Raw genomic sequence first — 144,179 nt, forward strand, 5'->3', positions numbered from 1 at the left:
GACTCTGCCTATTCTTTACCATGTCCCCTTGCCGAGTTGCTCCCAAGGAGAAGCATCTAGATGCTGGGGCTGTAAATGCGCTGGGCCCTGCCATGGGCTGCACAAGGGGATGGGGTCCTTACTTCACTCTATACCTTGGTTATAATACTCACTAAATTATATTTTAATTTTATTTAAATCAACAAGATCCAGTCTCAGGTCCTGATCTTGCAAACACGCTTGTGAATATCTTCATACAAATGAATAGTGCCAATGTATTCAATAGAGTATAAAGTGACCCATGTGCATAAGTGTTTCCAGACAGAGCCTTACATAATTGCATCCGAAGAAGTGGGTATTCACCCACGAAAGCTCATGCTTCTATACGTCTGTTAGTCTATAAGGTGCCACAGGACTCTTTGCTGCTTTTACATAATTGTAGTACACAGGGTGCATATTTAACTCTATAGAATATGCAAATTACATACTAGAATGAAAGATGCCAGGAAATAATGTACATACAACCTAAGGATCTAGAATAGCTGGACAAGTAAATAGATATAGCTCTCCATTAATAAGAATCTTCACATTTGAATAACAATGTTTAGTTACAACTAAATTAATATTAAATACTTCTGTACTGAGTAATATAATTACAAAGATATTTTGTCAATAATAGTTATTTACACACCTGTATGATTTATATTACAGCACTTTGTTTTCTTCTGACTTTTTTTTTGTTTAGTGTGTTAAAAATATATTCTTGGTATTTGCCAACTTGCATTTTATCCTACAGCCTACCTAATTTCCTAATCCAGTCCTGAAGGGGAGATCTTGGACTCAATATGATGCTTCAGTTGAAGTCTGAAGATATCAGATGTAGCACAATCAGTATATATAAAATGAGCAGTGTAAATCCATACTTACCTTTTCGATTATTTAGGTTTAAAGTCTCATTATTTATCTAGGGTCAAATTCAGGTTTTGGGCTATGTGTATGCACATGTCTGAAAGCCAGAGGTTTTGGGAGATGGACTGCGAGACATAGCTTTTGCACATTCCCCTCAAATTTGTCAAATCTAAGCTTTACACATCCTCTGTGACCAAAGCTATAGAGAGGGAGCTGGTCCACACTAACCCTCCAGTTCGAACTAAGATACGCAACTTCAGCTACGTGAATAACGTAGCTGAAGTCGAAGTACCTTAGTTCGAACTACAAGGTACTTACCGCGGGTCCACACGTGGCAGGCAGGCTCCCTCGTCGACTCCACGTACTCCTCTCGTGGAGCAGGAGTACCGGCGTCGACGGTGAGCACTTCTGGGATCGATTTATCGCGTCTAGACAAGACGTGATAAATCGATCCCAGAAGATCGATTGCTTACCGCCGAACCCGGAGGTAAGTATAGATGTACCCTGGGGCTGGGTCTAGGATCAGAGGGCATAAGCTGTGTATTTTAGCATAGCCTCCTTTAATGTATTTTAGCATATACCCTCCCTTGCTGGGATTGTTCATATGACTGGCATAAGTAATCTCCAGGGGCATTTACGGGCTCACCCTTTGAACTACCTGAATATGAGAAGTGCCTGCTTTGCCCATTCCTCTCAGTTAAGGATCTGGCCACAATGACCCACTCCTTGGTCACCAGCAGCCTGGGGACTACTGTAATTCATTGTGGCTGGGGGGCAGTTGGAAGCAATACAGAATGCAGTGGCCCATCTCCTCAGGGCCATGAGCACAATACTCAAGTTCTCTGATCCCTGCACTGGGTCCTGGTGGACTCTATAGAAAACCCTAAGAGACAGAGTATCAATGCACACCTATTGCCATACACAAATGTCACTGAGGGTCAGAATCATTTTCACCTGCAATACAATGGCAAAAAAATAACAGGATTTTCTTGTTTTATTTCAGAAATGAGAAATGCACCTCATATGCTCTCCCCATACCTTACCCCACCTCTCCCATGAGGAGCAAATCTCCTCTCCCTGCTGGAATGCTGAGCAGGAGATTGAGAGTTGCCTGTGCAAGGTAAAATAAGAGCCGTAGAGCCTGATTCACCACTCCATTTTTATGCTGCTGTAACTCCATGGATTCCAGTGGCATTAAACTAGTGTAAAACTGGAATACCACAGTGGTAAATCAGACCCAGAGGTTTTTGGTCTTAACTAGAAGAGGGAGGCAGCGGTTCTTCGGGTAAGATTTGCTAACTTCATAATGAAAATAGAGAACATTTCCATTTTTGCAACTTTACAAGGTTTTTTTGAAAGATTTCCATATTCCATATTTTTCTATTGATAATTTTACCCTCTGGTTCTGCAAAGAGAGGCATGCCTTATGGTTAACATTATTTACAAATCGTTTTCTAGCCATTCACCTCTAGCTGGCATTGGAGACATGAGAAGACTGAAGGACCCAAGCCCCATATCTAGCAAGAGTTAATTCATTGACCAATTCTCTATGTTGAAGACCAAACTTCTGACATTCTTCTATGTCATTTCCTATAAAACTTCACAATGAGTCAAACATCTGGTAGTACCGATATGATCAGTACCTAGTCAGGTACAAAATCATGATCAAAATTATGTATATTTTGACAATTATGTGGTCTGCATATGATTTTCAGTTACCACAAACAATTCTTGATAACTGCATTTTGTGCAATCACCTCTGTTTGTTAATTGACATTCTGTTTTATCTTTCCCAACAGCTGTTTGCCTTTACTTCTAGAAGATAATCTGGTATCACAGGCTCAATGTGTTATTGAATATTTGTTTTTCTTGAAATCTCAGGACTGAGTGTTTTGGATGTGAGAATTTTTCAGCAGGTAATTTATTGTTCAGAATCTCTTTCCATGTATTTTATATACCTAATTAATCACACTCTAAAGATATGTATGAGTAGGATTTCTTCTTTTATTTAAGATTATTGTTACAGATGTAGAGAACACAGAAAGCCAAAGTCATCCCTTCTATTACTACAGTGGAGTCACTTTTAAGGTGTAAATGCACTTCAAGGTTGAGCTACAATCAACCAGGTGGTGCACATCTTGGTACTTATATGGTTCCCATCACCATAGATTGCCTATTCTGTTTATGTTAATAACATTTGTTCATTAATTTTTAATAAGATATTATGCAATATTATATGAGTTTACAATTAAAAAGGAACAGAAGGAGAGAACATACTATGTATAGGCAGAACGGCTCAGTTTAGGATTATGAGGGGCAATCAAAACTCTTGGAATTTCCTGACCTTTAAAAGGTCAATGTGTCATCTTTCATGTTCCTTTACTTTTCTCTCCACCTGCTTTCTTAAAGCATGTATGTAGGACATAAATCCACACCATGTAGAGGTCAAGCATAGGAGTTTATTACACATAGCGCTGGCGGAGTGTCACCTGGCTTATTAGGCTCAGAGACACTGTCAATCAATTGATTACAAAAGAATATATAGATTTTCCATGGGCTGGGGAAAGTGGCGGGGTAGGCAGTTCCACACCCCGGGATAGGTTTTGCAGCAAGACAAGATAGCACATTAGCCAGTGGTTAAAAGGTTACATAATATCTCCGTCCATGGTCTCAAGTTAGCAAGTTAACATTTAATTAATACTTTGATAAAAGGTTATTAATATAAAATATATATATATGTTGAATTCTGATTTGGGGTCCATAGGAATGGAGCAACTCCTTTGGTTGTCCAACAGGTACATTCCTAGGGGTTAAAGCAAAGAAACAGTGAATTAAATTTAATTAATGGAGATATCCTATCTCATAGAACTGAAAGGGACCTTGCAAGGTCATTGAGTCTAGCCCCCTGCATTCACTAGCAGGACCAAGTACTGATTTTGCCCCAAATCCCTAAGTGGTCCCCTTAAGGGTTGAACTCACAACCCTGGCTTTAACAGGCCAATGCTCAAACCACTGAGCTATCCCTCCCCCCAGATATGGTAATACAGCTTGTCTCCTTTGTGTCTTAAGGCAGGGCATTGGTCCCTTGGAAGGGAGGTGGAAGGATGCCATATCTTATACTGACATGTGCCAATTTTCATAAACTCAAGGTTGGATCTGTGGGAAGACTGTTTTCCCTTCAAGAGAAATACAATAGGAACAGGGATCCTTTGTTCAATTTGAAACATTGGATGAAACATAATTATTCAGTTATTGCTTCAACATCTGGCATTTCTATTGACCAGCCATATCTTAGCAAAGGTAATGTTATCTTGTTATTCTGTTTTTCTCTTAGCTAATCACTATTTGCTAGGCCTCTGGTCTCGCGATCATACTCTGGACTTCAGGTCTGGAAAAGAGCTGGCACAATCTATATACCATGTTGTTATATAAAATGCACATGGATTTTAACCCTTCAATGTACTTTTTAAAAAAAACAAACAAAATAAAACAACAATGTAAAGAAAATTTAGGTGTGGAGAGAGAATTCAAATCAGCTCCTGCTGACTTACATGTTTCTCTAGAGAAACTGGAGGAGATTGAAAGCTCCACAAGCCTATTAGCTTTCTGTATAAAGCAATTTCCATTAGGTAAGGACAGATCTGTTAAGAAAGACCAAGTTAAGGATGAGGACTAGGATTGCCAAAGGGAACGAAATGGAGTTACATACCCAACTCACACTGACTTTCCTTGGTTTAGCCTTCCTTAATAAATCTATTCTTTGATAAAGAACTTTTAAACTCCACCACCTTCACTGAAGGAACTTCAACTAGAGGTAACTGGTTGATGGAGTTTACAAACTCTGCTGACTTCTCCAGTAGACTAGGTCCTTAATTTATCTGTCATTGTCCAAATTGTCCTTAACCTCAATTATGCCTGAAAAGTTAAGAACACCTGAAACTAGAAAAATCATTTTTCTATATAAAAGGCTAATCCTAAATCAATCCATAACACTTCACTCAGTCACAAATTTTTTAGCTTTTAGGAAGACTGTAACCTGGAGAATAAGCACATTTTCAGCTATCTAGAAAAATTACAAAGTGTCCTCACAAACCTATAGCTCTACTTTTAATTAACTGTATTTGGTCTGGGTGTGTTCAGTGCTAAAAAACTTTTTCCATTCTTTTACCTAGGGTGTCTGCTAAATATATTCATTCAGCTTTAATGATTGAGATTGGCTCAGAATTCTCTTTTATGTATTTGAGAAAGCAGAAGACAGCCAAAGATTGAGACGCCTGGTAAAACAATCGAGGGATAGGGGGAGGGAGATATTGAACACAAAATGTTGCCAAATAATTTTGAATGGATAATTTTGTTATGTTTGCTACTATTTTGTGAAGTAGTAAAATTTGGGAGCGATTCTCTATTTAACTGTCATTTTTGCTTTTAAAAAGCCCCTACCTCCCTAATAAGGACTTAGTTGTAGGAAAGCCAGAGGACTGAGTCCCCTCCCTTCATTCTTATTACTGTAGTAAAATTGGGTCTTAGATGATCACTGTTCTGCAGGGTAAGGAAAGGCAGCATAGGGGTGAGTCATACCGCTAAGGGGGACAACCCAGCTGGCCACACACTTTTTTTTATTATAATACATTTTTAATGTAAAAATCTCAAAGAGAGAGAGAGACGTGACAGGCAGCATCCAAGATTAGGTGGGTCTCTAACAACAATAGAATGATGATGCCTGCACGCCTTACTACAGCCAGAGTTAAAGGAGGAGAAATGTGTTTTCTTGTATCACTTGTGAAACTGCAGTTTACAAAAACAAACTGACAACATCACAATGAAGCAAATCATGTTACCTAGTTACATTTCCATTTAGACGAGAGTCCTCGGTATGAATATTACTATCTAGTGAGCGGTTATAGAGGAGCACAACACAGAAATCACTGAAGATGCTGCTGTTGTTGTAGAGGGGACTAAAGTAAAGGTTACTGTTTACTAGCACAGACCGAATGCATTCTGTGCTATGCTTCCATTTCAGCTTCTCTCACATTTAGTATTACCCCAAACAATGACACTGATATTTGTTTCTCTAAGGATCCTATTGGTTAATGTAATGGCAGTGTATAGCCTAATATGCAAGTGGATGTTGTTGAGGGGGGAGGGATAGCTCAGTGGTTTGAGTAATTGGCCTGCTAAACCCAGGGTTGCGAGTTCAATCCTTAAAGGGGCTACTTAGGAATCTGGGGCAAATTCAGTACTTGGTCCTGCTAGTGAAGGCAGGGGGCTGCACTTGATGACCTTTCAAGGTCCCTTCCTGTTCTAGGAGATAGGCTATCTCCATTAATATGACACTAAACTGGGAGGAGTGGTAGATATGCTGGAGGGTGGGGATAGGATACAGAGGGACCTAGACAAATTAGAGGATTGGGCCAAAAGAAACCTGATGAGGTTCAACAAGGACAAGTGCAGAGTCCTGCACTTAGGATGGAAGAATCCCATTCACTGTTACAGACTAGAGACTGAATGGCTAGGAAGCAGTTCTGCAGAAAAGGACCTAGGGGTTACAGTGGACAAGAAGCTGGATATGAGTCAACAATGTGCCCTTGTTGCCAAGAAGGCTAATGGCATTTTGGGCTGTATAAGTAGGGGCATTGCCAGCAGATCAAGGGACATGATCATTCCCCTCTATTCGACATTGGTGAGGCCTCATCTGGGGTACTGTGCCCAATTTTGGGCCCCACACTACAAGAAGGATGTGGAAAAATTGGAAAGAGTCCAACAGAGAGCAACAAAAATGATTAGGGGGCTGGAGCACATGACTTATGAGGAGAGGCTGAGGGAACTGGGATTGTTTAGTCTGCAGAAGAGAAGAATGAGGGGGATTTGATTGCTGCTTTCAACTACCTGAAAGGGGGTTCCAAAGAGGATGGATCTAATGACAGAACAAGGAGTAATGGTCTCAAGTTGCAGTTGGGGAGGTTTAGGTTGGATATTAGGAAAAACTTTTTCACTAGGAGGGTGGTGAAGCACTGGAATGGGTTACCTAGGGAGGTGGTGGAATCTCCTTCCTTAGAGGTTTTTAAGGTCAGGCTTGACAAAGCCCTGGCTGGGATGATTTAGTTGGAAATTGGTCCTGCTTTGAGCAGGGGATTGGACTAGATGACCTCCTGAGGTCCCTTCCAACCCTGATATTCTATGATTCTATGATTCTAAAACATGTGTGTGCTTTAGTAAATAAAACCAAACTCACTATGCAAACAATTTCAAAACTGTCTTTATAAGTTAATAATAAAAAACCCATAGTAATCACTTTTTCTTATAAACTAAACTATATTGTTGGGCTCTCGGTATTCTCAGTGTGACTTCCTCAACATTCAATAGTGGCAACATTGGCCATGCTGCTGCTCTGGTTTTTCTCCAATGCCACATATTTTAAAAATGTAGAAGGATTACTAATAGCAAGGTTGTTGGGATATGATTTAATTTCCAGCACTGAAATTCATGTTGACTTAAGCCACCCCTGACACAGAAATAAATCACATATCTGAAGCAGCTTATTGTACATAGCATGTATGTGTGTGTGTGTGATTATATAGTCCTGAGCACACAGGTGAAGAGTGAATCTCAAAAGAATCAGAGGTTTTATTCAGTTTGGATAGACTTATACTTATCTAAACCATCTCTGAACTATCCAAGCCTTTTTCTTATGCAAGTTTAGGCTGGAAAGTATAAAAGTATGGTCTTTCTTGGGGTAATTTCCATATTAATCTCTTGTCAACACAGAATAAAGCTACAGAGCTCTGTGATCCATGAGAGTTTTAAAAAATTAACAGAATTTTCCCACCTAGAGAAGGACTTCAAGATATAGTACAGAAATACATATTCAGTGGATACACACAACACCTAAATAATAGGTATTTCAAAATGCAGAAATGTATCATATTTTCAGATACAGGTGCATTGGGTTTTATAATGATTTGAGACTCAAGTATTCCAGGTTCTACTTATTTGTTTTTAAAAGACTACTGTATATGAACCATAGTTGGAATCTTAAACTAAATAAAACCGCAGTTAAATCAAATATTTTCTGACTCATACTGAATCATCTGATTTAGGTCCTGCAGGGTGCAGTGTTACCTTGCCTGGTGATCTGAATAATTATTTATAGACTCAGTGAACATTAAGATCACCCCTTATCTAACTTTACACAGGCTGTTGAGTTAGCAGCTCTGGTAGAGATTATTCTGCTGGGTAATGTGGTCCCACATTGTATGCCAGGGTCCAGCTGCCTTTTTTTCATTCTGTAAGGATGGTTTGAAAATGCTGGCACAATGGGTTTACACCACATTAATTTTATAATCCCTAATCTACTGTGTCTACAGGGGACTATAATTCTATGTAACAGGCATAAAACAAAGAGATAAATGTTAAAGTTCATAATGAAAATGAAGTCATCAAGGATCCACTGAGAAGTTCTATGCTTTTCAGAATAGTGATTCTTGATATTTAGATAGATTATAATGAAACAAGTATGTTTCTCTGAGATGCATGATACAAATAATATTTGTAGCATGGTGCCAAGCAACTAAATTGAACCCACATTGATTCCACATTATACACATAGTATAATTTAGTGATACTGTATTTCAGATCTTTCTGAAGGAGTATTTTATACCCAAACTATGCTGTGAGGCATGAGGCTGAATTTATGCCACTTAGCTTCAAACATTCCCATTGAAATACACAGTCTGGAGTTTCTTATTGCCACTTTGAATCTGAATTTATCAAAGAATAAGAAAATTATCTCAGGTATGACATAACTGATGACCCATAAATACCCATTTCATGATCCCAGAATAGTGGATGTCTCTCTAATGTTGGAATCATGCACTACTGTAATGAATAATCTCAATTAGATTTGAACTATGGTTCTAGTGAAACTAGCATGCTACATTATATGACTAAAGTTTTGAAACTCAAAACATGGCATTAGCATGTAAATAATATTATTCATTATAGATTTATTAGGAGGTATTGGACCCCAGTTACCCCTCTCCGCTTCCCCGCTCATCAATCTGTGAACTTCTTTTATGATATCAGGCAGCAAAACACTCAATTTGCCTATCATGTCTAATGGCCTGATGTCAGTTTTGAAAACATATATAAAAATAATATAAAACTACTGCCCAAATTGAGCTTGGGCACTCCTGAATTTTGAGGTGTTCAAATCTGGAAGGCAGATGCTAGACTCCCTTTCTGAATATTAGCTAAATCTGGAAAGGAAAAGTCAATTTCTGCTTCCATGGCTCAGAAGTGGAAATCCTCCTACGTGCCTGGTACTGTTTCTAAAGCTACCCAGGTCCAGAGCCTCCCCTCCCTTACTTTTCATTTTAAATTCTAGTGGGATCCACGTACCTCCCTTGCTAGGCTTCAGATAGAGAGGGGCACTGTCCATTTAGTCCACTCAATTCTTTCTTTGGGGGCTGCAAGGTGAGGTCACACCAGAATCCCTAATCCAGGCTGGGGATGTCTTCTGAGCGGGATATCTGGGCCAAAGCCTTCTACTTCTTGGGCATACTTGTTCCCCGTTCACAGTGCCACCCTGTTCTAGCTGTGAGCTCTCCATTCATAGCAAGTGCAGCATGAGGTTTCAGCTACCATACTCCCTCCCCCTCCCTTTCCTGTTGATAGCGGCCAAGGGAATGCTGGGAAATGTAGTTCTTTCCCTGCTCCAGGGCTGACTCTATAGGCAGGGAGCTAACCAAGGAACTACAGCTCCCAGGGCCCCCTGTTGGTTCTCAGGTCCCAGGCTGGCTCCCTGACGGCTGCCGCCCCTGCAAATGGGTTGCCCCAAGCACCTGCTTGCTTTGCTAGAGCCGCCCCTGCTAGCTAGGTCACTGAACTTGGACTCAGGAGACCTAGGTGCTGTCCAGCTGGTTGAATTTAAGCAAGTCACTTCAACTTTCTGTGCCTCTGTTTTTCCATCTGTAAAATGTAAGTACTGTTACTTGCCTCCTTTGTAATGTGTTTTTAATCCACAAGTTAAAAATGCTATCTGAGAACATGTATTGTTGAATATTTAAAGTCTAGTCCCCATACAGGCTGTTTGTCTAGAATTTTTTTAGATGTTTTACTGGATACTATGGTCCTATGGGGTAGGTGAGGACCCAGCTGCTACTAATCACTATATTATATCATGAAACTTTGTTTAACATGAAGAATTCTGCTTCCCAACTTCAATCAGAGTCATGAACTCTGCCTGTCTTTAAAACCAGCTCACTGATATTACACATCCTTAAATCATAAATCAAATAGATGTATATTTTGCAAAATATAAATCTGGCTCTTTACATAGATTCTGTGACTTGGTCTCAGTTTGTTGAGCATAACACACACCTCCAAACTTCTGAAAATAGCTAGTTAAGCATAAATGGCGAACAAGCAAGAAAAATCAAACACTTCCCCAAAATAAACAGCTCTGGGGATATCTGAGTACTGAAAGAAAAAATCAACTGCAATATGTCTTAATAACTAGGGCTCTGATCTTGCTTGCATTGGAGTCAATGGGTGTTTTGTCATTAACTTCAATGGGAGCAGGAGAGGATAATTTTGCGATTTAAAAGTGGCGAAAAATGTTTCAAAGTAGCACTAATCTAACAGGACATCAACTTCTGTGGGCTCCAAAACACAAAGTAAAAGGGAATAAAAGATCAGGAAATTCCTCAAAAGTAATCTATTGTTGGTTCATGGATTCAAATACTTCCCTTTCTATTATTTGTACTTGTTTAAAAATGGAAAATAAATTAAAATCATAAAATTAAGTATATATACAAAATGTCTTCTTATGACCCTTCTGAGCCCATTGGACAGCCTCAGCCAACCAGAACGAATCCCATGTCACTTAAATCACCACATGACCAAATCCAACCAATATAGCTCAAAAGTGTACACGAAGAAAACTAATTAAAGATATTTATATACTCTGACCTCCTGACTAGTGGTCAGCCCCACGGCCACCGGAGCAGTTGGATGACGGTCAGCCCCAGGGCCACCGGCGAAGCTGGATGACGGTCAGCCCCAGGGCCACCGGCGAAGCTGGATGACGGTCAGCCCCAGGGCCACCGGCGAAGCTGGATGACGGTCAGCCCCAGGGCCACCGGCGAAGCTGGATGACGGTCAGCCCCAGGGCCACCGGCGAAGCTGGCTGCCAGGCTGCTGGAGCAGTGACTGGTGGCCAGCCCTGGGCCTGCCATAGCAGCGGTCCCCGAGCCTGCCAGAGCAGTGGCTGACATTGGTTCATCCCCCCTGGGCTAGAGCAGTGGCGGGCAGTCCCTGCCGCAGGAGCAGCAGTGGAGCTGGAACAGCTGTAAGACTCCAGAAGCACTCTATTTCTCCCTCCCCCCCAGGGTATTTTTAGTAAAAGTCAGGGACAGGTTGCGGGCTTCCATGAATTTTTGTTTATTGTCCACAACCTGTGGACAATGACTTTTGCTAAAAGCAACTGTGACAGAATGTTAGCCTTAGCCATAGGACTCCCTGAATTAATCCCTACTTCGGGTACAACTGCTGTGGTTGAACTAGAACACAACTTTTAGAAAAACATGCAATATTGATGTAAAAATTTCCAGAGCTGGAGAATCCACCACAACTCTTGTAAGTTGTTTCAATGGTTAATTACCTTCACTGTTAAAAATGTGCAGCTGCTAGTTTGGAGAGCCCTTTATTGTCACATTGCTGTTCCCTATGTAGATATGTATAGACTAATCAAGTCACCACTTCTTCTTCTCTTTGTAAGCTAAAAAGATTTAGCTCCTTCAGTTTCTCAATATAAAGCATGTTTTCCAAACTTTTACTCTTTCTCGTGGCTCTTCTCTGAACCCTCTCCAACTTATCAACATCCTTCTTGAATTGTAGACACCCAGAACTACACACTGTATTCCAGCAGTGGTTCCATCAGTACCAAATACAGCGGTAATACAACCTCCCTTCGGACATCCAAGGATTGCATCTTTTGTCCATGGTATTGGTCTAGGAGTTCATGTTGAGACAATTTTTATACTGCAGCCCGAGCCCCGCGAGCCTAAGTTAGCTGACCTGAGCCAGCCACTTTTTATCACAGTGTAGACGTATCCTTAGTGGTTGGAGTGATGGATGAGGAAGATATCCTTTGGGCTTGTCTACACATGGAGTTATACTGGAATAACTTTGTGTGTGGATATTCTTGTTCTGGAAGTGAATTAAACTAAACCAGAAAAAGGTACTCTTATTCAAGAATTAGAGTTTCCATATATGGAGTTATTCTGCTTTAAATTCAACCCTACCTTATTCCAAAATGCCTTTCCTGTGTAGACAAGTCCTTGACTGCTTTTGTATGATGTGAAAGAGGTCACTAATAATAATAATTTTTAAAAAAAGGAGTGGTGAGGGTGGGTCTAGATGTGAGTTTTACCTGTTTAAACAGAAAAGGAGAACAAAACGCAAAAAAATGAAAGATACTAGTGTATAAACTAACATGTTTCCAATAGCATATTTCATTCATATGGCACATTTTCTGCAGTAATCAGTCTCAATGTTGATTCCCCCTTCCACAATAGAATGGCTTCTGCTGGATAACAATCCTGCTCACTGTATTGTATTTTTCAGAATAATTGTCAAATCTTTTCGAAATGGCAGATGAATTTTGAGCTTCAAATTACATGGAAAAAAAACCACATGATTTGAAGGATGTAATTTTTTTTTAAATTGGCATTTGGAAGAGCAAGAATAGATACAATTTGTGTTAGTATAGAAACCTTGGCAACCGGGAATAAACTCCAGGTAAACCAGAATGAAAACAAACAAGGGGGATCATGACTAATTTGCTACATATTTGTAAATGGGAAAAAATCAGTGGGAATCAGATATAAATTACAACAAAAGACAATCAAATAAAAGTGATAATGAAAAAGAAAGAAAGTTAAATGAAAGTTATACTACAATTGTTTGAGGGAAAACATGAAAAACAAACAGAACAAGAAAAGATTATTGACAATTGTAAGAAAATGAAAGTTGAACATATGTAGAGGAATAAAGGAAACTAAGAGAAAAGGAATGAGGTAATTGCTGAACGATTGTGGCAAGAGATTGGACAGTTTTCTTGAAATAACTTCTTGTTTTATAAATCTTTCCCATTATACATTCATAGATTTTGAAGCTAGAGGGGACCATTAGATCATCTAATTCAACTTCCTGTACAACACAGGCCATTAAATTTCACCCAGTTACCCCTATATTGAGCCCATTAACTTGTCTGACTAAAGTATATCTTCCAGAAAGGCATCCAGTCTTGATTTGAAGACATCAAGAGATGGATAATCTACCACTTCCCTTGGTAGTTAGTTGCAATGGTTAATCACCCTCACTGTTAAAAAAAATGGGCCTTATTTTTAATTTGTATTTGTCTGGCTTTAACTTCCAGACATTGATTCCTGTTATGCCTTTTCACCATAGAATATAACTCTTCCTCTTGACATGTACTTCCTCGAAGAGCAGAAGCATTTAATCTGCTATATTCAAGCACTAGGTTAGTAGGATTGCAGAATATGTTGGGTTCTTCTCCTCATTCAACTTCATGCTAATGTAAGCAGGGGGCTCATGAGTCTTTGACAGCTGGCAAGGCATTGCATGCCTATTAAGAGGGCTTGGGATCAGGTTTCTCACTGGGAGAGGCAGCGGGAGGAGGTGGTTGGTGGGGTTTAGATTGTTGTAATAAAGCATAAATCCATTGTCTGTATTCAGTCCATGATTTTTAGAGTCTAACAAAGTTATGAATTTAAGCTCCCAGGATCATCTTTTGTTGTGCAGATTTCCTTTGAGGCTGAGGACTGAGAGGTCAGATATAGGCTTTGGCTACACTGGTGCTGTACAGCGCTGCAACTTGCTGCACTCAGGGGTGTGAAAAAACACCCCCCTGAGCGCAGCAAGTACAGCGCTATGAAGTCCCGAGTGTAGCCACGCCCATAGTGTGATCGCTTTGTGAAAAGCATTCACACACAGGTGATATGGCGGGTTTTGTCTTTGATCATTTTCCTGTGGAAGTTCATCCAAGATTGTCTCATTTCACCCACATAGTTGTTAATGGGGCCTGAATGCACTGAATGAAATATAGCACATATTGTGATAGGCATGTGTAGGACCCCTGAATCTTGAAAAGTGTGTTGTGGGGGGTGATAAAAGACAAAAAAAAACATACCACCTGTGCGTGAAAGCTTTTCACAAAACAATCACTCTATATCTGACCTCTCAGTCCTCAGCCTCAAAGGAAACCTGCACAACACCTTCAAAAGATGAGCCTGGGAGCTTAAATTCGTAAATAAAAATCACGGACTGAATAGAGACACTAGATGTATGGCTTAGTACAACAATTTAGAACCCATTAGCCACTTCCTTCTCCACCAGTCCCCTCCTCCCATCTAGCTCCCTATGACTCAATCATGAGTCAGAAGTGTTAATGGGCCATTTCACTTTGAATGCTCCCTTGAAATATGTGTTAACTACTTATGCTGAACAATCTGTTCCACCTAGTATTTAACTGTGACACTCTGAATGCTTTTCCCAGTCCTGAAGAAAAGATCTGTGGCTATAGCTACACGGGCGCTTTACAGCGCTGCAACTTTCTCTCTCAGGGGTGTGAAAAAACACCCCCGAGTGCAGCAAGTTACAGCGCTGTAAAGCGCCCGTGTAAACAGTGCCGCAGCGCTGTAAGCTAATCCCCTCGTGGAGGTGGAGTACCCATGGCGCTGGGAGAGCTCTCTCCCACAGAGTGACCACACTTGCACTTCAAAGCGCTGCCGCGGGAGCGCTCGCTCCTGCAGCAGCGCTTTGAAGTTTCGAGTGTAGCCACGGCCTGTGAATCTCTAAAGCTTGTCTCTCTCACCAACAGAAGATTGGCCCAATGAAGATATTACCTCGCCCACCGGGTCTCTCTGCTACCATTCAAGAAAGAAATTTTTGAGTCATTGAGGATAGTTCTCTGAAAGGCAGGTAAATGTGCAGCAGCAGTCAAAAAAGTTAACAGAATGTTAGGAACCACTAGGAAAAGGATAGATAATAAGACAGAAAATGTCATAATGCCATTCTATAAATCCATGGTATGCTCACACCTTGAATACTGCATGCAGTTCTGGTCACCCCATCTCAAAAAAGACATTAGAATTGGAAAAAGTACAGAGAAGAGCAACTGAAATGATTGGGAGTATGGAACAACTTCCATATGAGGACAGATTAAAAAGACTGGGACTGTTCTTCTTAGAAAAGAAACAATTAAGGGGGGATATGATAGAGGTCTGTAAAATCATGACTGGTATGGAGAAAGTGAATAGGGAAGTGTTATTTACCCCTTCACATAACACAAGAACCAGGGGTCACCCAAAGAAATGAATAGGCAGCAGTTTTAAAACAAACCTAAGGAAGTACTTCTTCACACAATGCACAGCCAACCTGGGTAATTCATTGTCAGGGAATGTTGCGAAGAGCAAAAGGATAACTGGATTCCATAAAGAATTAGATAAGTTCCTGGAGGATAGGTCCATTAATGGCTATTAGCCAAGATGGTCAGAGATGCAACTTTATGCTCTGGGTATCCCTAAACCTCTGACTGACAGAAGCTGGGGTAGGATGGCAGGGAATGGATCACTCAATAATTGCCCTGTTCTGTTAATCACTTCTAAAGAATCTCCCACTGGCCACTGTCAGAGACAAGATACTGGACTAGATGGACTATTGTCTGACACAGTATGGCCATTCTTATGTTCTTACATTTTTTAAGAAGAGAGCCTGTTTAAAAGTGGAGTGGGGCATGAAAAGAGGGAGATAACTAATTTAAATTTCAAAGTAAAACAATAGAGGTTGCCCTGAAAAATTAAAAGCAGGATGTATCAAAAATCTGAACACTCAGTTCTGAGTTTTGCACGCCCAAAAGTTTAGATGGGCTTTGGAAGATCATCTGGACTCTTGAGTGCTTTCCCAAAATGATGAACTTCCTGATCTACATATATATTTAAGTGGATGCTACACGTTAATTGAAGGAAGACTGGAACATCTGGAAAAGCAGCTATGTACTTAATCTTATACCTTCATACCTGCCTCTTACTAGTTTTATTCTGCTACATTTTCTTTCCTTTCTTTAAGTTACACTCCCTTTTACTCTTTTACCAACAAATAGTTTACATTTATTTTCACTGCCTCTTAATTTGGCCCAGGGAGGATATATTCCATGCATAAAGTACTGACTGCCCCTACATCATATAGCTAGCATTAATTGCATTCTTATATAAACAAAGTAATTGAAAATGTTGCCTTTTTTTATTCAGAGATGTAGCAGATAATCTAACTTTTATATACACTCAGGGATGGATTTAAGAAGAAACATGACATAAAGTGAACAAAACTCAAGGTCCCAGTACTGGGGGAAAAAGGTATATCAGGAACTTGGAGTAATGTGGATCCCAGCCCTGAAGGGCAGGGATTTGTAGAACAACATGTTTCTAAGGCCATTTGGAATGAACTGATCTACAGATGAACTGATATACTGTTTTTGTTTTGGCAACAGTCCACCACTGTATACAATATCAATAAATGCTTACAAGATAAATATTTACTTCCAAAGTGTTTGAGATTTGAACAGCTGCCTGATTTAAGGAATAAGACGACCTATTGGCAGAACAAGGTTGAATGAGATGAACTTTAACCAGCTTTACTAACCTTCATACCGTCTGCTCTTCATTTCTTCACACTTATTTACTTATTGGAGCATATTTTTCAAACCAAGAAAAGCAGTCAAGAAAAATTGAGAGGTATTTCTTTATATCAAAATGATTGTCTCACATAGGCTCCTGAATGAGAGAAAAGTTTTCTGGGATCAATTATTGGAATGCCCATGCCTTCTGAACTCTAAAAGCACAAAAATCCCCAACAATTTTATTTAACAAACAAATATATCTAAGAGCAAAAATTGTCTCAGTTAGGTGCTTTAGTCAAATAAAAAAGCCCATCTATCTTCAGGGCTGAAATATAAAGCAATTTACAAAAAAATAAAAAAGACAATCAAAATGTTTGTTGGAACATAGAAATTAACCTACCAGAACTGACTGAGATCCATCTGTATCAATATTCTGTTTTAGCCCTAATCCAGGGCCTATTGAAATCAATCGAAAGGTATGCATTGATTCAAATGGATGTTGGATTCTATCCAGAGGTAGATGGATTCCTGCACCTGTATGGATTTTCACTGACGTCAATGGGATTTCACATAAATTGCTGGGTCTATGGTAGTAGATCCCAATGGGAGATTGGAGCCTACATTAGTTGGCATAATGGCCAAAGTAACATGCTACTAGGAAGGTGTAAGCCCTTTACTATGCATCAAGTTGAGAAATATTCTATTTCACAGTGAACAGATTTCTTCCTGATCTCTTACTGGTGATCTGAACAGAGGATAAACAAAATGGGACTATGTATGTGAGTATTGATAAAGAAACTCATGTGCCTAAACATTTGCTGTAATGGAGCCTATAACTGCAGGGGCCATTTTGTCTCTAACACATCCATCATCAGGTTATCCTTAATGTTTGTGTGTACTAATTTCTAGGCAAAATATTTTTCTTTGGGAAATGATGCTTACAGGAAGATTATTGTAAAGTGCACTAGGTGTGCTGCATAGGTTTCTTATATTTCCTTTTCCCAGGCTAATCTGACCAATCTGGAAACACATGTATATTTAAAAACAGTTAAAAATAAAATTTTCTCAAATGGTTATCTATTTAATATAGTAAATGTCAGCACAGTGCTTTGAAGATGAAAAGCACTATATGAACACTGCGTATATAAACTGGGAAAATCTATATTTTATTCAAAAGTAAAACAAATGTATAAACAAAGCCCCTCAGATGTCTAATTTTTTTCAGTGTGCAGGTGATTTTATGAGAGATCGACCATATGATATGTCTTTTATAGATATTAAGTCACAAAATTATGGCATTTGCTTCCTATTTTATTAGTTTTACTGGAGATACTTTACCAAGTTATGTATCAGGGAGAGAGAAATCAGAAATTAAATTCTTGGATTCAGTTTAATATATTATCCACTACATCTTCATTGGGCTTAATATTGAGTTCTGAGTCAGGATCTCACAGATGAGACCTGTTCAAAATCTAGCTTTTAATAAATATTTTCCCTCCAATTTTGTTTCCTCCCCTTTTTTGTGGTTGGGTTATGTAGATTGAAAAACAGTATCTAAAACAAGCCGTATAATCGTAATATTATCAATATCTATATCTGGGGAGCCTTACTACTACACTCTGTAATGCTTTAAGAACAAAAAGGTGGTTGTTAATAATTAATAGCAAACTGTGCAAATGTAGCACTCCTATCCCAGGGCTTGGTAAGTAGTAAGGCCATGGTACAATAGGGGTTGTAAGCTCTGTAAGCATTAGTTGTATTTGCATATGTCAGAACAGTCTGTGAATACTAACAGCACAAACACTTCACATCTGCTTCTGTTTACTCCCATGCTAACAGTCAAAAGTACAAAAGTACTGTGTTAATTGCTCTGTTACATACTGACTGTTGACACATTCTCCACAGAGCGTTTGGTAAATACACTGCTGCAAATAAACTACTAATGACTTTGCTTATTTCCAACCCGTCTTTGAAGGAAATCCACAACATATACACAGATTTAATGATTCCCCTATTTAGCAATGTGTCTTGTTGGGAGCTGTTGTAGAGGTTTGTATAAAGGCAGTATCAATTAAGTAGCAATTATCTACAAAGTGGGGGGAAAAGTGAAAATTATAAATAAGTAATGTGTTTGAAGTGGTGAGAATCTCTGAAAACAACTTAAGGTGAACTCTGAGGCAAGGGCACCGACTAGTGAACAATCCTTTCCATCTGCTCTTCTGTCTAAAATCATTAGAGCCCAAAGTGAAGTCTGACTAAACAGAAATGATACTTTTGGGTCTCCATTGAGTATTTTTCTCTCTATATGACATGCCCTGGGGAACATTTTAAAAAAGGGGATGGGAGGTGAGAAAAAAATAAGACTCATAAAAACCACCCCTAACAAGCTAATTATATTTAGATTTGTGCTTCAAGTTTCTTTTTACGGTGAAGCTTTAATATAGGAATATTGCTATTGTTACACTGAAAAAAACCAGTGATCCATATAGTGTGGTATCCAATTTTGTACCATGCTCTACTTGCTTCAGAAGAAGAAGGAAAATCCCATAGCACACCTGGCCTTCCCCAAGGCATGAGCATTGATGGTTTTTACAATGTTTATACTAGGTTATATTCTTTTCTTATTCCTAACGCTGTCATCCATTTCTGAATCTTGCTGACCTTTTAGTCTTAACAATATTCAGCATCACTGAGTTTCACTCATTAATTGCTGTAAACACTGGGTGAGTAGTGTTTCATTTTATCATTCTAAGTGGTTACCTTTTAATTACATTGAACCTTCCCTTGTACGATGGGTAAGGGTAAAAAGAAGTTAGCCTTCTCTGTCCTAGTTGTTATTACATGCCTGTGTCACATTGGTCTTTCCAGATTTTCTTCAGGACATTCAGGAATGAAAGTGACACAGGGATGGATTTAAGTGGCAGGCTGCAATTTAATTAACAATGCGGCAGGGCACTATATGTCCACCCTCTTCCCCCCCCCCCCCCCCCCACGCATACCAGGCATTTAATTGGGTCCAATGCAGGGTTACAAGGCTCCCACCATATAACCAATGGCTTGGGGTAGCCCCTCTTCAGCCAAACCCATAAGTTTTAGCTCACTTCTGAATCATCTCACCCTCCCCCCTGTGAGGGGAGTATCGGGCACCAAAGGGGACCTCTGTTTGCAAACACTTCTCCTTACAGGCACATGATTCACCAGCAAAATCCTGGGTCTCATTTACCCCTGGAAGCTGGCCCTTTTTAGTCTGTATCTGCAGTGGTGGATACCAGCCACAAATGGTGACAAACAAAACATTTCTATATTTCTCCTAATATTATCTACTATTCTTACTCCTTTAATCCAGTTGTGCCTCCACAATGCTGCATGGAAGGCAAAAAAACCACTGGACCTCTGCCAATTTGACCCAGTGGGAAAAAATTCCTTCCTGATCCCCAAAACAGGAAATCAGTCAGATGCACAGCATCCAGGAAACACAGCTAAATACACTTCAATTACAGGGAGGCAGGGTGGGGCAGTCATCAAGGCAATATGGCTCCGTCCTGAAAGCCCAGGAAAATTCTAAATTTCAGGTGGTGTGGGGAGGGGGGGACACAGCCAATTGGCTCTTCTATCTCCCCCTCCCTTTGCCGAACAAGTGGGAGGCAAAGAAACCCCTTTCCCTTCCCTCATGTATGTTGCTCCATGCATTGATATAGAAGGAGGGGCCTGCTCTAGGTCTTCCCCTTCCTCACCCCTATCCCCCTCATCTGGGATTTTAGGCATCATTTCTTTCAGTCCAACCAAACATTCCCCCCTCCCCACATCTGATATGAAGTTGTGTGTGTGGGGTGGGGGTGGGGGGTATTTAGAACAAAATAGCCTGATCCTGCAAACATTTATGCATGTAGTAAATGGATACACCTGAATAATCCCACCTATTGGCTACAAGCAGGACGTGTACATTCATGCACAAATTAGCCTAATTTACTGTAGAACTGGATTCTGATTTCACTTACACTCATGTAAACCTAGAGTAACACCAATGAAATCTGCGGAATTGCTCCAAATAAAATCAAAATATGGCCTCTGGTCTCAAATCTCTCCTCATATGGAAGCTTCCTTTTGACCCTAATGATTTTCATTGCTCTTCTCTGGACCATTTCAACAATCTAATGTGTTCTTTAAGAAATGAGGTAACTACAGGTGAATAAAGTATTAAAAATGAAGAGCTACTACAAATGTATACAATGGCATTTTTATATTCTCCAGATTAATCTTTCCTTCTTAATCCACCCTAACATTTTATTTAAATCAGAATTGTATATTGAAAAATACTTTTTCAGTGACTTGTTCAAAATAACTTCTAGATTCCTCCAGGATGCTTTTTCCTGAGAGATTACAACTAATAAATAATTCCTTCCAAATATGTATCTCTGCATTTGTCTCTGTTGGATAACATCTGAAATCACTTGCCTAAACTATTTAGTTTTGTTAGCTTCTTATAGGGTATGTCTGTACTACAAGAAAACTCCCACAGCTGGCCCATCTGGGTCCCAGAGCTCAGTTCTGGCCTGAGCCCAGATGTCTACACTGCAATTTTATAGCCCCAGGGCCAAGACCAGGGGCCTGAGTCAGCTGACATGAGTCAGCTGACATGGGCCAGCTGCAGGTGTTTAATTGCAGTGTAGACATACCCATAAATGCTCCTAATAATTTTATTTTGTATTGAGTAACCTAGTGAAGGTTATTCTGTGAAGTCAGAAATATTGACTCCCCACTATACTCTTTTTCTTCAATATTATAAATATAGAGAACCTCAGTTCCATCAATAACTTCTTTACATGCTAAGCTTTACTCTTGTCAATAAAAAAGAACAACAAATCAGCTTCTAGTTAAGAAATGGTATTCATCAGGCCAATCTTCCAATTAGAAGAAATGTTTCTTATAATTGGCTGTTAAAATTAATAACTGAATACATTCCAGTTTATTTCTGGTGATGTTTAAAGTGTTGGTTTTGACCTCTAGTGGCTGAAGAGGTTTGGGTCCTGCTATCTTAAGGCATGTTTACAAAAGCACGTACTGTGAGACAAGCTGGGGTGTAAATCTACAGCGCTCCAGAATGCCATGCACTCACTGGCCTGTGAGCCCTGCCGCTGTGCACTAAAAGTATCAGCAGAAAGTCAAAGTGCACTAGAGAATGTGCAATGCACACAGCAGGGACCTCACGGACACTTAGTGTGCGGCATGCTGTAGCGTTATAAATTTATACCTCAGCTTGCTGCAGTTAATTTTCATGTAGAGATGCCCTTTGACATTGTTGATTTTCTTTATGTGATTTCATGACAGTCGCTATTAGCTGAGGTGTTCAAGCTAGCAGCCCAACTGGGATGAACTCAAATGGGAATTGGGGTACACAGTTAATGCAGGATCAGGAATGAAATGAGTAATATTGACACAAGGATCTCCGACAGTGTGGTCTGTGTATATGGCCCTTGACTGGGAATTAGGAGATCTGGGTTCTAGCTCTGCTATTGACTCTGTGTGAATTTGGGTAAATCTCTTTACCTTAGTTTATCAATCTATAAAATGGGGAAAATGTTGTGTACCTTTCTTTGCAAAGTGCTTTGAAGTTCCTAGATGAAAAGCACATACACAGGCTGACTATTAGAATTATTGAAATCTATTTTTGTGTTTACAAGGAAATCTTTTAAAAGATGTTTATTCTGTCAGCTACTATGACACCTAGTTTAAACACACTTTATCAAGAGGAATAAATAAATGTAAGAGCAAAAATAAATGTCACTTACCAGCCTTTAAATGGAATATTTATATAGTCATACTATGGTTATGAACTATTAGTCCTTTGTTAAAAGGTATTAATTGAGACATAGATCTAATTGTCACTTAATTCACTCCAAATTACATAATCAATAATGCAAAATGAGATGTTTGTGGTATTTAAAAATGTAAGGAATGTTTTAGAATTTAATCACATAGAGCAAAATAACCATAACAGTTTAGTTGCCAGCTAATTAAAATTACATATTAAATGATTTTGAATTTTTAATGACTAGTTGATGGCTAATTTACCTTCCTCGAGGTATTTCATTTATTTCATTAAATGGGTGTCAAGTAATCTAACTTTTCTTTAAGTTTCTTTAAGCATCATATAAGGAATGTTACTGAGACACTCCAGGAGAGAGTAGAGGCTTTTTCATTTCTTTTACTATACATTGCGACACTACTGCCTGAAGTGCCTGAATTTCCCGTTAATTGCTAATGTAACTAAGTTAATTACATTAACAACCAGGCTTCTCATTCACCTCACTCTGCTAACAAAATCTCTGCAAGAAATCACAGTGATATTTATTTATCCCAAATAAGAGCTTCAATTAAACTGAACATAATTGCTTATTTGAAACACTTATTTTCAAGTGTTACTTAGTAAGACTTAAATGGATGGATGTGCATACTTCAGGTTTGAATGTTTTTTCAGGCACCTTTAAAAGTGTTAGAAAAATCTTTGATATTGAATTGTGTTATTTATTCTACAGTTAGTCTACCAGCTGACCTTAGGTTTGAGGGCTCCTATGCAAACTAACACATGAGGACCTCATCCAGCTCCATATGACTAGTTTCTCCACATATACGCACAGTACCTACAATAGCTGCCTCTCCCAAGGCTGTCTGCAATGCTCTCAGACTGTAGCAAACTCTTTCATACCAGGTGTAGGCTCTATAATTCCTGATGGACACTCCCCGCACACACACATACACACACACACACTGGGGAGCCAGGAGATGGAGCTGCAGATGCCCCAGATCTTGCGAGGTGCCCTGAAATCCACAGGATGGTGCTCTCAGAGCATATAGATGTTCAAAAGGAAACATGGACTGTGACTTGCAATCCTGACTTTGTGATGCAAAGGGCGGATGCATTGGGGGTGGGGTCTAGGAGTTGAAACTTGCTAAATTTCCCTGTGTATAATAAGTTTTTCCATAGGGAGTGCTAATATAGCTCACTTTTGAAAATGTTAAGTCAGTAGTTTTGCTTAGAATCCCAGGCTTTAAAGAAACTTAAGGATGGAAATTTTGGTGCTTGGTGTACTTGGATTTGGTCTTGGACCAGAATCCCCTACGATTCTGTTTTGGTTCCCAAATTCTTCAGTAATTCTTGCTCTTTACTATTCTGTCAGACCTTTGCAACCTCCTTCACTTTCATCTGCCCACAGGCTTCTCTGCCTCCGATTAACCCAGGGTTCTCTCTAGTGCTTCCTCAGCCCTCTTAGACATTAACCCAGCGTTTCTTACTACTGCATACCCTGTTTTTTCTGGCCACCATTAATGCGTCTAGAAATCTTCCTGGTTGTTCATCAGTCCTTTCTGATACTCTTGGTCATACTAGTTGGTTCTCATGCTTTCCAATGCCTTATTTGCACTTCCCTAAACCTCAGTTTGCTCCCTTAAATGCCCTTCCATCCTAACAATTCCCTGACCCCTCAGATATTTTTGCAGCTGCTTCCTGGCTCTCTTCAGTGCTCCATAGTGCTACCGTATCTCTTCTTGCCTTCCCTCTGATGAAGCTCAGCTAAAAATACGATTTGAACATTTGGTTTATGGAGTGGTGATTTTCAGCCAAACCCACTGCGTAATTTCAATTGTGCATATGTCCCTACTGTCAAATACCTGCTATTCTGATGCTGCTATGTAGTCAAAAATATGTTTAGGGCTTTCTCGTTTAGGTTTGCAGTGATTTACCAAGAAATATAGAGGGGGTGGAGTGAAAACTTACTGGCAAATATTGGTTTATTCTTTTACAAATGAAAGAAAAATATGTTCATGCATTTCCTCATTTTCACATGCCTACCTGTCAGTTTCATGCCAATCTTAGCTCATTTCATGCTGCGGATGGATGGGTTGGACTGAGAACCAAGGGAAAAGGAAACATTGCATCGTAAACAGAGTTTATCATCTCTATTATATAGATTAAAAAAAGAACCCAAATCCCTCCTTTCCAAATTTTTGGGTGCAAAGCCAGCTTGTGAAACTTCTATTCTGCTCCAAACCTACTCAAGCTCTGTCCACCATGATAATACCATAGGGCAGGTGGCAGGTTTTTAGATCTGAGGAAGGGTCAGTGAGGTGACTCTGAGGATATGTCTACATTGCACATTCCTTATGGCAGCGTATAGAGTACTTGCACTGCAAGCCCTCCTAAGCAAGGGTACAAAGAGCAGCATAGATGGCGAGACACTGCTTAGGCAAGTAACGACATATGAGAACCCTAGGATATGTACTCTACATGGCTTTCAACTCACCCAGTCAGTGCCTTCCCCATCTACCTGCTATTTTTAGCAGTGTTGTGCCCCATTCCTTCCCTCAGCTTGAATCTTTCCCTGCTGCCTCCCCACTGCCAGAGCCTTTCACTGTCGTGCGTAGCTACACATGCCCTACATGCCGCCAACAGTGCAGACAAGACTTGAGAGGACCCTCCAAACCTAACTCACACATTTTTCATCAGAGGTGGCAGGGAAAACCTCAAAGGGCTAGATTTGTAAAGGGGACTTAGAGTCAGTATTGCAATGCCTAACTGTTATGTGCCCTGCTGCCCAGTGAAATCCACAGTAGGCATGCAGATCAGGTGCCAGCTCATGCCAAGACCCCAGTCTCGCTGAACACTGACAAATGTATAGCTGGAAACCAGTCTGGCTCACCTGTGTGTTAATATTGTCAAGATAAATATTAGAGTTGTAAGAATGTGTTTGGTATTTAGACCTTATGAATAGCTTGTAGGATGCTGCATATATTGATCTCAATTATAACCTCTGTAGCCCATGGTATAAAATTATATTGAGGATTTGCATTGTAGAACTCTGTAATTGTGTAACTCACCAAAAAGGAAAGAAGCATTAATCAAAGTAAAGTGCTTGAGCTGCACAAAAGAAGGCCCACTGAAAGCAAATGCTCCATTGTGAAGCATCCAAGGACAGAGACCTTGTTGATTGTATCCCTCACCCCCTCCATGTGCATGAACTCATCCCATTGACTTGGACTTTAGGGTGAAGGCAATAAAACTCTCTGACAAGGAGAAACTTGGTTCCTATGATGCTTGAACTCTGGGGAAGTGAGGGTTACTAAGCATAAGCAAGGAGTCCCCAGCTGTTTAGCTTAGGGTGACCAGACAGCAAGTGTGAAAAATCGGGACAAGGGTGGGGGGTAATAGGAGCCTATATAAGAAAAAGCCCCAAATATCGGGACTGTCCCTATAAAATCGGGACATCTGGTCATCCTAGTTTAGCTTGGGTTAGCCCTCAAGGACATATAAAGCGTGCATATTACAGTAGCAACTATCATCTTTTGAAACCTGAGTCTGTATCTCATTTGGGTGTGTATGTTCACCTGCTTTAACCCTGTCAATAACTCTCTTATTTCCTTTTCCTAGTCAGTAAACCTTTAGTGAGTTTGTTACAGGATTGGCTACAAGCATTGTCTTTGATCTGAGATCTGAGTACAATAGACCTGGGGTTAGTGACCGGTCCTTTGGGATGGGGAGTAACCTGAATATTGTTGTGATTTTAGGTTTAAAGTGACCATCTACCACAAAGGCAAGCTTGCCTCGGTGGCAAGATAGATTGGAGTATCCAAGGGAACTGTCTGTGATGCCTTGTCAAGTCTGTTATAGAGCTTGAGAAGTTCACACCTGCTGTTTGGTTGGTGAAATCTAATTATAGAACATACAACCAGTTTGGGGCTTTGCCCTGCTTCTTGACAGTTTGCCCTGAGTTTGGCACTCACAGTCATGAGCCACTCCAGACAGCATGACACCAGGCTCCCTTTACAATGCATGGGGAGAGTTAGGCATCTAAGAATGAAATCCACAAATGCCAGCAAGCTGAACAGGGGGCTGCCTAAATAAGCAAATTCTGAGCTGGTGAGTAGGTCCTAATCCCTGCTCCCCAAAGGGACTTAAGTGCCTATTTCTGCCTGAAATTCACAGCCATGAACCCTCTCCAGAGTTAGGTGCCTAAACCCTTTCTTCAGAAAAACAACATTGAGTAGAGATTTGGGTCTCCTACTTTCCAGATGAGTGCCCTAAGAACTGGACTATGGGATATGCTGGGGTGAATTGCTATCGCTCTCTCCTGGTGAAGCTGTATTCAATAACTAAATATTCATTGGACTACAGAGAGAGCAAGAATGACTGTATTGCCCAGTGCTTAAGGCACATATCTGAAATGTAGGAGATTCAAATTCCTGTTCCAATGACTTTATCGCCATGTTCACTCCTTCTATTCCCAACCCATTCTAACTATATCGCCACCCTAGATAGGCTTCCCATCTTCCATGTTTATGCTTAAACCAATAGACTATTCTGCCCTCTCACGCTATCTGTCTATCTATCTAGGACTCCATCACTGAAGTATCTGCACAGCTCCCAACTATTTAAAAACAGGAAACCGTCCTGAAAACAGCTGTGATGGGGACTATGAATGACTTATAAATATATTTTTTAATATGACTGACAAACTTTCAGCATCAATGACTGACTTACAATTTCTAGGTTAGAATGAACAAAGGGCTGGAAGTTGCCTTTTTTTCTAATATGAAAATTAGGATTAGTCTTAATACGTCTAGTGTCCCCAAATCAGGGAGTCATTGTGTTGGTCTTCATGAGCCCCAAAGGTTAGCACTGTTTGGAACCATAAATGCCCCCTCCCCCAGTGGACACTAGTTAGTCTATTTAACTAAACTATACTAGCACCACTAACAGCTGTTCTGGGGTGTTCTAATGCAGCATGTACTCCACAACAGTACTATGCGATTTGCAATGGGGGTTGTTGTTGCCAGAAGTAAATGATAAACAGGTTCCAACATTATGACCTTTGCACTCAATAAATCTGCATTCAGTCTCAAATTACTTTTTTTCCAGTGTAATGCCACTTTAATGGAGTTACTCTCAATTTACACTGGTGTGACTCCAGGATCAGACCTATAGGCTTCAGCCAGAAAGCTGCCCATAAAATCAGTGCATATAATCAGGGGAAATGGGGGAAGAAGAGTCAAATTCTCCTTGTCGTATAACCTGGAACTCAGGGTAGATTCTCCACAGCACACCCCCCAGGACTCAGCTGTCTCTGAGTCCTAGCACCCACCCTACTGTAACGGGGACAGAGGGTACAGAAGGGTGGGGACCTCAGCCTGTGAGGGCCACAAGGTCTGTCCTTGGCCCATGAAGGCCACAAGGTCTCACCCTATCCCATGAGCCTAGGGCCCATCACCAAAATCCTAGTATCTTACTTCTGGGAACCTTTATTTTATTCCCTTAACCATACTGGACGCCGGCCGCAAGTTGCAACAAATAAACAACTCCACTCCAGTCCCTCAGTCTGGTACTAAGTGTGTTCCTACTTAACCCACTATGGCTTGAAGGTGCTGGGAGGAAGGTAAAAAGCTCCCACGTCTTCCACCAATTGGTCCATCAGAAAAAAAAATCCTTCCTGACCCCCAAATGGGCAATCGGCTAGACCTGCAGCATCTGTCATGTCGGGTTCCCATTCCCAGGTCGTGTGGGTCAGATGGGGCTGCTGGAATGAAGCTGAAAGATGCTTCACTTGGCCCCCAAACCAGGTTGAATCCTGGGGGGTGGAGAATGCTGGCCAATAAGCACCCCTTCCCCCAGCTGGCCAATGGGTGTCAGACACTCCCAGGGGGAGGAGCTATCTAGTGTCCCGTAGTGACTGTCCCCCTTTCACTGTAGGCCCCATCAAGTTCATCACCCTTTGAGGCAGGTAGATGGCATTTGCAGCAGTAGTAGTTAGGTTACATGCCCTTATATAGTATATTACATGGAATAAATATAGCTAATTACATATAAAGATTCTTGACAGAAGAAAGGTTAAGGTTCTGAACCAGATTAGTTTTTGCCCTCTCATAGCTGACCCACTGCTATAATATCTGAAGCTCAAGAAAACAAACCTAAATAGGGATATGGTTGCCAAATACAAAGTGCCATCTAGTGGTTAGCACAGAGAAAACAGATATGCAGAGTGTAACTTAAAACTGCCTTCACAAATGTTTTATCAAGTGTATTGCATTTTTCCTTTGATGATATATCCCGCTCGGTTCCTTTCCAATATCAGCAACCTTCAGTTTTCACAGAAATTCCTGTTGTCCTATTGTTGCAGTAAAACATCTCCCAACTTCATTGCACTTGTTGTGGTATCTTCAAAGGTCTTTACTTGTCATCATCATGACAGATGTAGACAAAAGATATTTGCCATGGGATGTTTTTAGCATGCAAGGATTATCCATCCAGTAAGTAAAGGACAGTAGCAGTATTAGAGTTTGGAATCTTTACGAACAGCATCAAATTACACAAGTTTTCTGTTAGTGCTTAAGGTTGTTTGTGAATAATAGTCTATTTCTGATGCATTACTTTTCATGGGAAGTCGAGACCTTAGACTGGCCTTCTTAGGTCTTTCTTATTAAAAATATGAGGTGTGAATTAGCTAGTTTCTAGCCTTTATGAAGGAAAAACTGAGCCAAAGGTTTTAAACTGGCAGGCAAATGCTGTGAAACCATCTTTACACAGCTCTAAACATTCACCCAAATCCTTATCTGTACCTCCCTCCCTTCCCCCTGAAGTCTTGAGCTTGAGTCCTTAACTCTAAAATGCTGACTTTTGTAAGATTAAATTAGATTTTAACTGTTGGCTATGGGAAACATTCTGCAAACTTTTGCTCAGACTAGGAAGAGCTACTCACACAAATAAGTCTCCGGCCCTCTAAATGTATTTTGTGGGTTCAGAGTTTTATTGCTAAAGCATAAACAGTATATTAGCATTTTATTGTTAAAGAGCTCACTCAAAACTAACCATGCATTTAGCAAGAGCAAATTGTCCTTTGGGGAAAAAATATAAAGTGTACATATATATTTTGTGCAGGCTGTGAATGAATTGAAAATTACCTTAACAGTTAGTAAAAACATGTTCTTCCCCCAAGCTTGTTAGTTAAAATTGCACACAATGAAGCTGTGGCTGTGGCTATGAAAGAAAGCACTGTCACTGTTCTGGCACACATCCACTTTAGCAGCCAATGTCTCTATAAGTATATAAGATTCTAACATGGCTATTAATACTCTGTTCAGTTTGATCACACAGATTTAATACTTTTACAGCTAGAATCGTTCAATCTAGTCTAATATGGCTTTTTTAGGAGTAAATTCTATGCTGTATCTCCTGAGACACAGCCAAAAATTTTAGTCCAGGAGTATAAAGGGCAAAAGTGGATTCATTTGCAGTGTCCAGATTCTGGGTTACTCCAGAGGCCAAAAAACATCCTGGTGTAAAATAGAGGAGTCCTTCCCATCCTTAATCCAGGGCCTGCACATGATGAAAGTGCTGGGCTGCTTTCATGAGATATGTGTTGCGCTTGTGCTGGGAAAAGTTTTTTCCTAGCCTGTTGCAGCACCTTTATACCACAAGAGTAGAAAATAGGGGCTGGGGTGGGGGCCAAAATGTAGTGTTTATATAGCACCAATCACCTAGGTGCTATAAACAACAATGGCATAAATAGTAACACTGTTCTAATTAGCACTGGCTAATACTCGATGCCAGAAATGGGCAAAATCTCAAAGGCTAAGAGATTACTATGGATAAACACACAAAAGTGTGGCTGCTTATCTGAAACTTATTTAAATGATGTGTTTACAAAGTTCATAGATTTTAAGCCCAGAAGGGACCAACATGATCATCTGGTCTGACTCCTGCATAATAGAGGCCAAGAAACCTCACACAGTAATCTCTGTATTAAACCAATAACTTTGGGTAGGTATAGCATCTCTTTTAAGAAGATATCCAGTCCCAATTGGAAGACTTCAAGTGATGTAGAATCCATCACACCCTTAGATAAATTGACCTGATAGTTAATTACCCTCTCTTAAAAATGTGTGTATTTCTAGTTTGAATTTTTCTAGATTCAACTTCCAGCCTCTGGAGCTTGTTGTGCCTTTTCCTGTTAGATTAAAGAACCATCCTTTATCAGACACCTCTTCCCCATGTAGATATTTATAGACTACGATCACATCACTTAACCTTTCTTGGATAAACAACAGAATGAACTTCTTTAGTCTCTCTCTGTAAGGGAGGCTTTCCAGACCCCAAATCATTCTTGTAGCTCTTACCTGAACTTGTTCCAATATTTCAACATCCCCTTTGAAGTATTTATTCAAAAACTGAACATAATATTCTAGTAATGGTCTCATTAATTCCATATACAGAGGTAATATTACCTCATCTTTCCTGTTAGATATTTCCCTGCTCATATACAGGGCTGCCCGGGGAGGGGGGGGGGCAAGTGGGGCGATTTGCCCCAGGCCCCGGGCCCCACAGGGGCCCCGCGAGCCTTGGTCGAGAATCCCTTTCCTGGCTAGAGGCGCCTTTTTACTTACCCGGCGGCGGTCCGGGTTTTCGGCAGCATTTCGGCGGCAGGTCCTTCAGTGCTGCCGAAGATGCGGAGCGACTGAAAGACCCGCTGTCGCCGCCGCCGCAGACTCGGAGTGCCGCCCGGTGAGTATGTCCGCTCCCCAGCTTTGCCCCAGGTCCCCAGAATCCTCTGGGCAGTCCTGCTCATATATCAGAGAACTGTGTTTGCATTGGAAACTCATGTTCAATTGGTTATCCACCCAATCTTTTTCTGTGTCACTGTATTCCAGGATACATTCTCCCATCTTGCAATTGCGACCTACATTCTTTGTTCCTGGCATGACCTGGCATTTGGCTATATTAAAATACATGTTGTTCAGATGAGCTCACCTTACCAAGTGAACCACATTGACATGTATAATTAACCTTTCCTTGTTATTTACTACTCCTCCAATTTTTGTCTTATCTTCAAATTTTGCCAGTAATGATTTTATACTTTCTTTCACATCATTGTTAAGAATATTGAATGGCATTAGGCCAAAAACTGGTCCCTGAAGTAATATATTAGAACCACCACCATTAGATGACAATGTCCCATTTACAAATGGTTTCTGCAGTCTATCAGTTAACCAGTTTTAATCTATTTAATAAGGACTGCATTGGTTTTGTACTAGTGCCAATATTTTTTTAAATCAGAATCTCATGTGGGACCAAGTCAAATGCCTTGCAGAAGTCTAAGTATATTATATCACAATTACCTTTAGCAACCAAACTTACAATCTCATCAAAAACTAACAAGTTTTTCTGACAAAATCTATTTTCCATAAAATTGTATTGACTTGCATTAAATATGTTACCATCCTTTAATTCTCCACTGATTGCATTCAGTACTGGACTTTCCATGATTTTGCCCAGGATTAATGTCAGGCTAACTAGTCTATAGTTACCTGAGTCATCTCATTTGCCCTTTTAAAATATTGGCATTACATTAACTTTTTCCAGTCCTCTGGAACTTCCCCAGTGTTCCATGATTTGCTAAAGATCAACAATTGTGTCCTTATAGACAGTCTTCAGACAATTCTTTTAATACTCTTGGGTGCAAGTTATCCAGGCCTGCATATTTAAAAATGTTTAACTTTAATAATTGCTTCCTAGTTATTGGAGTAGAAAGTATTTAATTTTCATTATAAAAATAGGAATGCACCACTCTTCTGCATCATGATTGACAATGTTACCATCCTTATCTAGTATTGGACATATACCATTTGTTCCTGGTATATTTAAAGTAAATTGTCCTTAACTCTATTGGCCATAGATTTTGATACCCTTAGAGTCCCTTTTCAATTGCCTGCATTTCCTAACTGCTAATTTGTAGTATCAGCTACACCATTTTTCCATTCGTTATACATTGTTTTGTTATTTGGATTGGAAGTTTCCTAACACATTTTTCTGCTTCTGTATGAGCCATACCCTGTGGTATTTTGGTACTTCCCCTTCTGCCCCCGCCAGTGGGAACCAAGAAGTGCAGAGTCTCATGAGAATGAATGACAATGTGAAAAAATTAACCAAAACTCTTTCGAAGTTCAGAAATGGTTCGTTGGAATTTTGGACAAAAGTTTAGCATGACGCATCTCCTTGATGTCTTATCTTACTTGATAAGGCTTTTGTTCTTTAAGCAGAAAAATATACTGGGATATTTGTGGGAGAGTAGGTTGATTTTCCTTTTGACATTCAATTGTTTTATGAGTTTTTTTAAAACTGCATAAACACACACGGAAGATATTACCACACTGTGGACCAAGGATAATGGGGAGCTGCATAGTACATGCTGGTCTTTCCCAGACAGCTGGTTGATCATATGGTATTCACTCTTCTACTCACACTAACGTCACACTAGAGACAGCTGTAAATACATTAAATACTTTTCCAATATTGCTTTTCCATGTGAGCCATTACTGCAGCTGCCACAGGGATGTTATGTGATCACTAATGAGAGGGGAATTTGTCTACAAAATGTCAAATGGGAGGAAAAACAGTCCACAAGGCAATCTTTCTGATAAGTTGTGGTGACCACTATGAAAAACTTTGAGAACTGCTTGCCTAAAGAGTCTGATAAGTGCCATCATTAACATAGAAAGAAATAAGTAGTCAATAAGCAGAAAGCTGACCATAACAAGTAAAGTAACAAAGGAAAAAAGGTTGGTTTTAAACTTTTTTCTAAAATCAGTTTGACTGATAGTATTGCAAACACTTGCACATGTGAGCAAACTTACTGTCATGAAAAGTCCTTTAGACTTCAGTGAGACTACTCACATGAATATAACGTTTGGGTTCCCTATTCCTGTCATTCCTCCCAATGAACAGTTTACCTTGTGTCCCTCCTGGCTGCACCCACTGGCCAGGTGGACTGGTCTCAAACATGATAGGTCTGTTTTTCTCCTTGACAGCATTTCACAAGAGGTCAGAATATAATTTTTCTCTCTAAGAAAGTATCATAGTGATGTTACCCTCCCCCGCCCCCAACCCCACTCCAAAATCTAAGACTTAAATGGTCTCATAAAAAATATATTAAGGCCAGTCAGAGGAAATCCTTCTGTGAAAACACAAATAAATGACCTATGTAGGTTTAGACTCAGCAAGAATTATTCTAGATGGGCATCAGTTATATAGTTGCTGGAAAAAAAGCAGTATATTACATTTATCAAGCATGCATCCTTTCTCCTTGCTCTTTGCCCATTGGGGACACAGCTGCTAGGCTTCTGGGACCCTAGACCATTTTTTTATATTAAAAGTGTGGCAGAATCTATAATCAGATCTACGCTTCACCAGAATTTCACTAATATAAAGTTTGATCTTGTGTGTTCATGTGACAGGAAGTGGAATATCTTCTGTTCTCTGAAGAATAGCTATTGTTTCCTCATCTGGGTCTAGAGTTAATTCCCAATTTCCACTCTCAAAACCAAATATTTCAACTGTCTCTTTGATCTTGCCTTCACTTCAATCAGCCTAGAGGGTCAAGATTATTGGATCCTGGTTTGCATAGGCTAACTTTTACACCCTAGAGAGTCCTCTAGAAGGTGTATACATATATTAGTTGTCTCCCAGTTCAACCTCAAGGAGTATGCATGGAGTAAGATGTGAATGAGGGTGGTAGAATTTGGCCCTATAAAAACATATGGCTGACATGGTGGTAGCATCATGTAATCCAGGTTCATGAATAGACTGTGGCTCGATATTCCAGCGGAGAAAACTAAGGACTTGTCTGTATGGAAGATTTAATCAGCAGCTTTTTGATGTATGTCAGGTAACGTCCAATACGACGCAAGCCATGCTAATAGCATGCACATGGGATCATGTGCCCTCTTTCAATGGCCATCATTGTGTACTCTCAGTGGCGGCTTACCGCATACTCAGGGCATGGTGGTCTTGGAAGATATCCCATGGTCCCTTGTTTTGCTGCTGAGCAGTGTGCATTCTCGCTGGGTGTTGTGGGATGCATAGTGAAAGGAAGGTGAGTTTAAAAAAAAATCCAGATTTTCTGTCTTTGCCCAGAGCCACACTGAGGTTTTCGGGGGCCCAGGGAAAAATCGTCATAGTGCAACTGTGTAGTGCAGGGCACATCTCGAGAGGGTGGAGGCTTAAGGTCACATATGAGTATACATCTTTTCTCTGCCTCTTAATGCTCGGGGGCCTTCTGGCATTGAATGGTGAGGTTTGAAGGTACCATGGACACTAGAGGAGTGGCTCTCAACCTTTCCAGACTACTGTACCCCTTTCAGGAGTCTGATTTGTCTTGTGTACCCCCAAGTTTTACCTCACTTAAAATCTACTTGCTTACAAAATCAGACATAAAAAGACAAAATTGTCACACAGTGCACTATTACTGAAAAAGTCTTACTTTCTCATTTTTACCATATAATTATAAACTAAATCAATTGGATATAACTATTGTACTTCCATTTCAGTGTATAGAGTGGTATAAACAAGTCATTAGCTGTATGAAATTTTAATTTGTACTGACTTTGCTAGTGTTTCACCTATTGTAAAACGAGGCAAATATCTAGATGAATTGATGTGCCCCCTTGAAGACCTCTGCATACCCCCAGGGGTATGTGTACACCTGGTTGAGAACCATTGCACTAGAGGGCTCCCAGCTACAACTGTTCTGAGTGACATGAGCTTGAGTCTGTGAAAGGAATGGTCTCTTTGAGCACTGCTGTACTGGTACAGAGGGGAGGACTTGTTGTTATTCCCGGTAGCCTGTATTGTCCAGAGCCTGTATAACATGGCAGGGTGTTGGTTTACAGTACTGCATTGCCTGCTCCCCTAACAGCATCATGTGCTGCAATAGAGCATTTGGGCTTTGTTTTGCCTCCACATCTCCCTGTCTTTTTCAATACTGTCCTTTGCCATGGTAATGTGGTTGCTAGTAACTGCCATGCTGTCATTGGCCACTCCCATGATTTCTCTGGAGAGCTCCATGTCTGTTCTCAAATACTTCCTCCACCTCTCCACAATTTTCAGGGGTTTGGGAGATTCTGCAATGATGTCTATAAACATCTCATCACAAGTTTCCGCACCAGCCATTCATCCATTGATAATGATTCGACTGTTCATCCATTCTTTCCCTGTTTTCTATTTAAATCTGTAATCTCTCTTCCCCCACACACATACCCCATGGAATCCCATTTGTTTACTTATGTTACATTTCATTTTTAGAGCTACGCAGGAACCAGAATTTTTGTTCTTTGGAAAATGCAAATGTTTGTTTGTTTGTGAATTGGAATGAAAAGTCAAATTTGCAAAATTAAAAACATACTAGTAATCTATCTGGGAAAAAATTTATTTTAAAAAAATTCAGGGAGCTGCACAGCCAAGGACCTGCGAAGCTGGACACCTGGGGATCTGAGCAGCCCAGCAGGCAGACAGCTAGATTGTTTGGGAACCCTGTAGGTGGGTAGCTGGGAAGCCTGGCAGACCACAGGCAAGCAACCTGGGAGCTGGCAAGCCAGCCAGGCAGGCAGCCCCAGCAGCCCACCAGGCAGGGAGAAGCAGAGCTGACAGCCAGGCGGGCAGAGAGCTAGCTGGCAGAAAAACAAACTGGCCTAGTTCCATCAATTGGCAGACTGGACACGTTCCTGCAGAACATTTTGATTCCACCAAATCAGCATTTTCTAACATAAAACTGTTCTGTTCTGTCAAACTTTTTGACCAGTTGTATTCATTTTATCGTAATGATGCATATTTCAGCAAACATACAAGCTGGGACCATTATTACTTGGCAGCACCCTTTTTAGTTAATCCTTAATTCTGGTAACTGGGCAAAAGAGAAAGCTACACAAATTATTCATTGTTTGGGACACATAGCAACTATATTTGAAATGTGTACAGTCTTCATTGTAATAACTAAAGTCAAAGACGTAGATTTTTTAATTAAAATTGTAGTCAGTGAATCGAATTGCACTTAAAATATTAGCTGTTATTTCTAATATTTAATCACAAATAACAATGCAAATAGCTAGGGCATTATACTATCATTGTCCGCAAAAGATACTGGGCTGGGGAAATGTCTGGCAATTGAATTTTTAAATATTTGCTGCACCCATTTTCTTTATTGTCTTGCAATACAATGTTGCAGTTTCTAATTGATGCTGTGTTACTATCCAGTTATAATCTTTTAAGATAATGAGCCATTAAATATTATGAAAATGATTGAAGTGCCTCAACCATTTATGGGTTAGCCACTAAATGGCATTATATAATTTTGAGTCAATTTCTCCCAAAGATTTCATGGAGTGATCTCATCAGAATTACTCATTGTTAAAGAAGTGCCGCAGGGTTTAGTACTTTGACTTTATTAGTTTTTTCTTTAGCTATTCAAAACCTTGGTTTGTTTGTGGGAAATGTTAATTACCCATTCTATGCTGATATCCCACTGCTGTTTTATAAGCAGAGCTTTTCCTGTACAACTTCAAAAGAAATCTTCAAACTCAATATTACCAAGTTTGAATATTATCTAATTAACCTCCCAGTCTGTCATGCCTTGTTGGTTATCATGAAATAATCACAGCCCCTCAGGTGTTGAAGCACTAGATGCAGCTAAGTGCCTCTAATTCCCTAAGGGGGTGATTAGCTCATGATAACAATGCTCCCTTGAGGTGTTCTATTGCTTTTATAAAAAGACTTTATTGTGGGGAAAATGTTTATTTTTATGCAGGAGGAAGATGGAGCTGACAGTTTAGACTGATGAGTGACTGTAGCACATACTTCTGAGTTGTAGTTCAAACCTTGATAAATTTGCTCATTTATAATGCTCCTCAGCCAATCTGAATATTTCATCCATTGCTGTAGTTTGATAATTAAGTGCACATTATATACAGTGTAGAGAAAAACAGAAGTTAGTGCTTCTGGCTCTGCCAATAGTAAGAAGTTAAACAAAAACTTTTGCTACAGGATCAAAGCACAAGAGTTTTTGAGTAGTTAAATGTTTTGGAGTTGACTGGACCCATTCCTGTGCATATATTCCCAGACACAAACTTTGTTAAAGGAGACTTTGGATTGAGAGTACATGTCACCAATTTAAGGGGAAAAAATCCATTGGAGTTAGCAATACACCTCAATCATTAAAAAGCCAGGACAATTCAAACTTTAGGTTAAACTTTTACAATAACCAAATATTTGAAATTGTGGATATTGACAGTTAAGTTATGCAGAGTTTCTTAATTCTGCCTCCCTTCTTTGTATCAAAAATGTGTGCTGCAGAACATTGCTTTTATAATTGCCTTCATGTACACAACACTGCTAGTAAATGGTCATTTCATTTAAGTGAAATAACTTCATAGTTTAGGCATAGTTTGTATATGGAGGCACATTAGAACTCTACCTAATGATATTTGGATGGTTGGTTGTCTCATGGAATCATAAGGCTTGATCTTGTGAGATCCTCTTTGTCCAAGTAAGAATTGGTAAAGATATTTTTTCCACTGTGTACTGCGTATGACCACAAAGAAGACCAGAGTTGGCACAACTAATGTACAATTAAGAATTGTTTGTCATCACTGAGATGATGACACTGTTTGTCAAGGGTGGTTAAGATAGTCAAAATTTCTGATTTGTCTAGGGCATCACTATGAGGATGTTTCAACTTAACTCTAAATTTCTTTAGTTCTTACAAATAGTGTGTTATTCCATTTAGCTCTTTAACATCTTCCTCGTCTCTCAGAAATAATCCACAGTTAGGACATACTCAGTTTACTCAAATAAGTTCATGGAATAGTGAACATAAATGAGTAATTCAAATTCCACTGATCTCGCTTTATCAAGTCTCATCTCTCATCTATTTAAGAGCTTACGTTCCTTGGCTGGGTACTCAGGAACCCTCAATACCGCTTCCTAGAGGACACTAGAACAGTTCAGTCAGTTTCAGAGTTAATGACTTTGTCTTTCAAGACTCAACACTGCATGTTCCCATAACTTGTTTTAGTACCTGGCTTAGAAAATTTACAGCCAAGGTTATAAATTTAAGATATGTTGGAGTATTATTGCCAAGGGTTACTCTGGAGAAACTCAGTATCCGTTTCCTAGGTAACAGCCCTTAGTGATAAGAGCTGCATGTAAAGAGCTGCACACAGGAAGCCATCTGCAGTGCACAACTTTTACTGGTCCTAGAAAAATTATTAACAATACAGCATGATTTTGAGTGCCATCTACTGGCACATTATTTATTAGTTATCTTTCTACATATATATAGATATAGATATCTCTTGCGTACAGTGCTCTCATAACACTGAGGCACATGCGGTAGTAATGATCAGCTGAAATATTCTTGACGTTTTCTAACCTTCTAATAAGTTTCCATAGTAGCTAAGGAAGAAGTCATTCTGGAGGTAGGTTGACCAGATGTTCTGATTTTATAGGGACAGTCCCAATTTTTGAGTCTTTTTCTTATATAGGCTCTTATTACCCCCCACCCCCATCCTGATTTTTCACACTTGCTGTCTGGTCACCCTATCTGGAGGTAAGTTGGTGGGCAGGTTTGCCCAGATGCAAAATTCAAGATGCCTCCCTCTAATCAGCAGTTGGGACCTGAACTCAATACCAGTTCCCCTTCTCAAAGAATAGAAATCAGTCATCAAGAAAATCGTAGTCTTTCTGTGAAAGTTACACTTGACTTTCAAGCACAGATTCTCAAAGGTATTTCAATGGTAGTTAAATGCCTAAATACCACTGAGAATCTGGGCTTCGGTTACTTTGAAGTTTTCTGTAAATATCTCCTTCTAGTCAAGGCTAGAGGCTTAAATTTTGTAATTTAAATTCTTCAGATCCTTCCTTTCCCCATACATACATATGATGTGTGAAAAACATTTTCAAATTGTATTTTAGTTCACAGCAGCAATGAAGGAACTGTATAGGTTTAGTCCAGCATATCAGGACATTGTCCCAATTTCCCATGAAGCTCTCATGGTAGTAAGGTTGCCTTTAAAATCCTCTTTCCCTTTTCCCAACCATGTTATTTAAGTGACTTTTTTATGCCTTATTGTCAGTCACAATTGCATGCCTTTTTCTATAAATGGAATCACATAATTAACACTAAAACAATATGCAAATGCTTTTGTGATTTCTATATTAAGAATAATATTGTCTCTTAATGAGTCCTAATGAACCAGTTCTTTACGTAGGGAGTGAAAAGTTGCCAAGAGGTGTAAAGCAATTATTATGACAAAAAGCATGAGTTTTAAAGAGCCATTTTTCTTGTGCAGAGTGTGTGTGAAAAAGCGGAATGAGTAAGTCCTTAGGGAAAAAAATAATTTTAAGAAGCATCTGTTCTTGCTCAAAGACAGTAAATGTAGGGTCCAACTTACAATGTATAATACAGTAACCAACTAGAAAGCAAACTTGAAAAAAGAAACTAAAAACAATTGCTTTGCAAGTCTATGAAGATAACTATGACTATGTTGTTGATCAATTAATCCCAAATGTTCGGGATGAGACAGGTTTATGCTTTTGCCTCTCTGAGGTCACTTGTTTCCGTCTAAGGCAATGTGTACAGGGGCTGGCAATAAGAGAAGGCCAGGAGGAAATGTAAGAAAAAGTGGAACAACAAACAAAACAACGCTTGATATGATATGAAAAGACATACAGGTTTAACAACCAATTCTGGATGTATTGTGGTAATTGACTGTAAGAAGTGCTCCCAGGGTTCTGTGCTAAGGTTCTCGGCTTGTAAGCTTTTTGCAAGGGCTGGGTAAGCAGCTGCAGGCACTGAGGTATAAATGAAGCAGGCATAAAAGCCTGTGACTCAGCAATCATTCTACTGTCAAACAAAGGCGACCTCATAGATGTTCTGCAAGGAAGTGGCTGAAATGTCTGGACACTGATATGACATGTCCAGGGCCACACAGTAGTTTTTGGGGGGCCCAGGGCAAAATCTGAAACTGAGTCCCCCTTGTCCAAAAAAAATTACCATGGAGATAAGAGGCCCAAGGGTGGGGTGTGGAGAGTGAACCTGCCCAGCACTCACTCAGCTGCAGTGGCTCCTATCTCACAGGGCTGGGGCGGGTTCTCCACTCAGGATATTGTGATCTGGTGCACAGGGTCACAGCACCCTCTGGGCAGCCCTAGACATAGCCCAACAGTAACATCTTGCTTGAAGAAATAAGCCCAACAGGGGCACAGAACAGAGACAGAAGGAATCAAGGTAATGCAGGTTGGAAAATCTTCGTCCAGGATGAAGATTTTCTGGAAGAACATTTTTATCTAGTGGAAGTTGGCCTCGTTTTTAAGGGAAAAAATACAGGGACTCCACTGCAATTAAAGTCTCTGGGGAAAAATCAAAGAAGCCAAATCCAGTTGCGCACAAAGTTCGGAGCAATCAGATACTGCAAGATGAAACAGAGAGATAGGCTATTGTAGTTATGTGTGATCAAGAAAGTAGCTGTAATAATGTAACAAAGAGGGCAAACACTTCAGTAGCCTTTCATTCTAGTCACCAACAGCAGATTGAGAAAGGGGGAATTGAGAAGAGGCCAAAAAATAGACAGCAGGCCAACCAGTAACCAAAGAAGAAAGGACTCAAATGGAACCGCCACAAAGAAAGAACAGGAAAGGATCCTGCTTAGTGGCTCCACAGTGAGAAATCTGGGCTGAGACATTTGTGCCCCAGATAAAGAAATCAGAATAGTATGTTCTTCTTGTGGGCTGTAAATAATATTACAGAAGGGGTGCCAAATACCTTAACGAACATGGCGGGGAGGGGAGGGGTTCCTACTGGTTATACTGTGTATATGGAATCCTGTTGATCATCTTGTTAATGAGGAAGCAAATGGATAATCTGAGTTCATGGATCATTTCAGAGATATAGTGAGAAAAAATGAACAGAATTGAAGATGGGAGACCTCCTGAGACAGACTTTTGGTACCAAGTACAAAACAGAGAAGATAGATAATGGCCTGCTGATGGATGCATCTTTGGTGTAGAGAGGAGGAATTGGGATTTATGGAACAAGTCCAATCTGCTATTCCTATGGGCAGAAAAAAATCTTATTGCCCTCAGGACTTCTTAGCTTGCAGGAAGGATAAACATTGCCAGGGACAGTTTATGATTAAGTTCAGCTCTCTCTGGGGAATGGGATCACATAAATTTTTCAGTAACTAACTATCTAAATTTATCTTGGCACCATCACCATAATATCTGGGCACTTCTCAACCACGGATTTCTTCCCATGTCTTGCAAAAGCCCAGTTCAGCACTTGACACCACTTGGACATGGTATCACATGGCATTTTGATTAAAAAACTAGAACAATTATAAAATTAACATTAAATGGATTAAAAGCTGGGTAGCTGATGGGTCTCTATATGTAATTGTAAATGGGAGTCATCATTGAGTAGGTGTGCTTATAGTGGGGTTCCACAAGGATCTGTTCTTGTCCCTATGCTATTTAACACTTTTTATCAATGACCTGGAAGAAAACATAAAATCATCACTGATAAAGTTTGCTGATGACTCAAAAATTGAGGGAGTGGTAAATAATGAAGAAAACAGATCACTAATACAGAGCTATCTGGATTGCTTGTAAACTGAGTGCAAACAAACAATACACTTTGTATATATCTAGGAACAAAGAATGTAGGTCAAACATACAGGACTGTGTTCCGAGAAGCAGTGACTCTGAAAAAGATTTGGGAGTCATGGTGGATAATCAGCTAAACATGAGCTCCCAGTGTGATGCTGTGGCCAAATCTAATGTGATCTTTAGATGAATAAACAAGGGACTCTTGAGTAGGAGTAGAGAGGTTATTTTACCTATGTATTTGGCACTGGGGAGACTGCTGCTGGAATACTGTGTCCATTTCTGGTGTGCACAATTCAAGAAAGATTTTGATAAATTGAAGAAGGTTCAGAGAAGAGATACAAATGATTAACGGATTAGAAAACATGTCTTATATTGATGGACTCAAGGAGCTCAATCTATTTAGTTTAAGAAAGAGAAGTCTATGAGTACCTACATTGGGAACAAATATTTAATAATGGGCTCTTCAATCTAGCAGAGAAAATTATAACATGATTCAATGGCTGAAAGTTGAAGCTAGACAAATTCAGACTGGAAATAAGGCATAACTTTTCAACAGTGAGGGTAATTAACCATTGAAACAATTTACCAAGGGTTATAGTGGATTCTCCATCAGTGGCAATTTTTAAATCAGGATTAGATGTTTTTCTAAAAGATCTGCTGTATGAATTTTGGTAAAATTATATGGCCTGTAATGTACAAAAAGTCAAACTTCACAATAGTCACTTCTAGCCTTGGAATCTGACTCTGAATCAGGTTTTGATGCAGATAATAGTTTTATTCTGATCTGCCAGTTGGAAATATTCCCCATTGCCCACAGGTCTATATATTCCTCACCTCCACATGGTGGTACGAAAAACTGGGGCTGATTGAGCCAGTCGTACACTATTTTCACATTCCAAAATGGTCAATAAAGTCTTGATTATCAAATTTAATCCATCTGTCAATAGAAAAAAAAATCTTCCCCAGATTCCCAGCATTTTTTAGCACTAGGGTTCCTTATATCACCTAGATCTCATGGCACTGGGACTGGAGTATGAGAAACTCCACTGTGAGCAGGTTTCCAAGAAAGCGCCTTTATTTTTCTCTCCAGTGATGTAGCCTGGAAAAAGTTCTATCTCTGGTGGCCAGCGAGATCTATGAAGCCAGCCCCTCAAGTGCATCAAGCTCAGTCATGAATTCTTGCCTCTATCATCATAGCTTTGTAATGCTTTCAAACTGCCATCTCATATGGATTGTCTTTTTTCTCTGTATTTACTTTTCACTCTTTAGCTACACTTTTTTCATTTCCCTTAATTTGCTTTGTTTAACCTCTATATTCCAACCCTCTGAGCTTGTAAGCGTGACTCACATTAAGGGCTATGGTGTTCCCAAATGAGGAGCCAATGGGACACTTGATAGTACCTTGGATTGATGCCCCAAAAGTATCAGTCTCACTGGGCACATGAGCCTGTTCAAATAAGACAACACAACATCAGCAATATTGTAAAACAGACCCATTTATTTTGCAAACAGGATACTAGCAGAGGTGGGGAAAATAGTAAATCAGAGCTGAAGAAAATGCTTAGATTTCTCACTGTAGAGATAGGAGTAATATGGTAAAAAATCACCTTAGAGTTAAAAAAACAAAACCCACAAAGTAGTATCTGAGCTTAAAAATAACATTTCTATTTTATTTATGTTTAATACAATTCTGTCATCCAGTTCGAAACTTCACTCAAACCACAAGAAACATGGAGATGAAGGCCTTAAGAAAAAACTGGAAGAGAAACATAAAGTGGCACATTATACAATGGATAGTTTAAACCATGAGAATTAAGTGCGCATTTTAACATGAAGAAACTGGACCCCACAACAGTGATGCCGCTAGGCCAAAATGGACATAAGGTTTGGGCATGTTAGATTGAAAGGTTCAGGACAGCTGTGCAGCAATATCACCTAGGAAATGATGTATAACATCATCGGTATTGATGGCCTATTAATAAAAGAAACTAGCTCGTGGCTTTGGTGAGTCAGAATTAACTGTGATATTTGGGAGTATTAAAACAAGCTCTTGAAACAAATTCTTTGCCAACTAATCTGCTGAGTAGAGCCTGCTGCTTATTTCTGCAGCTGTCTCAGCTGCTCATACAGGGCTGAAGGTTCTCTTGGAAAACCTTTTGGTGTTTTTCTTTCCAGTTCACCTAATCACTTGCCTAATGTGACCAGTCTGATTTCTCTGCACTCTAAAACAAAGCATTGTAATGCTCTCACAATGCATCTCTTTGCATTACATTTCTAAATGATTGCAGATTGTAAAAAGATAACATGTGCCAAGATGTATGATATCAGATTTTTGTTTATTTGAAAATAGAACATCTAAATTCATGTCAATGCATTCATTTATCTGTCATAACAATTCTATGTGCTTTAAGAGTTTCTGTTGGAAGGACTTGAGCTACATTGTCATTTTACCATTGAAAAAGAGTGCAGTTTGTTCCAGGTATGAAAGAAGTGTAGTAAAAGTATATATAATCCATCTTTATAAATAGCTTGTCAGTTTCTTCAGTTTAACACAAAATGTCAAAGTCCAACTGAAAAAAGAATCACACACTGCAGACATGATTAATGACAGAGACAAAGTTTTCATTTAAGGATGCACCTTCAAATGACCACTAAGCAGTGAAGCTTTTCACACAATCTGAAGGGTAATTTTTCAGGGGGGGGGGAAATCATGATGTAATACACTGGCACCCAGTCCTGTAGTACTTATAAAGAAAGGAGCCCAGGAAATTCAGCTAAACAGTCATATAAAGATTGTGAGTTAACTGTGCCAGTTTCCCAAACCATATTATCTCCACCCTTGACTGATGGATCCTCAGAACAGACATGATATTACTTATAGACCAAGTTATTGTTTGATCAGGCTCTGCTAGAAAACAGGTGCTATGATTGTAGAACTAGTAGAGTGAAAAGAGGAAAATTGGTAAAAAATAAAAGAGAAATAGGACACATTCTATCTGTTGGACCGCTTAGAGGTTCTAAACTGAAATTATTATTATTTGACCACTGATGTTGATTTCAGAAAATGAGAAACACTTAAACTTCAGTATCTACACTTGTATTAACACGGAAAACTTGTAGGGGCACGATTTGCATGGTATTTCAGAGGGAAATTGCACTTTTTTTTCTTAACAGTCTAACGTTAAAAAAGAATTGCTAGGAGGCAGGGAAGTGACAATGATCTGAGTTTTTCTTCCAGAAAAAAAGATAGAGAAACAAAACATTAAGACACTTTTGTTCTTAACTGACTAATGTGTCCTTTGTTTGTAGCCTATTTTGTTTGAATCCTATTCGTTTTAGGCTTACATTAAATCCTATAGGTCTTTTACACATGCGCACACACACGCCTGATTCTTCTCTCACTAACGCTTGTTTTATGTGCATGTAACTTGGTTGGCTTCAGTGGAGTTACTCCTAATTTTGGTGTGAGTGAGAGATTATTCAGATTTAGAACCACTGTTTACATGTGAGAATATGCCATCTGCTCAGCACTAGGAAACTGAAAACTAGGGCTGAACATTCAAGGAATTAGAATATTTACCAGTTGGAAACCAGAAGGATTACAGCAAGCATCAGCCAGTCGCAGAATGATTGCTTTACGATTGCAGTTGCTTACCCCTGCCAGGGCATGCTGGGAAAAAGTTCCTATGAAAAGATCCTGAATGAGGAAGTTAGTAGGCATCAAGAAGTTGCTCAGGAAGAAAGTCCTGGGAAAGAGACTGCTTCTGTGATGTGTAAATCACTGTTCTGTCACAATTATGTCCTTGATATTTATATTCCCAGACACAAGCAATATAAAAATGATGTTAAGGGTGGAATCAAGTAACTTGAGTAAAAAAATTTACAGGGATATTGTGAACTCAGCCATGATTGCTGTGTGATTTCTTTAATTGATAATTTTAGAAGCACCCATACACTAGTCCACTGTTCCTATTTATTTGATAGTCTTGATTAATTAAAGTACAAATTTCTTTAAAAAACTCAGACTGCCTTGTAATTATATTACTAAGTGTGGCACTTTGTTCTCCAGTATCATTATACAGTGCATGCAGCCAGTTTTGCTGATTGAAGAGGTTTAAAAAATAAGGCAGGCTGTGTGGACATTTAATAGCTGACTACAGCAAAATTGGTTAATGACTAGTATCATCTAAATGAGGTAGCAAGCTGAAAGACTCATAATCTCTCCCCATGCACAAATTTTAATTAAATAATTATAATGTCCTTGTTGTAATTATTTCTCAGTAACTATGCTCCTGAGTATTGTCTCTTTTGCCTTTATCTGTTCTGTCATCTCAGCTGTACAATGAAAAAAAAATCAGTTTTGAAGATCCAGTATGATTAATCCTTATTTACCAAGGGCCCAATTCTTCTGCTATTTTTCACACTGATTAGAACTTTATTGCACAATTAATCACATTGATTTCAGTGGAGTAAGGTACCATTCAGCATGTGGGTGGCAAAATTAGTCGTCTACTAATTATAATTTTGATACTAATGTTTTAAAATAACTGTTTAGATATTGGTTCACTTTTTTACCCATTTGATGAGCAGCTAATTAAGAAGAGATCAAAGGACTTTTTTTTAATATTCTAAAACAAGTATGTATTTAATCATCTTAAACTTATCATGCTTTAATAACAATGATTTATTCCAGCTTGTCAAAAAGCTGTTTTCCTTTAACGAGTAAAGTTGATCTTTTTAATACCTTCACATATGAGCCTGTTAATACAAGTTCCCCAAACAGAAATATGTCTCCTCCCAAGGCATGACACAAATGAAATATGATGGGTAAGATTAGAGAGGCAACAGTATGTATCTTGAACTCTAAACTCCAAAAAGGTATTTCCTAAAACAACCGCCAGCCTGGAGGCAGTTAAAAAATATAGATTACAAAAGTTGTATAGCCACGAAAGAGAAACTAAAATCAAAGATAAACTAGTCAGCTGAGGAAAACCAGCATTGTAAGGGACTAGTGCTGGTCAGGAATTTTTTGATGAAATATCCTAAGTTGTCAAAACTGACATTTTCCACGGAAACGTATTTCTTTCAATAAAACTTTTCTCAGGTCCAGGATGGAATTTTGGAGTTGGAGAGAGAAGAAAATTTAATTGGTTAGGGTACTCCTCTGGGAAGTAGGAGACCCAGGTCCAAGCCCTGCTCTGAATCAGGCACAGTAGAGACTTGAACTTGGGCCTCCTACATCCTGCATGAAGGTACTACCCAGTGGGCTGTTGGTTATTTAGAGTAGGCTTGCTCTCATGTTTTTTCATGAAATGTTTGGGGAAAATGTAGTTTTTCTTTCTGATGTAGAACAAAACCAAATTTTGAAATCTCGATTTTTTTTTTCCAAAATGGAATTCTTATTGGCTGACCAGCCCTATGAGGAACAGTAGTATACTAAGGATAAGGAAATGGAATTGCAGCCCAATAATATTAGCACAAGATGTAAGATAAATATAGAGAGAGCAGCGCAATATTGTAAAAATCAAATAGCAAAGAACATTAAAACCAACAATAAGAAATTCTAGGACCACTTGACCACTGAAATTGTAATTAAAAAGAATGAAGAGATTTCAGAGAAATTGTGATTCTTTGTAATGAGCCTTCGCTAATGAGGATGATGGGGTTGGGGACATTCCCAGCTCAAGATGAATTTTTACAGACAATGCACTGTCAGAGAAAATGACCTCTGAAGAAGAGACATCAGAGCAACTAGATAGGTTAATGGTAGAATATCCCTGGGGCTGGAACCATACTCATCTAGGAGTTTTAAAAGGAACTAAACAAAAAGTAGCTGAACTATTAACTAAAATACCTAATGTATATTTAATAACAGGATCCATTCCTCAGGATTAGATGGATTGGCCTGAGGATAGGCCAAAATGATTACTAAAGAAAGAAAGGTGATCTTGGGAATTATGGACCAGGGGAAATTGCTTCAGTACCAGAAATTGGCTAAAATTACTAAAAGCAGATTTAAAACTACCTGGATACCATTATATAAATATATTTTATTTTATTAGATAGACCATCGCAGCTTCTACCCATATAAATTCTTTTTGTCAAATCTTATAACATTCCAGGAGGTAAACATGTAGGTATTATAACAAAAACAAATAGTTACAATTTATTTTGATCTCCAAAAAGCTTTTGACAAGGTCCCTTGCTAAAGACTGTTGCCAAATATTAGTAACAACCGATTGAGAAATAAATTGTTTGTCATGTTTCAAAAGCACATTAGGGGATAGGACATTGTGTGTGAGTACTTCTCAAGGTGCTGTGGACAAAACTTGGCAATCAGACTGCCCCAGGGCTCCATGTTTAACATACTGTAGTTGTTAAATGAACTACAGGTGGGATGGCCACATTTTTTCTGGGCAAGTTCTGGTGTTCTGGAGGGCAGGGGATCTGCATCTGTGGCTTATTCTAGCCTGCTGTGATTCTATCACTTTATAATGGAGAGCACCAGCAACACGGTGCTGGTCCCCTGAACATCACAGCACCTCCCATTTGTATTGTTGTGTGCTCTGGTTGCAGCATGATATGTGGTATGCACGTTTGGGGATTTTGTCTAGAATGCTTAACAATTCAAAGGGGAGGCATGGTACAGGAGTATAGCACAAATGAAGCTGGGCTTTAAGCTCAACTTGCAAAGATAAGATGGGTTGTCACCAGATGTCCCTGAATGGGGACATCTTGGTGGGCAGAGGTCTGGTGTCCAGGAGAAGGAGGTGAAGATGGTTGAGAACTATTTAATTGCTAATATCCAAAACCCTCTCTCTGCCCCAGTTCAACACCTCCAGCTGCTAAATCCTTCCTGCATCCCTACAACAGGAATTCTTCAACCTATATCTTGGTGGTTTTCAATATTATAAACTGATCTGGAAGATAGGTAAACAAGGAAGTTAGAAGCCGAGGGGCTAGATTCACATAGAAAGGTAGGTGTGGTGACACTTAATGTTTCACCACCTAGAAAATTACTGGGATTCACCAAGCCTGAGCTAGGCACCTAGGCTCCCTGTACAATGAATGCGGAGAGATAGGTACCTCAGAATGGGTTTCACAAAAGCCAGCACTGTAGGTGGTTCCCAGCCCAAACGATAGCCAATGGAAGATGCCAAGGCAAGAGGTATGTCCTAAGCCTTGCGCCCCTCAGGAATTTCAGCACCTAAATCCAAGCTGCAGGGAGGCACTTCCCTCTGCTTGGGAGTCTCAGCTGCAAACACTCTCTTCGGGCCAGTTGTGTGCGCTGTTTTGGTGATGAGGAGCAGGACCTTCTATGTAACTTTTAGCTCAGTGGTTAGGATATTCATCTGGGGTGTGTAGACCTCTAGTTCAATTCCCCCCCTTCATCTGAAGGGAGAAAGGATTTGAACAGGGATCTACCACCTTTCAGGTGCCTGCCCTGGGCTATGGGATACTTTGAAGTGGGGCTCCCTCAATCTCGCCTGTTGAAGCTGTTCCACTGAATAACTAATGGAAGAGTAATTAGGTCAGTGAGAGCGAGAGAAAATTCTGTAGCCTAGTGATTAAAACACTCCTATGGGAGACCCAGTATCTAGTTCCCTGCTCCCATGATTCCTACATCCTGAGTGAGTACCTGTTTTGTACAAGTTCACATGCAGGGCCTGATCTGGTAGGTTAGGTCTGACACGCTTATTGGATTAGGCCCCGCAGGGGAGCTAGGTAGAGGAATGCCTATCTTCTCCCAGTTTGTGCATCACTCTGGGGCTTAGGTGTCCAGATGCTTAGACTAGGGCTCTACTGTTCAATCTCAGAGGCAGACATTTAGGCTTAGAGGGAATTTTTCCTGTAAAAAAAAAATGTAGGCACCAAGTGAATTTAGGCACCTACAGGGTTTGACAGCAGTTGAGCGAGAGTTTCAGGAATCCCAGTGGTGGGGTCTGATTTGGGGACTTGGGTGTCAATTAGGTGTCTAAGTCCTTTTATTAATCCAGCCCTAAATACCATTGTGGATTCTAAACAAAGTGGCTATAGATGCTTATAACACATTATTTAGGATAGATCTAGAAAAAAAGGATTGTGAGGAATCCAAGAAGAATAGTGACTGAACAACTGTACAGCAAATAAAATGCGAAGTGTTTAAATGCAAAGTTATGCACAATGGGAAAGCTGATGGAAAATTTTTGCACACAATTTTGAATGGCAAGTGTCCTGTTGTCTGAGGAAAAATAACCACTAATCATTCACTAACACATGAAGTGCAGATCACGGACATAAAGATTGAAAAATGATTTGCTCCTAAATTCATCACTTTGTGTCAATTAAGTTTTCAATTTAAAATTTACAGATGCTAACCTAATTAGTGTAATTACAATAAAAGTCTGCGATGCCATTCAGTCAAGCTGAAATTACAGCAGATAATGACAACGGGTGTGGGGCAATTTACAAACAACTTTTCCCATGCTGTAATAATTTTGATATCTGTACTTTTGATTGAAACTTTGTAGTCTCTTCTAACCTGTACACTGAAGAACTGTACATTCATTACACCAATGGACTATGCTTTCTATTGTGTACATGAGCTAACAGAGACCTTGTCTACACATAACAGGGTTTGTTGGGATAGATATACTGACACCTCTATATCAGCAAAAATCACTAGTGGAGTTTTAGGTTACAATAGCAAAAGAGTGCTTTTGCCATTATAGTTTAAACCAGTTCCCCAGCTGGAATAAGGGTGCTTTTCCTGGAATAACTATGTGTACACTATGGGTTGTTTTGCAGGCATAGATATGTCAGTTAGTGCTGTGGGTATTTTTACATTTGTAACCAACATAGCTATGCCAGTAAAATTTTCTAGCATAAACCAGGCCAGAATGACTTGTTCATTTACATATTAATGGAGTCTGCTCCGAGAAAAGTTAATTGAAGAACATACATAAAGGTTTGTTTGTCCTTGTGGACAGATACAATAGAAGAAACTGTTTGAAAATGAACACTAAAGTGTGCATGCTGATGTAACTGGGAAAGGGAATTATTAAGGCAGTGTCATTTTTAGCACACAAACAATACGTTTTGAATGTCATGGAAGAGAAAACTACAATTTGCATGTCTTTTAACTTCAAACAAGTGGATGCCTTGATTAAAAAATGAATAAAGTAGTGTGACACAAATTTAAGGAGCCAACACTTTTGGTAATTGTAACACCTCCCCATTTAAGTTAAGATGCTATAACTGAGGTTGTTTCAAGGGAGACGATACATTCTTTCCAGGGACATTCTTTTTGGTCTTCTCTACATCAGAGAATTCTGACATGCTAGATGCAGGATGGGCCCACCTCTGGCATGCCTGTAACACATCACACACAAAATTGCTACCAGTGGTGCACAGGCAAGCATACTACCATGTGAATTGCACTTGCTCTTGCAACAGTCCCTGTTGTCCAAAACTGTGTCCGTTTCCACCAGCCCAGTGCCAGTGTCTAGAGAAGTTGTGCTGCATAGCAGCTACAGTTAATCAGCTCATCACCATTCCACAGTGCACTGGTCTAGTCACCATTTGATTGCCCTCACAGGTTAAATTATTGCATTCTGTTGTCCAGGAGTCATGTCTTCTAGAATTGTCTCACCTGTATCAGCTGTGCTGCACAAATCTTAGACATGACCTTGCTTACCGTATCCACTTCTGAGTGATCACTTCTGGAGAATGTGAGCTGGCCTGAGACAGATGCGTGAATATTTAGGGTGACAGAAAAGATATAGTCACAGATAAGCTCTGTAATTAGGGATAAATTGGTTTATGACCAGGCATCCAAGCATCTTGCCCAGCATTGTATCACTCCAGAAAGCAGTATGGGAGAATCAAATGGGCCTTTATTCAGCTAGGCCTGATCTTCCAACAGTTGATCTGGGTCAAGGAGAAAAATTAGCTTCTGTTATGATAAATTTAACTGCATTCTCCGCAGCTGAATTTAATTTTGGAAAGAACCCATATACTCAGCTAGATGATCTCGAGATCCTCAGAGGACTCCACTAATCCAGAACTGAGATATGGTCCAGGATGTGTCCAAGACTATGCAATGGTCCCAACACCTCTCTCTGAGGCAGAAGCTCCAGAGATGGCACAAGAAATGGCAGGTTTGTGGGCTTGGATGACATAGGACTCATGAGAAGAGGGGATCTCAATGTTATGTGTTTTGATTGTTATTTTTATTAACTTGGGCTTGTCTGCATTCTCAGGACAGTTTTCTAGTTTCTATGTGTGACACGATGACTGTTGTGAAACTAAAGACAAAGCTTCACCTACCAGTGAAAGCTCTCTTCCTCTCCCCAGCTCTGTGCCATAGCAAGTGGCAGTTTCCTCCCCAGCCCAACTACTTTGAATCCCCAGCCACTGCCAGGTTTGGCAGGTTCCCCTGTACTCCCCCTTCATTCTGCCATCTTTGGCTAGTGGGTTGTTATTCCAAGTAAGGGGAGATGTTCCTGGCAAGCTGTGCTATGGCACATGACCAAGCCCAAAAAGAGATTCAAGCAGGAAAAAGTAAAACAATTTTAAAACATACAAAACCACAACAATATTGAAAATGGCAAAGCCAGACATGCTTATTCAATGGGCACCAAGACTACAGCACGTATTTCATATTGTATCTGTCAACCCATATGTCAGTGCCTAGTGGCTAGACAAGGATACCAATTTATGGATAATCACATCATTCTATCTTTCTATTAAACGTCTGAAACACAACTAAAATTATTATTAGGAAACCTAAACTACGTTTAGTGTTTTGTGACAATAAAAGTGGTGGCAGGACATACCCCAGCCACCCAAACATCTTCCAAGCAGAGAAATAAGTTAAAGGGACAGACTTGTGCATTCCTTTCCACCTTCCTGTTACCTACAGCACTGGTTATAACACACTCCAGCACTCCACAAGGCTTTCGCTTTCATCTCTCTCAGATCCCAAAAAGCAATAAGCACGCCAGCTTCCTCAGACTTGCACTCTAACACAAAACCTTAACAGTGACCTCATTTGCTTTGATATCAGCTATATAAACACAACTGCACTTGTAGCTGTCCCACATTTGCTGCATTTGGGAAGTTCCTCTGCCTTAACATAGCTGAGATCACAACACATTTTTTACAAACTAAAGATTTAACACTTCCTACTCAGCCTTAACTATGGAATTTCAACCAGTGCCTCCATAATTAGAAAGCAAAGCACCCACAGACAAGGGAGGGAGGAACCACAGGTCTGTCTAACTCCCTACCACCAACCAGCAAGTCCTTGGCAGCAATCTAGCAGAGATAACAGATATCCCCTCTAGTCCTAATTTCCCTCCAGTCCTTCAAGGAATTTCTACCCACACAGAGGTGCTGGGTGAGTGCTGAGTAGCTCTCCTTGCAGCTCCTGCAGAAGGAAGCAGCAGGTACTATCTTCTGCACCTGCCTCTCGTCATTGGCAGGCATGTAGAGGGGCGTGGCTGACATTCAGCAGCCTTTGAAATCACGAGTGGTCACATCATCCTGGGGTATGGCATGAGGTTTCTGGGGGAGGAAAGTGAACATGACTAGAACTACCTTTTCCATGCTGTGCCCACCACATACAATTAGAAAGAAGTCAGTATAGTGTGTGATGTCAAACTAAGGGAAAAGTGTTCTTTTCTGCCATCTGATATTATGATTTTCAAAGACTCTTAAGAGATTTGGACACTCAGTTCCCATGAATTTTAAATTGGGCATCTATATCTCATGGGCATCTTTGAAAATCTCATTGTAAATAATGTACTAAATTGCTTAGCAGAGGTGGTCTTCTGGTTAAGGCAGAGCACTCAGATGCTACATTTTGAGATGCTCTTCAGACGGGAGGTTGCTCTCTTGTATAACTGTAGTATTAGTGGAAAATAAACTGGTGTAAAATGAAATAGCCTGTTTTTATTTGTATTCATTATTTATGACCAGTATGACATTGTCTGATGCTCTGCCCCTTATGGTGTACTATGCTGGAATGGTAAAAACAAGTTGGATATCTTATTTTGAGCCATACAGTATATCCACATACAATGCACATGCAATTCTCTCACATGGCACCTTCTTATCCTGTGTGTAACAACTGAATTTAATCCACTTGGTGATACATTGTCTTTCTGAGCCTTCCAGCATAATGCAACAATACAGTATTTCACAATGTACCATTTCAGTATTTATCTGAAACTTCTGGAAAACCGTTTTTTCATAGAATCATAGGACTGGAAGGGACCTCAAGGGATCATCTAGTTCAGTTCCCTGCATTTGTGGCAGGAAAACTGCAGAAAAACCTGAGAGTCTCTGGATTAAGTTTAGAAGTGTGAGCAACAAGGGTGATGTCGTGGTGGGAGTCTGCTATAGACCACCAGACCAGGGGGATGAGGTGGACGAAGCATTCTTCCAGCAACTAGCAGAAGTTACTAGATCGCAGGCCCTGGTTCTCATGGGAGACTTTAGTCACCCTGATATCTGCTGGGAGAGCAATACAGTGGTGCACAGACAATCCAGGGAGTTTTTGGAAAGTGTAGGGGACAATTTCCTGGTGCAAGTGCTGGAGGAACCATCTAGGGGCAGAGCTCTTCTAGACCTGCTGCTCACAAACTGGAAAGAATTAGTAGGGGAAGCAAAAATGGATGGGAACCTGGGAGGCAGTGACCATGAGATGGTCAAGTTCAGGATCCTGAAACAAGGAAGAAAGGAGAGCAGCAGAATATGGACTCTGAACTTCAGAAAAGCAGACTCTGACTCCCTCAGGGACTGATGGGCAGGATCCCCTGGGAGAAAAACATGAGGGGGAAAGGAGTCCAGGAGAGCTGGCTGTATTTTAAAGAATCCTTATTGAGGTTGCAGGAAAAAAACCATCCTGATATGTAGAAAGAATAATAAATATGGCAGGCGACCAGCTTGGCTTAACAGTGAAATCCTTACTGATCTTAAACGGAAAAAAGAAGCTTACAAGAAGCGGAAGATTGGACAAATGACCAGCGAGGAGTATAAAAATATTGCTCAGGCATGCAGAAGTGAAATCAGGAAGGCCAAATCACACTTGGAATTGCAGCTAGCAAGAGATGTTAAGAATAACAAGAAGGGTTTTTTCAGGTATGTTAGCAACAAGAAGAAAGTTAAGGAAAGTGTGGGCCCCTTACTGAATGAGGGAGGCAACCTAATGACAGAGGATGTGGAAAAAGCTAATGTACTCAATGCTTTTTTTGCCTCTGTCTTCACAAACAAGGTCAGGTCCCAGACTGCTGCACTGGGCAGCACAGTATGGGGAGGAGATGACCAGCCCTTTGCGGAGAAAGAAGTGGTTCGGGATTATTCGAAAAACTGGACGAGCACAAGTCCAGGGGGCTGGATGCACTGCATCCAAGTGTGCTAAAGGAGTTGGCGGATGTGATTGCAGAGCCATTATCTTTGAAAACTCATGGTGATTGGGGGAGGTCCCGGATGACTGGAAAAAGGCTAATGTAGTGCCCATCTTTAAAAAAGAGAAGGAGGAGGATCCGGGGAACTACAGGCCAGTCAGCCTCACCTCAGTACCTGGAAAAATCATGGAGCAGATCCTCAAGGAATCAATTTGGAAGCACTTAGGGGAGAGGAAAGTGATCAGGAACAGTCAGCATGGATTCACCAAGGGCAAGTCATGCCTGACTAATCTAATTGCCTTCTATGAGGAGATAACTGGGTCTGTGGCTGAGGGGAAAGCAGTGGACGTGTTATTCCTTGACTTTAGCAAAGCTTTTGACACAGTCTCCCACAGTATTCTTGCCGGCAAGTTAAGGAAGTATGGGCTGGATGAATGGACTATAAGGTGGATAGAAAGCTGGCTAGATTGTCGGGCTCAATGGGTAGTGATCAATGGCTCCATGTCTAGTTGGCAGCCAGTTTCAAGCGGAGTGCCCCATGGGTCGGTCCTGGGGCTAGTTTTGTTCAATATCTTCATTAACGATCTGGAGGATGGTGTGGACTGCACTCTCAGCAAGTTTGCAGATGACACTAAACTGGGAGGAGTGGTAGATATGCTGGAGGGTGGGGATAGGATACAGAGGGACCTAGACAAATTAGAGGATTGGGCCAAAAGAAACCTGATGACGTTCAACAAGGACCAGTGCAGAGTCCTGCACTTAGGACGGAAGAATCCCATGCACAGCTACAGACTAGGAACCAAATGACTAAGCAGCAGTTCTGCAGAAAAGGACCTAGGGGTTACAGTGGACGAGAAGCTGGATATGAGTCAACAGTGTGCTCTTGTTACCAAGAAGGCTAACAGCATTTTGACCTGTATAAGTAGGGGCATTTTCAGCAGATCGAGGGACGTGATCATTCCCCTCTATTTGACATTGGTGAGGCCTCATTTGGAGTACTGTGTCCAGTTTTGAGCCCCACACTACAAGAAATATAGGTAGTAAGCAGGAAGAACTGGAAGTGCTAATAAATAAATACAACGATGACATTGTTGGCATCACTGTTACTTGGTGGGATAATACACATGATTGGAATGTTGGTATGGATGGGCACAGCTTGCTCAGGAAGGATAGAAAGGGGGAAAAGGGAGGAGGTGTTGCCTTATATATTAATAATGTACACACTTGGACTGAGGTGGAGATGGACATAGGAGACGGAAGTGTTGAGAGTCTCTGGGTTAGGCCAAAAGGGATAAAAAACAAGGGAGATGTCATGCTAGGAGTCTACTACAGGCCACCTAACCAGGTCGAAGAGATGGATGAGGCTCTTTTTAAACAACTAACAAAATCATCCAAAGACCAAGATTTGATGGTGATGGGGGACTTCAACTATCCAGATATATGTTGGGAAAATAACACAGTGGGGCACAGACTATCCAATAAGTTCTTGGACTGCATTGCAGACAACTTTTTATTTCAGAAGGTTGAAAAAGCTACTGGGGGGGAAGCAGTTCTAGATTTGATTTTAACAAATAGGGAGGAACTCGTTGAGAATTTGAAAGTGGAAGGCAGCTTGGGTGAAAGTGATCATGAAATCAGTTCACAATTCTAAGGAAGGGTAGAAGGGAGTACAGCAAAATAAAGTCAATGGATTTCAGGAAGGCGGATTTTGGTAAGCTCAGAGAGCTGATAGGTAAGGTCCCATGGGAATCAAGACTGAGGGGAAAAACAACTGAGGAGAGTTGGCAGTATTTAAAAGGGACACTATTAAGGGCCCAAAAGCAAGCTATTCTGCTGGGTAGGAAAGAGAGAAATATGGCAAAAGACCAGCTTGGCTTAACCACGAGATCTTGCATGATCTAAAAAATAAAAAGGAGTCATATAAAAAATGGAAACTAGGACAAATTACAAAGGATGAATATAGGCAAACAACACAGGAATGCAGGGTCAAGATTAGAAAGAAAAAGGCATAAAATAAGCTCAAACTAGCTACAGGAATAAAGGGAAATAAGAAGACTTTTTATCAATACGTTAGAAGCAAGAGGAAGACCAAGGACAGGGTAGGCCCACTGCTCAGTGAGGAGGGAGAAACAGTAACAGGAAACTTGGAAATGGCAGAGATGCTCAATGACTTCTTTGTTTCAGTCTTCACCGAGAAGTCTGAAGGAATGCCTAACATAGTGAATGCTAATGGGAAGGGGGTAGGTTTGGAAGATAAAAATCACTTAGAAAAGTTAGATGCCTGCAAGTCACCAGGGGCTGATGAAATGCATCCTAGAATACTCAAGGAGCTAATAGAGGAGGTATCTGAACCTCTAGCTATTATCTTTGGAAAATCATGGGAGACAGGAGAGATTCTAGAAGACTGGAAAAGGGCAAATATAGTGCCCATCTATAAAAACTTCTGTTCCAGGAAAGATAATGGAGCAAGTAATTAAGGAAATGATCTGCAAACACTTGGAAGGTGGTAAGGTGATAGGGAATAGCCAGCATAGATTTGTAAAGAACAAATCATGTCAAACCAATCTGATAGCTTTCTTTGATAGGATAACGAGTCTTGTGGACAAGGGAGAAGTGGTGAATGTGTTATATCTAAACTTTAGTAAGGCATTTGTTACGGTCTTGCATGATATTCTTATTGATAAACTAGGAAAATACAACTTAGATGGGGCTACTATAAGGTGGGTGCATAACTGGCTGGATAACCATACTCAGAGAGTAGTTATTAATGGTTCCCAAGCCTGCTGGAAAGGTATAACAAGTGGGGTTTCGAAGGGGTCTGTTTTGGGACCAGCTCTGTTCAATATCTTCATCAATGACTTAGTTATTGGCATAGAAAGTACGCTTATTAAGTTTGCAGATGATACCAAACTGGGAGGGATTGCAACTGCTTTGGAGGATAGGGTCATAATTCAAAATGATCTGGACAAATTGGAGAAATGGTCCAGGAAGAAGTTTAATAGAGACAAATGCAAAGTGCTCCACTTAGGAAGGAACAATCAGTTTCACACATACAGAATGGGAAGAGACTGTCAAGGAAGGAGTACGGCAGAAAGGGATCTAGGGGTTATAGTGGACCACGAACTAAATATGAGTCAACAGTGTGATGCTGTTGCAAAAAAAGCAAACATGATTCTGGGATGCATTAACAGGTGTGTTGTGAGCAAGACACAAGAAGTCATTCTTCCACTCTACTCTGCGCTAGTTAAGCCTCAACTGGAGTATTGTTTCCAGTTCTGGAAATAGCATTTCAAGAAAGTTGTGGAGAAATTGGAGAGGGTCCAGAGAAGAGCAACAAGAATGATTAAAGGTCTAGAGAACATGACCTGTGGAGGAAGGCTGAAAGAATTGGGTTTGTTTAGTTTGGAAAAGAGAAGACTGAGAGGGGACATGATAGTAGTTTTCAGGTATCTAAAAGGATGTCATGAGGAGGGAGAAAATTTGTTCATCTTAGCCTCTAAGGATAGAACCAGAAGCAATGGGCTTAAACTGCAGCAATGGAGGTTTAGGTTGGACATTAGGAAAAAGTTCCTAACTGTCAGGGTGGTTAAACACTGGAATTAACTGCCTAGGGAGGTTGTGGAATCTCCATCTCTGGAGATATTTAAGAGTAGGTTAGATAAATGTCTATCAGGGATGGTCTAGACAGTATTTGGTGCTGCCACGAGGGCAGGGGACTGGCTTCGATGACCTCTTGAGGTCCCTTCCAGCCCTAGAATCTATGAATCTATGAATCATGTTTCAGAGTGGTAGCCATGTTAGTCTGTATCAGCAAAAAGAACGAGGAGTACTTGTGGCACCATAGAGACTAACAAATTGATTTGGGCATGGCTTTCGTGGGCTAAAACCCACTTCATCGGATGTATGCAGTGGAAAATACAGTTGGACGATATATATACACAGAGAACATGAAAAAATGGGTGTTGCCATACCAACTATAATAAGACTAATCAATTAAGGTGGGCTATTAGCAGCAGGAGAAAAAAAACTTTTGTAGTGATAATCAGGATGGCCCATTTCCAATAGTTGACAAGAAGGTGTGAGTAACAGTAGGGGAAAACAATTAGTATGGGGAAATAGTTTTACTTTGTGTAATGACCCATCCACTCCCAGTGTTTTTTCAAGCCTAATTTAATGGTGTCTAGTTTGCAAATTAATTCCAATTCAGCAGTTTCTCATTGGAGTCTGTTTTTGAAGGGGTTTTTTTTTTGGAGTATTGTGACATTTAGGTCTGTAATTGAGTGAGCAGGGAGGTTGAAGTGTTCTCTGACTGGTTTTTGAATGTTATAATTCCTGACATCTAATTTGTGACCATTTATTCTTTTGCGTAGAGACTGTTCGGTTTGGCTAATGTACATGGCAGAGAGGCATTGCTGGCACATGATGGCATATATCACATTGGTAGATATGCAGGTGAACGAGCCTCTGATGGTGTGGCTGATGTGATTAGATCGTATTATGGTGTCCCTTGAATAAATATGTGGACAGTTGGCAACAGGCTTTGTGGCAAGGATAGGTTCCTGGGTTAGTGTTTTTGTTCTATTGTGTGTGGTTGCTGGTGAGTATTTGCTTCAGGTTGGGAGACTGTCTGTAAGCGAGGACTGGCCTGTCTCCCAAGATCTGTGAGAGTGAAGGAGTGTCCTTCAGGATAGGTTATAGAATCTTGATGATGCACTGGAGAGGTTTTAGTTGGGGGCTGAAGGTGATGGCTAGTGGCGTTCTGTTACTTTCTTTGTTGGGTCTGTCCTGAAGTAGGTGATTTCTGGGTATTCTTCTGGCTCTCTCAATCTGTTTCTTCACTTCAGCAAGTGGGTATTGTAGTTTTAAGACTGCTTGATAGAGATCGTGTCGGTGTTTGTCTCTGTCTGAGGGATTGGAGCAAATGTGGTTGTATCTTAGAGCTTGGCTGTAGACAATGGATTGTGTGATGTGGTCTGGATGGAAGCTGGAGGCATGTAGGTAAGTATAGCGGTCAGTAGGTTTCCGGTATCATAGGCGCCAATTCTGTGGGTGCTCCGGGGCTGGAGCACCCATGGGGAAAAATTGGTGGGTGATCTGCACCCACTGGCAGCTCCCCGCCCTACCCCCCAAGCTCACCTCTGCCTCTGCCTCCTCCCCTGAGCACGCTGTGTGCCAGCTTTTCCCCCCTTGCTCCCAGCGCTTGCACCGCAAAACAGCTGTTTTGCGCAGCAAGTGCTGGGAGGGAGGGAGGGAGGAGGGGGAACCTGGTGTGCTTGGGGAAGAGGCGGGGCCAGGGCCGGGATTTGGGGAAGGGGTCCAGTAGGGGCAGGGAGGGGGCAGAGTTGGGGTGAGGACTTTGGAGAGAGGGTTGGAATGGGAGTGGAGCAGGGGCGGGGAAAGGGTGGAGTCGGGGTGGGTCCAGAGGTGGGGCGGTGCGAGCACCCACCGGCGCCAAGGAAAGTTGGCGCCTATGTCCAGTATAGGGTGGGGTTTATGTGACCATAGCTTATTAGCACTGTAGTGTCCAGGAAGTGGATCTCTTGTGTGGACTGATCCAGGCTGAGGTCGATGGTGGGATGGAAATTGTTGAAATCATGATGGATTTCTTCAAGGGCTTCTTTTCCATGGGTCCAGATGATGAAATGTCATCAGTGTAGTGCAAGTAGAGTAGGGGCATTAGGGGATGAGAGCTGAGGAAGCGTTGTTCTAAGTCAGCCATAAAAGTGTTGGCATACTGTGGGGCCATGTGGGTACCCATAGCAGTGCCGCTGACTTGAAGGTATACATTGTTCCCAAATGTGAAATAGTTGTGGGTGAGGACAAAGTCACAAGGTTCAGCCACCAGGTTTGCCGTGACATTATCGGGGATACTGTTTCTGATGGCTTGTAGTCCATCTTTGTGTGGAATGTTGGTGTAGAGGGCTTCTATATCCATAGTGGCCAGGATGGTGTTTTCTGGAAGATCACCGATGGATTGTAGTTTCCTCAGGAAGTCAGTTGTGTCTCGAAGATAGCTAGGAGTGCTGGTAGCGTAGGGCCTGAGGAGAGAGTCTACATAGTCAGACAATCCTGCTGTCAGGGTGCCAATGCCTGAGATGATGGGGCATCCAGGATTTCCAGTTTTATGGATCTTGGGTAGCAGATAGAATACCCCTGGTTGGAGTTCTAGGGGTGTGTCTGTGCAAATTTGTTCCTGTGCTTTTTTAGGGAGTTTCTTGAGCAAATGGTGTCATTTCTTTTGGTTTCAGAGTAGCAGCTGTGTCAGGGCTGGCTCCAGGCACCAGCTTGTCAACCAGGTGCTTGGGGCAGCCGCTCTGGAGAGGAGCAGCACGTCCAGGTATTCGGCATCAATTCGGCGGATGGTCCCTCCGCCTCAGAGCGAAGGACCTCCCGCCGAATTGCTGCCGCAGATCGCGATTGCGATTACGGCTTTTTTTTTTTTTGGATGCTTGGGGCAGCCAAAACCCTGGAGCTGGCCCTGAGCTGTGTTAGTCTGTATCTGCAAAAAGAACAGGAGTACTTGGGGCACCTTAGAGACTAACAAATTTATTTCAGTTTATAAATTTGTTAGTTTCTAAGGTGCCACAAATACTCCTATTCTAGTTTCTTTTGGTAACCCTCAGTGGGATCAGAGGGTAATGGCCTGTAGAATGTGGTGTTAGCTGCCTAGCAGCCTCTTGTTAATATTCCAACCTATTCATGATGACAACAGCACCTCCTTTGTCAGCCTTTTTGATTATAATGTCGGAGTTGTTCCTGAGGCTCTGGATGGCGTTGTGTTCTGCATGGCTGAGATTATGGGGCAAGTGATGCTGCTTTTCCACAATTTCAGACCGTGCACATTGGCGGAAGCACTCTATGTAGAAGTCGAGTCTGTTGTTTCGACCTTCAGGAGGAGTCCACACAGAATCCTTCTTTTTGTAGTGTTGGTAGGAAAGTTTCTTTGGATTAGTGTGCTGTTCAGAGGTGTTTTGGAAATATTCCTTGAGTCAGAGATGTCAAAAGTAGGATTCCAGGTCACTGCAGAACTGTATCATGTTCGTGGGGGTAGAGGGGCAGAAGAGGCCCCAAGATAGGACAGATTCTTCTGCCGGGCTAAGAGTATAGCTGGATAGATTAATTCTTGACGTCTGATTTGTGTCCATTTATTCTTGTGTAGAGACTGTCCGGTTTGCCCAATGTACATGGCAGAAGGGCATAGTTGGACCATGATGGCATATATCACATTGGTAGATGTGCAGTGAATGAGCCTCTGATGGTGTGGCTGATGTGATTATGTCCTATGCTGGTTTCCCTTGAATAGATATGTGGACAGAGTTGGCAACGGGCTTTGTTGCAAGGATAGGTTCCTGGGTTACTGTTTTTGTTGTACGGTTGCTGGTGAGTATTTGAAATAAAAAATTGTCTCCAATGCATTCCAAGAACTTATTGGATAATCTGTGCCCTGCCGTATTACTTTCCCAACAGATGTCTGAGTAGTTGAAGTCCCCCATCCTCACCAAGTCCTGTGCTTTGGATGATTTTGTTAATTGTTTAAAAAAATAATCATCCACCTCTTCTTCCTGGTTAGGTGGTCTGTAGTAGACCCCTACCATGACATACCCTTGTTTTTACCCCTTTTATCCTTATCCAGAGACTTTCAACAAATCTGCCTCCTATTTCCATCTTAACCTTGGTCCAAATGTATACATTTTTAATATATAAGGAAACGCCTTCTCCCTTTTTCCCTGCCTGTTCTTCATGAATAATACCAGTACCTTTTATACCAATGTTTTCTGGCATTGTGTTGATTTGAATCAGGAACTCATACCTTTAGGAATTGGTTTATTAAAAATTTAGTTTTGTTACTGGCAAAACTGCCACAGACATGGGGCCAGATCCACTAGTGAAGCTGAGGTGTGTATGGCACAGCTGTGGAGGGGGAAATGCAAAGATGCCATTTGTGCTCACTAGTCCTGGGGCAAGTTCCATGCTTTGCCAGCTGCTAGCACCCCAAGGAGCCATTACAGTAGCTGCGGATATCAAGAGTGCAGGAAGACCCTTGCCATGTTCCCTCCTCCCTTACCACACCACCTCCAGTGACAGTAAGGAGAAGAGTGGCCTAGAATTTGCTATGGCATCTATACATCACAAGAGGATCCTCTTTTGCATGGGAGAACCTGGGGTAGTTGGATCTGCTGGGTTTAGGACTGCAGGAGTAACAGAAAACGACTGTAGTGTGGACCAGGATTCTCTTTTCCAAAAAAATTTATCTAGAATGATACAATAATAACATAATACTTTTTTTCCACATTCAGGATCAAAGTATATGGCTCTTATGAGGGACACAGAAAGCCTTCAGTGAGATGGTACTGTTTGTTGCAGTCTACAGTATCGTGGAGGCAAAGGGCAGGAAGACGGCACAGGGATTTGTATACCCTGACTGCTACAAAGTCCTGGTGAATACAGATCCAACCCCCTTGGATCTAAAAACAAGGAAAAATCAATCAGGTTCTTAAAAAGAAGGCTTTTAATTAAAGTAAAAGGTAAAAATCATCTCTGTAAAATCAGTATGGAAAATAACTTTACAGGGTAATCAAACTTAAAGAGCTCAGAGGACCTCCCTCTAGCCTCAGGTTCAAAGTATAGCAAACAAAGATAAACACTCTAGTAAAAGGTACATTTACAAGTTGAGAAAACAACGGAAAACTAACACGCCTTGCCTGGCTGTTTACTTACAAGTTTGAAATAGGAGAGACTTGTTCAGAAAGATTTGGAGAACCTGGATTGATGTCTGGTCCCTCTCAGTCCCAAGAGCGAACAACAACCAAAACAAAGAGCACAAACAAAAGCCTTCCCCCCCTCCAGATTTGAAAGTATCTTGTCCCCTTATTGGTCCTTTGGGTCAGGTGTCAGCCAGGTTACCCGAGCTTCTTAACCCTTTACAGGGAAAAGGATTTTGGAGTCTCTGGCCAGGAGGGATTTTATGGCACTGTACACAGGAGAGCTGTTACCCTTCCCTTTATAGTTATGACAGACCCAAACCCCAAATAAATCCGTTTTACTCTGTATAAAGTTTATACAAGGTAAACTCATAAATTGTTTGCCCTCTATAACACTGATAGAGAGATATGCATAGCTGTTTGCTCCCCCAGGTATTAATTACTTGCTCTGGGTCAATTAATAAGCAAAAAGTGATTTTATTAAGTATAAAAAGTAGGATTTAAGTGGTTCCAAATATTAATAGACAGAACAAAGTAAATTACCAAGCAAAATAAAACAAAAAAACATACAAGTCTAAGCCTAATACAGTAGGGAACTAAATGCAGGTAAATCTCACCCTCAGAGATGTTCCAATAAGCTTCTTTCACAGACTAGACTCCTTCCTAGTCTGGGTCCAGCAATCACTTACACCCCCGTAGTTACTGTCCTTTGTTTCAGTTTCTTTCAGGCATCTCTTTGGGGTGGAGAGGCTATCTTCTGCGCCAGATGAAGACAAAATGGAGGGGTTTCCAGGGCTTTTCATATTCTTTCTCTTGTGGGTGGAAACCCCTTTGTCCTCCTGTGCAAAATCACAGCAACAAGATGGAGTCTGTAGCCATCTGGGGAAGTCACATGTCTATGAATGATTCAGCTTTTTGCAGGCCAACACTATTGTTTACATGTTAGTTTGAACGTTTCCAGGAAAGCTCAGATGTGGATTGGCGTCTCCCAAAGTCCATTGCTAGTTAAGTACTCCCAATTACTTAAATAACCCCTTCACACTATGTTGACCAAATCTGCCTTATGTACTTTCTACAGCAAACACTTTAAATACAAACATAGAGCCAACACTCATAACTTCAGATATAAAAATGATACATGCATACAAATAGGATGAATATATTCAGTAGATCATAACATTTACAAAGATATGCTACATGGCATATCTAGCCTAAAACATCTTCCAGTTATGTCATATTTACACTCATAAACATGTTTCTATAAAGCATTATGGGGTGCAATGTCACAACAGTAAAAGAGTTTTACCTTCATTTTTTCATCTTTATCCCCCCGGTCATCTCTGCTTTCACTGCTTCTATGGTCATGCAAGGTTTTTGTCTGGAAATCCAGAAGCCCCAGTGGTCTGAGTCCCTTCATGCTACCTGTTTGCTCTGTTTCTAGACGCTGCTTTTTTTTCTCCTACTAATCACATCTTCTTCCTTGCTGGGGGGTTTCACCTGACTGACTGCTGCACCATGTTTTGTGTACCAGGTGCACATTATTATGGGTAATAACATGTGGGTAATAACATGAGAGGACTCTATGTTTCTAAAAACAAAACTTGTTCTTAATTAAGGAGACTATTTACAGGGATGCTGTAACTGTAGCTAGCATTGCATCATTCCAACCATGTGTGCACAGACTGGCTTCCTGGTGCCTGCCTCCTCCAAATACTTTTCTCCTGCTACCTGTGTTTCTCTCTCCAAGTTCCATGCAGGTTGCTACAGCAGCCATAGGAGTGGGAGAGGGTTTCTTTTCCCTCACAGACACTTGCAGTCTGACCTGGTGCATGGCCTACTCACTCAACACAATTTATCCCATATTCTGAACAAGTGCAAAAAAGAAATGTACATGTAAATAATCAAATAGGCTCTTATATTTGGAATAATGACTATATATTTTTCCCATTTATCTGCTAACAAATACTTTACTAATGCTTTCATACTATTGAATATTTGGATTTCACATATCATTACACTTGTATTTTGTGCTGCTGGCATAGTTTCTAACCTCATAAATTGCTATGGAGCCTCTTTTGAATGTTTATTTCATTAGCACACAGATATAATAAGACTGAGTCAACATACTCAAGGCTGCTAATCTTGGTCTGTCAGATATGACATTCTACAAACAGGATATCTAGTTTCTTTGGACACCAACAGTTTTATGCAATCTCCTAACAGCTGAAAGAAGATGGGAACTGTATGTAACCTTTTGATTTAGCAGAGACAAAGATTCAGAAGACAGAAAGGGAGGAGGAGACCACTAGGGCTTGAGCTCAAAAATTAAGGTTGTGGTAGTTAAGAGACTTTGAGCCAAATTCAGCCCTGGTGTAGCAGGTTCAACTTCATTTACTCTGCTGGAGTCGTACCTGCTTATGCCAACACTGCATTTGGCTCTGTCTAAGTTAGTGGACCATTTAAAAAACACAAATACTAACAGATCATCAGAAGAGTAAAACAGATAATTAAGACTTCTTTTGTAAACTGTGCTGCCTCCGCCATTTGCATCTAAATCACAGCCATTCTGATGACATAGTGCTAGAAGAAATATCCTTTTATCACTGGACTATATAAAATTGACAGAAAGAAATTAGCAGTAAAGACTTTCAGATCAGGGTTTGGCCTCTTGGGGATAACAAAGCAGACTCTGAAAGACACACAACAGCATTTCAGCACTTGGGCACCATGCTTTACTAGGTTACTTAAGACATTACAAGTAATGTATTGTTTAGTTGTACCCATGTACACCATTAAAACTATTGCAGTGTGGCATAGATTCAGCAAGTTGAGGTCATAACATGCCAGCTGGAGAATATTAGGGAAAAAATGCTCCTTCAATTTCTGCTTAATGTTCTGATGAAAATAAAGCAGCCAGTCACTTGTACTGTGATTATGTTCACCTACAGTACTTTATAACTACCATTCTCTTTACTTATGCTGGATTTAGTAAAATCTCTTGTAACTTTCCATCTTTGAATTTCCTTCATACTTTTCAGTGATGCATATTTTATTTCCAGCATGTTTCTTTTGAAAAAAAAAAAAAAAAAGTAATTAACTGTAACAATATGTTACTCTAGCTGTTTAAGGTTTTATTTTTACAACAAAACTGTCTTAGAAAGAAAAATTATATAAACACACAGGATGCATTTGGCAACGGTCTGCATGAAAGTTGTGGAGACTAAACCCTATAGGGTCCTTTCATAGATAATTATTCCAACATGCAAATGAAAATTGTGCATTATTCATTTTTTGTCAAATAAAATAATTTTCGTTTGCTTTGCTGGTCTTGTAATAAAAATCTGCCAAGAGCATTTCTTTTAACTCATCTAAGAAAGACTATGAAGAACACTCCATATTTAACTCACTTTTAGATCACTGTGGCTTGAGAATACTTTTAATCTTTTTTCCATTTATAACTGTACTGCTTGACCTTTTTGCAGCAAGGTGTCTTGTATATAAAATGTCAGAGGGAAGATTATAGACATGGGACAAAGATGTAGTTTAATTAAAAAAAGTCCTGTGAGACTCAAAAAAGGTTACTGGCCCAGATCACAAATATTTAATGCCAGATTACTATTTATGATGCTAAAATAACAAAAAAAGGACTTATGGGTAACTTGTAATTGACCAACCTTTACAGATGCATATGATTATATTAAGCTTCAAGGAATAACTTTCACACTAGCTGGGAAATTAATTCTAAAAAATTTAAGAAATTGCTCTTTCATGTTTTGTATTTGTTAAAGAAATATCTTTACAAAATGAAATAAGCTAATTGTTAAAGATGTATTTCCAATTCAGAATGGCACAGTAGAAAAATGCAAGAGAAAGCACAAGGGTTTTTTATTCATTTGTTCGTTCATTGATCTGGTAGTTCAGGCACTCAAATAACATGGCTATCAGCACAGCAGATGGATAGATAGATCTGGTTCTATTCTTGCTGATTTTTCCATGAATAGCAAAAAGCTGTTCAGAAAGCTGAAAGGCACAACTGTGCTTCTTCACTTAAACCAGATTGTGGTTTTGATCCTTGGGCTAGTGGATATGCGATATATGTATAAAGTGATACTCTTGAGATTGGAGGAAGAAAGGGAAGGATAGACAATGACTGCTGTTCACTATGCTAACACTTCTTGCTATTTAATTTATAAAGTAACATGAGTTTATGAAGCCAGAGGCAAGGAGCTCTGGAACAACCATTTAACAGTGGAGATGTGAAAAATTTGAGTCCGAATTTTAAGAGGTGCTGATTTTAAGAGGACAGGTCACTGATTCAGAGTGATCTTGATTGCTTAGGAAACTTGGTGCAAGCAAATAATATTTGTTTTAATAAAGCTAAATGTAAATGTTTACATCCTTCTTTATCCAGTAAGGGCCTGATCCATAGATTCCTGGATTCCAAGGCCAAAAGTTTTGTCTAGCTTAAACTTCCAGCCATTGGATCATGTTATACCTTTGTCTGGTGGAAGTTTAAGCTAGACAAATTCACATTGGACATATAACATACATTTTTAATTGTGAGAGTAATTAACAGTTTATCAAGGGTCATGATGAATTCTCCATCACTGACAATTTTTAAATCAAGATTGGATGTTTTTCTAAAAGATCTGCTCTAGGCATTATTTAGGGGAAATTCTATGGCCTGTGTTATACAGGAGAGCAGAATAGATAATCACAGTGGTCCCTTCTGGCCTTGGAATCCAGGAATCTATGGATCAGGCCCTAACTGGATAAAGAAGGATAAATATGTTGTCTCCTAATAAAGGCATATTGATACCCTGGAATGAAGGGGAATGTTACCACAGAACTTGACCAAGCTAATTTCAGCCATATTGGGTGCATTCAGCCACCATTAATTAATAAAATAGAACACCACATAGGTAAGGGTTAATTTGGACAAGCAGGGCATTTGGAGGCAAGGTCAAATACTAGCTGCAGGCATGCAGTTTCTGCTAATCAGAATGAGAGGAGAAAAGAATCAACAAATTATGAGACTGAAAGAAAATCAGTGGATGGAGACCTTGAGTTTAGGTACCTTTGATATAGAAGCTTATTATGGCTAACATTGTTAGGAATGTTTTGTTGATAAGTAGTTTATTGCACTTAGAAGAGGTGATGACCCAGTAGGAGTCACTATGAGTTATGTGTTTGGTAAAAATTAATTATAAAAAGACTAGATAATAGCGTGTACTTGGAACAGGTCTCTGAAGCTATCCTGAGAGACTTTTTCCCGACACCCTACTCCCCGGAGGACAAGCAACCGGCCATTATTCACCTGCGACTAATTACTTAAACTTATTGCGGATGTGTGTGTGTGTGTACGCACATGCTTAAAATCTAATAAATAGTCATTTTAAATAACAGCAGGCTTGCTTGTATCAATCATTTATCAGATGGAAGTGCTATGTTCCCACTGATTTATTCCTGACACTGCCTGGAGAGAAACAGTTAAGTTACCACTTAACTTTGGGTTAAACTTTGGGTTCTGAAAACCCTGGGTAACAATATGGGAAAGCTTGATACTACAATTTATGCCACCTTTTCCATTAAAATGCAGTGTACATATTGTGTAGTGTCAGTCTGTGCAAGTTGTACTGACATTTCATAAGATTTAACAATTTACATAACAGTTTCCTTTCTGACTGAGATGATCTGATTAAGCTCTTTGTAACAATGAGTCCCATAATGAGATATTAATTAATTAATTATTATTACCATAGCTGACCAATAATTGAATTGAAGATAAATTCTGTCAACCATTACAAGCTCAACATTTATCCAGAATTAACAGAGAGCAGTATCTGAAATGCCACAATGTTTTTTTACACATATTATACACAGAATTTGGTAGGAATCATGTTTACTTTTTTAATGGTAACCACTATATAAAGACATAGTGGTCAAATGCTTATAAAAATATATCTGTCAGTATATGCACCCAAACGTCCATATCCAAAAGGCAGAAGAAGGTAAACCCTACAAGCAGTGTAGAAAGTTTTTTTCAGAAATGGCAGACACATATAATTGAGTAGAAAGGATGACATTGTCTTGCAAATAACGTAACAGTTATTTACCACACTGTGTATTTGTGTGGATTGGAAACAAAAAGCTTTATTTATCATTGTGTTCTTCCCAGTGCTGAACATTTATGTAATCTATTTGACTGCCGCGCCATCTGTCTGACATTAGCCAATAATTTTACAACTGTTTACTGCAACCTTTTTTCATGATATGTCTGTAAATTAAAAATGGTATTAGCTCATAAGTTTTTAATACAGGGTCGATCATATACACCACCATGAAAATGTAGGATAATATGCCAAATGTCTAATTTTTTACAAAGGAAATAAAATATGAGCCTACATTTTCAGCTGTTACAAGATTGAAGTCTCCAATCATGAGTGTGTCTACTTAGGTATGGGCCTGTAAATAAAAACAATATGCACCTTGTTTTGATTCTTCAGAATTATTTGCCATTTATTTATTTATTAATGATAAATTGATAATGTAAATTCCACCAATACAACTTCTTCCAGAGCCAAACAAAACATATAGCTACTTCCAAAAAATGACCCTTAATATTTAGCAACATGTCATGCTCAGATAATCTATCCCTTTTCCTTAGACACTCCGCCCACTTCCAAAGAAAGAAAAAAAGGAGACCTGACAAAATATTTTAAATGTAAGTGAATAAATGGAATTAAAATCAACATCAACAACAATCCTGTAACCCATGTCAAAGCCAGTCTATGCCACTAACATGGCACTTAGGATTTGACCCTTGTGGCATCATCATGTTACAACTTTTCATCATATTAGACATATGGCCCGATCCTGTAAAACTGCCATGTACAGACCTGAAATTCCATTGATTTCAGAGTGTGCAGATTCAAGTCTTTGCCTCTTGATCTGAGAGGAGAGGTCACAAAAATCACAGTGCTCAGGGTTAGTCAGCTTTGTGCATGATATCTTTTCAAACGTTACTGTTTCTACTGAACTCCTATTCCAATATATTATGCCTGGTGTGATACATATTTGCCACATTGTAATTATTTGGCAGCAATTATAGCCCCAAATCATTTCCCCAAATTTTGTTATTGGCTCTAGACCAGGGTTTCTCAACCTGGGGGTCATGACTCCCCAAAGGCTTCAGTAGCGTCACAGTCACCCTGTCTTTTCCCTTCATTTAAAACATTTACATGTCTAGCCCTTATTGTGCCAAAGACAACCCTGGAAATGCTAAGTGAATCTGAACTGTTGTAGCAATGTCTGCCTGAATTTGCAGAGAGCCTGTAAAAATGGCTCAGATATATGAACTGCCCCATTCATTTCAAACAAGGCCCGGTGATATTTTATCCCTGGAAGTTGGCATTTTTCCAATCTGGAATGGAATTCAGCATTTTTGCAACCTAGTTTACCATTATGCTACAGCAAGGCATCTGACTATTATTTCAATTTCCCTGCCTTTCTGTGACCAGCTTGCTGTTACCTCAAACTTTCCCTTCAAGGGGAGAAATAATTGGATTGCAGCCTAGATATGGAACCTTGCCGGTTGAAAACAAATGCAGGGGCTCTCTACTACCCTGTCCTTATACTGCTAAGTGGGAGGGTGGTTCCAGTTAGATTCCCCTTGAGACAGGAGGGTAATTCTGAGAGGTCCCCATATGGAAAAGGTTAAGAACCAGTGATCTAGACCACTGGTATCCTCCAGAATAGACAATTCAATGTTCAGTGAAATGTTTATATGCATTGATTTGAAAATAGAAACGTTTTTAGTACTCTCACATTTTGTGAACAACATCCCCTTAAATTTCCATCACTGGTCTCAAACTGCAAGCCATGTTTCCTTCATGTGTTATGTGCCCACTAGATACTATTCAGGATCTTTACTGCATTCCTCTGCTTCCTCTGGATGTTCCTCACATTGGAGCCATAAGCCAGATTCGTAGGCTGTAAGCCTAGAATGTGGAGAGGAGGAGATAAGACCTCATTGATCTCATGCAGTGGGGGCCAGCAATCTCTTGCTAGGGTCATCCAGAGAGGATTTTTGCCAAGCCAGTCAAATACAGCCTTGATTTATATCAAGTAATTTGAATGGTCACCGCAGGACTTAAGATACTCCCTTATTGGCCAGAAGGTCTGGGCCAGTCAACAATATCGGAAACTCAAGGGAAGTGGGACCATTCATCACTACTTTCCTCTGTGCACTCCACTTTTCACTCCTGTGCTGGACTGGAATTAGCCATAGGTTCTAGCATTTTATATATATGTTATACAATTCTGGTTGCTGTTTAATATGATGTTAACGTGTTGTATAGTTTTTTATTGTTTTAGTATCAGGAATCTATAATTGCAGTCGGGTAAGTAATGTGTTCATTGGCAGAAGTCTGCAACTTTGTTTTCTGGATGGTTCTTGCTGTTGTAAGCAATGTGGCAAATAATTTGGGAGAAAAGATAATTATGGTTACTTCATCTGGTGATTGAGTGTAGAAACTGTGACATCTTAGAACTATGAAGTCCTACAGATCTGACATAGGCAAAACTCCTTCTGTCTGCAGTGGGAAATTTACCTACATGCAGACTGCATGATCAAGCCTCTAAGGAAGCAACGGCAGATGTACAGTGATATGCTTGGTGTTGCCTGGGGACTGTATCTTCAGTGAGCACTATTGCAAACAAGCAGTAAAATTTCCATAATGCAATGTAACAGTATATGACAATAGTTATTGCCGTACAGCTGCTTCTGCTCCTTCACATGAAACCGTTGTTCTGGGATTCACTACCATGCTGGAGGAAGTGTTCTAATGGTATTGGCAGTTTCTTGCAAAACAAAATGAAAACAGATATCTGGAAAGTTTATTTAATTGTTTTAAAGCAATGTTTAAAAAGCTTGGACAACTGCAGTTCTCAAGGGTTACCTGGACAATTTCTTTCAGAAGGTAAAGTATATATTACAACTTATTGATAATATATTTAAAAACATGAACAACGTAAAAGTACAAAATAATTTACCCTAAGTAGTTACTCTGTGATAAAAAGGTTAAATGATCCCTTTGAAATATGGTCAGATTCAAGAATGCTGGGGGAAAATTGCTCTTTTTTTTTTAAGGGAACCCCTAATCCTAAATTCTGAAGTTCTAGCAGACATGGGAAAATATAAAAACAAGATACAAACAATGATGAGCCTGGTTCTCTTCTGTGCTATGAGCTCCTTGGGATGCTCTGGTGGTGCAAAGGGGTTTTAAGCCAGCAGACCTGGTCAGCTGGGAATTCCCACTACACTGGCTCTCTGCCTCCCCCTGGGAGAACTGAATTGTTGCTGAGCTCTGATTATTCTTTGCTGCTAGAATGAAGCCATGGGGCCAAAAGCAGGTGGTTGTAATTTAGAGCAGCCCTGAAAGGGATAGATAAGACAGAAAATATCATATTGCCTCTATATAAATCCATGGTACACCCACGTTTTGAATACTGCGTGCAGATTTAGTCGCCCCATCTCAAAACAGATATATTGGAATTGGAAAAGGTACAGAAAAGGGCAACAAAAATAATTAGGAGTATGGAACGGCTGCCATATGAAGAGAGATTAATAAGGCCTGGACTTTTCAGCTTGGAAAAGAGACGACCAAGGGGGATAAGATAGAGGTCTATAAAGTCATGACTGGTATGAAGAAAGTAAATAAGGAAGTGTTATTTACTCCTTCTCATAACTCAAGAACCAGGGGTCACCAAATGAAATAATAGGCAGAAGGTTTAAAACAAACAAAAGGAAGTATTTCTTCATACAATGCACAGTCAACCTGTGGAACTCTTTGCCAGGGGTGTTGTGAAGATCAAGACTATAAAAAGGTTCAAAAAAGAACTAAATAACTTCATGGAGGATAGGTCCATTAATGGCTATTAATCAGGATTGGCAGGGATGCAAAACCATCCTCTAAAGTGTCCCTAGCCTCTGTTTGCCAGAAGCTGGGAATGGGTGACAGGGGATGGATCACTTGATGATTGCCTGTTCTGTTCATTCTCTCTGAAGCGCCTGACATTGGCCACTGTTGGAAGACAGGATACTGGGCTCGATGGACCATTGGACTGACCCAGTATGGCCTTTCTTATGCTCTTATTAATTTAATTAAAAAGCAAATGTGGGGTAGGGGGAAATCAAGACAATACAAAGGAAATCTGTACAGTGGAATCCTGTAAGCATTCTAAGTAATTTAAATGAAAAAGTACATCCAAATAGTAAATCTAGATAATTTAACAAGCAAAAATATATGTATATCTATTTAAAACAAGAAGAGACATCTCGCTGGTAAAATGCTGCTTTCTCCATACAGAAACTGTTTACACTTCCTGTATTTCGTAATCGTCTTATTCCTGGTCTGCAGCATTTCTTAGAATAATGTTCCTATAATGGATAGGGCGCATAAGTTAACACATCAGTGGTTGACTACACACTCCATGTAAACCCTTGAAGAAAAAATCTCCACTCTGGCTGTTTGAGAGCAACATTGCTAGTGGAACCTCTCAAGATTCCGCTTGCACCTCCTCAGAATGGAAGTAAATGGCAGGCAGAAAAGGAGTGACTGCTTCCAAAAAGCCAGGCTACCTTGCAACAAAGGGTTTGAAAACAATTGGTCTTGCTTGCTCCAAACACACTTGGGACTTCATGAGCATTTAACGGACCTTTTTAACAAATCACAGGACATGGTCAATATTTACCATGTCCTATGAATGAATCATTTTGCCAAGGAACTTTTAGCTCTGAGCATCTGTGGAGCCTAGATCATTGGAAGAGTGATGAACAGCCTACACTTAGAAATAGAATCTGGTATTTCTCACCATGAAGGATTTTCCATCTTCTTCAAAAAGAACATCAATCAAATCTATGACACTGCAATTAGCCCAACACCACAGACATGGTGATGGAGCAGTAGGGGATATAAATAAAATATTTTCTTCTCTGGTCAGGTTTCATGCAGCCCCACAAATGGAGATTCTGGTTTTATAGCGTAAGCAGTGCTCAACCATCTGCAAAATGTATTCTTGTGCCTCATGGCTAGGAAATGCCACACTGTTTAGAGGATTATTAATTAAATGCCAGATAAGTCACAAATGGTGTTTAGATCTAGATTCCCCTGATATTAATAATCTCATCAATTTCTGACATCTCAAATTTTTTGGTGGGGACATTTTACTGAGACAGTGGCAGCAATTCAGTTCCAACAATCTACAGATTCTTCAGGCTCCCTGGATCCTTATTAGATATCTCCGTGCCTCGGTTTCCCCATCTGTACAATGGGGATAAATGATACTGACCTCCTGTGTAAAGTATTTTGAGATCTAGGGAAGAAAAGTGCTATAAAAGATCTGGGTATTATTATCAACACAGCCTTCAATCTACTCATGGTGTGGAGACTGAATTTATTTCTTTAAATGATGTTCTCTTTCTGGCAGTGTACTATGGCTAGGTATTCAGGCTGATTTCATTGGACCTTTTGGCAGTGACTCATGCAGCTGATCCTGAACTGTAGCTAATTCATCTTCAGGACCTGGCAGAGGTGGATGGGATTTTACAGTGGTTTAGTTCATTCCTTTCAGAGAGGACACAGAAGATGATGGTAGGATAGGCAATGTGAGGTTCTTTGAAGTTTCATTTTGTTACCCTCTCCCATTCAACATGTACTTAGGGAAGATATGGAAACATCATAGACTGGCTGACTATATTGAGATCTACAACTTCTTTTCACTGAATTCTGATTCTGTTGTCTCCTTGATTCCCCATTGAAGGCCAAGTTAGGGTTCTGGAGGAAAACTAACTGACTTTCACTGATTCTGAACAAGACAGAAGTGATGTTATAGGAAAGGATTTTAAGGACCTGGTGGGGTTATGATAACTCCCTCCTTCCACACTCCCCCCCCTCCCCCCAAGTTATTTGTAATTTTGGGTTCTTGATATATCCATTGCTGTTCCTGGATTCCCATACTGCAGTTGTGACCAGAAGTGACCTTTTGATCTTTTAATAATGCCATATTAAGAGCTTTCCTTTCTAAGGTGGACCTCACCAATGACCAGACTTACTTCCAAACTGGGCAGTTGCAGTGGGCTCTCCTTAGGATGAACTTTTAAAGACCATTCATAAGCCCTAATTACTATAGAATACAGCTCCCCACCTTTTATCAGAAAAAGCTGATATGAACACACAAACAAACTTCTGTGCTGTAACTATCCATTTCCAGGTGCAATTTAGTGGTGTAGGTAATAATCAACAGTATAAAGTGCTGAATGGCCTGGAATCTAGGTATCCGTAAGACCACTTGCAGCACTCACTTTCTTCAGGGCATGAGTAGCTGGACATTCAGGGTGAGGGTCCTTGGCTTTGGAATTGGTTCTCTCCTGAAGTGCTCAGGTTTGGCAATTTACAGAAAAGAAGACAAGTCACACTTATTGACTCTACCTTTCTCTTAGTTTGGGCCTACAGCTGGAAGGGATGCATCTCATCAGAGAACAAGGGAGGAGAAGCATGTGTGGTTTGATCTGTGCCAGTTTTGGCAATGATCTAATTTCTTGATTTCTGTAAAATAATTAAATATCACAATGGTGGGTGCAATAGTAAATAAAATAAAACAATCACTGCAGGACAATAAGAATTGTAAATCACTCCAAAGGCAACAAATGTTGCATGATTGCATGGAGGTGCTTCGGTGCAAATCTCTTTTTCATGTGAGGAAAATGTCAGACTGGAAGTCCTGGGTAAGTGTCATGGTCCCTGTGGAATCTGGTCATTGGGCTTCTGGTTTGGATGGCTGCCCAGCGATCAGTAATTCCACTGCAGCCTGGAAAGAGAAATGAAAGATAGGAGCTGCTATATTTGGTCTGATCCAAATTTAATCTGAGCTGCTTGAACAACAAGGGGCCCCCTACAGGGATGATTTTAGAGGTCCACAATGAGTCATGTGTTTGAAACTCACGCAGAAGTTCTACCTTCCAGGTTCACACACCTGGCAGACTGTGATGATCCTGACGTTTGGGCCTGAATGACTGCATCTGCTCTTGCTCAGTGTGGATAAAGGCTGCTGCCAAGCCAGTTCACCAGCTGCATGAAGTGGAGATACAAATTCTGGTTTGTCCAGACTGGCTGCAGTGTCTCTGGGGGAATAGTTATCACCGGAGAAGCTGGATTTGGTATATAACAGAGGAACAAAAGAAGCAGATAATTTTATTTCATGCCAATTTCAATGAGATACTGGATCTCTGAGGAATCAGTTTGTGTTTCATTTTCACTCATGAAAATGGCTGGTTTAACTTTTTTTTTTTTTTTTTTTTTTTTTTTTTTTAAAAACACTATAGAGGCCTGAATGTGTTTGTGTCATCTTTGCCTGCAGACTGCTTGACCAATATTTTGACATTGAAATAACAAATTTGTTTGGCAATAAAATCTGTTCAATAGAGGTTTGCAGACAGATAGTCTGGGTGAGGAACTGGAACATAGGAACAAGGGACATATTCAAATAAAATGGTGTTTAATCTCCTTGCATATCCAAGTAGGGAGCTAACACAAAACACATTTATATAAAGTGAACTTCTTGAATGCCTTACTCCTTGGACCAGATTTTTTAGCTGGTGTAACACCATTGAAGTCAATGGTGTACTCTGATTTAAACCAGATGAGGATTTTGCACCTTATTTTAAAAATATATAGGCCCAATTCTCTTAAAATGAATATCCCTGATATAAATATTACGTACATTTTAAGTTAGAATCCAATAGCCCCATTGCCTATGCCATGCCGCACAAAGAACATGAGTGACTTAGGCCTGGTCCACACTACGACTTTAATTCGGATTTATCAGCTTTAATTCGAATTTACCCTGTAACCGTCCACACAACGACGCTATTTATTTCGATGTAAAGGGCCCTTTAAATCGATTTCTGTACTCCACCCCGACGAGCGGAGTAGCGCCAAAATCAATTTTAACATTTCGAATTAGGGATAGTGTGGCCGCAATTCGATGGTATTGGCCTCCGGGAGCTATCCCACAGTGCATCATTGTGACCGCTCTGGACAGCAATCTAAACTCGGATGCACTGGCCAGGTAGACAGGAAAAGCCCCGCGAACATTTGCATTTCATTTCCTGTTTGCCCAGCGTGGAGAGCACAGGTGACCACAGATAGCTCATCAGCACAGGTAATCATGCAGGCTGATAATCGAAAAAGAGCACCAGCATGGACCGTGAGGGAGGTACTGGATCTGATCGCTGTATGGGGAGAGGATTCAGTGCTTGCAGAACTTCGTTCTAAAAGACGAAATGCAAAAACTTTTGAAAAAATCTCCAAGGGCATGATGGAGAGAGGCCACAATAGGGACTCTGAGCAGTGCCGCGTGAAAGTCAAGGAGCTCAGACAAGCGTATCAAAAAACAAAGGAGGCAAACGGTCGCTCCGGGTCAGAGCCGCGGACATGCCGCTTCTACGCCGAGCTGCATGCAATTCTAGGGGGGGCTGCCACCACTACCCCACCTGTGATCGTGGATTCTGGGTCGGGAATAGTCTCATCAGCGACGCCTGAGGATTCTGCCGATGGGGGAGAGGAGGAGGAGGAGGAGGATGAGCTTGCAGAGAGCACACAGCACTCCGTTCTCCCCAACAGCCAGGATCTTTTTCTCACCCTGACTGAAGTACCCTCCCAAGCCAGTACCCAAGACTCTGACCCCATGGAAGGGACCTCAGGTGAGTTTACCTTTTAAAATATAAAACTTGTTGTGAAAGCAAACGGTTTTTAATGATTACTTTGCCCTGAGGACTTGGGATGCATTCGCGGTCAGTTCAGCTACTGGAAAAGTCTGTTAACGTGTCTGGGGATGGAGCGGAAATCCTCCAGGGACATCTCCATGAAGCTCTCCTGGAGGTACTCCGAAAGCCTTGCCAGAAGGTTTCTGGGCAGTGCATCCTTATTCCCTCCTCCATGGTAGGACACTTGACCATGCCATGCTTGCAGCAAGTAATCTGGTATCATTGCCTGACAAAGCCTGGCAGCGTATGGTCCCGGTGTTTGCTGGCATTCAAGCAACATCCGTTCTTTATCTTGTTGTGTAATCCTCAGGAGAGTGATATCGCTCATGGTAACCTGGTTGAAATACGGGAACTTAATTAAGGGGACAGAGGTGGCCGTTCCTACTGGGCTGTTTGCCTGTGGCAGAAAATAAATCCTTCCCTGCAGTTAGCCAAGCGCAGATGGGAAATTGGCCCTGAGTTTTTCGCGTTTGGCTAGCAGGGATCTTCCCTGTTACCAGCCACGCGGTGGGGGGGAGGGGTACAGCGATCATCCCAGAGAATTCATGGCGGGAGGGGGGTGGCGGCGGGGGGTGGTGGTTAGTTTGGTGCCTGCAGGGATCTTCCCTGATACCAGCCACGCGGTGGGGGGGAGGGGTACAGCGATCATCCCAGAGAATTCATGGCGAGAGGGGGGGGTGGTTAGTTTGTTTTCTGCTGCTGCTGCTGAATGTTAACAGAAAAACCGCAGCACTCTACAGGCTATGCTTGGTATGTGGGAAAGGAGGGCGCAGAAGCTGTAAGACAATGGCTTACCATGGCCGCATGCAAGCCGAATTCTGTTGCCCAGACCTGTGATCTCTAGCAGCAAAGCCACAGGCACTCAGCATTAAGAGGCAAAATGCGACCTTGCACAGAAATCACATGTGCTATGTAATGTGAATAGTGTTGGTCACCGTGAAAGAGTATAAGCATTGTTCTGCAAAATGTAGCTTTTTAAACAATTCTCTCTTTTTTCCCCTCCCTACAGCAGCTGCAAATTCCTCAAGCCTCCCTCCTCCATCCCGAAGGTTATCACAGATAAGGCGTCGTAAGAAGAGAACGCGAGACGAGATGTTTTCTGAAATTATGGAATCCAGCCGCAGTCACAGAGCTCATCTGAATGAGTGGAAGGAAACAGTTTCAAAGTATAGGAAAGAAGCCAGTGAACGTGAGGACATGAGGGACCAACGTGAGGACATGAGGGACCAACGTGAGGACATGAGGGACGCTAGAGATGAGAGGTGGCGGCAGGAAGACCAGAGGAGGCAGGATGCAACGCTGAGGCTGCTGCGTGAGCAAACAGACATGCTCCGGTGTCTGGTGGAGCTTCAGGAACGGCTGCTGGAAAACAGACTGCCGCTTCAGCCCCTGTTCCACCCTCCCCCCTCCCCATGTTCCGTATCCTCCTCACCCAGACGTGTAAGAACACGGGGGGGGGGAGGCTCCGTACACCTTCCCATTCCACCCCAGTAGACAGCCCAAGCAAAAGGCTGTCATTTTTTTAACCCTTTTCTTTGTGGCTTTTTCCTTCCCAGCAATCCTCCTCCCAAATACCACCCGGGTTCCCTCCCTCTTTTTCTAATCTATTAATAAAGAATAAATGATTTTTAAATGATAGTGACTTTATTTGGTTTGAAAGAAAGCTGGGGGAAGGGGGAGGGTGGGTTCCTTACAGAAAATGAGTCAATAAAGGGGGCGGGTTTTCATGAAGGAGAAACAAACAGATATTTCACACTGTAGCCTGGCCAGTCATGAAACTGGTTTTTAAAGCTTCTCTGATGCACAGCGCTTCCTGGTGTGCTCTTCTAATCGCCCTGGTATCTGGCTGCGCGTAATCAGCAGCCAGGCGATTTGCCTCAGCCTCCCACCCCGCCATAAAGGTCTCCCCCTTACTTTCACAGAGATTGTGGAGCACAAAGCAAGCAGAAATAACAATGGGGAGATTTCTTTGGCTGAGGTCAGAGCGAGTCAATAATGATCGCCAGCGACCTTTTAAACGGCCAAATGCACATTCTACCACCATTCTGCACTTGCTTAGCCTGTAGTTAAACAGCTCCTGACTCCTGTCCAGGCTGCCTGTGTACGGCTTCATGAGCCATGGCATTAAGGGGTAGGCGGGGTCCCCAAGAATAACTATTGGCATTTCAACATCCCCAACGGTTATTTTCTGGTCCGGAAAGTAAGTCCCTTGCTGCAGCCCTTTAAACAGAGTAGTGTTCCTGAAAACGCGAGCGTCATGAACCCTTCCCGCCCAGCCCGCGTTGATGTTAGTGAAACGTCCCTTGTGATCCACAAGTGCTTGCAGCACCATTGAAAAGTACCCCTTGCGGTTTATGTACTCGGTGGCTTGGTGCTCTGGTGCCAAGATAGGGATATGGGTTCCGTCTATCGCCCCACCACAGTTAGGGAATCCCATTGCAGCAAAACCATCCACTATAGCCTGCACATTTCCCAGAGTCACTAACTGTCATAGCAGCACCTGAGTGATTGCTTTGGCTACTTGCATCACAGCAGCCCCCACCGTAGATTTGCCCACTCCAAATTGATTCCCGACTGACCGGTAGCTGTCTGGCGTTGCAAGCTTCCACAGGGCTATCGCCACGCACTTCTCAACTGTGAGGGCTGCTCTCATCTTGGTATTCTGGCGTTTCAGGGTAGGGGACAGCAAGTCACAAAGTTCCATGAAAGTGCCCTTATGCATGCAAAAGTTCCGCAGCCACTGGGAATCGTCCCAGACCTGCAACACTATGCGGTCCCACCAGTCTGTGCTTGTTTCCCTTGCCCAGAATCGGCGTTCCATGGATAGAATCTGCCCCATTAACAACATGATCTCCAAAGCACCGGGGCCCGTGGTTTCACAGAATTCTGTATCCGTGTCCATGTCCATGTCCATGTCATCATGCTTGTCGCTGCGTTGCCGCCGCCGCTGCCTCCTCGCCTCATTTTTCTGGTCCTGGCTGAGCATAAACTCCACGAGAACGCGCGAGGTGTTTACAATGTTCATGACTGCTGTCTTGAGCTCAGCGGGCTCCATGCTTGCCGTGGTATGGAGTCTGCAGTGTTCACTCACCCAGGAAAAAAGGCGCGAAAATGGTTGTCTGCCGTCCGTTGCTTTCATGCAGGGAGGGAGGAGGGAGGGAGGAGGTGAGGCTGTACCCAGAACCACCTGCGACAATGTTTTTTGTCCCATCAGGCACTGGGATCTTAACCCACAATCCCAATGGGCGCGGGAGACTGCGGGAACGATGGGATAGCTATGGGATAGCTACCCACAGTGCAACGGTGCAGAAATCGACGCTAGCCCCGGTACTTGGACGCACACCACCGAATTAATGTGCTTAGTGTGGCCGCATACATTTCGACTTTATACAACCTGTTTTTCAAATCCGAATTATATAAATTCGGATTAATCCCGTAGTGTAGACATACCCTTAGAGACAAAGGCCAATGGTAAAAGATCAAGGTATAGCAGAATCTACAGGAGAAAATATGAGAAGGTATTTCCTGAGGAAGAAAGGAATTATCTTTTCATTAAAAAAGAAACACATGCCCTCCAGATGTCTGACATGGCAAGGAGGGGAAAAAACCAGAATTAATACCAATTTGTTTGGCAGCACAAGCAGCTCCAATTATGTAACTACAGAAGGCAGCAATATTAATTTTAGGGGTGGGAGAATTCATTTTGCCAAATTTAGAGCTTAGTTCTGCATCCTTTAAAGTAATTTAGAGCCAGATTAAGTTGTGGAAACACATCTGCAAATTTTGGATTTTAGATTTAGAACACAGCTCCATACTTCCAGAGTTGAAGTTTGGATTTTCCCCTGTCAAAAATGTAAATTCAGGCTGCTGCATTTATGTAAATTTGGGTGACAGCCCTAAAAAAAGGGTAAACATTTCAGGCATACAAGACGTGTTGTTTGCACAGCACAGGCTTTCATTTAGTTAGAATAAGTATATTTAAAAATCACATTTTCCCCTCTTTAAAAAGAATAGAAAATTATTTGGAAAACTTAGACTCTTGTGTAACCCAAATCTTAAGTTCTGGAAGTAAAAGTATCCCAAGAAATTTCTCAAAACAAAACTATTTTGGTTCTATTACCCCTCTGGAGTTAGACATACTAGGATAAATCCTGTTCGTATTGATGTTAACAGGGGTCTTACCACTGACAGCAGTAGATCCTGGTCCCTACCTTTTATATGCAAACATGTAAGGTGTCTATCAGGGAAAGAAAATAAAATGCAAACACCACTAACAAAGTCAATTAAATTTACAATTAAATCAGTGTATGTAGTGTAACCCTTCTGCCAGGTGGAGCCGGCAGCAATCAGGGCTGGGTTCAATATCTAGGGGTTCCTCCTCAACAGTACAACATAGAAGCAGCTTGAGTCCCCACCCAGTGACCTGGGACAATTACATTTCACCCCTAGGCACTTCTGAGAGGCAATACTTCCCCTCTCGCAAGCACAGAGTCGGAGAGTAGAAAAGAAACTTTTAATGAAAGGACGGAAGTCATCCGACATTAATTAGGAATTCATAAACATAAAACTGTGAGCAGGATGCCCACGCCAAAGTGTGTGGGGGCAGTGTCTTCTGCCTCATGTTCTTGAGTTCTATAACCAAAAGTTCCTTTACTGTGCCCTGCTCTGCTCCCTCACCATACCCCACTCACAGTGGTTGTCCTTGGTCAGTGAGGACCCAGGGGTCAGAGGTACATTTGTGTGACTTCACCTCCCACCAGAGGAAGAAGGCACCTTGCTTGCTCCACCATCTGAACACCTGCTCTGGCTGGCTGCCCCACCAGCTGCTGTTCCTTGCCACCTGCTGCTCCATAGACTCAGACTCATAGACTTTAAGGTCAGAAGGGACCATTATGATCATCTGGTCTGACCCCCTGCATGCTGCAGGCCATAAAACCGTCCCTACCCCTTCCCTGGACTCTGCTGTTGAAGTCCCCAATCCTGTTTTTAGTGACTTCAATCGGCAGAGACCCTCCTGCTAGAGATCCCTGCCCCATGCTGCGGAGGAAGGCGAAAAACCTCCAGAGGCTCAGCCAATCTGCCCTGGAGGAAAATTCCTTCCCGACCCCAAATGTGGCGATCAGTAAGACCCCAAGCATATAGGCAAGAGTCTCCAGCCCGACCCCGTTAGCCATTATACTATTTACCCACCATTGCTTGGCTTTCCTTGACTACTATGTTTTACCATTAAACCATTCCCTCCATAAACTTATCTAACTTTATCTTAAAACCAGACAGGTCCGTCGCCCCCACCATTTCCCTCGGTAGGCCGTTCCAATATTTCACCCCTCTGACGGTCAGAAACCTTCGTCTAATTTCAAGCCTGAACTTCCCCACGGCCAGTTTGTATCCATTCGTTCTGGTATCCACGTTAGTACTAAGCTGGAATAATTCTTCTCCCTCCCTTGTATTAATCCCTCTAATATATTTAAAGATAGCAATCATATCCCCTCTCAGCCTTCGCTTTGTCAGACTAAACAACCCAAGCTCCTCTAGTCTCCTTTCGTACGACAGCTTTTCCATTCCTCTGATCATCCTAGTGGCCCTTCTCTGCACCCGTTCCAGTTTGAGTTCATCTTTTTTAAACATGGGAGACCAGAACTGCACACAGTACTCCAAATGAGGTCTCACCAGCGCCTTGTACAACGGAAGCAGGACCTCCTTATCCCTACTAGATATACCTCGCCTAATGCATCCCAAGACAGCATTGGCTTTTTTCACCGCCACGTCACATTGTCGACTCATAGTCATCCTGCGGTCTACAAGAACCCCTAGGTCCTTCTCCTCTTCCGTAACTTCTAACCAATGCGTCCCCATCTTGTAACTAAAATTGTTATTAGTCATCCCCAAATGCATCACCTTACACTTTTCACTATTAAATTTCATCTTATTCCTGATACTCCAATTCACAAGCTCCTACCAGCTCGCCACTATCGCTGTCATCTTCTGCTGCTACCAGCCTCTCTGCCACGACCTCTGTAAGTCAGCCCCTTAGTGACCGTCAGTTCCTAGTGATTTTTAGCTCTCAGCAGGCTGGGCAGAAACACTGTCCCCGCAAAAGTGATTTCAGCACTTAAAATAACAAAAGGATCTTAATGAAGCTTATTTAGTTCTATCTTTGAACACTGGGGAAAAACGGGTTAAACCAGACCAGGGACTCTTAGAGAGAGTCCACACTTCCTGGCTAAAATACCCAGTCCCACTTCTCTTACTTTCACAGAGGTCTGGCATTCGAGCCCCTGCCTTAGCGAGTTCCTTTCAACTGAGGATGACCCCTCAATCAGAATGGGCTCATCGCAGTTCTGCTCCACTTTCTTCATTCAATAGAGATAACAATGTGGATAACAGCATTTCACTACCCCTGCATTCAGTACTACAGTGTTTTGTAACCCAACACCAGCCAAAGTTGATCACTTTTGAGCAACACAACTTCTGTCTGCTGGCTACCTACACAGAGTAGGTGTGTTCATGTAAATACAGTTTGCTCCTGAAGTCTCTCCCTGTCCCCAACTAGCTGTCAGGGGAGAACTCATTCAGACCCTGCTTACAGTAGTTTCTTTTTTCTTTTCCTTCATCCATTTCTCTCTCCCTCCTACTTTATTGTCTCTACACCATTTTCTCTTTTATTGTTCCTATAGAATAGTTTTTGTCCTTCTCTTTTATTTCTCCTTTCCCCTTACTCTTTGTTCCGGCTTTCAGTGCTGCTGCTCATCCCCTTGTTCTCTCCTAACCTAGGGCTAGATTGTGATTGTAGGCATGGCTTTGAGAACAGGGCAGTGGTTAAACTGCACCACCCTTGGAGTTGACCCTGGAGACATTGGGCCTCAGAGATAACCTCTTAAACACAGTTCCATTCTTGCTGTCCCCTAGGTCTGTGGGCAGTAATTTGCAGCTGGTTTATACCAAGAGTGAATTATGACACACTCCCCACTCTGGCCTCGATACTAGTATGATACAAAGCTCTGTATGTCCCCTACCAACCTGCTCCACATACTCATACATGCCTGGATCCAAGGTGCATATATCTTGTACAGGAGTGTTTTGAGAGTGTTCTTATGTTCATGGCCAGGAACACATGGTCCCACTCACAATCTAGCTCTTTGTTTCTCTCCGCACACCTGCCCCTCTAATCTACTTCTTTTCAGATTCTTATGCCATCCCCATGACTGCGGTATTAGATTCCTTGCCCTCTGGTTCCCTTTTACTCTTCCCCGCATCAGAAACTTCCCTTCTTACCATTGGGGGTTCTGCCTTTGTTCTCCTCCAGCCTTCCCCCTCCTGGGTGTGTCAATGCACCTGAGTCTGTGGGACCTGCTCTTGTGGACTTCTAAACCCATTCTTAAGCATCCAGACTGTATTAAAAATCTGGGCTAACAGTTGCTGGATTCGCATCGCACACCAGTGCTAATGCATCCACAATGCACTATGCAGACCTGCTGCTACAAGTCTGCTGGTTGAGCTGAGTTCACATTGCAAAATGACAACTTGGACCCAAATCTCAGCAGGACTCAGCCTCAGACCCACCCTCCTGGGTGGTCCTAGGATTGGATCTGGAATGGTTGCTGACCCAAGTCAGACAAATTTGTGTGTGAATGGTTGGCTCAACCCTGAGTCTGAGCCCCGATTTACAATATAGTGTAGATGAATTCTTGCTGTCTTTCAATTTGAGTTTCTCATTCAAGTGCTTTGATGTTTTTGTATGATAGAGGAAAACACATATTACTTAGGGTATATCTACACAGCACACTAAGCCTGGGTCTGTGGATCTGGGCTTGTGGACTCATGTTTCCAAGCCCACACCTGCGCATCCATACTGCACTCCGCAGACCTGAGTCAGAACTTCAGCTTCTGTGGGGGTGTGCTATCATATCCCAGGGTTCCTAGCACCCTCATCAGCTGACGCAGTGCTGGAGCTTTCTCCAGAGTGGGTTGTGTGTCTATCTATCCCACGGGAGTTGAGCGGAAGTATTTTGGGTGGTTTTAGCCCACCAACACATCTAGCCAAGCCATTTTGTGTCTGTATGCTTTCCGGAGCCAGAGCCAACATGGATCCTGCCCTGGTGGAAGAACTTCTCTCCCTCATCCTGTCAGTCCTATTTTGGGACACAGCTGGAGCATCTGTTAGATGCTGGTGGACATTTTGGCTGCAGTTTATGAACTGCCAAAGGCATCTCTTACTGAGATGCCAGCTGATGCTGCTCATGTCTGTTGTTGCCTTAGCCACAGATTCCTCTGTTGCAGACCAGCACTTCTAGAATGGGACACTAGGCACAGACCAGTGGGATCACATTGCCATGCGGACCTGGGATGTCCAGCAGTGGGTCCAGAACTTTTTGTTGAAGAAACAGATGTTTCTTGCAGTTTGTGATCAGCTTGCCCTTACCCTTCAGCGCCAGGACACAAAGATGAGGCTGGCTTTCCTGGTGCAGCAATGTGCTACTCTAGCCAGCTGGAAGCTGCACACCCCATCCTGCTACAGGATATCCAGTTTGGAGTTGGCAAAACAACTGTGGGAGTTTTTGTAGCAGAGATTTGTGAGGCAATCAGGATTGCAATTTATCCAAAGGCGGTAGGCATTACAAATTTTCCTGAAATAATTGCTGGTTTTCAGAGAATGGGTTTCCAAATTGTGCTGGGGCCAGTGATGGGACTTATGTGTCTATAGCTGGCCTACTGCAAGGAGCATTTGGACGTAAACTGCAAAGGCCCTGGTTGATCACAGGGGCAGATTCATAAACACTAATGTGGGATGCACTGGCAGGGTCATGATACCAGGGAACTCCAGAGAAGCTGGGATGTTATTCCCACTGGATTACATGAAGTTATTGTCCTCCCTGTCATTCTAGGGACCCTGCTTACCCTTTGTTGCCACAGCTTATTAAACTGTACTCTGATTTCAGAGGATCTGCAAAAGAAGAGTCAGTTACACACTCAGTAGCTAGAGAGTGGTGGTGGAATGTGAATTTGGCAGATTAAATCCTATTGGTGCTGCCTTCAAAACCATTTGAATGCCAGTGTTATTAGTGAAATCCACATTATTGTGGCTTGCAGTGCTCTGCACAATGTTTTAAAGGAGATGGGGAACCTTTTCACCAGGAGTAGACTCAGGACACTGCTGGATAGCTGAACCAGGGCACACAGAGAGCTAACGCACATGTCATGACTGGTGCTGGATCCAGATATGCAACAGAAATCAGGGATGCTTTGTGTGCCCACATTATGGGTATGCATGTTCCCATGCTTGAGAGGGAATGAAATGGTACTAGAGGTTTATAGATTATTAGTGATGGCAATTTGTAAATTTTTATTATGAAACTTTGACATTGGGTATGTGATGACATCATTAGCGGTTGTGTCACTTTTATCATTATGCAAAATAAAACCTATGATAGCCTTGTGGGCAAATCCAATGTTTTATTTTAGATGTATTTACATGCTGTAACAATCAGCGATGCAGACCAGCTGCCATCATGCTGTGCAGCACAATAGTATAACCAAACATGCCTTTCTGGCATGTTTTTCACGTATGGGCTGTGCCTGGACAGGAGTGGATGAATGCACATATTTCAGACTAGCAGCCGTGTTAATCTGTATCCGCAAAAAGAACAGGAGTACTTGTGGCACCATGCATCCGAAGAAGTGGGCTGTAGTCCACGAAAGCTTATGCTCTAATAAATTTGTTAGTTTCTAAGGTGCCACAAGTACTCCTGTTCTGAATGCACATAGTACATTTATCCATTCTATGTACCTGTGTTTGCCCATGACGTGCTCCAGCTACTCCTTGAATTGTACAAAGGATGAATGCTCTCCAGGACTCGGTAGTGGTGTGCGGATTGCCACCATGGGTCAGAAGCAGAGGCTGAAGGATGCACCAGAGCCTGAAGCGTGGTGGCCATCACCTTCAGTAAGTGCTCAAACAATTCCTTCTACTGCGGTCTATCTGCCTCTCTCAGCCAGTGATCATGCTCTAGGAATATGTCTTCCAATTTCTCCTTATTGGATTCTTCCTCTGTCTCTCTTTCCACCCTGCAAACATCCTTAGCCCTGCTGAACTACCAACAGGATAGCTGGATCTGCTGATTTGTTTTATTGAGCAGGGCTCTCAGGAGCCCATCTCAGACTCTCTCTTCCCCTGTAGTAGGGTGGTTCTCACACCCAGGCTCCTTGTGTCAGCTGTTTCTCCTTTCAAGGCCCTTCCAGCTCCACAGGGGTGAGACCGAGAACATTATTGTTTGAGCCTGGTAAAAAAAATACATTTCCCAGTTTATGAAAAGGGTTACTTTAATTCAAGGTCAAAAGTTTACACTTTTATCAATGGGCTGTATTTTATTATATTCACACAAAACCCACTACCACTTCACATGTCCTTTGGAGGAGCACTGAAAACCAGCAGATACCATGGTAAGACACACCTACAACATTTAAATCTATTTTTTTTCCCTATATCCCTTTCTTGGGTGTTGGGAGGATGATGAGGGGGAGGAAGGGCTGCCTGCAGGGGGAGACTTAAGTGATGTGGTTAAAAGCTGTGGTTGTTCAATCTGTCAGGCAGGGCAAGCTCTGGAGATCATTGATATTCTGGAAGTAGCTGAGTGAAAGTGGGAACTTCTGTTCTAGGCCAGCAGAGTATAGCCATTTCTGTATGCTAAGGAGCTATTTCAGTTTCTAGTGACCAAACAACATGTGACACTGGCTGACCAGGTGCCAGTTCATGCCAAGGCTCTGTGGCCTCAACGGAACACTGACAAATGCATAGCTGGAAATCAGTCTGGCTCACCTGTGTGTTCATATTGTTAAAATGGGTATTAGATTTATAAAAAAATGCATTTAGTGTTTAGATTTTATGGAATGCTTGTAAATTGCTGCATGCATTAATCTCACTTATAATAGCAATAACCTAGGATATAAGGTAAAATTTAAGTGTTTGCTCTATTACTGTAAATGTGTTTGTTCTAAAACTGGAAACACGCAGTCAGGAGAGAAGCATTACCAAGTGTGATATACTAGTTTGCCACAGGCAGGAGCGTAGCTGGGGTGAAGCAGGGGGAGTGGCTGCTCCCCCACTGACCACATTCTGCAAAAGTGGCACCTTAGGCGCCGACTCCCTGGGTGCTCTGGGGCTGGAGCACCCACAGGGAAAATTGGCAGCCCAGGTCCCCGTGCCGCCCAGCTCACCTCCGCCTCTGCTCTGCCTCCTCAGCTGAGCTGCCACCACATTCTGCTTCTCCCCCTAGCTCTCAGGGCTTGCGCCATGAAACAGCTGATTTGCAGCAAGCCTGGGAGGGAGGGGGAAGGAATGTGGTGTGCTGGGGAAGAGGCGGGGCCAAGGTGGGGATTTGGGGAGGGGTCCAATAGGGGCAGAGTCAGGGTGGGGCCAGGTGGAAACAAACACAGTGATCTGGTAGGAAAGAACAGATTTTTTCCAAAGCCTCAAGAAATTAATAAAAAAAAAAAAACAATGAAAAATGTGGTCTCCACCCCTGCAAATGCTTTAAAAGCATTGTATCAAGTTGCATACCACATTGCCAAGAATAAAAAGCCTTACATAACTGGGGGAAAACTGGTTCTCCCAGCTGCAATTGACATTTGCAGGATGATGCTTGGTGACAATGCAGCAGAGAAGTTAAAAATGATCCTGGTGTCAGACAGCACAGTTAGCCACCAAATCTCTGACATATCAGAAAACATCAAGGAACAGCTGATCTCTCAATTGCAGTCCAGTTTATTTGCAATCTGGTTACAAGAAACATACCCCTTACCCCACTCAAAAGCTCATGATTTATATTAGTGTCTTTGGATTTTCAAGGTGTTCAGCAAGGGGATTTATGTTCACTCCTTCATTTCAGGCCCAATCCAACATTCTCCATGCACTCAGAACTCCCATACATTTCAACGGGCATCTTGGTTCCACAAAAAATACAGGATCAGGCCCCTTGTAGAGGAGCAGACTCACCCCTGCAGCACCTCCTGCTGGTGACTTCTGGAAATTAGCTCTTCCAGCATCCTGGAGCACCCCTTACAGGCTGGTGATCCACCTGTCCTCTGGCCCCATGTCCCTCCCAGACCCCAGTGCCCTTGTATCTGGGGTGCTGCCCCCTGGCAGTACCCCCCTCAGTACTAGGGTCTCCCCTCCCTGGGGAACCCCCACTCACTATCCCTACCTCACCTCAGAATAAGGCCACTGCCAGTCTCCAACTAGTCCCTATTCCCTGGGGCAGACTGCAGTATAGGCCACTCATCACAGGCAAGGACCTGCTGCCTTGGCCTAGCCCTGGGCTGCCCTCTGCAACCCCCAGTACCCCTTGGCCTCCTACTAGGCCACAGCCTGGGGCTATCCAGCCTGGAGAACCTCAGCCTTTCCCCAGCACTGCTCCACTACAGGTACCCTGTGTCTCACTCCCTGCAGCCAGGCCCTTCTCTCCCAACACACAGAGAGAGTGCTGAGCTCCTGGCTCCCAGCCTTTTTATAGAGGCCAGCTGTGGCCTGATTGGGGCATGGCCCAGCTGTGTGGCTACTTCCCCAATCAGCCCAGCTTTTAGAGCTGCAATCCTCTGCCAGGACTGTTTTAAGCCCTTCCAGGCCGGAGCAGGGTAACCACCCTGCTACACCCCTGATTTTCTTCTTGAGATAGAAGCCAAGAGAATTTGAGTTTCTCATATTATTACAAGCTATGAAAAACTCTTAAAACTAGCAGAGGCGGCTAAAAAGTACAACAATAAAAATATCCTGAGACTCCATATAGTCTGGACACTGAAATGCAGAAATATGACTTGACATGCAAAACAACCACAAATCACAAGCAAATGAATTTTGGATTATACCCCATCTGATCCCTTCTTGTTCCATTCATTCAGGTCACCTTTATGGAAGGGGGCCTATACGGTCTGAAAAAACCCTTCTGGTATTAGGAAGGTAGCTCCTGGAGGCTCCAGCTAGATGAGGGCCCATTGTGCTAGTAAGAGACAGTCCCCTCACTCCAAACAGACAGAGGATGGAGTATTATCCCCATTTTACAGACAGGGAACTGAGGCCCGGAGAGATTAAGTGACTCATCCAAGGTCCCTCCAGGGAGTCTGTGGCAGAGGCAGGAATTGAACCTAATCTCCCAAGACCCAGTCTGTTGCCTAATCTAGAAGCCCATCCCCTAAGCTGCAGATGCCCCCTAAAGAATGGGAAATGCTCCAGAGCTCATGTCTGCACCCCACACTTTCCAAGATGGCAGCTGACTTTTCTCTAGCAGCAGCAGGATTGGCTGCTTTAAATGCTATATTTACAATACCTCCCCCCCCTCCCCCCGCTGCAGAGATTGTACCCTGGACCTGTAGCCCCACAAGTACCAACCCCCTTGAGCCAAGGGAACTACCTCATTGGCTGTGAGTAAGTGGAACCAGACACTAGGGGGCACCGCACTCCCACAGCCTACCCAATGGTTACACCCAGATGAGTGAATCTGATTCCCCCACCCCCTTTACTAAAAATACATCCAGGATCATCCCCCTCCCCCATCCCGGCACATAAGATGGCCTGGTCCCCTCTGAATCTCTCTCACATATCATGCAGTCCCCCTGCATATCTGAGTTGGTGGGGTGCTTCCCAGAACCCCTTGCCACAGGTTCTTTTATGCACAATGTTGGCTGCAGCAATAAAACCCAGACACCTAATTCGAGCCCTCAAGCATCTCTCTTGCCTGTCTGCACCACTTGGAATTCCTCGCTGCCTTCCCGAATGGGTTTGTAGTTGATATTCTGTGCATGTCACTGCTAATACCTTTGTCTGATCTTTTGAAGACATTTTGCTGCAGTAAATGGAACTTGGGAGGGTTTTTTTAAAGGTGGTTTTTTTTTTTTTTTTTTTTTTTTGACTGAATGGCGCACTGGAGAGAGGTGATGGATTGATGGCTCTGGTACCTAGAGTCACCTCTGTTCCTGTAGAACAGGAGAACAGCAGAGCCGGCCAGCCAGCCGCCCTTCCCCTTGATTCCCCAATGATGGGCTTCTGTAGATAAATCTCTGATAATTTTCATATGACTTTACATTGTGCCTCTTCATATAATCTTGTAGTGGGTCTACCCACGTGTGACCTCTGTTTTCATGAAACTTTGTATCAAAGCCTCATATAGAAATCTTGTACTGATGAGCCTTGGTATATGAAAACTTTGTATCAAAGCCTCATGTAGAAACTTTGCATTGTCCTTGTTATAATGTTATAGCCCCTAAGGATAGAATAAGATAGAAGAAAAATGTCTCTTTGCTAAGAATAGACTAAGTTTACCCCCACCCCTTAATTGATTGCCCTGTTGAATGAACGAGGTGTGAATGAGTAAAGGCTTGGAAGGCAGCACCTCCAGACAGCTGCAACAGTTGGAGAGGTGATGGAAGCCAGACCCAAGGACAATAAAACTTGTCAAGTGGGCTCACGTACTTGTAAAACAATATCATTCTTGTGTTTTTATTTTAAGTACAAAATAAATATGTATAATGAATTTAAAAGTATGTAATTAGTAATTTGATATGTCGGGTGGCACCTTTTTTTATGTGTTCATTCCCCCTGATGTTAGAACCTAGCTACGCCACTGGCCACAGGGTGTATCTCCTGCCCAACAAGAGAAGGCCCATAGACACCAGACAAGTCATTGTGAAACATCAATGAACAAAAGACTGTTGATTGCTCCCCTGACATCCATGAAAAGACAACATCCAGGTGGACTTGTCCCATCAGCTTGAACTCTGAAGGGAGGGAATAAAAATACCTGAGAAGAAGAAACTCTATCTTTATGCTACTTGGACTGTGAGGGGCAAGGACTACCAAACATAAGCAAAATGATCCCCAGTGTTTGGTTTGGGTTAGCCCTGGACATGTAGAGCTGGCAGCAGCTTCTATCACCTTTTGGAACCTAAGACTGTAGCTCTTTTGTATGTTTATGTTATCTACTATAACCTTACAAATAATTCTAATTTCTTTTTCTTAGTTAATATATCTTTACTTCATTTATTATATGATTGGCTGCAAGTGTTGTCTTTGGTGTAAGAGCTAACATGCAGTTGACCTGGTGTAAGTGACTGGTCCTTTGGGACTTGGAGTAACCTGAATATTGTTGTGATTTTTGGTGTAAGGGACCATCTATCACAAAGGCAAGCATGCCTGGATGGCAAGATAGACTGGAATACCCAAGGGGACTGTCTGTGACTCCATGTTAAGGCTGTTAGTACTTGAGGAGTTCACACTTGATAGTTGGTTGGTGAAACCTAAGTATAAAACTCATAACCACTTCGGGGTGTGTGACCTGCTTCTTAACAGTCAAAGGGCTGCTACTAACAATAGAGGAGTGAGACCTTCTCAAAGAAAAGGTTGCAAGAATCTTTTTTAATTGAAAGTGTTAGGAAAGCTAAATATAGGGTTGATAAACAGCTCCCTCTATAATAGACTTCTTCTCTAGCTAGAAGCAGATATACAGATAATTCTTTGTAGACTGGCACACCATCAACGGTCATAGGACATAGCTGGCATTATCATTCTGATATTTTTATCCTATAACAAGGCTAATAATCAGAAGAGGAATGTCACAAAATGAATCTATTCTTCTGACAAACTTTATATCAGGGCTGGAAAATATCACGGAATTAAACTATTCTAATTACATGGATGAAGCAGTATTTTATGATCTTCCTTTGACCCAGTGAGTCTATTTAAAAGAAAGCTGTGCCAACAGAAGACAGAATTCTGAATCACTGAGCTTTCAATGAGTATATGTACACTTCCATGATTATATATTAGAGTATGCCAACTTGTAAAGGTTCTCTGAGTCACTTCACAAATAGCATTAACAATAGGTATGTTTATATTAGCTTTTGAAAACATAGACACAGCAGGCACAATTCTTGTCCTCAAACTAGGAAGAATAAAATATTACAATTTGCCCATGCTGACAAGAACAAGAAATATGCTAAAACCACCCTGGGACCAGTGAACAGTATGAAATAAATCAGATACATAACTAGATTAATTTAGGATACAGTAATTAAAAGATAAAGTGCATGAATATTAGGTTATAAAATGATTGGCATGAATGTATTAAAATACACTTCACTAGTCTGAGTGGAACAAAAGCTAATTTTCAACTGGTTGTAATGGGCTCAGCATCATCTTCAGTATTAGAAGAAAGTTCAAATACAGTAGGAAGGGAATGCAATACAATAAAGCTTTGACTCAGGGGGCTGATTGAGATAATGAAATGCATTTCAATGAACTCTGGTGGGCAAAGTATTCTTTTATTACAGTGGGGCTTATAAACAAGAGAGGAATAGATGAAATATGCAACAATAGAACAATATTGTCACAGTAACTTTTCTTACTGTAGAAAAAATTCCAATGTGATAAAGGTACCACAGTTGGTGTTCTAACAACAAAAGTAAAGAGACTATCTAAATTTTTATTGTTTTGTTATTTATCAGCACATCTACGTGTGAAATCTTTGACTGCTCATTGAGAGACCCAAACAGAAACTGCTAATGTTCCATTCATATTTTCAGTCTTGTGTCTCTTCTGAATGCTGAGACTATAGAACAGATACATTCTGTGGACCTATTAATCTGAAATCTAGAGAGGCTTTGGAAGTTTGCTTTTTGCCTGCTCTGTGGGGGCCTCCTGTGGTCTGAATTAGATGGTTTCTTCTCCTCATGCTGGAAGGAAAAGCGGGGGTGGGGGGAGGAAACTCTGGCTTTCACCTAGTGAAATTGTCACAGCTAAACTACCACAATAAAAAAATCACCAGTCATTTGAATGGTGACAATTTGCTCCCTTTTATGATATTTGCCACCTACATGTGATTAATAAAGCCATTTTTCATTAAATGTATGGTTTCTCGCAATGGGAAATATTTTTTACCATTTTACAAAAACAAACGATTTTTTCTTAAAACTAAATTCACTATGTTTTAATGCATGCACAACTTTTTCACAGCTTTATTCTCCGCATTCTGGCTAATTCAAATGCGTTAGGAACTGACCAGTATACAGCAGTGATCTAAACATTTCTCAGGTTTCAGAGTAGCAGCCGTGTTAGTCTGTATCCGCAAAAAGAACAGGAGTACTTGTGGCACCTTAGAGACTAACAAATTTATTAGAGCTGTAGACCACGAAAGCTTATGCTCTAATAAATTTGGTAGTCTCTAAGGTGCCACAAGTACTCCTGTTCTTTTTGCTAAACATTTCTCACTCTTACGGTGCTTGTGTAAATAATGTAACATCATCCTTCTACTTCTAGAGGCTTACGTTCAGAATGGACAACCATGAATATTTTCAGTTTTCAGAAGCTCACTTAGGAATTGCTATGAAAGGAATTCAGGAGAGTTAAATGCTGAAAGGAGGGTAAGATACAAGAGCTTACTGTACTTAGAATACTTTCACAAGTCATTAAAAACCTGGTCCTATAGCATGAGTAGTACCAGGCAATGACGGTTCACATTTTATATGGTCAGCCTGTGTAACATGGTGTGTGCTATGTTGCTTTCACACCATCACTGAGCATCATAGGTCTCCTTGTTCTTCATCACATCTGTTGAGACTATGTTACAAAAACAGAACATGAGGACGGGAAGGAAGAACACACGGACTTCACAGCAGGGACCATTCTGACTGCCAACAAAATAAATTGTATTGCAGTAGGTAGAAACTAAGCCAAAAAAAAAAAAATGCTAGGGTTGTAATGAAGAGGAAAGAACTGCCTGCATGCATTTTGTATACAGGAATTCCAATGGCAGACAATTACACCAGGGGACAAACAACCACAAAAGAACAAACCTGTGCAGAATGCCAGGCACTGTAGCAAACTGGCCTAAAGTTCAGAACTCTGGTTAGTCAACAATAGGTGGTGCCCTTTCATGTGGAGTAAAAAAGAAAGAAATGATGCCCATCTTGTATTTGCCTGAGAAATATGATTTGTATTATGTGTGGATGAGTGAGCGAAAAGGTCATTCATCTCCTAGCTACAGCAGTGAGCCTTTGCAAAGGAGCAATTTCACATAGCATGTAGCAGGTTTCAGCTATAACTAAGCAACATATGGGAATGTAAGAAAGCAGAAGGAAGAAACAAGTGAGGTCAGTCTACTGTCTGGTGTCTCCAGTTTCTCTTTCAGACCCTGAAAGCCCTCTCTTCTGTGTGTGGTCGGTGAACACGTCCAAGGGAATGAATGCAGTGCAACTGAATTGAATGAACATCATTAATGTGACAAATGAGACAAGGGGGCCATGTTAAATACAAGACAATCAAAGGTAAGTCTTCGCAATAAAAGTAGGGTTCTATACTGTGATCTACTTGATATTACTGTTGGTTCTTAAACTGAATTGTTTACCTGTTACCTATTGTGAAGCTGTTTCTACTGCCTTTTAGTGTTCCCAAACGTATGCTGTTTTAATTCACTCTACCATCAGTGTGATTAACTTTTATATAGAGATTTTTGTATGTATATAGACTCAACCTGGTGCTCTACACTGTCTAGTGAGCAATGCCAATGGCTGAATTTATGCCATAACAGTTTCAGATAGCCTGATATAAGAAATAAGGTAGGCTGTGCAGGAATAAAATGAGAGAAATTATCATGAGAGGCTCTATTATTACTATTTGCATTACCCTAGCACCTCGGAGCCCTAGCCATGGAGAAGGATCCTATTGTGCTAGGCACTGTACAAACACAAAACAAAGAAACAGGCCCTGCCCCAAAGAGCTTGCAATCTAAGTAAATCTACACAGCCAAAACCAGAGAAAGCAAGTTTTCATCTGTCAACAGCATCCTTTGCATTATATAATATTCTTATCATTTATATAAGGCTCAAAGTGCACTAGGTGCTTTAGAAGCAAATAAGGAGACAAGGCCCTGGACCCCAAGAAGCATAAGAAAATACATTTCCCCAGCCAGAAAAATAATATTATGTAGGGGTACGTTTTCAAAGCATGGCATTGCAGGGAGGTTTTAACTGCACAAATTGTAATAATGCCTACAGAAATTGTGCAACTAAAACTCCTGGAGCCTCCTAAAGATGCATTCTTGTTATTTTAAGTATGTGAAAAACACTTGCATAACAATTGCTAAATCCTGCAATAAGTTACTTTTCAGTTGAATATGCATCTTTCTAAAATGATATTGAAATTACATGAATTATCGGTAGGAGTTAAAGTAAAATAACACATAGCAAATAAGGTGCAGCAGGGGCCAATATCAGGCTTTAGAAGCCTTCGATTTGCAAATAATCTTTGTGCTACTCTGTGTTTGTTCCTGCAGAGGGCAGTGGAATACAAATTCAGAGTGAGCAGTGTGCATAAAAATACAGTACCATATCTCCTGTCGGTTTCAATGTACATAAGGGAATTTATGAAGCATTCATATGCTATTTGCATAACATAGCACTAAATGAACAGAAAGTTTTAACCAAGGTGGCTTTGGAAAACCTGTATTTCAGACTTGAATAACTCAGGTGAAATTTCAAAGAGTACTAAAATGTGGCATTTCAAATTGCACGTACATTTTTTCAATCCTACATTGTGCAGTCAAAATCTGTACAGAAACATGTAAATTGAGTATTTTGATAGTTATCCTGCATACAGCTCAGTCTTTGTGTTGTAAAAAAGGACATATCAAAATGCAGGGATACAGTTGTAGTGGCAATCACAAAGACTGCTTTTGAAAATTGAGGGCTGAATATTAAAATAAAGGGTAATGTACAGAGTCCCTTGTAAACAGAGAGTGTAATAGAATAGAATTTGATTTTATATCAGGCTTTTGCTACTCAAGACACCTCAAAAACCTTTACAAAGCAATTCAATCTTGATAGAACTGTGTCTGCATAGGCAGATGCCATATCTGTTATGCATTCAGCAAAAGTGTCTTTATATCCTTGGGTATTGGAACTATTGAAAAAATAAAACTGGTGAGAACACATGTTGAACTCTGTTTGCAGTGTTGCTGTAGCTGTGTTGGTCCCAGAACGTGAGAGAGACATGGGAGGTGAGGTGGTATCTTTTATTGAACCAACTTCTGTTGTACTGCGAGGTCAGATATGGAGTGATCATACAGTGAAAAGCAAGTTTCCTACAATCCAGGACACGCCACCGCAAAGTGGCACTAAACTCTGCCAGAAGAACAGATGCAAAACCTGAAGACATAGCTCCACTGCTACAATGATCAATACCACCCCCTCCCACACTCCTTTCAAGATCCATAGTTCATGCACATGCCTATCACACATGTGCTATCCTTCATCCAGTGCATCAAATGTCCCAAGAATAACTGTGTGGCTGAGGCCAGACAATCACTAGGCTATTGGATGAATGCACACACAAAAATGATAAAAACCTCACTTCTTCAGATGCATAGAGTGAAAGTTACAGATGCAGGCATTATATACTGACACATAGAGAGCAGGGAGTTACTTCGCAAGTGAAGAACCGGTGTTGACAGGGCCAATTCAATCAGGGTGGATGTAGTCCACTCCCAATAATAGATGAGGAGGTGTCAATTCCAGGAGAGGAAAAGCTGCTTCTGTAATGAGCCAGCCACTCCCAGTCCCTATTCAAGCCCAGATTAATGGTGTTAAATTTGCAAATGAATTTTAGTTCTGCTGTTTCAACCCAGGAACCAATCCCTGTAGTAAACCTCGTTGCCTACTCTGTCCCCATATCTACTCTGGCGACACCATCAGAGGACCCAACCACATCAGCCACACCATCAAGGGCTCATTCACCTGCACATCCACTAATGGTATATATGCCATCATGTGCCAGCAATGCCCCTCTGCCATGTACATTGGCCAAACCGGACAGTCCCTCTGCAAAAGAATAAATGGACACAAATCGGACATCAGGAATGGTAACATATATAAGCCAGTAAGTGAACACTTCAATCTCCCTGGTCATTCTATTACAGATTTAAAAGTCACTATCATTGAACAAAAAATCTTCAGAAACAGACTTCAAAGAGAAACAGCAGAACTAAAATTCATTTGCAAATTTAATTTGCAATTCCTCTCCTGGAATTGACATCTCCTCATCTATTATTGGGAGTGGACTACATCCACCCTGATTGAATTGGCCCTGTCAACACCGGTTCTCCACTTGCAAAGTAACTTCCTGCTCTCCATGTGTCAGTATATAATGCCTGCATCTGTAACTTTCACTCTATGCATCCGTGAGGTTTTTACCCACGAAAGCTTATGCCCAAATAAATCCATTAGTCTTTAAGGTGCCACCAGACTCCTTGTTGTTTTTGTAGATACAGACTAACACGGCTACCCCCTGATACTTGACAAAAATGATAAAAGACAAAAACACCCTCTCATTGGTGGGTGAACATTTTTCACCAAAGATCACTTCATATCTGACCTCTCGGTCAAAGGAAACCTGCACAACTCGTTCAAAAGACGAGCCTGGGAACTTAAATTCATAACTCTGTTGGACACTAAAACCATGGATTAAAGAGAACACTGGTTTTAGGGATAGCTCAGTGGTTTGAGCATTGGCTTGTTAAACCCAAGGTTGTGAGTTCAATCCTTGAAGGGGCTACTTAAGGATGTGGGGCAAAAATCAGTACTTGGTCCTGCTAGTGAAGGCAGGGGGCTGGACTCGATGACCTTTCAGGGTCCCTTCCAGTTCTATGAGATAAATAAGGCTCATTACAACAATTTGTAACACATGCTACTGCATATTAACCCTTGAATGTCAACTTCATTTTAAGTGGTCTCCTACAGCATGTCTGAATCCCTTCATCTTAACAATCTGTCCCACCTGAGCCCTGAGCCTGAAAAGTGCTTATGCGCTTTTTTGAATCAGATGGACTTAAGCACATGCTTAAAGTTAAATATGTGTGCAAGTGCTTTGCTGAAACAGGGTCTAGTACTGCACTGAAGTGTCAGCATAGACAGTACTATATCTACTGTTAGTTTCAATGTACATAAAAGAGCCCAAATCTTAATGTGGAACTTGAACCCTGGCCTTCTGGCCCAAAGGTAAGCGTGCTACCAACTGAGCCATACTTTATAGAAAGTATGTAATATAAAGTATCAGAGGGGTAGCCGTGTTAGTCTGAATCTGTAAAAAGCAACAGAGGGTCCTGTGGCACCTTAGAGACTAACAGAAGTATTGGGAGCATAAGCTTTCGTGGGTAAGAACCTCACTTCTTCAGATGCAAGACTTCTTACCCACGAAAACTTATGCTCCCAATACTTCTGTTAGTCTCTAAGGTGCCACAGGACCCTCTGTTGCTTTTTATGTAATATAAGCAATCCATGTTTGCACTAGTACACTATGTGTACTCCATGTAGTTTGAGGGCTTATCTAGAAATACTACTTAAATATCACAGATAAAATATTCTTTAACAAAATATATGTATAATATAAGAATAGGATTTATTCCTTGTTCAGTCAAAATTGCATAACTATAACTTTAAATAAGGTATCACAAAATGAAAATAATGACATCAAGAAAGCCTGAATCTTCTGCCTAATCCTTGAGAATGAAAATGCATCTTAAAATGTTTTGTCTTTGTGGTTGATCATTATTGATTTTCTCTGTGGTTGGTCATTATGGTGAATAGTGAGTAACTGGCAGCTCTTTGAGTTGAGCTTTCTGTATCAAATTACTGTAAGAGATGTTCCTCACAAAATTTCAGCATTATCCCATTTTTCTAAAATAAGAGAAAACCCTTTAAAAAAATCAACACTGATTTCAGAAAGCATCAGAGGACAGAGAGAGATAGAATTAACTAGATGCTCAATGTGATGTAAATCAACACATCACAGTAGATATGGTGCATACATTGCATAATGGTGCACTACATCACTATCTTCTTGTCCTTCAAACCACTACAGAGCAATGCACTGAAGGCATCAGAATGTGAAGGGATAGGTGTCCTGGTCTTCAGGGACATCCCTCTCCCTGGTCAGGTTCATTTATCTGGTCATTCTTAAGACTGGCTTTTGTAAAAACCGAGATACTAGAGTATATTAACGAAGCATTTAAACTATGTTCCTGCCTCACAGCAGTACTCTTCTGTGACTGGACATGTTAATAAGGAGACAGGTTGAAGACACCAGTAACATTGAATGGATAGCATTAGGAGAATTCTCTCTTCCTGAATGTTTTGGTGGGGGCTAGGGTTTTGATGGAGGACTCCTCCATGCTTCAGTTGGGGAAAGAGTCCCGGACAGAAAAGAGCTTACAAATTGAAGGGAAGAATATGCTAATTAAAAAGATGAGGAGCAAAGATAGGACACCGAGGGTTTGTACACACTACCACTTACTGCGGTATAATTTATGTCACGCAGGGCTGTGAATAAGCCACCCCTGAGTGATGTAAGTTACACCAACCTAAGCGTCAGTGTAGACAGTGCTATGTTGTTGGGAGAGTTTCTCCCACCAACATAGCTACTGCTACTTGCCAGGGCTGGAGTTATTAAGTCGATGAGAGAACTCTTACTGTGCCTTTGTAAGCTCTGTAGTAACTGAGAAGTAGAGCTTATCAAAATTTTCCAAATTTCTAATTTTTAATGAAATTTTTTATCAAAGATAGATTTTGGGCAAAACTCCCTGAAATTTTTCAATGACAAACTTCAATCAAAAATTTGAGGTCTTTTTTCCAAAGAGCTCTTCTAAGAATAAGGGGTCAAGTTGCTGAAAAGTGGAGTCTGGCAATAAGTGTCAATGAGATGAGGAGAGATCCTGACACTAAAGGAAGAGCTGTCCAAACATCAAGAGGGATAGACCTAAACAAACACTGTGAGAAACCTTGCAGAATTCGACACAATGAGAAGAGACCTACAGAAATAGCATAGGGAAGATACCTCCTGAGTTACTTCTGAGGATCACGTGTCATGCCAGGCATAGAAATCAAACTCAAGTAGATCAACTTAGATGAGAGGATTCTGAGTCAACTTGATTCATTGTTACTTTTTTACTTACCACATGAAGTCAAACAAATGATTTAATTTGCTGTGTAGCATTTTATTGCATTCTGAATAATTTGCCATGTAATAAGTTAATGTTTTTCATATGTTTTAAGTGCCTCACTTTTAAACCGGACAAAGAACAATTCATCACTCTTGACTCTATTCATCTGTATATGCAATTTTGCAAAGCACAGGAATGACACATTTAAAGAAAGATAACAATGAAAGAGATGAGCAAGACTGAGTATTAACCTCATTCTTTGTTGTTATGGTTGATGAAAATCACTACATCTAACTGCATATAAGTGGCACTTTTCACACATAAATTTTCACATGTAGTTTGAATGCTGTTTTCAGCATCAGAAATGCTAAAAATACATATGCATTTTTCAATTTCATGTTATCATTTTGAAGCCTAATGGCATATTTTCTGGCCTTATTTGCATGTGTAGCTATGAATGATGTTCTCAAATAAAGATTTATTTTTTTTAAAACAGATCATTGACTCTGAGAAGGTAATAATGTAGGAGTTAAGGGATTTTCTGTGGAATTGTAGCCTGTGGAAAATTACATCAAATCCGCTAATGCATACACTTCAACGAAAATCCAGTAAATAGAATAAATATGTTAGAAAATTCACTTTCTGTGCATGAAATCAAAGATACCATCACATAAATAAAACACATTTAAGTTACATTAACATTATGAAACAAGCCAGGGAGTGCAATTAAGGTATGTTCTTTTTCTTCATTTTATTAATTTTTAATTTTTTTGACAATGCACTATCACAAATGAGTGCATTTATGTATTTGAAAAAGAGGCAGTACATAATTAGGTCAATTCGTTAACTAATGTTAATCCAACGGTGCACTCTACCCAACAAATCAGACACAGTACTAGATATAACATCTGTATCTGGGGTTATACCAGTGACTGAGAGAGTAAATGGGCTTCATACTATACCCAGAAGACTATGTTTACCTTTGTCAGACTAATACAAAAGTGAATGTCTGAGTCAGTGGCCTGCCACTGACAACACCCTGCCATCTGCTTTTCAGCAATCAGATACAGGGATTATTTGCTAGAGGACATCAGCTTTCTGAGCTGCTTTAGCAGTGCACAGAGAGAGAGAAGTGGCTGCTCAGGCAGTAAAGACCAAAACCATATAGAACTTTAGTGATCAATATAAACAGCTTGAATTGCACCTGGAAGCACACAGAAAAGAAGAACAGGCTTTGAAGCACTCGTAAAATGTGCTCCCTTACTACCAACGCTGCTAAGCAAGCTGGGAACCTCCTTCTGTACCAGCTGTAGCATCTAAGTGGTCTGCAGATGCAACATATGGTCTACAAGACACAGATCAGTAGACTAATATTATGCCCGCACCCTATTGTACTTAAGTATTTGAGGACATATGTTGATATGCAGAGTGCATTACTAGCTGTGCATTGCCTTGTACCTGCGGACATTATTCTACAAGCTTTTGCTTTTGTTTTTGCTTCTTTTAATAACAAAAAGTGGGATTTTAATACATCCAAAATTTTCTATAGAGTCGCTTTAGAACTGAATTCAGCCATGTATTTAATCAAAACTCAATATCAGGGCTTAAGTTGTTCTTAATGTAATTCAGCTTGCAAAGCCAGATGCAGGTTGTTGTTTTCTGCCATTATGTTACCTTGGGATCCAGCTCTCGGATTCATTGAAATCAACAGAAGGAGTAGGAGTCAGTTCATTCAGAGCTCAAAGTGGGCAGCTATCTGACATGCATAAGCAATATTTTTTTGATCATAGTCTCTTCTGATGCCTTGGTTTTACAGCTCTCTGCTGCGTTCTGGGACCTGGTAAGAAGGAGAAACTTACTGGGCAAATACCTGATCTCAGAAGGAGTCTTGCAATGGAGAGATCAAGAATCTAAAGGAGAAGGAGGTGAACAGCACAAAACAATGAAGGTGAAGCAGAAAGGAAGGCCAAAAAGATGTCATCATACAGACCCTGATCCTCATATCTGGCTTAGTCTCCAAGCCCAGTCTAATCAGTAGTGAAATGAACTTCTGGGTATATGATTGGTAGTAGAGCTGTGCCAGAAAATTCTCAAAAGTTAGTAAGGAAAAATTGTTTTCTACTCTTGGTGCTCCAATAATCTAAAATTGGGTTCACTCCAACATCTTTGCTTAATCAGGGAGCTCCATAGTCATCCCTTGAGAACCAGAATATTTAGGGCAGTAGATCAGATTTCAGTAACATCTAAATTGATTGATTGTCAGTCACTGAAATCAAAATGTGGTGCTTCATAGGCTCAGTACTTGTCCCTTCTTAGGCCCTGGCATTACAATACTTATTTACGGTATGAATAGAAGTGGCTTTTGGGGGGCCATTCCCTTCATATGGAGAGCAGGATATCTAGAAGCTATCTCCTGCCAGTTCTCCTTCCTGGCTTTCCACAGTAATAAAACAGTTTGTGGTCTGGTTCCAAGTTTTATCCTGAAGACTAATTCCAACTTCCAAAGGAATCTGGACATTAATCTCCCTTCCTTTTCACATTGGATAGCTTCAGATAGAGAAAAAGCTTTTGCATTTTGGGATTTTTTAGGGCCCTAAAGGTTTACCTACACAGAGTTGAGGAAATCAAGATCTCAAATGCCTTGTTTATACTACATTATGGCCTCAAAAAAGATCAGTCCACTTCCTGATTGGCTATTGCTAATTAAATTTGTGTATGAGGGAAGCATATTTAACAGAGGGACTCACACATCCCAGTTCACTCTGTGATGGGTTAGATCACAGAAACCGCCTTGGGAATTGCCAACTGCTGTGCTGAGACTACCTCTGAGCCCATTTTCCCTGGCAGCTTGGGACTTCAGTGCCCTGCCTGGTTTGAGCCAGACACGCTTGCCTGCTACAAACACAGACCTAGGTCTGAACCACTTCCCCTCAAAACTGCAGGTTTGACTGAAAACAGCTTAAGAAGTGTTCCTGTCTCCAACACTCAGATGCCCAGCTCCCAATGGGGTCCAAACTCCAAATAAATCCGTTTTACCCTGTAGAAAGCTTATACAGGATAAACTCATAAATTGTTCGCCCTCTATACCATTGACAGAGAGATATGCACAGATGTTTGCCCCCCCCAGGCATTAATACATACTCTGGGTTTATTAATAAGTAAAAAGTGATTTTACTAAATGCAAAAAGTAGGATTTAAGTGGTTCCAAGTAATAACAGACAGAACAAAGTGAATTATGAAGCAAAATAAAATAAAACATGCAAGTCTAATCCTAATACAGTAACAAAATCTCACCCTCAGAGATGTTCCAATAAGCTTCTTTTACAGACCAGCCTCCTTCTAGTCTGGGTCCAGCAATCATTCACATCCCTGCAGTTACTGTCCTTTGTTCCAGTTTCTTTCAGGTATCCTTTGGGGTGGAGAGGCTATCTCTTGAGCCAGCTGAATACAAAATGGAGGGGTCTCCCAAGGGCTAAATAGACTTTCTCTTGTGGGTGGAGACCCCCTCCTCTCTTCTATGCAGAATCTAGCCGCAAGCTGGAGTTTTGGAGTCACATGAGCAAGTCACATGTCCATGCACGACTCAGAACTTTACAGGTGGCAACCATTGTTCACATGCTACCTTGAATGTCCCCAGGTAGACTTCTTATGTGGATTGGAGTCTTCCAAGGTTCCATTGTCCATTAAGTGTTTCTTGTTTGGGCACTTAACTTGCAAAATCCTTTCTTAAGAAGCTGACCAAATGCCTTACTAAGCCTACTTGAAATCAAACAAGTACACAGCCAATATTCATAACTTTGAATACAACAATGACACATGCATACAAATAGGATGAATATATTCTTCAGATCATAACCTTTATAGAGATACGTTACATGGCATATGTAGCATAAAACATATTGCAGTTATGTCATATATACATTCATAAGCATATTTCCATAAAGCATTATGGGGTGCAACTTCACACACACCCTTTCATAACACAAGATCCTTCTGGACAGAGAGAGAAATTGCTTCAATATAGGCAATCTGTGGAGTGACCTCTTGGCTCTCCATAGATATCTTCCAGTGCCTTTATTGTACGGAAGTCAGAGCTTCCTCCAATGCAGTTTTTAAACGTGGATTTCTGAGTGCTGTAGTCCAGTGATACTCCAGCTGGTTCCCCATATAGGTGCCAACTCCATGAAAAAAATAGTAGGTGCTGAGCACCCACTGGCAGCCCCCCAATCAGTTTCTCCCCTCCCCCCAACGCCTCCCATTCGCCAGCAGCCCTACTGATCAGCTCCACCTTCTCCATCACAGCACCTCCTGCCCACCATGGATCAGCAGTTCAGCAGTGTGCAGGAGGCACTGGGGGGGAGGAGCGAGAGCGGGGCACACTCGGCGGACAGGACGGAATGGGTTGGGGTTGGGCAGGAAGAGGCAGGGCCTGGGTTTGGGGGAAGAGGTGGAGTGGGGGTGTGGCCTGGGGTGAAGCGGGTGTCAAGCATAAAGATGATGCCTATGGTTCCCTAGATTAAGTCCTACCTGGTCTAGTTGTCAGTTACTGCTAGACAAAACCTAGTTTCTGAAGGTTGATCTCCTACAACAGGAAAGGTAAGCCCATCTCTTATCTAGGATGGAAAAATATAACCTCCAAAATTCTTCAGTGTTTACTTATTTCTACATCTGTTCTATGTTGAGCTAAAGCTGTAACCTTCAAGTGCACACTCAGGGTGGGAATTCAGTAGAAAGGGAAAACAATAAGGTCCAGACCCTCAAAGGTATTTAGGTGCCTAACTCCCACTGACATCAATAAGAGTTAGGGGCCTAAGTATCTTTGAGGATTTGGGCTTAAATTCTAATGCATTGAGATGAGAATTAACTCTACTGTTTAATCCAGTTCCACAAGCTTTAGTATGCCCTGCTACACCTATAGCACTCTACAGTCAATAGTTTGCTATCTAACCTAAAAAGAACAAGTGCTTACATTTGAATTTAAACCATCATGGTGTATCAGGTCATGGACATTCCACTTTTACATTACATCACACAGTGTAACACAATAACATGTGAGCAATCAAACACAGTACAGTGACTATAAGGGACATGCTTGTATTTGGATCCAAAGTTGCTATTACTATAAATAGTGACCTTACATTCTCATCAAACTAATGTGGCCTGATAAGCTAGTATTTTGTATTGACTCTTTATGACTGGTAGTTTGTTTCCTACCCATTGAGAAGAAAGCTTTTGAAATGACTTTGGCTCCTGTGATGTCATGGAATGAGCAATTGGAAGTAGGAGAGTTAATTTTTCACATCTGAAAATCTTGGCCTAAGCGATTTACGTGAGGTCATGTAGAGACTAAATAACAGAACCCAGGAGCCCCAGTCTGCGCTACACTTCCTTTTCCTCTCTGTAAAACTGGTTAAGATTCACCACGTCACATATTTTCTTATTGGCTCTGATGGGAAAAGCGAGCTGAAGCTAAACATTCATTTGGGAATATTTTACAATAAATGAGGACAACACAATTCATACGTTTTGTGTATGAATATGAAAAGTTCAGTGTTATGGTTATGGGTCACTCATTTGGACAGTAAATTGTCAAGTGACATTTTAATCATCTGTGTTGTGGTTTGAGTTTTGTCTTTCTCAGCAAAGGGATGTGTGTCTCGGACCACAGCTGAGTAATTATATATATAACAAAAAAAGCTCTTGGGCTAGTGATTCAGCATGGAAGTCTTAATGACAGAAGCTTAATGACAACTCTTGCTTGGTCCTCCTCAGGAAACAGGGTACGTCTACATGGGGATAAAAGACCCACAGCATGGCTGGTCTGCGTCAGCTGACTTGGGTTTGCAGGGCTTAGGCTACAGGGCTAAAAATTGCTGTGCAGATATTTGGGCTTGAGATGGATCCACACTTGCAGGGTCCCAGAGCTCGGCTCCAACTCAGTCCCAAATGTCTACCCACATGTGGCTCGTCAGAAGTTAATATGCGGCTCCTTGTATAGGCACCGACTCTGGGGCTGGAGCTACAGGCACCAACTTTCTAGTGTGCTGGGGGGTGCTCATTGCTCAACCCCTGGCTCTGCCACAGACCCTGCCACCACTCCATCCCTTCCCACCCCCGCCTCTGAGCCTGCCATGCCCTTGCTCCTCCCTTCCCCCCCCCCCAAGCCTCCTGCATGCCACGAAACAGCTGATCGGGAGCTGCGGGGAGGGAGGGGGAGGCGCTGATTGGCGAGGCTGCTGGTGGGCGGGAGGCGCTGGGAACGGATGGGAGGGGGGAACTGATCGGGGTTGCTGATGTATTACTGTGGCTCTTTAGCAATGTCCATTGGTAAATTCTGGCTCCTTCTCAGGCTCAGGTTGGCCACCCCTGGTCTACCCAGCAATTTTTAGCCCCAGAGTCCAAGCCCCCTGAGCACAAGTTAGCTGACCTGGGCCAGCCATGGGATTTTGATCCCTGTATAGACGTACCCCGATTGAATCAGTAGCAGCATAGGTCATTTGAGGATGCTGATGCAAAATGTACAGGATTAAAAGAAATTGATATTTTTCCTTTTTATTCTATCTAATAATCTCCTTAACCCATAACATTAAATCATGTAAGAATCTAAGAAGACAGCTAAATGTGATTATAGTTTCCTGAAGGATACAGGATAAGGCCAGAGCGTGGCCAGCATCAGAACAAATGCACAAGGGAACAGTCTCTTCTCCATTGTCTCCCTCGGGTTTTGCACACTGCTGAGTAATGGACGGCTCCCTCCTCGCATTCCCAGGCCATTAAACTCTTCGTGAGGTGATAAGAAAGGAGGCAGAGCCACTGGGCCACCTTCCTCCCCTGCTAACTAGCCAATTCAACTAGCAGGCATGCTGCATCCTCTGGGGTGGGGCAATTTCATATATCCCCAATTCTCTCCCTGGTGGCAAACTCTGGCCCCTAACAATTAAAAATTATGGCCATCATTTTCAAATGGGGTTTAATGAGATGATCCTTTGCAACACATCCAAAACTGACTCCTTTGCATAAAAGGGAGGGCAGGAAGGAATCTGCTGTAGAAGTGGTGCCCTGTTCCATATTCTTTTCAATCAGTTGGTTTGCATTTTTCAGGTAATCTTTACAAAGAGACTAATTTCCCAAAGTGAAAGCTTCTGTTCACTTTGATAGGGCCCAACGTCTGGCTCTATTAAATAAGGGGTCCTCACAAGCCCTCCTCCCCATCAGTGCTATCTACATTGAGATCTAAATGCTGTTTTCTTAGTAGTTAGGAATGCTCCACAGAGCACAACCACAGCACTATGACAGATATTCAGTCCTTTGCACTGAATTTCTCATACAGTGTGTTGTGTCTACTCTTATTAGTGGCCTGGGAATACTGTGTATTTTAATTTTTGTTTCCTTCTACAATTCTGCTGAATTGCTTTAACCATGCTACTGAAGAAAATACAAAATATTGTAAATAAACATCAGCCTGAGCATATGGAAAAAATGCTTGCTGTACAATAAACTAATGCAATATTAAAAGTGACAGTGTGTATTAGTGGTCTCCTAATACATCTGTGTGATAGACTATATCCCTGTGTTCACACCCTGAACACTATTGTAATAATCTTTGTACAAAGTATGCCTTGTGAGGTATCATTTGAAAGCTCATAATTTGCTGATCATTATTGTCCTGGTAAAATATGTGTGGCAACATTATATGTGACGTTATAATATTCCACTGTATGGGTGTTATTAGCACAGGTTCCAAATTGAAGTTGGCAAATTGATCTTAAAGGAATAGGTGCACTGCTTAATTTGCATTTAAGCAGTAAAGAGAGTCATCAGGCAGGAAGGGAAACAAAGGAAGCTCAAACAGTTAAGAAAATAGAAGCAGGGAACATTCTTCCACACAGAGTTTTTGTTTCCTGGTATCCAGCTGGATACATTTTTCAACAGGGGGACTGAAACTATAAAGAGGAGAGACAAAGACCTCAAGGCACCCTGCCCCCTTCTCTCTGCCCAGCCATTCACTGCTGCTGAAGGGACAAAGGAAGCAGCTGTTGAACTAGGGGAGGGATCCTGACATAAGAAGTTTGGTCAGTAAGACTACTGAAAGCACATGGTGAGAAAACTTTACTTTGAATTTAACAGTTTGTTAAGTTAGGCACCAGTAGCATTTTATCTTTATTTTTTTGTAACCCTTTATGGCTCAGCACTTGTACTCATGTAAAATCTAACTTGTTTTATCTAATCCAGTGTGTTTAAAGTGAAGTGTCTGAGAAACTCCATTTGGGGTGGCACGTTCTGTGCATATCATTTAATTAAAGAAATAATATACTTTATATAACCTGTATTGTCCAGGAAAGGGATGGGCAGTACAGGACATATATTTCTGGGAAGTGTGTTGGGGTCACCTTGCAGTATAACCAGGGTTGGTGAGAGCCCAAGTGTGACCCAAGTGCCGCTGGCAGGCTGCACTTATTTACAGACACTCGGGGTGGGGCTTGCACACTGCAAGCTTGTTTGTGAGCGACCCCGGTGGGAGCTACCTCAGCAAAGCATTGTAAGGCACCCAAAGTTGCAGGACAGGGTTGACGTAGCTCTAGTCCCTAGACTGTACCCTGGTATGTCACAATCTGCTATCTATTTTATGACCTCTTCCTAAAGCATGCCTTAAAATGTATAGAGGGTCTTAGTTCTAAGGTAATATGAATCTTTATGATGATGAAGATGATTTAAAAGCAATTTAGACTGAAGGCTAAGGATAAATCACTTAAAGCAGAAAATAAGTTTATTTTACATCTTTTTTAATAATTTAAATTTATTGCAAGTTTAACCCTTTGGTGTCTTGCTGCTAATCTGTTTCTAACCTTTTTTCCCACTTCACTTTCCTTTTTCTTTGAACTCTTTCCCCTCCTTCTTTTCCTAACTATCCCCAACCTGGGCCAGTCTTTGGAGCCTGCAAAACCTGTGGTCCTGGGCCCCAATTTTGGGGGACTAACTGGCAGTGAGACACATTTTCAAAAACAAATGTCTAGTTTGCCACAGTAATTTTAAAACATGATGAGTTGTTTATGATTAGTAGCCGCCAAGGGCTGGCTTTTGGGGTCCAAGAAACATGCAGCAGTGGCTGCTTTGCTATTTTGAGTGGGAGTCAGCCGTGGAATGCCAAAGCTCCATAAGGTTAAATAAAAGGAAGCTAGGACCACAGAACTTGCAATACACATGAGCTATTGGGAGCTACTTAAACAGTGGAACTACAGAACTTCACAGGTCACTGTGAACTAGTGGTAACCACAGACCCTGCAGTGCTTCTCAGCTCCATGCTTCAAGGAGAGTCTTAGGAAATAGGTTTCCTACAGAATTCCTAAACTTCAGGGCTTGTCTGCACCTTTCTACACTCCTCACAGGAGTGTCTTAAACCAATCTCTAATTATTAGGATTAGGATGAAGGCTGTTTGGATTAAATTATCCTACATCGATTTACTCTTTAATTCTTGCACTTTTCCTCGAAGTGCCTCTTGCTGGCTACTGTCAGAAACAGGATAATGGACTAGAAGCACCAATGGTCTGATCCAGTATGGCTATTCCTGTGTTCCTATTAGCAGTAGTATTATGGTGGTGACTACAAACACCAATCAAGCCTATTGTGCTAGGACTCTTTCTAAAAGCCTGTTTCTCTGAACCAGTTTTTAAAACCAATCAGAACCAAACTGTGAACAAGTCTCTAGCAGCAGGAATCACTCTTCTAACTAATTTAGAAAAACCTCTTCAAAGCAGTTTTAGCCATTACAAAAACAGTTCTGACTGCTGGAACTTGCTTATACGGCAACTCCAAGAGGTCCAGCCCAACTGGTTTTGAAGTCAGTTTGAATTTTTGGGAGTAGTTCCCTGGAGTAGGCACGGCCATAAAGCACTAAAATGGCTTTTCTCTGATGGTGCTACATGGAAGGGAGAGGGCACTTGAAGGAATTTTCTATTTCAATATGACAAGCTGACAATTTATTTGCTAAGGTGACATTTGTGACGGAGGGAGTAGAAACTGACAGCATAACATATTTGTCAATAAGCACAGCCAGAAAAATACCTTCTAAAATTAGATGGACCTAAAATATAAACAACTAAAACTCCTGCAAATGTTGCCGAGTTTTCTTACCTAATAGAGAAATAATAATTGACGAGTGTTTACAACAACAACAGTGATTAATGGGAAATCAGACCTTATTATCATCAAGTGTCCCTAGACTCTTTAAAAACTGGTTTCAGATATGGAAGCTGGAGTCAGCTGCAACTAAACACAAGCCAAGCTCTGGCGGGTTTTCAATGTCACTACTTACTCCTAAATGTCACTGAGGAGTTGCCAACAGGTATGAAAAGGCACCAGCTGCTCAGCCTTGCTTTCAGAAGGAGCAAAAGAAGAGTAAAGCACAAATTGCACAAGGAAGCATGGGGTTTATAAAGGAAGAAAGAAATATTATAATAGCACTGTAGCAACATGCATTTCATCAGGTTAAAAGGGATCCCTCATCTTTCTATAGTTTTCTATTGCCGTGTGATTGCATTTTAAAGTCCCAGGGCCAAATTATGATGTAATTTACACTGGTGTAAGTTAAGACTAAGTCAATTTGCTGACATGGAACTTCTCCAGATTAAAGGTAATGTAACGGAGATCAGAATGTGGCCCCTAAGTCTAATTCTCACACCAAAGTAACAAATTGCACCCCAGCTTTCAGCCAATGTTGTTTCATGTTACTGTGTAGCAAGGTCTCACGTTCCAAAGGCTTCATTATGCTTATAAAACATAGTACAGTACATTTGCTAGCATACTGTGATGTATTATCCAAAATGATTAAAACTATGCTATACGTGTCATAAATTAACAAAGTACAATTTGCAATGCAGTTTCCTTGATTCCTTGCATTTGTTCTCTTACTTGCTAATTCCCTTGCTCATTTCTAGTGCCAGTTAGTAAGTGGGTTTAAAAGAACCAATGAGAAATTAAATAAGATTAGCCACTGGTGAGATGAACATGTGTACAAACTGAAAGATACTCAGTAAGAGGGATATTTTCTGATGTACGTCTGACATTTACTGAAAATTAAATTATCCTTTTGATTTTAGAGCTGAAATATCTGAACCCTTTCTCTCTTCCTGTCTGGCTGTTAGAAACATAACAAATGTTTGCAGGATTCATATGTGAGCTGTGCTGCTCTCGGTCACCATCTGACTCAAAACATCCACTGATGACACTTTTAAGCAGATGCTGTGGATTTAAGTGGTTTATGTCATGACATCACTACTGAAATCACCTCTGGAGGAAACATAAGCTTGGTGCCCTAGAAAATTATCTTCAGGTCTCAAAAGAGATAGCATTAAGTGTATCAAAGGGATTTAGCCTTGAGCAGACTTCTAAAATCTATGCTGACATGCATATTAAAATGAATCGTTTTGTGAAAATCTCATTGCAGCAAAATTAACTTTCCTTCCCAGTTTTGGTTTATTGGAGCACTGACCACAGAATGACAACAAGCTGAATGATGCTGCATCGCTGAATTAAAATTATGCCCACTTAAAATTGTGTATTAGATTCCTACTTTCTACATAGGGACAAGGCTACAGTCTCACTGTCATCAGTCAGAAGCCCCTCAATTGAAATGCAATGTACAGGTGTTAATGGGTTACCAGCTTCATCTACCAAAATGCCACATTCGTATTGCTGGATGATGCTAGTATGTAATTTTTAGCAGCTGATACATGGTTTCAGATGTTCAGATGGCAGGAAGAAGAAACTGGCAATTCTAAATATCTTGGGAGACTGTTTGCCAATTTTGCATTTAGGTATTTCATTGCCCTCATTAGAAACTAAAGTGTACCTACCACACACTTGTTGGATACCCAAAATAACCTTTATTTAAAAAAGACAAATAGGGACAAATTGTATTTCCATCTGTGCCCAAAAGATACTTTGACAATTAGGAACATGTTCTTCCTATTTATAAAATACATCTGTAGTATTACGGAACTTAAATAGAATGACAGAACCATAGAAAATAGAGGTGGAAAATAGTTTGTAGGCCATCTAGTCCATATCTCTGCCAGTGAAGGGTTGTTTCCTATATTCTCCTCCATTACCAGTGGGCGAGATTAACATTAGGCTGGAGAGAATTCACTGCCTGATCTTCCCCTAACAGTCCCATTGCTAAAGAGGAGTAAAATTTTGTCTAGTCCAGGGGTTCTCAAACTGAGGGTCGGGACCCCTTAGGGGATCACAAGACTATTATATGGTGGGTCGCGAGCTGATAGCCTCCACCCCAAACCCTGCTTTGCCTCCAGCATTTATAATGGTGTTAAATATATTAAAACATGTTTTTAATTTATAAGGGGGGGTCGCACTCAGAGGCTTGCTATGTGAAGGGGTCACCAGTAAAAAAGTTTGAGTACCACTGGTCTAGTCCCTTCTCTAGCCCATGAGTTCCAAGTATAGGAGGTCCCAAAGAGTCAATTGTATGGCGTCGTCTTATGGCTTTCCCTGTGCTTAATTTTAACTTGTGACAGTAATGTCATTACAAGCCATAGGCAGTTTATTTGTTGCAGAGTAATGAGGTGCACTGTAACTTTTAAGACAAGGTATTTTGAAAGATAACATTTAGGAAGGTCATATCTGCAGTTAGGATGCCAGTGGTCATATGCTTATAATCCAGATTTAAGTCACTCTGTAGTATGCACTTCATGTCCTCCCCTCCCCAAAGAGCTACCATTTTTCTAAGGCTACACTTAAATGGCCAATATCTTTTTAATATTGTGGCTAATCTATTTTTCAAAATTCACTTCTGTCTAGCTGTAAGTGAAGGCTTCATCAGAGGTTGCACTGGTACCTGCAGTACTGGCATATCAAGCACCATTTGGAAGTCTAAACGTTCAGTGACAGCCATGGTGCTTATAAATCGATCTGTTTTAAAAGGGATGTGACACCCTAAGAACTCCTCAATGTTAACTGGCAAAGGGTTCTGTAACAGTAACTCCTGACAAACTCTGTTTTCTTCATGTTTATCAAAGAGGGTCACATGAGGTCTCTGATCCTCAATTATTGCACGATGTACAGATGAATTATATTTAAGGAGTTGTGTATATACATTGATAATATGTTTTAAAGCTGGTGTCCAATGCAGGGTTGACAGATTTCTCTCAGATAAAGAATGAATATTCACCTATCTGCATCAGTTCACGTGTAAGTTAAGCATTGTAAGACAACACAATAGAAGTCCTATTTGCATATGAGGTCAACATGAAATCAGCACAACAAAGAATAAACCCTGACTCTGGGGAACAAACAATGAATTTGGGGGGATATAAGGAGAAGGCGAAAGGATACATTTTTATCCAGCACTGGAGGAAGTAATCAGGCAGTGCAATTATATCCATGAAAATGGGATCACAACCTGCCCTGGTTGGAAATGCTGCAAGAAGGCATTAGATGAGAACAGACTGCTTTAGACAGGAAGTTAGCCTGTTAAAGTTAAGTTTAATCTCTAGAAAGCATTATTATCCTTACTCACTATCTCTTACAGTTTAGCCTTTGATAATAAACTTATGATTCTTTTCACTATAAATATCACAGTGCTGTGGGGATATATGGGAGCTGATCCTCAAACAAGCTAGTGTGTACGTTGTCCTAATGGGGACAGCAAACCTGGTATTTCTGTGAATAGCCAGTGACAGGACCTGGATATCACAGGGGAATACTTCAAAGGGGCTCAGGGATTAGGGTGCACCCACTGTTCACCTGCAAAGCAAAGCAAGGGCTAGCATTCCCCTGAAGAGATTGTTTGGGTGACTAAGATGCTGGTCTTGTCAGGAAGCCAATACCCAGTTAAGCCCAACAAGTTTCTCTCTCTTTCTCTCAGTGAAGGCAGGAGGGGAACAAGAGGGCTCTAAGTCTTGGGCACCCCACCATCACAGGCTGATGTAACACTAATTACATAGGGAAGTTAGGTATAAATTCTTGCATGATCCAGGAAGAAGATTTAAGAACTAGGTGAAGCTTGAGTTTCATGAAGAACAATTTAAATTGATGTTGTACACTTTTATGTGTTTAAAGTTTAAAAAAATCCTACAATATAAATATAAAGTGTGACACACATGAAAGAAAAAAAGAGGGAAGTGACACAAATACACATCTTCTAGCACAGCAGGAATACTAAATGATAGGGAATATTTTAAGCACTGATATTTTCAGCATATGTCATATTGCTCAAAATGGTAAGTATCCAAGGTAAGTCACCACCATGGAACCTAGTTTAGAGTACCAATATGTATTAAATTTTCACAGATTTCCAAGGAGAATACTCAGAGTTCTCTGAAATCATCCATGCTCTTTCTAGATGGAAAAGTTATTTTTTCTGGGGGAGGATTGTTCACTTTATTTTCTAACCTTATTGCAGTATGGTACAATCAGATGGTTGCAGTACTCCTGTCAGGTTGTAGCCCTGTGATTACTGTACTTCAAGCCCTACTGCAACTTTCAGCTTCTTCCTCACCTCCTACAGGCACAGCTCCTTAGCTCATCCCTTTGAGCTCTGCACACAGCTCCAAACTGTCATACCAACTATAGCCCTAATCCTGAGATTCGCTGGGCCTGGGGAGTGGGAAAGAGAATAAGTATTCAATTCCCAAGAATTCCTCTCCAAATCCTGGGGAACAGCAGGAGGCAGCAGAGAGAGCAAGGAAAGGGTTCTTCATGTATCATGATCCTGTTCAGGAGGGTTAGAGAGCAGCAGAAACGACAGCAGGAAAGTTTTTCCATACCAATTCTGCGACCCCTAAGACATCTATCAGCTACATTTGCCCACTTCCTGCTGATTTTAGGAGGAGAGCTATAATCCAGTGGATATTATGCAGTCAATAGGAGTGGGGGTGAGGGAGGGATTGCACTCCTACTAGTTTCCTAGACTTTTAAGGGCAGGAACTGGTTTAAACTTTACCTGAACTGTTAAACTAGGTTTAACATCAAGTCTCATCCATTTGCAAACAGCAACTTGTTATTCAATGTTTCTCGCTATCACTAAAGCCTCTGAGAAAAACATCCCCAGAAGAGGACTCTAGTCAAATCTTATCACCAAACATATATAAGATTTACCCTGACATTATTTCCTATTGAGGAAGAAAATTGCTAATTCCATCAGTCAGTCTTTTTCTGTTTTGAAGAATGATGAGCAGAACACAGTCGTCAGTAATTTGAATGGCAGGGTTTTTGTTGTTGTGTTTGCTTGTAATTTTATTTTTAGTATTTTATAAGACACAAAAGGATTCATGATATCATTATATGCTACTGTAAATCAGATGCAAATCAAAGCATTTTTCTCAACCAGAATGGAATTAAGATTTCTGAACTACAGTCTAAGATTAAACATAAATGATCAAAGTGTAAAAATCTCAGTTCTTATCACAGTTTCCATCAGTTCCATATCTAACTTGAAAGACATAGTTACAAATCTCCACATTTTAGCTTTGACCTTGAATGAGGACAAACACAGGCATGGATTTTTAGTGTCAGGCCACAACCGTATTAAAGGTAACACAGGGGGAAAAGTTTACCCACTCTATCACCTAGACTCTCACCTCCCAGGCATTTTAAGTGATTCCAGTACAGAGTTGAAGGACTCCTACCATGTAACCCATAACTTGGAGTAAACGCTCTTCAGCCTACCCCTAGGACTCAGCTTGCTCTTTTGAGTCCTACTCTCCCGGCACCCATGAGGGGAACACATGGTACTAATTGGGGCACTTTGGCACATGAAGGGCAGAAGGTCTCCCCCTTTCCCATAAGCACAAGGCCCATCAGCAAAATCCCAGGTCTTTTACTTCTGGGAACTGTTCCTTTTATCCTGTTAACTGCATTGGAAGTTGCTCATTGAGGGGGGCACCAGGGACTAGCTTGGTTGCACCTCTCACCTGCCCTACCTGGTATCAGAACTTCTCCCCAATCTATTCCCTCGCTTTCCTGAGCCAGATGTCAGCCCCTCCATCTGAGAAAAGTACTCTCTCATCCATGAAAAACCCAGACTGATTATCACAGAGGTCCCTGTGCTGGGCCACAGAACACCAGTCTCCAAGAACATCCTGGCAACCTCATGGTTTACCTTCTTCTGAGCCTTACCCACATGGGCTGGGTTCACAGCTCCCCATCAAGTCCACCTTGTGATTATTTCTGACCAGACCAACCTAAATGCCAGGCCTCTATTGCTTCATCAGTCCAATATCCCTGTGAATTCTATCCCTCAAATTGACTCCAGTGCAGGCTCAAGATCATTTCTCCCCACCCCCAAGGTGAATAACCAGGGCTTTAGGTGGGTCTGTGTTGTTCATCAGTGAATGCAGAAGAGACATAAGCTGATCCCACAGCATGCTTCTCCTGTTGAACCACTGAATGCGTGTAGCTTCGGCCTTGAAGCCCAGCTGTGACCCACTTACTTATCTGGCTGTCTTCTTGTTGGCTTAATGCACTAAAGAGTTCCCACAAATCCTGATATCTCCTGGATATCTCCTGGGATCAGAAATAGACAGGGTTAGTTACACTTCTTGCCAGCCCTAGCAACCTTTCTCCTGGGGCAGACATTTCCTGTAACAATTTGGTTTCCAGCACCCTATAACCTGAAACTTTTGAGTCTAAACCCACCGACATTGCTGCCCCAATCTTGAAAGAATATATACCAAAGTTAGCTGGGTTAAGACTGCAGTAGGCTGAGACTTTTTTCATTAGTGCAGTGAACAGATATCTTGACAGGAAGCAGCCATCAGTGTATAAACAGCTGGCCCCGCTCCTGGGATCTGGCTATGAAAATTCTGACTGCCCTTAAGGGGCACAGGCAATCATCTATATCTGTACTACCAACAAGGCCCCTTCCCCATTCTAGTCTGTTTTAGGGTATCCTAGGGGCAGCAACATTGCACCAGGTGACAACTGTACATCTGATCATTCCAGTGCCTGCCTGGACCTGTCTGTGGTTGCCTGAGGCACTAGTTTATTTACCCTGAAAGTTCCAAAGAAGGCCACAATTAATTTTGCTTTAAATGAAATGGCCTCCCTCCCACAACTGCATATCCTGGGTAGAGCATTTAATAACCCTGTATGGGTTATGGGTTGTGTGACGTTGTGCAGTCTATATGGTTTTATAAAAACATGATAATAAGTGAATATAATGTAACTGGGATAGTTTTAGAAAAAATATGGTAATAAGTGAATATAACGTAACTAGGATATGCTTCATGCAAAAGGTCTCTTGTAAGGTATCATTACAAAGCTCATAATCTACTGAGTGTGATCATCCTATTTGTAGAAATGTATCACTCTTGTATCTAAAACTAGAAATATAAAACATAACTCTGAGGGCCTATTGTAATTATGTAAAGTGTGGGCCATTAAGAATGGTTTGGAATCTTGATGACTCCCATTGTCTGCAGATGGCTGTATTTACCTGTGAGTCTTCCTGTATATGTGTGTGCCAGCAAGTGAGTAATGAAGTCTTGCAGTGACATGTGATCATGTCACCTGAACTGGAATTATGCAAGGCACTGCATTTAGCCATATGGAATGGAAATCCATCAACCTCATGAAAAAACTCGTACAGATACAGACAGACATCATCTTCCTTTCCAAATGCAAGCAGATGGACATCATACCAAAAGGACTAAAGGTAAAAAATCCATTACAATCTACATATCACACAGACTATGCTGAGAGACTGTGTCACACACTCTCAAAGAAACTGTGAAACCACCTGATCAGCATCCTATACAGCAAACAGGGAAAGATTAAGAATGAGCTCTCAGAACTGGATACTCTCATAAGAAACCAACCTTCCACACAAACTTCCTCATGGATAGACTTTACAAAAACTAGATAAGCCATTTACAAGACAAACTTTGCCTCTCTACAAAGGAAAAAGGACACTAAACTATCTAAACTGCTACATGCCACAAGCAGCCACAACAGTAGTTCCCTTAACCCACCCAGCAATATTGTTAATCTTTCCAGCTATACTCTTAGCCCAGCAGAAGAGTCTGTCCTATCTCGGGGCCTCTCCTTTTGTCCCTCCAGACCCATGAATATGATACAGTTCTGCGGTGACCTAGAATCCTACTTTCGACGTCTCCGACTCAAAGAATATTTCCAACATACCTCTGAACAGCATACTAACCCACAGAATCCTCCCTACCAGCACTACAAAAAAAAGGATTCTGCATGGACTCCTCCGGACGGTCGAAACAACAGACTGGATTTCTACATAGATTGCTTCCATCGACGTGCAAAGACTGAAATTGTGGAAAAGCAACATCACTTGCCACATAACCTCAGCCATGCTGAACACAACGCCATCTACAGCCTCAGAAACAACCCTGACATCATAATCAAAAAGGCTGACAAAGGAGGTGCTGTCGTCATCATGAATAAATTGGAATATGACCAGGAGGCTGCTAGACAGCTCTCTAACACCACATTCTACAGGCCATTATCCTCTGATCCCACTGAGGATTACCTAAAGAAACTACACCATCTGCTAAAAAAACTCCCTGACAAAGCACAGGAACAAATCTGTACAGACACATGCCTAGAACCCCGACCAGGGGTATTCTATTTGCTACCCAAGATCCATAAACCTGGATATCCTGGATGCCCCATCATCTCAGGCATTGGCACCCTAACATCAGGCTTGTCTGGCTATGTAGACTCTATCCTCAGACCCTACGCTACCAGCACTCCCAGCTATCTTCGAGACACCACTGACTTCCTGAGGAAACTACAATCCATCGGTGATCTTCCAGAAAACACCATCCTGGCCACTATGGACGTAGAAGCCCTCTACACCAATATTCCACACAAAGATGGACTACAAGCTATCAGGAACAGTATCCCTGATAATGTCACAGCTAACCTGGTGGCTGAACTTTGTGATTTTGTCCTCACCCACAACTATTTCACATTTGGGGACAATATATACCTTCAAGTCAGCGGCACTGCTATGGGTACCCGCATGGCCCCACAATATGCCAACATTTTTATGGCTGACTTAGAACAACGCTTCCTTAGCTCTCGTCTCCTAACGCCCCTACTCTACTTGCGCTACATTGATGACATCTTCATCATCTGGACCCATGGAAAAGAAGCCCTTGAGGAATTTCACCATGATTTCAATAATTTCCATCCCACCATCAACCTCAGCCTAGATCAATCCACACAAGCGGTCCATTTTCTGGACACTACTGTGCTAATAAGCGATGGTCACATCAATACCACCCTATACCGGAAACCTAATGACCGCTACACTTACCTACATGCCTCCAGCTTCCATCCAGGACACACCACACGATCCATTGTCTACAGCCAAGCTCTAAGATATAACCGCATTTGCTCCAATCCCTCGGATAGAGACAAGCACCTACAAGATCTCTATCAAGCATTCTTAAAACTACAATACCCACCTGCTGAAGTGAAAAAACAGATTGACAGAGCCAGACGAGTACCCAGAAGTCACCTCCTACAAGACAGGCCCAACAAAGAAAATAACAGAACACCACTAGCTGTCACCTTCAGCCCCCAACTAAAACCTCTCCAGCGCATCATCAGAGATCTACAACCTATCCTGAAAGATGATCCTTTACTCTCACAGATCTTGGGAGACAGACCTGTCCTCGCTTACAGACAACCCCCCAACCTAAAGCAAATACTCACCAGCAACCACACATCACTGAACAAAACCACTAACCCAGGAACCTATTCTTGTAACAAACCCCGATGCCAACTCTGTCCACATATCTATTCAAGTGACATCATCATAGGACCTAATCACATCAGCCATACCATCAGGGGCTCGTTCACCTGCACATCTACCAATGTGATATATGCCATCATGTGCCAGCAATGCCCCTCTGCCATGTACATTGGCCAAACCGGACAGTCTCTACGCAAAAGAATTAATGGACACAAATCTGACATCAGGAATCAAAATACTCAAAAACCAGTGGGAGAACACTTTAACCTGTCTGGTCATTCAGTGACAGACCTGCGGGTGGCTATATTACAACAGAAAAACTTCAAAAACAGACTCCAAAGAGAGACTGCTGAGCTAGAATTGATATGCAAACTAGACACAATCAACTCCGGTTTGAATAAGGACTGGGAATGGCTGAGCCATTACAAACATTGACTCTATCTCCCCTTGTAAGTATTCTCACACTTATTATCAAACTGTCTGTACTGGGCTAGCTTGATTATCACTTCAAAAGTTTTTTTTTTTTCTCTTAATTAATTGGCCTCTCAGAGTTGGTAAGACAACTCCCACCTGTTTATGCTCTCTGTATGTGTGTATATATATCTCCTCAATATATGTTCCATTCTATATGCATCCGAAGAAGTGGGCTGTAGTCCACGAAAGCTTATGCTCTAATAAATTTGTTAGTCTCTAAGGTGCCACAAGTACTCCTGTTCATCTGTAACCTGGTGCTTTTCCAGTGAGGAGGGGTGGAAACCCAGAGGGACAAAGGGTTCCCGCCTTATGCAAAAGATATATAAAGGGGTGGAAGAGAACGGGGGGGGGGGAGGAGGAGCCATCATGAAGAATCCCCTAGCTATCACCTGAGCTGCAACAAGAGCTGTACCAGGGGAAAGAATTGTGCCCAGGCCTGGAAGGTGTCCAGTCTGAGAAAAAAATTACCGAAGCATCTCTGAGGGTGAGATTATCTGTATTCAGTTTGATTAGGCATAGATTTGCGCATTTTATTTTATTTTGCTTGGTGACTTACTTTGTTCTGTCTATTACTACTTGGAACCACTTAAATCCTACTATTTGTATTTAATAAAATCACTTTTTATTTAGTAATTTACTCAGAGTATGTATTAATACTTGGGGGAGCAAACAACTGTGCATATCTCTCTATCAGTGTTATAGAGGGCGAACAATTTATGAGTTTACTCTGCATAAGCTTTATGCAGGATAAAACGGATTTATTTGGGTTTAGACCCCATTGGGAGTTGGGCATCTGAGTGCTAAAGACAAGCACACTACTGTGAGCTGTTTTCAGGTAAACTTGCAGCTTTGGGGCAAGTGATTCAGACCCTGGGTCTGTGTTGGAGCAGACGGGAGTGTATAATTCAGCAAGAGAGGATGCTGGAGTCCTGAGGTGGCAGGGTAAACAGAAGCAGGGGTAGTCTTTGCACATCAGGTGGCAGCTCCCAAGGGGGTTTCTGTGATCCAACCCATCACAGGTTGCCTGTCATTGCTCCTGTGCCCATCACCTCTGGAGCATCCCTCCAAGATCTTCTGCACTATAAAATATCTGCATAGATCTGGGAAACCTGCTAGCTTACACCAAAAAGCTAGGCCAGCTAGTTTAGAGGGAGGGATAGCTCAGTGGTTTGGGCATTGGCCTGCTAAACCCAGGATTGTGAGCTCAATCCTTGAGGGAGCCACTTAGGGATCTGGGGCAAAATCACTACTTGGTCCTGCTAGTGAAGGGAGGGGACTGGACTACAATGACCTTTCAAGGTCCTTTCCAGTTCTAGGAGCTAGGATATCTCCATTATTTTTTACCTTTTACAGTGGAAGGAGCTAACTAATGATGCATAAACTACACTGCATATCTCTCCATCCAGTGCTTAGGGATGGGCCACAGATGCGGGAGCCCTTCCTGAGCTCTAAATTCTGTGAGCTCAATAAGGCTGGACCTATCGGCTTTGAACATCCTCAGGGCAGCTGCATTCTCAGCTAGTCCTATGCTGTCCAGAGCCAAGGCTCCACAGTTGGTGGGGCATCATCATGGATCTCTCTTAGCAAATGGGCTGAGCTACTAGAATCTGTCATCTTGAAATTGAAATAGAGCGTCACCAATGAGCCATTGTCTACTACTGGGACATGCACTGCACAAAAACAAATGTTAAACGAGAGGCAGCGCAATACAAAAGCTCTCACTAATTTCGTTACCTGAGGCTACATCATCAGCAGTTCCACATATCTCTCGACCCCCTCCCTCACAAGAGCAGGAATTGAGAATGCAGGGAACGATAGCAGAACTGTAGCTGGTCCAGGCAGTGGGACTCAGGAAGCCAGATGCTCCTACAGTTGCAGTGGCAGCTCCTCATGTCCCACAACTCCCACCCCTACAAGGGAGGGCAGAAGCACCTCACTTAAACCCAACAACATCCCCCAGGTTTGAATTTTTGCAGTTCTGGAAGCCAACTGCATCAATCCCTCCCTCAGCAGGACTCCTGCTGCTCAAGTGGCTGTGCCACTAGATTGGGAAACAGTGGTGCAATCCCTGCAGCAGGACGGAGATCCGTCTGCCAGAGTGCACCTCCCACAAGCAGGGAAAGTGTCCCAGAGCTTCTACCTTCCTTCTGGGCACTGCATCTCCTGGGTGTAAAAGCCACCTAAATTTTTCCTTGTCCTGGCATCCTAGATCAGGGAACCTAAACAAATCCTGGAAAACAAAATGACGTAAGGAATCCTGGATCAGGGAACCCAAAGTTTTGCTGAAACAAAGCTCCACTGGGCACAGGCTAAGGTTTAAATTAATGAGAACAGAGGGCAATCATCTGCCTTTCTCCCCCATCTGGCAAGGGAGTAGCTAGAGACTCTGGAGTGGAAGGAGCCACCCCTTCATTCCCCCCCTTCAATCAACTGCTCTCATACCCCATTCAACTGGGGCTGTCTCCAATTACTGCAGGCCCCATCAAATTTCCCACCTGCTGAGGCAGGAGGGTGGGATTGTCCTGACAAGCAAAAATGAGATGTATCATGTTTCTCTATGACAGTAGGATCCCTATTTTGCTCTGTTTATGACCTCCCTCAAGGCCTGGCGTCCTTCTCACTCAAAGGAGGATTTCTCTGGGGTAGGGACTATCTTTGTGATGTTTGTACAGTGGGGCTCTGCTCCTTCAATGGGGTTCTTATGTGCTGCAGCAGTAGGAACTTCAAATTGTAATTACCATTATCCTCATTCTGCATCAGATGTGGCCCTTTGGGTCCATTAGAATCTCCTCTAGTCAACCGGAGAGGACGGTGGTTGTTGCAAGATGTGAACACTTCTTCCTGTATGCAGCCTACACAGAACTCCCAAGCCACTAATATTCAGGGGCTCCCTTGAGCCCTACTCCCAATGAAGATTTTGGACTTTACTTCAGTGAGACTAGAAAGATGCCCATTCTAATGTCATCTACCATGGCAGAAAACCAGATGTTGTTATAAATTCACATTTTCTATTAATATTTGCTGAGTCAGAACTGAATTCAGCATTAAGTGGCTTGATTCACTGCGGTGTTGCTCCAGTTTTATGCCAGCGTAACTCCACTGAGATCAACCGTTATAACAGGCCCCCAAATTGGTTTATTCTCCCTGCTGTTCATCCTTTTAAATAAATAATAATAGTCCCACAATCATCCTGAGAGAAAATGGAATGCATCTGTTGGACATCAACAAGACATCTCTTTAAGATGAGAAAAGGGTCAACATTCTGTAGTTATCTGGACGCTGCTAGGAATGGAATAGTGGGGGTGTGGTACCACACAATAGGAACCCGAATTACTGTCACCTTATGTCAAATAAACTATACTAAGAGAAATCATTGTAAAAATGAGTTGTGCTAAAGAATTGTTTTCTTAATAATCCGTTGACAATCAATTAGAAAATAAATATTTTGAATGCTGAAGATTTCAACAGATTTTTTTCCATTTCGCTATCCATGTGTATCTTGCAAGAGACTTCCTTCAGGCACTCATGGAAAATTAATTGAAAACACATAGAACATGTAGAACTACTTTTTTTTTTTAACCAGTGTAAATGCTGCAGGTTCCACAAAACAAAGAGATTTGGGAAACAGATTCCCCCCCCCCCCCCCGCCCTTAAGCTGATCAGTAAACTGCTCTTGAGGCAAGAGGCAATTTTGTATCACAGCTTTTCTTTCAGATCAAGGAAGGGACAATGTACATGAAAGATTTTATAAAAAATTCAGAATGTCCTACCATTAATTGATAAACGTTAATATGTCTTCAAAAGAATTAGCCCAGAGAAGAAAACAGTGACTGTATCAGAGACTAAACAAACTCTGTGAGCATGAGACAGAGTGAATGAATTAATATCAGGTCATTTTCTATTTGCACTTAGGCCAATATGCCATTTAAGCCCTATTTTGAGGATTTAAATGGGAATTATCCACCAAAAGACCTATGCACTACTTAACGTATCTGCACAGGAGTGAATTTTACTCTTCTTCAATACTAATAATGTTGGATTAGCATGACCATAGCCAGGGCCCGCTCCAGGCACCAGCCCACCAAGCTTGTGCTTGGGGCAGCACCTGGAGGGGGGCGGTGCGGTGTGGTGCTCCGGCTCCAGCCGCCAGGGAGAGCGGAGCCCCGGCCGGGGCTCGCCGCCCTCCCCCCCGGTGCTCTGGCTGCCGGGGAGAGCGGAGCCCCAGCCAGGGAGAGCGGAGCCCCGGCCAGGGCTCACCACCCTCCCCCCGGGGCTCCGGCCGCCCTCCCCCCTGGTGCCCTCCCCTGCCGCACGGGGGGAGGGGGCGGGGGCAGTGGCCGGAGGCTTTTTTGCCTGGGGCGGCAAAAAAGCCAGAGCCGGCCCTGACCATAGCCTCAGAATAATCAGAAGTAGTTTGGAGTCACTTGGCCAGATTTTACTTACATTGATATCACTGTCACTGAGAGCAGAATCAGACCCTATTATGTTGCATAGGTGGAAATAAGGGCTCAGACCAAGGATTAATATACCATGATCATAGATGATTTTATTTGCTGGGATCAACATTTTGGAGTGACCAATTTGGTGGTGTCATTTAGTTGTCAGGTGTAAGTAGCCTAGTAGTCTAAACTCCCATTCATTTTGCAACAGAATGCCTTATTAATGTAAGCTGAAAGACAAGGGTGGAAAGGAAAACAGTAGCAGGAAAAAGAAGGAAGGCCAAAACATGGGTAGGTAAAGGGGACAGTCCCACTACCACCATCCTGCTGTTATTTAATTATCTAATAAAATGTAAGATAGACCACAGTCTCCCGCATCTACTTTAAAAACTGGCTATCCCACAGCTGACACCCCCAATTCTTGGCTATGCAGAAAGGGAAATACACATGTCCTACAATGCAGGAAAAAAAAACCAGGAAAGGAAGAGCACATGGCCTACACAGAAGAGGTAGGAAATAGGGTGATCAGATAGCAAGTGTAAAACATCGGGACGGGGTGGGGGGTAATAGATGCCTATATAAGAAAAAGCCCCCAAAATTGGGACTGTCCCTATAAAATCAGGACATCTGGTCAGCCTAGTGGGAAATCACAGCATTCATCATTGACAATATATTTTCAATAGCCAGAAAGCAGCACCTTATTATAAAACCTAAATGCAGTACAACTTTAAAGCAGCAATAAAATGTGGCAATCACTATTTTCTTTAAAATTGGTGAAATTAACTTTACTGCAGTTATTTCACTGTGGGGGTTATTTGTTGTGTTTTCTGTTTGACTGGGTACTTTACAGCAGGAAAGAACATATATTGTGCATAAAAATACAAATTATTTAAGTCTCATGTTGACCTATATGGACCAAACATAGTAAGATATAATACAGTTTATGCCACTATGGGGGCCTTGGGAACTGGATGAAGGTAGAGCATGTTGCCAGGAAATGGATGCATGCCTGGCTGATGCTGGATGTGTGTGCATGCCTCCACTTAGCACTGGGTAGCAAGGTGATCAGATTCCTTGTGACAGCCATTTATCTGAAAGGCAAAATCATTTCCATCCCCCCGCCCCCAAGCCTCAAACTAAGGTAACTGGGCAATTATGTGCAGTTTGGAGAAGAGCAGGACTGCATATCATTGACCTGTAACACAGGACCTAATCCTGGAGAGGACATGAGACAAGCATAATTCATAGTGCATGTACAATTGCTTTGTAATAGTTATGAGTGAAGCCAATATAGCTGAAATGCAAGTAGGAGAACATACAATTTGGATACTGATGTTAGGTAGGCTTGGCAATAAGTTAAGGGCCAGTGCAGTCTATAGTAGTTCAATATTTAGAAGTGTTTTGGTATATAGCATAAGTAGCTTAACCTAAGGTTATAAGATTTAGCAATAAGTGCTTTGTGAAAGACAAGTTAACCACAAAAGAACAATTTATGCTTGAACTAGCGGATTTCTAGCATGTGTGGGGTGAACCAAATTAACGTTTTGGAAACATTGGGAAATGTATTAATGCACTATTGACGCAAATAGCTCATGTCAGCAATCCCGATTATGGGTAGCCGGAAAGCCACACATGGAAAGAGGGCCAAGCCCTAAGTACTTATGGTCACACAATGTAAATGTGTGAAAAAAGGGGTATAAAGACTGATGTATGAATGTTCACAAATGGGATTTGGGGAATGACAAGAGTAGGCAGCAGCTCAAATAGTGACTTCCTCTTGTGATGATCTCCACATTTTCTTCTATCTTTCCTGTTGACAGTCTCTATAATGTTGTAAGTATGTCAACACTGAGGACTGTTCTCTCCTGCACCAGTCATGAGGCTGTAGGTATGTACAATCTAGGGAGTCATTCTGTTTTACTTAGTGTGCTCTATTTTATTTTTTTCCATGATTTCAGCTATACTTCCCGGTACTAAATACAACTTGAAGTCTTTGTTTGTGCTTTAGCAATCTCATCTTCTTTAATAACTCTCATTACGCCCTTAATAAAGGACCTATTGTAACAAGTGCATTTGTACCCAAGACTAATCCAAGGCTACAACCCCCAAAGCAAAGAGCAGAAATGGATGGCTCTGCAAACACTGTTCTGGCTTACTGGTTGGAGTAGCCTCCATGGTCCAGATCCACAAAAAGACTTAGACTTTGCAACACTGTGTGTCACAGTACCTAACTTCCTAGAAATGTCACAGAAACAACACTGCAATCCACAAAAACTGAGCTGGATGCCTAGGCTCCTTATACAATGAATGGGGAGAGAGAGGCACCGTAGAATGCAAGCTACAAAAGTCAGCATGGTAGGCAGGGGGCCGTCTAAACTAACCAATGCCAGATGCAGACAAGAGGATGTGCTAAATCCCATCCACTTCATGGAGCCAGGCACCTAAGTCTGGGCTGCAGGGACATGCTTATCTCTGCTTAGCAGTCCACAAACGGGAACCTGCATCCTGGTGTCAGGCAGCTTAGGTGCCTAAGAAGTTTCTTGTGGGAATCAATTAGGTGCTCTCCTTACTCTGCACAAAACAGCTGGAGGAAGAGGTATCCACCCTATATCTTTTAGCCCAGTGGTTACAGCACTTCCCTGGCATGTGGGAGAGCCAGGTTCAATTCCCTCTTCTGCCTAATAGGCAGAAAGCATTTGAACAGGCAAGTGCTTGAGCCACTGAGCAATGGGATATTCTGATATCAGGCTCCTTCAGTCTCTTGAGTTGAAGCTGTTCCACTGTGACTAAATGATGAAAGAGCGATTGGAGCAGGGGGACTGGGCACTGGGTCTCCCACCTCCCAAGTGGGTCCCTAACCACTACACTGCAGTGTCACTTCTCTCTCTCTAGCCCAAGGACTGTTCCACTGTGGATAAACACTTAACTAATCCTCGGTTCGTGGATTGCTCTGGGGCTTAGGTGGGAGAGAGGTGGCTGGATACCTAGAGAGAAGTAGCAATATATATGCTCAGAAGCAGGAACTTAGGCACTGAGGGAATGTAGGTGCTAAGCAAATTTAGCTGCCTACAGGGTTTGGCAGGAATTTTGTGGATCACAGTGGAGCCAAACCTGGGACTTAGGCACTTAAGCCCAAGATTTAGGTGCCTAAGTCTAGGGTTTAGATAGCTAAATAACTTTGTCATCCATGTTATACTGCTGCCCTTCTTCACTGGTGAGAATGCCTGAAGGCCCAGGCATCTTCTGGCTCTAACCGTCTTCCACTCCATCCATATCAAAACATTCTGACTGCCACATAATGGGAACCCAGTAAAGCTGCAGTTTCATGCAGAGGATGTACATTCCTCATGCAGCCTTCTTCGATCTTGACAATCCCTAACCAGTCTCATTGGGAAGTGGAAATACACTGGTTCTGCAGCAAAGGCACTTCACATCCACCATGATTGGAGCAAAGTTTTCCCCAAATTGCAGCCAGGGTTGTAGGAACAACTATGTTGTCCCCACCCTTTCAACTGCAATCTGTGATGAGGTTTTTAAAATCTCCAAAAGGAATTTGGGCCAAACATTATACCAGTTTTATAGCATGTTATACTGGTATATACTGATATGGCACTGAAGTAATGTAGTGGTGAATCAGGCTCTGTATGTTTAAACTCCAATTCTATATATCACACACACACACACACACACACACACTTTACTATTTAGTGTAAACTAGTATTTTAGCTGCAATAATGTATGTTTTTTTGGTCTGTTCCCAGACAGTTCTACTCAGTACATAAGAACAGCCATATGGGTCAGACCAAAGGTCCATCTATCCCAGTATCCTGTCTTCCAACAGTGGCCAATGCCAGGTGCCCCAGAGGGAATGAACAGAACAGGTAATCATCAAGTGATCCATCCGTCGCCCATTTCTAGCTTCTGGCAAACAGAGGCTAGAGACACCATCCCTTTCCATCCTGGTTAATAGCTATTGATGGACCTATCCTCCATGAACTTACCTAGTTCTTTTTTTAACCCTGTTGTAGTCTTGGCCCCAGAGGAGGGGGCAAACATCCACAGATCACTGGCTAGTTTGAGAGTCTGCATATTATCTACAAATAAAATGCTCCTCTACATCTTTGTTGACTTGGTCTCCAATATTTTACTTTTATATGAACTCCTCATGACTTGTTGATCTGCTCAGACATAGTGGAATCCATTGCCAATCAACTTGTTTCACCTAACAAAGGTATGTCTGACCAGGTCCCTGCAGGTGACACTCTTATGTCACAGTCTAGCCCTAGGAAATGCACTACAGTGGCAGAACTGAGCTCCTTCTGCATATCTAGAAGAGATATCTAGCTCCTCACTGCATTTCAAAGCACCACCTAGCTCTCTAGTGAAGACATCAAATCTTTGGGCCCAATTGGTAAAAGAGTACAAGAGGAATTGGGTGGGGGGGAGGTTAAAGATCAAAGATGGAGAACTTGGATTTGACAGGAAGAGTCTTGTTCAGGAGTTGAAAGCCTTTCAAAAATTTGCATTCAGTTCTGGACCCAATAAACATCCAAATATTTACTGATTTATTTTTAAAATATCATGAAATTTGTATAAATATTATTTGGCTAATACTAAATATTATGTGCCTGGTACTTCATTGACTTCCATTAAAGGGAATCAGTGTAACAAAGACCATGTAACCTTTCTCTGCATCCAAAAAATGCCTGTAGATGACCCACTCATAAGCAAGAAGCATCTCACGCTATTGGTCATGTAAATAATTTCAAGGAATATCCAACCTATTGGAGAAAACCTGATCCAGGAAGACAGAACAATGACATGGACAAAGTTGCTACAGTGGTTCCACTTATTCCTCATGCTGTTCAATGATGCAAAAAAAGCTGTAAATTTTGCAGCCAGAGATGGCTCAGGAAAAAAAATAACTTTCTTAAACTTGATGGGCCAAGTTTTTCTTAACTGATTTTAAATCCAGAGTCATTCCATCAGTTTCAGTAATGTGTTACTTACTCTAGATCTTTGGAATAATACTAGGAATTTATCAAGATTCACATTTTTTCCAAGCTACCCACCTGCATGGGTGAGTAAAAGTCTTTTTGACTAGAAAACGTTGCAATTTTTTTAAGTGAAGAAAGTTGTTGAACTCACAGCTCGAGATTGACAGCCTACTTGTTATTCAGAGAACAGGTATCTGCACAGTACAGGAAGCGGCTTTGTATGTTTTCCCCTCTTGCTGTTTATTTACACTTATGAAATAGTTCTAAACAAATATCTTAGGCTCTCAGACATTCTGAAAGAAAAAACTGTTTCTATACGTTATCCTATGTGAAGCTGGACCATCTGTGTTGGAGAGGGGCGTTCATTCTCTATTGCCCATTAAGTTCCCACTTTCTCCCCACTATACTGTGCTGCAGACAGACCATGTCTACAGGGGAGAGAGTCATTCAGCTTCGATATCCACTCAGTCATTGGCCTTTACACTAAGGGTGTGTCTACACTGCAGCTGGGAGCATGCGTCCCAGCTTGGGTAGATAGATACATGCTGTACCAACATGCTGCTTGAGAGAATGTGTTAAAAATAGCAGTATAGCTGGGGGTAGCATTGGCAGTAGCTCAGGTTGGCTGTTCATGTACATATCCAAGAAGTCCAGGTGGGTTTGTGCTTAGGTGGCTAGCTCAAGTTGCCAACCATGCTATCCCCGGCTAAACTGCTGTTTTAGCATGGTAGCTTGAGCAGAGCTAGTGCCCATCTGTCTAGCCGAGGGGAGAAGTATGCTACCAGCTGCAGTGTAGATGTACTCTAAGACTTCCAAAAATCTGGGCTAATGTTATTTATGACTTAGAAAAAGAGAGATAAGTTAAAAATGCACTAGGAAAACAGTTTATGTTTCTAGTTTAAATCCTGGACTAAGACTCAGTAACAAAGAAGGGTAGTTCTCATTTTTGTTACTCAAGACACCTGTTGATCTATCTGGAGAAGCATGAACAAAATACAAAAGGAAGGCTGAACTGAGGTGTATGGAGGATATTTGTGGCACTGTGCAGCATGTCTGTGAGGAGATTCTAGTAAGAAACACCCGGTATTCAGTGGGCCACTGAATACGCACTAGTCTTAGGCCTTGTCTACACTACGAGAGTAGTTCGATTTTACTTAAATCGAATTTTTGGAATCGATATTGCAAAGTCGAACGTGTGTGTCCACACTAAGGACAGTAATTCGACTTTGTGAGTCCACACTAACGGGGAAAGCGTCGACATTGGAAGTGGTGCACTGTGGTCAGCTATCCCACAGTTCCCGGAGTCCCCGCTGCCCATTGGAATTCTGGGTGGAGCCGCAAATGCCTTCTGGGTAAAAAAAAGGTGTCCAGGGTGCTTTTGGGTAACTGTCGTCATCCGTCCATCACTCCCGCCCTCCCTCCCTGAAAGCGCCGGCGGGAAATCAGTTCGCGCACTTTTCTAGTCAGTGACAGCGCGGACGCCACAGCACTGCGAGCATGGAGCCTGCTGCAACCATCACTGCAGTTGTGGCCGCTCTCAACGCCTCGCAACTTATCATACACCTTTCCCTGAGGCAGATGCAGAAAAGTCAGGCGAGGAGGCTACGTCAACGCGGTGATGGCCTGAAGTCTGAGAGTAGCACAGACCTCTCAGAAAGCAGGGGACCCAGCGCCGAGAACATCACGGTGGCAATGGGTCATGTTGATGCCGTCGAAAGGAGATTCTGGGCACGGGAAACAAGCACTGAGTGGTGGGACCGCATAGTGCTGCAGGTCTGGGATGAATCCCAGTGGCTGCGAAACTTTCGCATGCGGAAGGGAACTTTCCTGGAACTTTGTGAGTTGCTGTCCCCTGCCCTGAAGCGCAATGACACCCGGATGCGAGCAGCCCTGACTGTCCAGAAGCGAGTGGCCATAGCCCTGTGGAAGCTTGCAACGCCAGACAGCTACCGGTCAGTCGCGAACCAGTTTGGGGTGGGCAAATCTACCGTGGGGGTTGTTGTGATGCAAGTAGCCAAGGCAATCGTTGATGTACTGCTGCCAAAGGTAGTCACCCTGGGAAACGTGGAGGCGATCATAGATGGCTTCGCAGCGATGGGATTCCCAAACTGCGGTGGGGCCATAGATGGAACTCACATCCCTATCCTGGCACCGGAACACCAGGCCAGCCAGTACATTAACAGAAAGGGCTACTTTTCCATGGTGCTGCAAGCACTGGTGGACCACAGGGGACGTTTTACCAACATCTACGTGGGATGGCCGGGCAAGGTTCATGACGCTCGTGTTTTCAGGAACTCTGGTCTGTTTAGACGGCTGCAGCAAGGTATTTACTTCCCGGACCACAAAATAACTCTTGGGGATGTGGAGATGCCTATAGTCATCCTCGGGGACCCAGCCTACCCGCTAATGCCCTGGCTCATGAAGCCCTATACTGGCGCCCTGGACACTGAAAAAGAACTCTTCAACTACCGGCTGAGCAAGTGCAGAATGGTGGTGGAGTGTGCTTTTGGCCGTCTCAAGGGGAGATGGAGAAGCTTACTGACTCGCTGTGATCTCAGCGAAACCAATATCCCCATTGTTATTGCAGCTTGCTGTGTGCTCCACAATCTCTGTGAGAGCAAGGGGGAGACCTTTATGGCGGGGTGGGAGGTTGAGGAAAATAGCCTGGCTGCTGATTACTCACAGCCAGACAGCCGGGCGATTAGAAGAGACCAGCGGGAAGCGCTGTGCATCCGGGAGGCTTTGAAAGCAAAGTTCCTGAGTGAGCAGGGTAACCTGTGACTTTAAAGTTTGTGTATTGAGAAGCTAAACCTGCCCCCATTTCTTTGCCCAGTTAATGTTGACTATCCTATCCAGTTACATACCCCCTTCACCCCACTTCCAACACACATTTCAAAATAAAAATAGTTCTACTTTGTTAAAGCACACCGTTTTCTTTAATACTGTATTCGCGGGAATTTTTTAAAACTGGGACGCAGACTGTGGTGCGGAGCGGGTGTACTGTAGTGGCGCGAATGCAGCTTCTAAACTCAAGGATTGACAGGCTCCGCTGCGGTGGGATGGTTGTTTCAACGGAGCCTGTCACCCCTCCTGATAGGGACTGTGTGTATGGGGGGGTCTATGTGACTTTGTGGCAGGGGGAGGACGGTTACAGATCCCCTGCTGTGTGGCTCTGTGATCCTGCCTAAGGACCGCCGCTTAAGATCTGTAACTGCCCTCCCCTGCCACAAAGTCACAGAGCAACCCACCCCCCACCACATAACATGAAAACAACCTCCCAGACTAACCAGGGTAACTAGTCACTGCATCACTGCACTATGTATGTGCCCTGCTGCTGTGCCTGCCCCCGACTATATACCCTGCCAAAGGTGACTGTCCTGTCGAATTACCAACCCCCTATCCCCCCCTCCTGCAAAAGAACATGATGGAAACAGTAGTTAACAGAAACGTATTTTTTATTATCAACCAAACATGGAACTGGGAAAGTGAAACTTGGACGGGGGCTTGTGTCAGGCGGGAAGGAAAGAACTTGTCAAATTTTGGGGAATGAGAGCCTTCTGCTGCTCGAGCTCTCTGCAGGGGTGGAGTGAGAGTTAGCAGGGACTCTGCCGCCTCTCCTTCTGTGCACTTTGGGTGAGGGGAGTATGGGACTTGGTGGCGGGGGAGGGCGGTTAGAGATGGACTGCAGCGGGGCTCTGTCCTCCTGCCTCCGTTCCTGCAGAACATCCACAAGGCGCCGGAGCGTGTCCGTTTGCTCCCTCATTAGTCCAAGCAGGGTTTGAGTCGCCTGCTGGTCTTCCTGACGCCACCTCTCCTCCCGATCCATGTTGGCTTGGTGCATTTGGGTCAAGTTCTCCCGCCACTGGGTCTGCTGTGCTGCCTGGGCTCTGGAGCAGGCTATAAGCTCCGAGAACATGTCCTCCCGTGTCCTCTTCTTCTTATGCCTAATCCGCGCTAGCCTCTGGGAGTGTGATGACAGGCTAGGTTGTGAGACAGTCGCAGATGGGGCTGTGGGAATGGGAAAAAGGGAGTGAATTCCTCAGAAAGATAAATGTAGTTGTGAACAAAGAACATAGTCTTTCTCTGTTAACAAGACCATGCACAGCACCTCTCACATGCGCACTCAGCACAAGGTCGAATTCTCGGCCTTCGCATTCAGTGCCTGGGGTCTTCTACAGCACATTTGAGAAGCCTCTCAGGAGAACGGAATTTCTGTTGCAGGCAGACATGGTAAGCCGTAGACTTGTGGCAGCTTAAAACTTTAATATTAGCAATGGCCTCATTTCACATTGAAATCAATGTCAGTCCCTGCTGCCAGCAATTCGGCAAGCAGGAAGTCTGCTCCTGTCCCACACCCTCGCGGCTGTCCCCGGGAACGATCCCTTTCGGCTGCCCCTCTCCCGCCTCCACCGCGTGGCTGCAAACCAGCGGTTACAGTTCTGTAAAGGAACGGCAAAGCAGTCCCAACACTAACATTCCCCTACCTCATTCAAAGCAGGTCATCATGAGCGACATCACCCTCATGAGGATCTCTGACAGCGAGAAAGAGAGAATGCTCCGGGAAAGCCTGCAAAGACCAGGGCCGTATGCCGCCATGCTGTGCAGAGCAATGATTCCAGAGTACTTGATAGTCTCGTGGCGTGGCAACGTGTCCTACTACGGAGGACCCAATAAGGCCGCTCTCCCCAAGAACCTAATGCAGCGGATTTCCAATTACCTCCAGGAGAGCTTCCTCGAGATGTCACAGGAGGATTTCTGCTCCATCCCCGGACATATAGACCGCATTTTACTGTAGCTGCTGTAGCAGTGACTAACCAGTAGAGCGGCTTGGGCAGGACAATCATGCAAAACCGGACATTGCTAGATTTTTTTTCAATAGTTGCACTGCCCATGACTGAACCGTTAAGCTAATCAAACTAATCATGAGAAACCCATTTTTTAAATTGTTAATATTCCTGTTCTGTTACAAATAAATGTTTAGATTTTTACAACACTTACTGGCTGATCCTTCCCCAGATTCTGTGTCCGGGGTAACGGCTGGGGAGGGTTGGTAGGGGATCTCTGTAAGGGTGATGAAGAGATCCTGGCTGTCGGGGAAATCAGCGTTGTGAGCGCTGTCGACTGCCTCGTCCTCCTCATCTCCTTCCTCATCTTCCCCGTCCGCTAACATGTCCGAGGATCCAGCCGTGGACACTATCCCATCCTCAGAGTCCACGGTCACTGGTGGGGTAGTGGTGGCGGCCGCACCGAGGATGGAATGCAGTGCCTCGTAGAAACGGGATGTCTGGGGATGGGATCCAGAGCGTCCGTTTGCCTCTTTGGTCTTCTGGTAGCCTTGTCTCAGCTCCTTGATTTTCACGCGGCACTGCGTTACATCCCGGCTGTATCCTCTCTCTGCCATGTCTTTAGAGATCTTCTCGTAGATCTTTGCATTCCGTCTTTTGGATCGCAGCTCGGAAAGCACGGACTCATCGCCCCACACAGCGATGAGATCCAAGACTTCCCGATCAGTCCATGCTGGGGCCCTCTTTCTATTCTGAGATTGCACGGCCATCACTGCTGGAGAGCTCTGCATCGTTGCCAGTGCTGCTGAGCTCGCCACGATGTCCAGACAGGAAATGAGATTCAAACTGGCCAGACAGGAAAAGGAATTCAAATTCAAATTTTCCCGGGGCTTTTCCTGTGTGGCAGTTCAGAGCATCCGAGCTCGTACTGCTGTCCAGAGCGTCAACAGAGTGGTGCACTGTGGGATAGCTCCCGGAGCTATTAGCGTCGATTTCCATCCACACCTAGCGTAATTCGACATGGCCATGTCGAATTTAGCGCTACTCCCCTCGTCGGGGAGGAGTACAGAAGTCGAATTAAAGAGACCTCTATGTCGAACTAAATACCTTTGCGGTGTGGACGGGTGCAGGGTTAATTCGATGTAACGGCGCTAACTTCGACATAAACGCCTAGTGTAGACCAGGCCTTAATTTCCAACTGGTGTAAGGTGTAGCTCCATGCAGAGAGTGTTGCAGAAAGGAGAGGAGCCATTCAAAGGGGTGATCTGTCAATCCCTGGCAGGGACCTTCAGACATAATCAGCAACACTTTAGAATCAAAGGTATCAAAGCAAATGATAAGTGATCTTCATCCCTTGCCAAAAGCAGATAATTATCTGATTTCATACTGTACCCATAACCGATACTGACTTGAGTCAAAGAGACCTGAGGACTCCAGATGTCAGAGTTAAGAACTTTGATGATATTCCCCCAGAATTGGAACACTGAGAAAACTACAGAGATTATTCAGAGACACCTGATTGAGACAGTGGAGGAGGAACCTCAGAAATAACTGGCCTCCAGCCTTTAGAACAAGTCTGGCCTTTCTTACTACTCTAGCTATTGGTACTAATTGCAATGCATTCCAGGGGATACTCATCAGGGCATGTGAAAGAACACAGTTTAACCACCAGTTTTGCTCTTCTCAGCATCATAGATTGATGTAACAATTTCCGTAAGATTGTAGGAAACAATACAGTAATAAGTATATCAGAAGATTCTCTCTCTTGACTAATAGATTCTAGAATGTGTGGGAACCAAGATAAACAGCTAATTCATGGCATGCAATCCATCTATAATGATTTGTCCAATTTTAGAGAATCATTCTGTAGATTGGTACAGACAATTGAACATGTTTTCCACTTAGCATTCCATTGGCCAGTTCAAAGAGAGGTGAAAAATGTAGATTTCAGTGCATATTTATAGTAAAAATTGCTAGATTTTTCAAAATTCACAAGAATTTCAAAGAGCAAATAGGAATTTCATAGAAGCTGAAATTTTCAAACATTTTGAAACAGCTGTGTTGTAGTAGTGATCATTTCAGGATTCCAAATTGGTAGTTTCAAACTGCTCTGTAAGTGGCACTTATAACTAGATGATGCATAGCCCTAGGTTAATGGAAACAACTACAAAGATGGAAGAGTGCTGCATTTTTTTAAAAACAACGCGACCATAATTAATATAATTAAAATGAAAGAGTAATGTTAAATCATGCTCTAACTACAAGTAGATGAATAAATAACTCAAAAACTGGACCCGTTTCTTCAGTACAAGAACCACAGGTCCAAAGCAAGCTTGTCTTACTCATGCATGTGTAAGCAGAGTCAGGATGAGCTCTACCCTGACATCTGGTGGTGAATTATGGCGAGTGTGGAAAAGAACTCCAGGGGCTGATCTTGTTTGCATAGGCACACCCACTCGCCTGGCATGAAACAACAGCAACTCAAAGTGGTTACTTTGGCTGGTGTGGGATCCCCAGTTTCTCTGTTATTGGGGCAGGAAGAATAAAGTTTTGTTACCCTGATTCTGTGAATCAAGGCCAGTGGAACTGTGTATGACAGAAGGACTGAGTGAGTCATTCACCATTACCTAAGTAGCATGTGCTTGTCAAGGGGCATGGGTTACAAAACCCAGTGAATTGAGAGAGGATGGGGACAGGTATTTGTACCTGATGGTATGGGCCCTCTCTGAGGGGTTGAAACACCAATTGCACTACCTCCTCTCTCCATTGTTGAATATCAGAGCTAACTTTTGATTCCATTAGAAGTCTAGTTACAGACTGCTGAACTGAATTCACTTTGGGCCAGTGGTGCACTAGCACTGGGGCTCCCCTACTATGAGCTGAAATCACAAAAGAGCTGAGATCACTGAGGCGGTGTTAACTAGTGGGGGAGCCTGAAGCTATAATGCTAAGCGGCTGGCAGAGCAGCTAGCGGAGCGGAGCGGCTCACAGGTCGGTGAGCAGCGCGGTGCGGCACGGCTCACAGGTCGGTGAGCGGAGCGGAGCGGAGCGGCACGGCTCACAGGTCGGTGAGTGGAGCGGTGCGGAGCAGCGCGGTGCGGCACGGCTCACAGGTCGGTGAGCGGAGCGGAGCGGCGCGGAGCGGCACGGCTCACAGGTCGGTGAGCGGAGCGGAGCAGCTGCCAGAGCAGTTCGTGGGACGGCAGGAGTGGGACTGCGGGTGGAGTGGAGCAGTTCGTGGTGAAGGCTGGGTGGAACCCCACGGAGAAGCAGCCGGTTGGCCTCGGATCATGTAAGGTGCCCCTTTACACCCTGCTCACACACGCCCCCCCTTTTGAACTCTGGGGCTGCACTGATCAGGGACAGAGACTTTGGGGGGTTGTCGGACTTTTGGGACTTTGGTGATTCTTGGGTCGCTGGTTCCAAGAACCAACGGGAGAGGACACGGCCCAATTTGCTGGGGTGGGTCTTCGCTCATGGTTTGGTCTATGAACTCTAGTTGTGGTGTTTTTCCAATTTAATGCTGATGTCGTTTACCTCATGTTATTAAACATTTTCTGTTACACTCAGACTCCGTGCTTGCGAGAGGGGAAGTATTGCCTCTTAGAGGCACCCAGGGGGTGGTATGTAATTGTCCCAGGTCACTGGGTGGGGGCTCGAGCCGGTTTTGCACTGTGTTATTGAAGCAGAACCCCTAGATACAGAACCCGGCCCTTGTTGCTGCCAACTTAGATGGGCAGAAGGGTTACATTTTTGGGGGCTCGTCCGGGATCCCCTGGGTCAGTACCCCTCGCAAGCACCAGTTGAGTGTCCCACTGCATTGGGAAACAATTGTGTTTATATTTTGAGGAAATTATTGTTTGTATAATGGCTAATATGTCAGGTTTGTTGGGCCCCGGCCCTGCAGCCTCTAGCTCAGGGGCCGCAGCCTCAGCTAATGATTGGGCAAAAGCACTGGGGCAAATATTGGAAAAGGTTGTGTTGTCCCATGCTAGGTCAAACTCTTGTCGTGAGTTAAGGTTATTTGCTGGGGCAGAGGAGTTCGAACCCTGGTTGGAGCATACCACTGAAATGCTGCAGGAGTGGGCCGTACCTGATGCAGAAAAGCGAAGATGTCTAATAGAGAGCCTTAGTGGCCCAGCATTAGATGTGATTCGCACCCTGAAGCTCATTGACCCTGGGGTCAGTGTGAAGGACTGCCTGGAAGCCCTTGATCATACCTTTGGGAGTGTCGAGGGCCCTGAAGACAGTTACTGTAAGTTCCTTAATTCCCGACAGCAAATGGGCGAGAAGATTTCAGCCTATATACAGAGGCTGGAGAGACTGCTTCAGAGAGCTGTCATGAGGGGTGCAGTGACTGCTGAACAGATGGATCGGACCAGACTGGTTCAAATTGTAAGAGGAGCTCAGTATCAGAACCCGATTCTACTCCATCTCCGGCTAAGAGAACGACGGGAACATCCCCCAAGTTATTCCCAGCTGATAAAGGAGATCAGAGAAGAGGAAGAAAGGCAGGCTGCCAGCGAGTTTTGGGAAGCCCAAACATTGGAGCCAGCCGGCACAACACCACTGCAAACGGCCAGTGTACTGATGGTGAGCACCACAGAGGAACTTGCCCAACAAGTGCAGGTCCTGACAGAACGGATAGCTGAACTGCAAAGCACCATTGACCGAGCTAAGACTTCCAGGAATAAGGAGCCTCTGACTGTGGCGATGGAGAAGTCAGCATTTAGAGCCACCATCCCATCTGGGCGAAGGGGGAAAGGGCAATTCTTCTGCTACCGATGTGGTCAGGATGGACACAGTGCTGCCAAGTGCCATAATGGAGAAAACCCCTCCTTAGTGTATGGAAAGCTGAGGATCAGTTGGGAGAGATCCGGTAGTTGCCAGAGGGGACGGGGACCACCCAGGCCTGCAGGATTTGAAGATTCCCCCAGAAAAGACCGTCCAGCTGGGATCCCCGCAGGACTGATAGGGCCTCGAGCAGAGGTCATGGTGAAGATTGAAGGGGAGGAGTGTAAAGCCGTGCTTGACACTGGATCTCAAGTGACTATTATATTTCAGTCATTCTACCAACAAATGCTTAGGCACCTGCCTATACAGCCACTGACTGGCGTTGGTCTGTGTGGCCTCAGCATGGATGAATACCCCTACCAAGGGTATGTCATAGTGCACCTGGAATTCCCAGAGGAGGTTGCTGGGGTAAGAGAAGAGGTGGACACAGCTGCATTAATATGCCCTGACCCTAAAGGGACCTCTGATGTGTCTGTGCTGATAGGGACCAACTCCAGTCTCTTCAAGGTGCTCGCGGATTACTGCAGACGACGGGCTGGGGACCAGTACCTGAATACCCTGATGATCCATACGCTTTGTGCTGAAGCCTATAGGAAGATTGAGGGTGCTAAAAAGGAGACATCTGAGCTACCGATTGGGGCACTGAAGTACATGGGCACAACCCCCTTAGTAGTGCCTGCAAGGACGGAGCAAGAAGTGCTTGTCATGAGTACTCGGCTGAAAGGCAGTAAAGGGACATTAGCAATGGTAGAGCAGCCAGTTGAAGGAGAGCTCCCAGAAGGAGTGCTGGTCCCCAGTGGAGTCATAACCCTACCTTCTGAAGCCCAAGAAAAGGTGACTATACTGATTGCTAATGAAACAAGTCGAGATGTTGTTGTGAAGCAAGGACAAAAGATAGCAGATCTCTTCGAGCCTGAATCAATTGTAAAACCCCAGTGTGAGACTCAAGTTCCGACAATAGACCCTGCAAAGTTTGACTTTGGAGATTCACCATTGTCCGAGGAGTGGAAAGATCGCCTGAGGAGGAAACTTTGTGAAAGATCCAAAGTGTTCTCATTGCATGAGTGGGATGTGGGATGTGCAAAAGGAGTAGAGCACAACATCAGACTACATGACTCTCGACCTTTCAGGGAGAGATCTAGGAGGATTGCCCTCTCCGAGATGGAAGATGTGCAACAACATCTTCAGGAGCTGGCTGCGAATGGCATCATTACAGAGTCCCGCAGTCCATACGCCTCACCCATTGTGGTGGTCCGTAAAAAGAATGGGAAAATCCGGATGTGTATTGACTACCGCACCCTAAACCGCCGTACTGTGGTTGACCAGTACACAATGCCCCGAGTCCAAGATGCCTTAGACTGTTTGCTGGGAAGCCAGTGGTTCTCTGTGTTGGATCTTCGGAGTGGATACTACCAGATCCCTCTGGGTGAAGAAGATAAGGAGAAGACAGCCTTCATCTGCCCATTAGGGTTTTATCAGTTTGAACGCATGCCCCAAGGGATTTCTGGAGCACCTGCCACATTTCAACGTCTTATGGAGAAAGTTGTGGGAGACATGAATTTACTGCAAGTGTTAGTTTATTTGGATGACCTGATTGTGTTTGGAAGAACCTTGGAGGAGCATGAAGAAAGACTTCTTAAAGTGCTTGATAGGTTAGAGGATTATGGTTTGAAGCTTTCAATTGACAAATGCCAGCTCTGCAGGACCTCAGTGAAGTATGTGGGGCACATCGTGTCCCAAGAGGGTGTGAGTACTGATCCCGATAAAATAGAAGCCCTCACTACATGGCCATGTCCAAGTAACTACAGAGAACTCAAGACCTTTCTTGGGTTTAGTGGCTACTACCGCAGATTTGTGAAGAACTATGCTACGATTGTAAAACCTCTGAATGATCTTACCAGGGGATACCAGTCCAGCAGGAACAAACCTAAGACCAAGAATAAGGGGAGGTCCCCAAAGCCTCCTGTGCAGAGACACTATGGCCCC

General features: G+C 42.1%; 1 protein-coding gene and 2 long non-coding RNA genes across 4 annotated transcripts; 2 read left to right on the forward strand and 1 right to left on the reverse strand.

Moving 5' to 3' along the window:
- Nucleotides 1–9,720: 9,720 nt before the first annotated feature.
- Nucleotides 9,721–110,443, forward strand: LOC128834848 (uncharacterized). 2 transcript variants are annotated; one of them, XR_008444500.1, is made up of 5 exons: nucleotides 9,721–9,864; nucleotides 14,792–14,892; nucleotides 97,147–97,294; nucleotides 104,777–106,364; nucleotides 109,561–110,443. It is a non-coding gene; the product is annotated as an uncharacterized LOC128834848 (long non-coding RNA). The 2 variants fall into 2 exon arrangements; XR_008444499.1 differs by lacking the exon at nucleotides 109,561–110,443 and having other exon boundaries at nucleotides 104,777–107,379.
- On the reverse strand, nucleotides 63,692–65,635 carry LOC128834844 (uncharacterized). The gene is made up of 3 exons (XR_008444496.1): nucleotides 65,465–65,635; nucleotides 64,776–64,997; nucleotides 63,692–63,921 (listed from the first exon to the last, which is right to left on the reverse strand). It is a non-coding gene; the product is annotated as an uncharacterized LOC128834844 (long non-coding RNA).
- On the forward strand, nucleotides 78,314–81,343 carry LOC128834835 (uncharacterized). The gene is made up of 2 exons (XM_054023968.1): nucleotides 78,314–78,922; nucleotides 79,995–81,343. Exons 1-2 carry the CDS (start codon nucleotides 78,388–78,390, stop codon nucleotides 80,477–80,479), a joined length of 1,020 nt encoding a protein of 339 aa, XP_053879943.1. The 5' UTR covers nucleotides 78,314–78,387; the 3' UTR covers nucleotides 80,480–81,343.
- Nucleotides 110,444–144,179: the final 33,736 nt, after the last annotated feature.

The sequence above is a fragment of the Malaclemys terrapin genome, chromosome 1 (genome assembly GCF_027887155.1).
Source record: "Malaclemys terrapin pileata isolate rMalTer1 chromosome 1, rMalTer1.hap1, whole genome shotgun sequence".
Lineage (NCBI taxonomy): Eukaryota > Metazoa > Chordata > Testudines > Emydidae > Malaclemys > Malaclemys terrapin.

Bases quoted from the DNA above. Each gene is read 5' to 3' on its own strand.
- LOC128834835 (XM_054023968.1), top strand. From the start codon at position 78,388: ATGCAGGCTGATAATCGAAAAAGAGCACCAGCATGGACCGTGAGGGAG. The intron at 78,923-79,994 runs GTGAGTTTACCT...CCCTCCCTACAG, and splicing joins CCCCATGGAAGGGACCTCAG to CAGCTGCAAATTCCTCAAGC.